This window comes from Enoplosus armatus, chromosome 15, assembly GCF_043641665.1.
Source record: "Enoplosus armatus isolate fEnoArm2 chromosome 15, fEnoArm2.hap1, whole genome shotgun sequence".
Taxonomy (NCBI): Eukaryota; Metazoa; Chordata; class Actinopteri; order Centrarchiformes; family Enoplosidae; genus Enoplosus; species Enoplosus armatus.
Window position 1 is genome coordinate 18283875 of NC_092194.1, and position 144179 is coordinate 18428053.

A 144179-nucleotide genomic window follows, 5' to 3' on the forward strand; every position below is an offset into this window, starting at 1 on the left:
TCTCTCTGAAGAGATAATTCTAATTCAGACTAAACTGCCTGTTCGTCTCAGGGGCCCAAAGGTGTGGTGAAGGCTGCAGAAAGGCCCCACCCATCCTCCTGAACCGCTAAATAATCACAGGTACCTCTGAGAAGACAGCCTCTGTAATAAATCCACTGCGTTATGTCTTACAGCAGCTCACATCTTCTAGGTTTGGTGTGGTTAACTGTTCTTCATGCTCCCATTGCCTCTGGCCTCAGCTGTTAGCATCAAAAGAATTGTCAAGTCCTATCTCATAAGAGCTGAAGAGGTGCGTAAGATGCTTAGCCTGAGCTTTTATGAATTCGGACAATGTCTGCATTGTTTTTGTAATGCTGCTCTCTCTTGCGGAAGTGGTAAGTGTGCATTTAGGGCTCAGTATATAATGAATTTGGACGGGATATCCGTACCCTTTGTTTCAGTTCGCCTCTTGACGGTCTCCTGCCTCCCCTCTGCTGTTTTTTTGCCAATGCGACATTTTGGACAGTGCTTAGTTTGGCAACATTGCACGCCATGCTGAGCGAGCTGTTTGGTTCAGAGCTGCGTATTACCCCTGAGATTTCAGACAATCACGCTCAAATCCACGTTATTGGGCGCACACATCCACATCTAAACTGAAACTTTATGATTGGAAATGAGCCCACAGGCTGTGATTTTATTAAATTATGTTATCTACATTGTTCACACAGTGGTTTACAGACCTCTCAGCATGGGGAAGTATTTTCCAGTCCGCCTCTCATAGATAACACAAAGGTCTCCTGACTGTGCTGTTTGTAAAGGAGGAGGCAGAAACTCATTGAAGTCTTACTGAAGGGTAGTGGGATAACTTGAATTCTCCTTTTCTTGTTTCAGACACAGCGTGTGTTTCTATCTGTGAAATGCAAACACACAATATTTCACACTGCTCATTAAACTTGGGATTTATTAATTAAGTACAATAAATATTTATTGAGCCATAGATGCATTTATCTGGTAAAAAGATACAAAGCCACATGATGCAATTGTTTAACCACTGTCTGAATGTTGTTTCTGTCACATGAGAGTAAACTCTTTGTGTCTTGTAATAATGGTATAATATAACATCCGTATAATCACTTTTGTTTGTGTCTGTTGTGTTTAGGTGGTGGGTGGAGAAAGAGCACAGCCCAGTGCTGGATCCCAGAGGGACTGTCAGTGTGGTAAGGACCCTTGAGACGAAGGAGGGTGCATGGAGGGTTCAAGGCCTGTAAAGCCAGGGTCATCAGCCTGCCTCTGGTTGGGGCTGGTCTCTGTGACTGTAGCCTTCCTTTGTACAGAAGCCCGGACCACTCCGAGCCCTCTGCTCAGCCCCAGCAATGCAACCTGCGCGGGAAACTCCAAGTGTCTTCCAGGGATCATCCTGCCCATCTGGTACCCGGAGGATCCCTCCATGGGGGACAAGATCGCACGGGTCATTGTGTATTTTGTGGCAATGATATACATGTTTCTTGGAGTGTCCATCATTGCCGACCGCTTCATGGCGGCCATTGAGGTCATCACCTCCCAGGAGAGGGAAATTGTCATCAAAAGGCCCAATGGGGAAACAACCACCACCACGATCCGGGTGTGGAATGAAACGGTCTCAAACCTGACCCTCATGGCCTTGGGCTCATCCGCCCCTGAGATTCTGCTCTCTGTAATTGAGGTTTGTGGACATGAGTTCAAATCCGGTGAGCTCGGGCCCGCCACAATTGTCGGCAGTGCAGCCTTCAATATGTTTGTCATCATCGGCCTCTGTGTGTCTGTCATTCCCCAAGGAGAGGTACGCAAGGTCAAACACCTCAGAGTGTTCTTCGTCACTGCAGGCTGGAGCATCTTTGCTTACATCTGGCTCTACATGATTCTGGCTGTGTTTTCTCCCAACGTAGTCCAGGTCTGGGAGGGTCTACTCACGCTGGCCTTCTTCCCCATATGTGTACTCCTTGCCTGGGTAGCAGACAGACGACTGCTCTTCTACAAGTTCATGCACAAGAAGTATCGCCACGATAAGCACAGAGGTGTCATCATCGAGACGGAGGCTGAACGCTCTAAGGGGATTGAGATGGACGGCAAGATGGTCAACTCTCACTTCATGGACGGAGGTGCGGCAAGCAATCTTATTGGTTTGATCGAGAGCAAAGAGGTGGACGAGTCCCGACGCGATATGATCCGCATCTTGAAAGACCTGAAGCAGAAGCACCCAGAGAAAGAGCTGGATCAGCTGGTCGAGATGGCCAACTACTACGCTCTGTCGCACCAGCAAAAGAGCCGTGCCTTCTACCGCATCCAAGCTACACGCATGATGACAGGCGCGGGAAACATCCTGAAGAAACACGTCGCGGAGCAGGCGAAGAAGAGCGTCAGCGTGCAGGAGGTGCATGTGGAGGAGCCAGAGGAGTATGTGTCTCGAATTGCGTTTGAGCCTGCTGTCTACCAGTGCCTCGAGAATTGTGGCGCCGCCATTCTGACCATCACCAGAAAGGGTGGCGACATCAACAAGACGATCTACGTGGATTATAAGACAGAGGACGGCTCGGCGAACGCCGGGGCCGACTACGAGTTCACAGAGGGTACAGTCGTGTTCAAACCGGGAGAGATGTTCAAGGAAATAAACATTGGCATCATAGACGACGACATCTTTGAAGAGGACGAGCACTTTTTTGTGCGGCTCAGTAATCTGCGTGTCCTGGAGACTGAGGACGAGGTGCTGTCCGCCAACAGTCTCCCGTACCCAAAGGCCATGCTGGGCTTCCCCACCGTGGCCACTGTGACCATTCTGGATGACGATCATTCAGGCATCTTCACCTTCGAGAGCAACTCGGTGCACGTCAGTGAGAGCATCCGCATTATGGAAGTGAAAGTGCTAAGGACTTCCGGAGCAAGGGGGACGGTCATTGTGCCTTATCGCACCGTGGAGGGACTCGCCAAAGGAGGAGGGGAGGACTTTGAAGACACCTACGGAGAGCTTGAGTTCAAAAACGATGAGACCTGGTAAGACAGCAACTCTTCTTTTCTCATGGGCAGTTGCTTTTTTATTAATGTGAGTGTTGGCGATCTATTGTTGGCTATTGCCTGATTTTTAATCAACCAAGGTTATTGAAAATGAAGTTCACTTAAAGCCATAAATAAGTTGTGTTCTTTGTGTGCTTGTTTTTGCATTCATTTGATTTGTGAAACCTGAAACGATTGCAACAGTATATATGATATGATAGCTAGCTTCAAAGCTATTCAACAGTCTGCCTTTGGTACAAAGATGTTGTCTTCGTTGGCCCTTGACATCATTTAATTTGGAACATACTTTGATAACCTATTCATGTGCTGCGTGCGCTCATCACTCTCTGAATTTTAAATGCTTTTTTCTTTACATGGTTAGACAGCGTACCCTCTCATCTGAGCGTGCACTCTATATCCCCTTGTTTTCCTGTCAAGAGATTTTGCTCTCATCAGAGCGCAATCCTGTGTGTGTCGCATGCAATGGGGATTCAACTTTGGGATTCGTCACACAACTGTGGAAACAGGAAGTCCTTAAGTAACCCCCCCCCCCCCCCCCCCGCACGCGCTTCTCTAATCCCTGACGCTTTTGTTTTGTCGAACTCTGGATTTTTTTTATCTTTTTCTTTTTTTTTTTTTATTGTTTCAGTGTCATGTCTGCTTCAATTTAAAAAGAAAGCAGTATGGAACAATAGGAACAGGATAACAGAGAGAGAGAGAGTAAATTACAACAACGAATGTCAAAGGCCAGGCTCAGACCCATGTAATAATCAGTACATGGCAGGCTTTTAGGTGAGTAGGCAGACTGTGACATGATGAGTGACAAGACTGGAGGTTTGATTCCTTCTGGGGGCAGCCATGATAAAAAAAACGTGCAGTTTGGTGGTAAGCGTCTGTGAGTAATAGTGATGTTTTATTTAAATTGAGTATGTTATGTCGCCTTGTTAGCTGTACCATCTGTGTACAATACTGCAGTAAAACACATAGACTGACAAGGTTGAGGCTGAGTGGGCATATTTGGCAGTGTTGCAGTAATAGCAACACACTGTACTGTAGTACAAATAGCATTGGGGCCATGTATTGTATCAGACTGCAGCCTATTGTCCCATGCATGTAAGGCAGTGCTCTGGGATACTGGCATGTGTACAGAACTACGCCTCTTGAGAAATATTGATTTGTTTATTTCACAGCTTGCATCCGCTTGCATCTCACACATTGGTCTGCAGGCACTGAATCAAAGTGACATGCGTCTCTGATATCCCCTTCCCCCACCAATCAGGACCCTCTCAGCGTGCTGTGGCTCACTGGCAGGGTCTGTGCTCCAGGGTGTGGGTTCCTGAGGGCTGAGGCTGCCCAGGAGACCGGCGGCGGGGGAATGAGTGTCGGGTGATCAGCATGCTCTTGGGGCCAGCTGAGCTCTCAGGGTTTCACTTGATTTATGTGAGGGATGCTTTATGGGCCAGGCCTGACGGCTGCCAGGGGAGTAGAGGGGAGAGACGTGGAGAGGGACTATCATCATGAGGCTGCTGTGATGTTGTTGGCGTTGTGAGGGAATGCTGGTCTATCGATCTGTTCATTGTATTGCGCATCGCTCTGCGAGTTAGATGTTCTTACAGTGCAGCGCCGCTCTGTTGTGGGACACGCTGCGAATTGATAAATGCTGGTAGCGATCTGGGAGAACAATCAGGCTGTATGGTCAAAGTATTATTGTTTCAGAACATTTTTGATAGAACAGTAAGGAGGCGCGTTAAAGAGATTATACAACTATATCAGTGTCTTAATCTTACATTTCGGAGAAGTGGAAAATGTGAGTTGATAAATAGTTGCAATGTGGGAGAAGAATCAGACTTTATTGCCAAATAAATAATGCGTCTGAGAATTTCATAGAAAACTAGGGACCTGTGTTAAAGAGATCTAGTCACCCCTCTTATTCAGTCGTGTCAATTCCCTCATCATGCATTTCATAAATTGAAAACTACTGACACTGAATTGATAACACTTCTGGAAGAAGAATCTGAATGTTCAATGAAAGTGCTTTAAAAGATCGAGGAGTAGTTCGACATTTGGGGAAATATTCTCATACCACTCGGTATCAATCCTCTCATCTACAGCTCAGCAAGAAAGGGAATAAGAATATTTCCCAAAATGTCGAACTATTCCTTTAAACCGTCTTAAACCAGCGAGAAGTCGTACGAGGTAGATGTAGGCTGAACATCATCCATATATCTGATTTTAGAAACGCCTCTATTATCCATCGAGGACGTGAAGATTTATTATTTAATCAAAACACTGCATGTCGATGAATTGTTCGGTTAAATGCCGGGCCAAAGGTCATAATGTCTGACCTTTTGATCCTTTTAGCAAGAATTAAAATCATATTGTTGCTATAAAATCTGTTGTAAATGTAAACTCATTGACGTTGCAAAGAAGAGGCTGTGAGCTTACAAAGAAAAAACATAATGTGATAACTAAATAATAAGTGTCAAAATCACCATCTGTGGAATAAATGGAAATGGTCTTGTTGACAGAGTGTGTAGTCATATTGAAAATGTGCAGTTTTATAGTCCACACTGACACACAGGAAACAAACTAACAAGATGTGACTTTTACTGCAAAGGGACAGCACAAGACATATTGTGGATATTAAACTAAACTTACACAGTCGGTGTTGATTAATGTACTCGCTGCAGAGTGATGATAAATGTTATATGGTTTCTCAAAACATACAGGACATTATTCAGTTGAGCGGTTAAAACATTGGAAATTGTCCACATGCATGAACACGCTCGAGTATTAATATGAAAGTCTCTCCTTCCCCCTTCAGAGACTTTTGGATCTTTTGTAGAAATGGCAGACTGCTGTTACAGAACTCCCAACAAATCTCCAGAAATTTCCATAATTACACTCGGATAGTGATGAATTAGATTCTGTGTGCATTCATGAAAAAGCAAAAAGACAAAGAGGAGCAGTGGAAGTGACAGCTTCATCCAGAAGCATACCAGAAGATTCATGAGAACATTTCCATACACAAAACAAAGGGGATAAATGTGTAGAATATTCACTAAAGGCATAATTACAATGATGTTTCTTCTGCTGCCTTGAAAGCTCTCCTCGGGGAAGTTTTCACACTCGCAACATGAAAGAATGCAGAATTAATTTGCCTTCACATTCATATTCAGACTCTAGCGTGTATGGAAATTGACAATGGAAATGTTACGTTTATTTTCATAGTGCATAGATGTCGAACTAACAGAAGGATTCCCTCCTTGGCACATGGTTAAAACAGACTTCCTTCCCGCTGCAGGGCAGAGTGTGCTCCCTGTCTAAAGGGCAAGGGCTTTTTCTGATGTCCTTTAGGACAATTAGACCACATAATGCTCTTCCTTTCTCTCGCCCCCTGTTTTACGAGGCATTGACTCTCAATCTCTTCTGACACACTTTAGGCCCATTGTTATCAACCAGAGTGGAAACTTATTACAGTCCTAATCTGGAGCTCTGGAATACATCACTCCAATTCTTAGCCAGACAATAGTTCTCAGCATGAAGGATGAAGTTTAATAGTTTCCTTGGTGGCTGTGCTTCTGCTCCGAGCTAACGGATATGAACCTCATCCAGCCACCGCGAGCTTCTTAAAAGTGCACTTCATGGCGGTCAAAGCTATAAAGTTAAAGAGTGCTTCCTAATAGGCTAGGCTAGGCTAACAGGGACACATTTTGGGGTGGCACAGATCAGTGGTTCCCAACCTTTTTGACGTGTGACACTTAAAATGAGAATCAACCCGTCGTCACAAGTTACAGCCTCAGTGTAGACATGGGAGCAGGGCTGCGACTAACGATTACTTTCGATCGATTTTTACTGCTTAATGTGTTGATTATTTGTTTGACTAATCAATTAATCATTTCAAACAACAAAATCAGTCAGAAAACAGTGAAAATAGCCCAAGGTGATGTGTTCAAATTGCTTGTTTTGTCAGACCAACAGTCCAGAACCCAAAGATATTCAATTTACAATAACATAAAACAGAGAAACGCAGCAAATTCTTACATTTCAGAAGCTGGAGACAGAAAAGCATTTCTGCAGAAAAAACAACTCAAATGATTAATTGATTATCAAAATGTTTTGACTCAACTAACTTCAGCACAACATAAGAATGATTTTCCCTTCTCATGCTGTTTAATTTGAAGGTTTTTTAGAGGTGTGAAGAGGTGAAAGTATTTCACATAAAAAAAGGCAAAACATTTGAGAAAAGTCAAAGCTACTGCTGCAACGTTCAAGTCGATCAATCCAGTAGTCGATCAACAGTTATTTCAGCGTCTACTCCTGACAATCCATTCATTATTTTCAGTCATTGTCTGGTTCCAGCTTCTCCAATGTGATATCTTGCTGGTTTTCTTATTCTTATTCTACAATTTAAACGGAATATCTTTGTTTTGGACTTTTAGTTGGATAAAATAAGATTTCAATATTTTCTACAAAATAAAATAAAATAATCAGTAGTTAAAATAATCTTTAGTTGCAGCCTAAAGTGCATCCTCTTGTGACCCCTCATATTTATCTTGAGACCCATGGGGGGGGGGGTTTCCCTGCTGAGAATATGAATTGGCTGAAGGTTGCAGGCTTCTGCTTCCTTTGACACAGTGAAGATAACACAGCTGTTGGGTGGAGAAGCTCCATCCCCGGAGAGACGGATGTTTAACTAGGCGCTGATGGATTCATAAACAAACGAGTGGTGTGCAGCGGACAGACCAGAATCAGCTAAAGTAATTGCCACTGTGGTCACGCCTGTATGAGCATGCCTCTCCTGTGCTTGTAAACCTGCCTTATATTTTTATATATATCATCACGTGGGGGGGTTGTATTATGCTTATGATAAGATGCATGGATTTGCCCTTTCCCGTTCTACCTACCCCACTTCCTCCAGCTCTTGCAGGGCCCTAACCCAACCTTTTTCCTTAATATCTCTTGAATGTGTAGCTGTCGCCCCTCTGGGCGTCATGACTGACAGAACACATGTCCACGCTGATCCTCATCCTGCTGACCGCTCAGCTTTTCTCCCTGCCAGCACTTTTCCAGACGCCCTGGAATAGATCCACAAGGTTTACCTTACCACCCTGCAGCCAGCCCTCACACACAAGGATCATCTCGAGCTCAGCTAATCATATTCGATGCTGTGCCTCTGTTGTTTTATTCATGCGAGCCGCATAGTTTCAGTTCTCTCAATAATTGGAATGTGTCTTTGTATTTTTACAGTGCCTCAGGGTGCAATCACACTTTGTTTTCTTTGGTAATGTGGCGAAGTTTGTTTTGTAGTATTTTTGTATTTGCTTCATTACAGTTTACGTCTAGTTAAAAGTGAACCAGGGCTTGTAAACTAAAGTCACACTGACTCCCATGTGGCTCTTGTTGTGGACACTTTTGGTTTTGTGATCAGGTCTGAGATTTCAGAAGACATCCACACAAATCACATTCCAGTTGTTGTAACTTGAAAAGCATGATGGACCAGAGAGTACTGATATGATGACTTGCAGACGTCGAGGTTAAAACCAGGCAACATTTGGTTTACAAGTGAATGTTTTGTAAGCACAATGGTACATTGAGCTAAATGCTAACATGCTGCTGTTTAGCAGGTGTAATGTTAACCAGGTTTACCATCTTAGTTTAGCCTGTTAGCATGCTAACATTTGCTAATTAGCTGTAAACACAAAGTACAGCTGAGGAATGTCAGTTCGGTCATAAACCAAAGAATTGGACAAATTACAATTTTGACCCGATGATGGCGATAGATGTAAAGTCGGGGGATCAACAAAGTTATTACAATTAATCTTATTTGGGACCATGAATGTCATGTTGTAGATGATGAGATATTTCACGAGACCTGCTGGTGGCGCCAGATGAAAAGTCACTGGATCACCAAAGTCATTAGGATTCATCCTCGAGGCCCCCGTGGATCTCTGTACCAAGTTTCATGGTAACCCATCAGATTTTGAGATATCTCAGTCAACTGACTTTGATACCCATACAACCAAACTAAAAGCAAGCCCTCTGTAGTGGAGTGAAGGCATCCTTAGTAACAATTATTGGCCATAAAAAGGCATGAAATTGTTTTGTGTACCTCCAGCAACGTCCTCCCTCTGCTATCATCTGAGATCAGTTTGTCTCACACGGTTTCTAACACGTCCGGAGACATACAGACCTGGAAGATTCATGAGGACATTTCTTATCTTAGCAAACTTATTGTAGCTTTTGCACTTTGGCTCCTGCTTACAAATACTGTACAGAAACACACACACACACACACACACACACACACACACACTAACTCACGCACAGGTTGAGTGGCAATAAATATGCTAGCCCTGAGTTTGTTCCTCCCAGTTGGGGGAATGCAATTAAGTTAAAGCTTATTTATAACACAATTCAGTGCAGGGCGTGTCGCCAGCTCCGAGCCTCCCCCCGAGTGTCTGTGTGTAAATCTGACTGGGGATCATATATTCAGGCTCCACAAACTTTTGACAGTCTCTGCAGCCTAATGGAGTTAGGATGGAGGTAAATCAGTTGGACCCATTTGACTGTCGTGGCGTTTAGCTACAGTGTTTTAACAAATAAACACTGCGCTGTTTTATAATTCAGTTTCATTCTGAAAAAGATGACATGACGCCCGCTCTTACATAGCGATGGAGAGTGCAAACTTTAAATAAGTTTGTTTGTAAAGTGAGTTATACTTCAAGTGCTCAGTTGACAAAATGGTAATACTTTAACACACTAGATCCTCTGGAGGTTTTCCCCCGAAATATACATGTGTCAGCATTTAAAGCATTCACAATAAAACTTTTAAATAATTAAGCAATACGGTTATTCATTACATTTGTTTGCCTTAAAGCCACCTGCTGTTGTTCTTCTCATCAGCTCTCTCTGGAGGTGCTGAAGCTGAAGCAGTTACCCCTGATGGTATCTAGCTATCTGTTGTGGTGTGTTTAGCCACACTAGCGTCATCTGCAATGTGCAATTTGTACTGACGTTCATGGTCCCCAGAGGACGAATCACACTGACTTTGGTGACTTCTCCTCGAGCGCCATCATCAGGCGAAAATATTAATTTGTCCATTACTTTGGTTAATGACCACGCACTTGCCAAACTAATGACCTTCCCACCAGCCTCAGCAGTACTTGTGTGTTTAATGGCGAATAGCAAATGTCAGCATGCTAAAATAAGTTCTTTAACATGGTAAACATTTCCTGAATGTTAGCACTGTCATTGTGATCATGCTGACGTCACAGCCTCACAACATGGCTGCAGACTCTTAAGTCTTTTTTTAATGTAATTTTCAGTGTATTGTATTAAACCGAATGTATCTTTGGGGCTAGTTACCACTAGTGGTATGTGAGAAAGACCACTGAACTGACCCTTTAAACTGTATTCAGCTCCAGAGGATAATTCTGTTGATTTTTTTAAACGCTTGCCTTAGTTTCTTAGCTGATTTATTCAGATCCAAATCTTGCCGGAAAGCTACTGTATCTCTCCGTTTTCTCTGCCCTTCTTCTGCAAAACACAAACAACCCCCGGATCCTCCTGAAACATGTCATATTCAACACTGTAACATCCGCACTGCAAAGGGGGCCCGCTCACAGCCGATGTTGTGATCATCCGCCGCCAGAAACCTGAGCATACTGTGGCATTAGAGATGTGTCTTTAATTAGTGCGAGCTAGTTTGTGAGTAGACAGTTCAAGTGCTCTGATGCTGCCTTCAGTCATATCAGATGTGCTGTAAATAGGAACTGCCTGCTGGGGAAAAACGTTTCATGTCGGCCTCCTGGAGGTGATAAGTAGGATATGTGGGAACTTGTTATTGGCTGTGATGTCTACAGCTGGACGTCACAGATTGTGGAAGTGTGTCAACAACGCAACATACAGAAGCCAAGGAAAGAAAGTGATGCTAAAAAACATTCGTAATGATCAGTTAAAGGGGCACGCGTGGCGTTCAGTTCGCTCGTCGTCGCGGAGATCTGCTCAGCCTGTGAAGCCTGATGACGCCATTGTGATGTCGTCAGGGTTATCAGGGTTATCTCGGTTTGGAGGTTTGGAGGCTGCACATTTTAAACAGAAAACTTGTATTATAAACGGGAGGTGAAGTGTTTGAGTGTTTACCAGGTCGGTGATGCTTTTGAGTTGCATTATGGGAAATGTAGGATCCAGCATTTTGGAAGCTAGGGGCTAAAAGTCAGGAGATATCGACCTCTGCTGCTTCGATTTTAACTTTTGACTAAAAATTGCTTATTATGAGTCCCCCAATTTATATGAAATCTCTGGAGTACCACTTTGAAGATACACCGTGTTTCTTAAGCGTTTCGGACAAGAAAACAAATTAAAAACCAACAGAAATTGATAGAAGCTGTTTTTGTTTTGCTTCTTAAAATGATGTTAGACAGCAGTATGTCCTGCGAGCTGAGAGATGTGTAGGTTGTTTTCTCAATTAATTTATTGATTAATCGTTTAGTCTACAAAATGACGTCTTCTTATTGCTTGTTTCATCTAATTAACCCTAAAACTTCGGTTTATTTTTGTTTATTTCATTCAGTAAAGATTACTTTCACCGACGACAAAAAAAGCAGCAGATCATCTCATTTGAGAAGCTGGAATTTTCTGCCTTTTTTGATTAAAAATGACCAAAACGATTGTTAGTTGTCGATTATTTTTCAACTGATCGTCTCAGCTCTGTCTGGGACTATCTTTAACCAAAGTCAGTGCCCTTAGGAGCCCAGTATATTTAGCTCCACGCACAGCTCTTTATGTTTGTACGTAGGTTTGGGCGTATGTCTGCACTTGAAAGAGAGATGAAGAGTGGTGCGTTCAATACAGGTCACTGCTCTCATTTCACTCCCTGCCTGCCAGAGTGACAGTCTGGGGTGCCAGGCGAGGTGCCCTTCCTGCCCCTGCACCCACATCCAGCATCTGCATACTTTGATAAAGGTCAGTCCCGCTCCACAGCACCTTCCTCCATGCACAGCGCAGCAGCCTTAAGACTAGAAATCGATGAAGCTCACAGCGAGAGGAGCTAAGGTTGCACCGAGCGCAACTACGGGGGGGGTTCTTGCAAACGGCTGCAGGAGATGAGAGAAGCTGTCTGCTGTTGTCTTATTTTTCATGCCTGAAACAAAAGTAGAAAAACATATGAGAGTGCTTAGTTTGTTTGCAAATTTTTAAATGTAGAAGAGTGATTAGAATGTGTGAATTCGGCTCGTAGCACTTGACGTCTGACCAATATACAAAATGCTTCACTGAGGAACCCTGAAGGGACGAGAGTCCGAAAAAGCTGAATGAATGAATTCAAATGAGGATGTTTCTCTCTGTTTCTATATTTAAGCAGACCTTTTCCAGAAAATGAAAACGTGTGTCATCCCTTTTCACCTGTCATTCAAACAGTATAGATGGTACCGTGTCACCTTCTCCTCGGAGTTCCTCTTTTCCGAGTAGGATTTCTGTTTGTGACTCACTTTTCTTTGTGTTTTTCCGTTGACAGAAAATAAATCTACAACAGTTTTGATAAATTATTATTTACGTAGGTAATTTATCAAGTAAAAATGTGAAATATTTGCTGGTTCCAGCTTCTTAATGCAAGGATTTGCTGCTTTTCTCTATTTTACATCTTTGTAAATTGGATATTTTTCTTTTGGTTGGACATTTGAAGTAGAGCTGAAAAAAGTAGTGTCGTAATCGATACAAAATTCATCGACAATTTAACAATTTTGATTATCGATTAACCGAAAAATAATTTTTCAAGCAAAAATGCCAAAATGTTTCTGGTTCCAGCTTCTCAAATGTGAAGGTTTCCCTGGACTTTCTAACTTTTTTCCTTTTGTGTTCTGACATTTTATAGACAGTAAAGTAAAAATCATACAAGACAAAAAAAAGCAGTAAATCCTTTTTTATTCAAGAAGCTGGAACCAGCAGTTGGCATATAATTGTTAGCTGCAGTTACCGTGACTTCTGAGAAGGATTTCACTGTTTTCTGACATTTTAGACTATTAATTCTCAATTTATCGTAAAAACAAAATCGACAAATTAATCAGTTATGGAATTAATAGTTAGTTTCAGCCTTATTTCTGATTGTTTCGTTTTGTATTCCCTTAAAAACTAACAGGGATAAAGAAAAGGAGGGTGGAAGAGGAGTTGGGTCGACTCATCTCCGTCTTCTTGATAGAAAATACTTTGCTGTCTTTCTTCCTGCAGTCCTGTCAGATCCGTCACTGTTCTCATCTGGTCCAGTCAGTGAGTCGGTGACATGCATTAGTGCTGTGAACCCTGGAAAGAGCCTCAGCTGATACCTTCCTCTGTTTGCCCTTTGACTCCAGACAACTGCTGTTCTGCCATGAACTGGATCCTCCGTGCGGTTGTCTGGCATTTAAGGAACCCCCCCCCCCCCCCCCCCCCCGCCCCATTCAGCCCCTGAAAGTGATACTGGGGTTTTTTTTTTCTCCTGTGTGCGATTTGTGCACTTGACAAAAGCAGGGTTTGGAAGTCAAAGAGAAGGAGTTGGTGGCTCCTCGCTTTGTTCGGCTGTAAATCACAAGGGGGGGGGGGGGGGGGGCTCCTTTCTCCCGTCTTTGATAATCAGGCTTGTAGCAGCTTCCTCTCTCCACTGCCCTCCATCTCTGCAGTGAGGATCTTTCTCTCAAAACACCCTGAACCGACACTCGCTGTGATCTCACTCCAGTTCTACTGGTACACTCTCCACAGTCCCAGGGCTACTCCTCCTCTCTCCTCCCCTCCTCTCTCCTCCCCTCCTCTCCTCTCCTCTCCTCTCCACTCCTCTCCCCTCCTCTCCCCTCCTCTCCCCTCCTCTCTCCTCCTCTCCTCTCCTCTCCCCTCCTCCTCTCCCCTCCCCTCCCCTCCCCTCCTCTCCTCTCCCCTCCCCTCCCCTCCTCCTCTCCCCTCCCCTCCCCTCCCCTCCTCTCCTCTCTCCTCCCCTCCTCTCTCCTCCCCTCCTCTCCTCTCCTCTCCTCTCCCCTCCCCTCCCCTCCTCCTCTCCCCTCCCCTCCCCTCCCCTCCTCTCCTCTCCTCTCCCCTCCTCCTCCTCCTCCTCTCCTCTCCTCTCCTCTCCCCTCCCCTCCCCTCCTCTCCTCTCCTCTCCCCTCCCCTCCTCTCCTCTCCTCTCCTCTCCTCTCCCCTCCTCCTCCTCCTCCTCTCCTCTCCTCTCCTCTCCCCTCCCCTCCCCTCCTCTCCTCTCCTCTCCCCTCCCCTCCTCTCCTCTCCTCTCCTCTCCTCTCCCCTCCTCCTCCTCCTCCTCTCCTCTCCTCTCCCCTCCTCTCCTCTCCTCTCCTCTCCCCTCCTCCTCCTCCTCCCCTCCTCTCCTCTCCTCTCCTCTCCCCTCCTCCTCCTCCTCCTCTCCTCTCCTCTCCTCTCCTCTCCCCTTCCCTCCTCTCCTCTCCTCTCCTCTCCCCTCCTCTCCTCTCCTCTCCTCTCCCCTCCTCCTCCTCCTCTCCTCTCCTCTCCTCTCCTCTCCTCTCCCCTCCCCTCCCCTCCTCTCCCCTCCTCTCCTCTCCTCTCCTCTCCCCTCCTCCTCCTCCTCCTCTCCCCTCCTCCTCCTCTCCTCTCCTCTCCCCTCCTCTCCCCTCCTCCTCCTCTCCTCTCCTCTCCCCTCCTCTCCTCTCCTCTCCTCTCCTCTCCTCTCCTCTCCCCTCCTCCTCCTCTCCTCTCCTCTCCTCTCCCCTCCTCTCCTCTCCCCTCCTCCCCTCTCCTCTCCCCTCCTCTCCTCTCCTCTCCTCTCCTCTCCTCTCCCCTCCTCTCCCCTCCTCTCCCCTCCTCCTCCTCTCCTCTCCTCTCCCCTCCTCTCCTCTCCTCTCCTCTCCTCTCCTCTCCTCTCCCCTCCTCCTCCTCTCCTCTCCTCTCCCCTCCTCTCCTCTCCCCTCCTCCCCTCTCCTCTCCCCTCCTCTCCTCTCCTCTCCTCTCCTCTCCTCTCCCCTCCTCTCCACTCCTCTCCTCTCCTCTCCTCTCCACTCCCCTCCCCTCCTCTCCTCTCCCCTCCTCTCCTCTCCTCTCCTCTCCTCTCCCCTCCTCCTCCTCTCCTCTCCTCTCCTCTCCTCTCTCTCCATGTGTCAGGCCGGACCAGCATGCTCTGTGGGCAGCTCAGGGGACCTCCTTCAGGGGGAACTCATTTCTCCATATTATTCCCAGGGTGCTGCAGCAGAAAATGCACCAGAATGCATCAGTAGTTCCTCGCTACCCTTCCCTATCCTTTTCCTGCACGTCACCCCCCCCCATCCTTCATCCCTTTTTCTTTGCCTCCTCCTCCTCCTCCTCCTCGTCCTCCTCCTCCTCCATCCTTTCTCATCATTTTCCTGTTGGAGCAGCAGCTCTGTGGTTGCAAAAGCAGGCATGGATCTCAACATTCATGTATCAGCTGTTTTAAAAAATCGCTTGATTTGTGTTTCAAAGCTAAATTAACTTCGGCAGTGCCTCTCGCTTTGCAGGAGGACTTTTACAGAGCCAGCAGGAATTCTGAGATGATTCTTTAAAAAAAAAAAAAGCTGCTTTTATTTGCAATGTGGTTTCTATATTTAGATTGGATGGCTTGTTCAGATACCCTTATCCTGGAGTCATTGTACTTGCTGAGCAGCATCTCCCATCCTACAAGCTAGCTGCTGATTAGTGCCGTTTATGACGCTTTGATGAGCTCGTGTGATGGCGTGTCTTAAAGAGAGCGAAGGCAGCACAGACACAAATGAATCTCAGTGCAGAAAGACTTCTAAAAAAATCCTCCTTCTCCTTTTTCTCCGTCTGTCTCGACTTTGCTTCCCCCGAGGAAAGTCAGATCCCCGAGGCACAAGCTAGCCAAACTCCCTCCCCCGGTGCCTTGAGGACAGAGTTGAAGACAGGCTGCATGCTCAACACATACTGGATGCTTATGTGTGTGTGTGTGTCCCTGATTCATCTGTGCCGGTGGGAGAGAGGGGTTCACTCAGGAGAGAAAATGGGTCTTTTGTGTTCCTCCTAATCCTCCCTGTTGATACTCGAGTGGCAGACTTATTAGGCGACTTATGCTCTGCAGCAGGGGAAGGGTTACTCTCAGGGCTTTCTCCTGGATGATCACATTTACATCAAACTCAAAACGAAGGGTGCAAAAGGAGGGGGTCCCTTTTATGCAGTGTGTGCCGCATCCCTTAAGAGGTTGAAAAATGTGGTAATAGCACAGCAATACCTCCCATTCACACTCACAACAGGGGGAATGCTGTTTGATAACTTCAAGCCCCGAGGATTTTGGCAGACAGCACAATACAAATCATGGCGGGAGAAGTTGAGCACGGGATGATGTTTGTGGCGTCTTGACAGCAAGGCGTAAACAGAGGCTGCAGGGTGGCGTAAACAAGCTGAGGTCAAAGGTTAGCCCAGAGCTCTGCAGAGCAGGAGGAGAAGATGCCCGAATCCAGGCAACTACAGGACTATTCTTGTCTTAGCCCCGTTTAACTTTTATCAATATATTTAGTTGAGTTTCTATTCTTGTCCTTGTTGAGTTTTGATGTCAGTTTTGTGTCTTTTTTTCCTTCTTTGGGATGAGATGCTTTTTGAAATTCCCTCTGGGTTTCTTGTCTCACCTGTGGAGTTTATATCTATGTTCCTTTCTTGTTTTATGTGTTTTTTAAAGCCGTTGTATCAAAAAATCTCAACTGAGACAATCTTAGCCATCTGCTTCACCTGCCCCAGGTGTTAGACATCTCCGTTTTTTATGTGTTTGGGTTTTTTGAATGCCGTCAGGTCGTCAGGTCCACATTCAACAGTGTTGAACTGAATCTTCAATGTATATCTGAAGAGATAAAATATTTGTTTGTTCCCTGTTTGCTCTGCTTCTGGTTGTTTGCCACGTGTTTTTTTTTTATCTATTCTCTTTTGTTCTGTTTTCTTAAAAAGCTCTCGAGGTTATTTTAGTTTATCCATAGTTTCTGGATTTATTTTCCTCTCTTGAATTTCATTTTCTAAATGATATATAAAAATCCAAGACTTTAGAATTCTTACAATCTGGGTTGAGATGTTTGGAGGTCTGCATTCAACAGAAGCTGCAGGAGATGTTTCAGTGGTAAATTGTCAAATCAGTAAATGTGGTTTGGTTGGTCCCTGTGTGTGACATTAGCTGTTACATTGTCAATGCGGTGGTTTTGAACTGGACCCATGCTAGGTGCTGGCCAACCTTGGGCCACATTTATGCAGGAAGGCCAGATATGCTAGAGGCTTGATAATGGAGGGTGGGAAGAAAGGGCCACGGAGGGTCAGTTTGGCAAACAAATGTGCCCATGCTGCCCCTCTGGGGTCCAGAGATGGGTAGAGCTGTCATGTCGAGGGAGCTGGCGAAAGATGAAGAGGTTACGCTGCTGGGATCACAGCTCTGCCAAGGCCTCCGGGACCTCTTTCTCTTTACAACACTCAACCTAATCTCCTCCACTATCGCCCCTTTCATTTCCCTCTTCTTTTCTTCTTTTCATGTTATTCTGTCTCTTATCGTGTCGGGGGCCCTTGTTCCTGGCTCGCTTTCACCCCCCCTCCTCGTATTTTTCTCTTGGTTATCTCGCCCAGCCTATTTTTAAGCAACGTTTTCTTGGATTTTTATCCTTCTTTCTATTTTCTCTCCATCCTCCTCCTCTTCATCTCAGTCTTAATTTATTTTCATTTGAATCGCTCTAATTCCATTTCACTTCTTCTCACCCCCCCCCACCGCTCATATTTATTATTTAAGCCCTCAGCAGTGCCTCCATATGTGCCTCCCCCTCTTTATAGATGTTGCCCTACTTCTGTCTCAACCTGTACTTGCGCTCTGGATTGAGAGTGTCACAGCACCGGGCCTGCGGTGTCAGACTTGTGGGTTGCAACTGGTTATGTGAACTTAACAGAGTGCATAATTTCATCATCATAATAACAACATGCATGTTCTTCTGTATATTGTGTGGATGACTCTGAACATCCTGATGATTCTGTGACATGGATGCTAAGTATTTTTAAAGCTAGCTGCAGATAGCCATGGTTAGCCTTAGCTGAAGTTAAATTGACTTACTTTCCCCCATAGCTGTCAATGAAAATAAATCAATTTTGTTTTATCCCCCATAAATAGTGCAGCATTGTCCAGTCATAAAAACAGCTAAAGTAGTTTTGCTCAAAAGGTAGCTAGCCTAGCGTAGCCAGGAACTGCCGTCTCAGCTTTTGACTCGAGTGGAATTCACAATGTGGTGTGATTGAGCTTCTTGAGCTACACATGTGTATTTAATTTCAATTGTAAATCTGGTTCCTTTCGATAGCAGTAATCCTCTTTTTTGTCTCGCCCTGTCATTTTTTTTTCTCAATTCAGCTCATAAAATGTGAAATTTGACAGGAAATAAAGCTGCTGACACGTGATGTGCCAGGATACAGCCTAAGAAGTGCAGGCTGTTCCCAACCTGTGTAAGTGCAGGTTATTTTTGAACCACAGTATTTATAGGGAATAAAACCTTTCTAACCTTCAGACCAATGCCAAATGAAATGAGAGGATGTCAACTCAAGATGTAAACTCCAAAAATTACATTTGCCTTCCTGCCACAGTCGCGGAAGCTGTCATGTTAGATTTCGTCCAACTCAGTGTAGCAGCGCTCTTCAACATGCCACTGACTGAGGCAGCAAGAGGACAGCGGGGAGGAGGAGGTGGCGAAATGAAACATGCAGGGAGCAAGAGGAGATGGAGACGGATAAAGAGGGAGGGAGACAGATGAAGGGGGAGAGGAGACGGAGAAGGTGAGGCAGAGAGACGATGTGCGAGAAAGAGACGGCATCAGAGGGAACAAGGTGCAGGAAGATAATGATGGAGACACAAAGGGAGAGTCAGAGAAAAACAGGCCGAGAGGAAAGAGAAAACATGTAGAGTGCGTTTGAGAAAGAGAGAAAAATAGCATTTGAGACGGACAGGAGAAAATGAGAGGGAAAGAGCAAGTGAGAGACGGAGTATAGGAGACAGATAAAGAGAGCGGTGGAAACGAGTGGAAGTGAGAACGAGTGAATAAGGAATGAGAGAGAAAATGAGAGCTGAGCCCCCCAGATTTTTGTGCAGCGTGTTGGCAGATTTGATGAGGCTTGACCAGGTGTGGGGAAGAGGAGGAGGAGGAGGAGGAGGAGGAGAGGGAAGGGTAGGCAGGGGCCTGGTTACAGTAGAGGGGATTGAATTTCCTCACGACAAGCATTGATTATAGCAGCCAACACCGTGAAAATCTCCAGACGCAGAGATAAGAGGAGGAAGTCAGGCCAGATCTGTGTGCGAGATCAGCAAGATAATGTGTGGGAGATTGTTTGATTGAAACAAACTGAAAAAAAGCCGGAAGACAATAACCTGAACACCAGACTGATGCTCCACTTGTTATTTATTCTGCGAGACTTCAACTTTTGTCTGTCAAACAGAAAGGAAAGTTTGGTTCTATAATAATATATCCTTTATCTGAATACATCTCCGCCTACTCTAATGAAATGACTAATTATACTACGCATTAAAACACATACCAGCACTTCATGAGACAGTGTCTTAATTAGGCCTTTGGTTGACAAGATAAAAACACATATTTTTAACCAATGTAAACATATTAAACGGAGTGAAGCCTCGAGCGAGTTCAGACAGAAAGCTTGTGTCTGCTGCTACACTCACACATGACACTGTGACTGGCTGCAACACATATCAAAGCTACTCGCTGCAGAAAGGCATCTGTTTAATCTGTTGATGCTCTCACCTTTTGTCTGCTGCACCACACATTTGGAAATTCTGCCGTGTTTCTGTCACAAATGTCTTCATGTAGTTTAACACTGCTCACTGGTCATGTAGCTATTCATTGCCGTATTTCTGCCATCCACGTTTGGAATAAGAGTCGGGATAAGTTTATGATTAGATGACAGGTTGGGATCAGGGCTAAAACGTGTTTAGGTAAGCGTGATGTGATTTTGTAGATTCAGCTCTACTACTCGACCCACTAGTGGTCGTTGCAGTCTGCGAGGTCTGTATAAGTCGATAGAGTTTCTTACTTTCTTCCAGGTAAGAAATTACTGTCTTGTTACGAGCTAAGTGCTAGCTGCACAGATGCTAGTCGGTTTGAGAACAACTGAAAGTTTGATAAACAATCCGGTTCAGCAGGATCCCGTGAACTTCATCACAGTTAGGGGGAAACAAGTCATATCCAAATTAAAACATGTTGCACATCTCAAGGAGACGACAGTTGGTTGGAGTGAGGGAAGGTTAGGCAACTAAAAATAACAGTTATGGCATCGTTTGGATCTGTAGGTAAAAATATACATCCATCACTTTGTGTGTTTTTGTATATTGCTGTGACACCAGGCTGCTGTTTCTCACCAGGCACTTGGTCACGATGTGGGATTTGGTGGCGCTTTAACCAGCAGGCCCTCGCTGATCACATGTTTACACAAACACAAGACAGATGCTAATAGGTCGACGCGTTTATGCACGGCACCTGGCTGTACCATGAGTGCATTCATTTGTACCACAAGTGGCTCCGGTGGGAAATGAATGCTGCACGCTTCCCATTGAACTATACAGGATCGCACCAAAGTGGGTGTCAGGAAAGAGCCAGGTCTTTGAAACGGGGAACAGACAGGCAGCACGTGTTTCTTCTTCTCATTGTCAGAGACCTCAGAAAGAGAAGGCAGTGAGGCTTTAGACAGGCCTAATTAAAACTTCCAATGCTATGAATTCTCTTTGATCTCTCTATACAGCCCCAGTGGATGGGCTTCAGTGTCGCACTCCCCTCTGTGCTTGTGTCCTATAACCCACGACTTCCTCTCGTTCTAGTCTCTTTTTCCTTTTATTGTCATCTTCGTCAGAATAATATTCATTTAACTGCGTTTTATGGGTGTGCGGGAGTGTGGAAATCTGCTGTCTGTGGAAGAGATTTCATAAGAATCAATTTTACATGTGTTAAAACTATTTCTATTAAGTTTTTCGGAGAACTGTATCTACATTTTTTTTTTTACCAGTTTAGGGAAGACCCTCGGGATACTCGCAACATCAAAGGGCCATTCATTCACTTTTTCTCCTAACAAACTTCGTAAGATTGAGAGCCTGCGACTTAAGGCATTAGTTCGACATTTTGGGAAATTTGCTGATTCACTTTCTGGCTGAGCGTTAGATGAGAACATCGGTACCACTCTCAAATCTGTCCGTTAATTATGCAGCTACAGCCGGAAGACGGTTAGCTTGGCTTAGCACAAAGACCGGAGACAGTGTAACAGAATCCACCTGCCAGCACCTCAGAAGGTTTTTGTTAGATATCACAAGATATCACATGTTAATTACTGAGTTTTAGAGGTGCAGGTACGCAGGTATTTTGTTACCTTTGGATCGAGCGAGGCTAGCAGTTTCCCCCGTGTGATAACTGTCTGGAGTGGTATCAATCTAACGCGCCACGAGAAATAAATTATTTTCAAAAAGGCTGATCAATTTTGAAGGTTTGTACTAAGTGCAATAAAGACATAGATCCTAGGTTTCTGCAAAATAGTATTAATGCCCTCATTCTTACTCATTTCTTTATAGATTGATTGTAATAATTACAACTTTAGGGATTTCTGAGTAGATGATAATTTACTTCCCACTCCGACTCTGCTTTATAGTAATAATAACATATATTTTGCTCTGTGCAAACATTAGAAACCGATTACATAATTAGACTTTTTTTTTTTTAAATAAAGTCTGTGAGACATTTCCATAGCTATTATTCAGGAACCACATTAGAGAAAAACACGCTTTTATTTCTCAATCACCAAAGATAAAAACTGCAATTTCTGTATGACTTATAGATGTCAAGATCAAAGTGAGCAGAATCCGCAGGCCTCTCTCACTTCTAACATGTTTGGGGGGGGGGGGCATTCATCCCTCACGTTCCCGCCCGCCTTCCCTGCTCTGGTTTGCGAGCATCAGTCCTCTGAGATATTTAAAACAGCTCGTTTTGAAGCCTCCGTTGTTTTTCATCTATCCTCTTGTGAAAATCCGTCCTTTGATGTTTTCGACATCCTCAAAATTGCTCTAATTCCTTTTGCCACTATTTATGAAACTGTTAATTGAGCAATTACCGCAGTGTCGGTCTGTCAAAATTACCGGTTGTAATGTTATACTGTTTTGTTTTTCTTTTGTACCGTGAATTTAAAGCGATCTGGTTCCCCATTTGAGCGAACAACCAAGCGGACTCTGACAAGGTAATTTGGCGTCAAGATAAAGGCAGAAGCAGACACTTTTAATCTTATGATGTTTGAAGTTTGGCCCGCTTCTGAGTCAGCCCAGATTAAAGATGGAGTGTGAGTGTGTGGATAGAAACTGTGTGTGTGTGTGAGACACACAGAGAGAGAGAGAGAGAGACAGCTGAGGTGGAGGTGCTCCTCCGTTGATGGATCCTGGTTAAACATGGTATATCTTGTCGTCGGGAAGCTGTGCACTGCATGGCAGCCCCCGCTAATGGGAATCTGCTGCCTGTCATCTATGGCCAGGCCATTTCATCAGAATGTCAATAAGGGGGAAAAAAAAAAAGTGGTATAGAATTTATGTTGCCTACTGATGAATGCAGCAATGGTTGAAGCAAAAAGGAGAACAGAACAAATGCGGTGCCCGAAGGGGAAGGAAGGCCGGCTCCGACTTGGGGGAGATATAGATTGATGAGGGATTGTTTGCTGGGAATGAGATTTCATAAGAAGCTGTAGATTTTCTCCCTCCAGCTGCAGGTGTGAAACAGAGTTGTGTCACAAGAGCAGTAATACAACCTCCCACCCACCCACACACACACACACACACACACACACACACACACACCCCTGATGTTTACCATTCAGCCACACAGACGGGGCTCGGCCAACGGAGGAAACTCAGACGTTTACTAGTTGTGTGTGTGTGTGTGAGAGCTGATAGGGCTCTTTTGCCTATGACTAATAGATGAAAGCCTGAAAGAACTGCAGCTGAATAATTGAGGTCTTATGTAATGATAATTGCGGCCCATAAATAGGGATTCACCTTTGGCAGAGCACAGACTCCATTTCCATGCCGTGTCCCCCCGTCGTGAAGCCGAACTAACTGTTTCCGTCTGAGAGATTTCTCTGTCTCTTTTTGGCTAGACTCTCCGTCTCTCCTTCATCTCCTCTTTATGTCTCTCTGCCCGTCTTTATGCCTTTCAAGGTTTTTTCTTTTTCTTTTTTTTTGGGGGGGTGGGGGGGGGGGGGGTCTGTCTCAGTCTTTGTCAGTTGCGGCAGACAGACACACACGCTCAGAGTAGTGACAGTTTCAAAGCAGTGCCTTGTGGAAGAGCCGGTATTGAACAGGAGCCTCGGTGAGATCGGTTGCTTTAATTGCTGTCAGAAGCGGGATGGGAGTGGCAGCGAGCTGGAACAGCTGAAAGGTTTCATTCCACATCGCTGTATAGCTTTATATAAAAAGTCTCGCCACCTGAAACTCACCAGCGGCGTTTAAAAGCACAGGAGAGGCGACTCCAAACTTTAGTATTAATGGGTTGATGCACCCAGATTACAAAAAAACTATATTCTCTCACTTACCTTTAGAGGTTTCTAGCTTTGCAGGTAGTTTTGGTTTAATTTGCCCTGATTTTGAGATAGCCACCTCTGAGATACCCAACGCATTTGACCACATGGTTTACAGTGATGGCGGTGGCAGATTTACCTCTCAAAACTCTTTGTAATTGTTTAAACGATGGGTCCTTGATCTCAGACAGAGGCGGCCAAACACAGGCTATTGATCCTGTCGGCTTAAATGTAAAAAGCATTTTCAGTCATAAAGCATTTTTTCTGGCTTCATGACTTTTTAATGTTTCCAGCTGGTTCGTTTTAAAACAAGAAGCCTGTAAAAGGAGCCTTGGAAATAATCCGCTCGATGGCTTCATATAGGACACCCTGCTAAAAGGCTAAAAGGTTAGATTTGTGCATTATCGTTAGTGTGTTTCACGTTTAACCTGACAGAAGAAAAGGCTCTTCGGTTGAGGACTAACCAATGTGTTTGTTGGACCAAACACTATCTCATATAATATGTTTTGTAAGGGTTGCCGGAGTGTTAACATCTGGCAGGGCAGAGCTGCTAATGTTAGCCCACACTGTGATATAGTAGCATCCAGGGCAGGAGAAAATGACGTACTGGCTGCAGTTGAAGTACGAGTCGTGAACGGACCTTTAACCTGACAAACGAATGTATTGGCTAATGATGAGTGCTCCTTGGTAGTGACGCTGGGTTACTACTGCAGGTAGGAAGCTAGTTAGCCAGTCATGCTAATGTTTGCAGCTTACGTTACAGCAGATAAACACACAGTTCGATCCTTTCTTTACTCCTGTACTTGATTTGAGCCTGTACTCTGTGTTTTGGCCTCTCTTCAGCTACAGCAGCAGCAGGGCCTGTGTGTGTGTGTGTGTGTGTGTGTGTGTGTGTGTGTGTGTGTGTGTGACCGCACGCCTGACGGGTCACTGGGTCTTTACCCATCATGCCCCACTTTCTGGGGCTACTTGGCTGCGTGGCTGGGATGTTTCTCCCCGTCCTCGGTCTCCCAGTCCTCACCTTCTCGCCAAAAAAGCAGGGACGGGGCCTTGATGAATGTCTGGTTCATAACAGTGATGTGACTGAGGGACGGGGGTGGGGGGGTAATGATTTAATCATCCTATAATGGATGGAGGACATCATTCGGGCCTGGATTAGTGCAGGTGTTTGCCACCCGAAGAATACTCGGGCTGATGAATCTCATTGTCAGCGCTGAAAGTGATGGTGTGGTTTAATCTTCACTGTGAACTGCAAACACAAGCTATTTTTGAAGTGTCAACGATTCGTCTCCAGCAGCAGATGCATGAGAATTAGCTCAAGTGTTCATTTGTGGAGGCATTTTGCTTTTCAGATAGGCTCGTGCACTTGACTCTCCGTCCTCTGTTTCTATGGCTGCAAGTAATGATTATTTTCATTATTAATTAATCTGCTTTGTATTTTCTCAGTTATGAGATATTTGATGTCTTTAAAGATCTCAACAGTCTAAATGCCAAAGATATTCAATTTACGATGATGTAAAACAGAGAAAAGCAGAAAATCCTCACTTTTGAGAAGCTGAAACCCAGAAATATTTAACATGTTTGCTTGAAAAATGACTGTTTCAGTTGTATGGTGGGAGTTAAACGTCCAGGAATTTGTCTTGTGATGTAGTTCTGGAGGTGAATTTACATCTTAAAATTGAATCAACTGCATAAACTGTGCACGGCATGGCATCCATGACAAGAAAACCTTACCAAACCATCTCCATATGTGGAAAAAATGAAGACTTAAGTGTTGCTTTATGGTTTGAGAAAATTCTCCCCACATCCTAAGTTTGAACCCCACTGGGTTAGCTAAAGAAATGCATTGTCATAAAGCTGAAAACAAGGCTGCTTTTCTTAGCTCTTGAAAAGTTGACATGGTTTTCACAGGACGTGGAGGATAATTGTGCATCACACTCAGTGATTATTATGCTAAAGTAAACACAAGTGCTGAGGGCATTTACATCATTAATAAAGCAAAAATGCCAAACATTTACTGGTTTCAACTTCTCAAATGTGAGGATTTGCTGATTTTATATCATTATCAATTGTATATCTTTGGGTTTTGGACTGTTGGTCAGACAAAACGAGCAGTCTAAGGAATGTCTGTAGCCAAGAGTCCAGCAGACGATTTCCTAAAAAGTGACAAAAGGTGTCTTTTATGTCATAGTTACAAAACATGTGTGCATGGAAGCAAAGACAGCATCCACCTTCAAGTTAAGGTGTTGGTGAAGATGTATTATAGATTGTAATTTTCTTTTCCAATGGGGCATCTGTCACCAAAAACATTAACATTTTTATAATTTTATTTTAAGACCGTATGCTGTTGAATCTGGCAAGCTGAAGCCCTACATTTAAAAATGTAAGTTGATGTAATCAGTGAGCATTATCCTGGCAGGATGATAAAACCTCCACATCTCCCAAATACTGAGGGTGTGACCTCAGTGTCCAAACAATTGACAGATTATTCAATAGTGAAATTATTCCTTAGTTACTGTCCTAGTAAACACACGAATAGCCAGTTTTGTGTGTTTTATTTTCTATATTAGCGAATGCAGCCTGCATTTATTTATTTGTGAGCATAAATAATATAAATATAAACTTCCTATCATTATTTTTGACATTCATAGTTTTCAAAGATATTACACCATCCACAGATTGGGATGATTTCTTCCTCATTTGTGGCATCTGTTATAAACACTCCCGCATAGAATCAAAAATTACATTTCTTTTTTCTTTTCCTGTCTCTGAACACCCACTCTCTCTCCATCTCACACAGAAACAGAAAAAGAGTAAAACAAACACGTAAGACTCCCAGTCAATTCTCTCGGGCCTCAAAGTCGTTTTTTGGATAAAAAAAAAAAATGGATGGAAAATGAAAGTGTATAAAGTGCTCTTTGTGTGTCTTTGAACGTGGCTATAATTGGAGAGCTCGAACAAAAGGGAAGGAACGACGAGGGAGAGCTCGTGGGACTCTCCGGCCTCTTGAATTGGTTTGGAGACAGGCTTGTGTGACAGAGTGGGAAACACAGGGGGAGAGAGGAAGGCAAATACGTGATGTGATAGATCCACACAGAGACACCAGAGATAGGAAGAATAAGACCTGCTGGTGGGGTACAAGCTTTCTCCTCAGCTTGAAGTTTTCATGCCAAATCAGGTATTTTTAGACCAAAATCTAAGCACCTATTTTCTTTATTTTTGTCAGCCTGTCATTATGTCAGCCAAGCCATGTCAACTTATGCATAACTGGCTGTCTGCATTGTTCACAGGCTGTGAAAGAGTCTGAATGAACAGCTTTAGATGGAAGGAGACGAGTTGCTGGTACCTACAAGTACCTAGATGGCCTGCGAGTATCTATGTCTGCGCGTACTGCCGTGGCAGCATTTTACAGACTGTAGAAGGCACTATGGGACGAGTTGTAAAGTGTGTAGATGGCTGGCCATGTGAGAACGCCTTTGAGACGCCGTCCAAGCTTTCAGTGGTGGCAAGAGATGAAGGGGATTCTTGCAAGGTGAGCCGCGTGGTTACAGTTACATGGTGTGTCCCTGTAAGAAGAGGATACGTGTGTGAATGCCTGTGAGTATTTAGACGCACATACAGTGTGTTTGTATCCGCAGACGTGTATGTGCTGAAGTGAGTCCACGGGGCTGGAGGACTAAACTCAGCACATTCCACAAATGTGGTCCAGGGGCCGCCTCGGAGGCTATAGGGTTACAAGCCGTCCAAAGTCGCCCCGTGACCAAATGTGGATGAGTTCTCAGTGTGGATTCATGGCGAGGCTGAATCATATCACCTAAGGATACATTATACACTACGAACATCATCTGCGGTATGCAATGAGGGGTTGAGCAGTGAGTGAGCAGCGAGCAAAGATGGTTTAAAAAAGCTTTCGTATACTGTGAGGGAGGGTATATCACAACAGGCAGTTTATCTGTGACTTCTATATTTCTACATTTGTTTATTTTCCAAAGACGTCCCTCCTGGGTGACTGCAAATGTCAGTTTGCGTTTCTGAACCTAAGACGCGGCCGTCTGAAGAGAAAATTGTGTTTGACATGGCTAATTTCTGTGCTGATTTAGCTGGGAGCTGGCCATTTTGCTACTGACACACCTGATCAGTGTTGATTTGATCATCTTAGCCTGTTAGCAACGTTAGCTAACGACTTTTATGTTTTCTTCTTAACGCCTGATTCACATACTATTATATCTAATAAGAAGGCATCGCTAAAGAAATGCTCCAACAAAAATCTTTGGAATATCAAATGCTCACCACCTGTAGCCGTGAAAGGTGGCTCTCTAACAGATGACCATCCAAGCAAACATACAAACTTCTCAAACCACAGCACAATCCTCTTCTTTGCCATTGATCTGTACATTCAGTATTTTCCAAACGTTCCTATCAACAGCAGAGTGGATTATGCTGCAGGAGTGGTCTTTATGGACGCTGTCTTGGTCCTGGTCGCCATGAGTTGTATCAACTGTGAGTCCCATCAGATGACAGTTGCCGTACTCCCTGAAAGAACGAGCTACAAACTTTTCACTGTTCCTTTAATAGTGGTTAGAAGTGGCATGTTAGTGTGAAAGGATGAGGCTGCCGTTATATATGAGTCCCATGAAAAGACCAAAACCAGCAATGAGTTTCTCTCGTCTCTCAATACTTTCTGATTATAAGACATAAATCTCAAAATATATAGTTTAAAATGGGCTTGATAATTTCCTAAAACAGCTGGCCACTGTAGTTTTTAGCTAATTTTACTCAAACAGGAGTAAATTGTGCATTTGTTGGGGACTATTTTCCGCATTGAGCATTTACAGCAACTGGGTGGGATTGAGTCAAAATAAACTACTGTGTGGCTCATTGATGTGTTGTTTTTGGACAACAATGGAGCTCAATGGCACAGAAGAACATGTCAGTATAGATACACAGTATAGAACATATATAGATGTATTATTGGATTGTTTCTTTGTTGTTTTCTTGTTTTCTTTTGATTTTGTACAGTAAATACTTTAACATGTTGCTTTCTCACTAAATCAGCTTCAGTTGCCTCGGAAAGACTTAAACTACACCAGTTATTTACATGTTTACTTGCCACATTTTATAAATTTAGACATTATTTTGAGCACAGACACTTTTCCAGTGGACCTCCATGATGGCAGCAGCAGAGCAGCTGTTGCTAGGGAATCTGTGATGTAACCACTAAACCTCTATAAAGTGAGTGTGTATAAATATAGGCAGCGTGTGAGAACATCTACTGTACGCGTATCACCATTATTTTGGGAAATGCACAAGCAGAACAGCACCTGTAATGTTTTACTGACGTAAGTGTTGGCGTTTGTATGAATGCGCGTGGCCTCGTTTTGGGGGAAGAAAATATCACCTGAACCCCAGCTAGTGTTTCGGCCGCTGCTCTGTCGCCACAGCTCCAAATGTCAGCAGCATGGATCACATGTTTCCAGTAACAGTACCCTTCCCACTCTGCCTCCACACACCCTCGTGTTCCCCAGGCGTCCTCCTGATGGAAGTCGATGTGATGTGGTCCTCGGCCGCAGGAGTGGCGCTGCTAAAACAGATGAAACCGACTCTAAGAGGCCCTTGTCTCCTACCTGCCAGGCTCTTATAGAGATGGATGGAGGGGAGCACATCACAAGCACCACATGAGGAGATTACTGATGAAGGTGTGGAGGGGATGAGCGGCAGCCTCAGCAGCATCATCCTCAATTCTCCAGTGGTGCCGCAGCCTCAGCCCCTGGAACCCGGCCCCCGAGCCAGCGAGACCTCTCCGGAGGGCTGATGACGGGATTTATGAATAAGCGGAGGAGGGATCAAGTAAACAACACACGAAAGAAAACAAGACAAATGAAACACCGGTGAGGAAATGAGACCAAGAGAGAAGAGAAGGGCAGAACAGAGAGAGGGAGTGAGGAGAAGGGCAGGGAGGATGATGCGATGCATGCTGGTTTGTGGGAGCGCCTCTGTTCTGCTCTGTCCCTCCAGGAAGTCGTACCGCTTCTCCTCTCCATCTGAAGGAGGCTATGTCGCCATGGCAACCGGAGAGAACCTGCGCCCCGTCTCCCGGCTCGCCGGGCTGGGCTGTACGTGTGCATGCATGAATGTGTTTTGCGCAAACACATCAGCTCATCGCCGCTGCATGTGTGCCTCCGTCTGATGCGTCACTGTCATTCAGTCGGTGTGTGTGTGTTGTGTGTGTGTGTGTGTGTGTGTGTGTGTGTGTGTGTGTGTGTGTGTGTGTGTGTGTGTGTGTGTGTGTGTCTGAGTGTGTTTTTTTTTGTTTTTTTATGAGCATCAAGTGCAGACATGCGTGTGTGAGAGAGACACACTTGCGCACACACTCACACACACACACACACACACACACACACAGAGCCTCACATTCACAGTTTGTACTGCAGGCTTTATTTTTAGCACGTGGCACTTATATAATCAGGGTGACACTGGGGGGGAATAAAAGGAAGGGGAAAAAACATCTCCTGCATTTTCTTTACCCTCTATCTGCCGCTTTCGCTCTCTGTTTTTCCTCCTCTACATTTTCTTTCTCTTGCTTTCTATCTTTCCTACGTTACATTTTCTTGTTTCCCCACCCCTCTATCGTCCTCTCCCGTGTCTTGTCTCTTCTCCCCGGCGCTCCCTGCCTCATTATATATTTGACTTCACATCTTCTCTTCCCTTTTTGCTGCTCCTCTCCTCGTGCATTTGTGTCTTGTTTCCCTCACCCGTCATCTGTCTTCCTCTTTTCTAGCCTCACCTCCATCCCCGCTTCGCCATGACACTCTGCAGCCACGGCAGCGAAAAGACGGGAAAGAAAGAGGGAGGGCAGGAGGACAGAGAAGGGAAATGTAGAAAGCATGAGAGAAAATGAGGAGCAGAGAAAAGACAAAGAAAGACAGAAAGAGACAGTAAGACTGATGAGTGACGGCGTAGAAACAGAGCAACAGAAAGAGAAAGAGGGGTGTGAAGAGTGCACAAAGAGAGACAGAAACCCTCAGCTCTTCTCTCCAGAAGAGGAGGCCAGGGATCCTCTCAGCCGGGCTCCCTCGCTGCTTTTAAACACTCAGATCCCCAAGTGGGCTGCGCTCCACACTCTTGTTTAACCCCTCTTTTTCTTCCTCTTCCTCCTCTTCCTCTGTCTTGGCCCGTACTTCAAGGTAATTCGAGAATAGATGACATGTCAGGATTACTTAGCGGGATCAGCGCAGAGTGGTCTCCTGGAATACCGCTGCCAAGGCGCTGGGAATAACCCACTCGGCCTTTCTCCTGTCGCATCCAGCAAATCACAGCTTCACTCGTAAACGGCCTCTCGGTGGATTAAGCGCGGATCCGCTTTGGAAATAGACAACACTTGCTGTAGTGTATAGCCGAGGTGCGTTTGATCAAGAGCTACACAAGCAGAATGCCACATCTGAGGAGTCATCAAAAAGGAAATGGTGTCAACTGTATGTACAGCATCCTACTACCTCTGTGGAAAATTGCTTACGCTATCACCTCTAATTACTTTTGCTTGACACACAGCACTGCCAGTATCTCACATGACACTGTAGTTGGGGAAACATTGTAAGCAGCTGCTGATGTGCAGCTATTTAAAACAGCTAAATTGCATACCAGTGGCATTTGGTGATAAGAGATATCTTCACAAGTGATCGCAGCATATACAGGAAGGTCTGTGCTTCTTGGACGAAGCTGTTGTGGGTCTAATTTATCTGTGATCCAAAGTGTCCGCTTGTTTATCCTTCAGCCTGCTTCTCCATCCTGCAAGCCATGTTTCTAAACAGGCAGTTTCATTAGCTTAGATACGGCTGGCAATATTATATATATGTCTTATAGTCGGCAAATCCCACGAAAAGACCAAAACAAGCAATGCGTGAATCCATCTCTCAATACTTCCCAACGTCCTCAGCCTGTCTGTGGCTCGCAGCCCTATTCCCATTGGTTCCTACTGAAGGCGTAAATCTTTAATAATATATAAAATATATAATTTCATCTTTTAAAAAGGCTCAATACTTTCCAAAAAACAGCTAGGCACTGTATTATTTAGTAAATGTTATTCAAACAGGAGTAAATAATGAATTTGTTGGAGACTATCTGCGGATTAATACGCGTTTGGACTGGTGCTAACTGATCTGATCAGCAGAAGGATGGTCTGTGGATACACAGACAATACTTGTTTGTAGGATCAAACCATTGTTATACAATAAGAAAAATACATAATATCACCAGCCTTATCCTTCAAACAGCCTTTACTGACCTAAAGTATGCAGTAGTGAAGGCAGGAATACTGCAGTCTGTACCAGATCGCTTTTGCTCAATAGTTTCCTGCTTCTCTTAAAATACAACTCACTGTTTGATTCTAAACTCCTCATAACATTTAATTTAATCTATTCTGCAATTTCTTGAAAATTCTTGAAAATGCTGTGCTGTATAGTTATGCAACTGCAGCTGATGGGTACAAATAGTTCCAATAGCTTAAAAGTCCTAATGGGAAAATATTTGGGTGATGAATTTTTGTAATAATATCGTAATAGATACAAATACATGTTTGTAATACCTTCTCGTGTTGTCTAAAAACTAGATCTGCTCCAAAAAGTGTGTATATGTGTGTGTGCGGACATTAAATATGCAGGCGTGTGTAGGTATCAGCTCGAGTGAGTTTGTATACATTCATATATGAGTGTGTTTGACGGTGCGCCTCACAAATCTGAGACAGAAATGTGGACACCTCAGGGAGTGCGTCCACTTCACTCCCTCAGCGGCTGTCAGGCCCGGCCAAACGCTACCAGAGCGCAGAGGGAATCCTCCTCTACCTGCCGCCCCCCCCATGCACTGCTGTACCTGCAAGATCTACAGTATGAGGAACATGAGAAGTCTGTTTTGTCTGATGCAACACAACAGAAATGTAACCTCCACCCAGTTCATAAATACCTTCGTTTATAAGCTGTTCTTGACACAGTTGCTTCTACTTTGAGAGGTCGCACTAAAGGTTATCAGCAATGCAAACAATGGTTGACGCAGAATAGTGATACTGTGTTGGTGAAGCTCGAGATAAAGTAATAAAGAGGTGGAACTGATTCAAAATATGCGCCAGCCATATAAATATAACCTGCTTATATCATGAACACTTTAACATAATGTAATTTCATATCAGTAAAGCTTCAGTTCACTATTAAGATCAGCGTTACATTAGTACACACACACAAATTAAGATCATCCTGTCCATATAATCACATTGTAATCTCATCATGAACTAAGTAACTGATTCATTTTAATCTTTTGTGAGAGAGATTTGGCTCTTGATAGATTAATCATCTCGATCAATCATTATTAGACACACTTGTTTGAAGGTTAAAGGAATTGTTTGATATTTTGGCATATTGTTTATTGGCTTTCTCGGCCAGAATTGCATGAAAAGATTGATACCACACTGATGTCTCTGTGCTAAGTACGGAACTAGAGCCAGGAGGCGATTAGCCTAGCTTAGCATAAACAGCTAGCTTGGCTTTGTCCATATTCAAATATACACATTTGCCAAAGATTAACATGTTGTATCTTGTTTGTTTAATTAACAGAAATGTAATACTGCCCAGTTTTATCTAAGATGTCTTCTTAGCTGCAAATCATCAAATCAGTGCTTACTGGGTGTTTTTACCAAACTGTCAGAGTCTACATGGTGAGACTCCATAGTCATTCCAGTTGTGCCTCATGTAGTGCAGGGCTCACAGCCTGTGTTTGAATGCAGATAGGGTGGATAGTGCTGTTGTGGATTGGGTATTTAGAGAGGTAAATAACACGTGTCCTGCTCCTTTGAAAATTAATTCAGGTTTTTCATTTTTCTGTTTTGAGTAAATTCAGTTAAGCTGGTTTAAAACCCCAGCCGGCGTCGTGATTGTGTCTTTGCCAAACTTCTGCATTGCTGGCTTGGAAACCTGCCTCTTTCATCATTGTTGTCTTGACCTTATCCAGTGTACAAACCTTGCATGCATGTCCCAGACTCTCCAATCTGATAATATGGAAAACTATCTCAGGTCAATCAGGAAATTACATCTGGCACCAGTCCAGGGATTACGATGGCAGGGGTGGACAAAGCAGTGTAGTGTTATTGTTGATCTTGGATTACAGAGCGAGGCTGCAGAGCGATGACCTATCGTGCTGTTGTTGATACAGCTTTTTGGTTACGGCAGTCCTGCTCTGGCTTCTGTTGTACACACAGTTATTTCATCCGGCTCGGTCATTGTGTGAAGCAGGGTTTGATGTTCCCTGTTGCAGCTGAGTCGAGGGAAACTGCCAGTCTCGTCACGGAGGGACTGCTCTGCTGCTCCCCATGCAATGTTTGGTCACAGGCGGCCGCAGATGGGGTTGTGTTTGTGTATGATGCATAGGAGATGGAGGCATTATGCATATGTGAGTTGAGTTTGCATTGTGAAAATCTATGTGAAATGCATGAATGTGTATGTTTACATGTGTGTGTGTGCAGGTGTTGTGCAGCTCAGCCGTGTCTTTTCTGGGGGACTGACAGGCAGCCATAGTGAGGGTTTTCCAGTGGCTGTAGTTTTGAGCCTGACAGCTCAGTGACACATCGTTACATATTGCTCAAGGCAGTGCAAGCAACGGTGACCTTTTATGCTGCTGCTGAGTTCCCTGCACATGTGTTCTTGTGTTCATGTGTATGCATGTGTGGGAATGCTGCTGTGTGTGTGTGTGCATGTATGTGCATCATGTGTTTGTATTATCCGCTCTTTAATTAACTTTCTCGGTTCATAACTCCCCTGACATTCACCACTGTTTTGGTGGTGTGTATTATGAGGTTTGGCCATGTGTACACATACACACACACACTGTATATTTCCTTAGTAACTGAATCCCTGAACCTTCTTGCCCTTTTTATATTTAGTTTCACTTCATACTGCAACACATAGACACATGGATGACAGTAAGATGACACATGCGGTCTTACACTGTGTTTAATCAGAAGTTGATGTTTTAAAATACAGTGTCACAGCAGAATTATGTAAATGATTGACACTCTCATACAAAAATACACAACTAGCTCAACTTCAGATGGGTGACAAATTAAAATGTCTTCTTGGTTAGCTATTGGGCTACCACAAGCCTCAAGAACATTCATCTTGGTGTTTTGATGACGGTGGTGGAGAGCGCTGTTTAACACATGTACAACATTACAAAAGCTCTTATAGGTGTTGAATTGGGTTGAGATCCAGCCATCTGTACCCCAATAATAAAACCTTTTTCAAAGTAATTCACAGTAGATCCTTTCCTCTCGCCATCTTGATCTGAAATCCAGGTCAAATAAGGTTGACTAGCAAGATAATTACAGAGAAAAAACTAAGAGAAACTAAGATAGCACTTTCCTGTAAACACATGACAGTAGTTAACGTCACTCATGCTAAAGTTATTATGGTTAATAAAGCAAAGTCACTTCAGCTTGGTACCATGATGTGAACAGGTTCCTAGCTTGCTGAAGGCCAACAACCCAAGTTACTTTTTGTCAATGGCTGATTTAAACCTCAAAAAATATGTTAAAAATAATGCACAAAGACACAAATAAAAAGATACTACCACACTCTAAATCCCACACTTAAATATTTTAGGAGATATACTTATTTGCTTTCTTCAGTGTTAGGCTGCATGAGAAGACAGCAGCCTCATATCTGTAGGGTAAATATGAAGCTGCCATCAGCAGCTAGTTAGCTTAGCTTAGCTTAGCAAAAAGACTGGAAACAGGGGCACATAACCCCCCAGTAAAACCACAATGTGTTGTTTTTACACTTTTTGTACGTATTAAACAAGAAAGATGTTAATTAGTGAGCTTTAGAGGTGCTGGTATGTGTATTTTGTTACCTTTGGACAGAGCGTATGTCAGCTAAGCTAATCCTCTTACTATTCCTTTAAAATACTACAAATGAATGCTTATGGCAGACATGGGAGAGACAGCTTACCACCACAGCAGCAGGTCTCTCTTTGCTCTCACAAGGACGTTATTGTCTTTTCTTTTTCCCTCCGTCCTTTCATTCAGACAGGACTGACCTAATATTTTGGATGTGAGTGGTCTGGGAAGGCATCCTTTGTCAAAATTCAAAGCGCACTCTTGTGTTTTTCCCTCCTTCTCGTCTGGCTGTGAGGCGAAGCAATATCGAGCGGAGAAAGTGTTGACTCAGGGGGAAGGAAAGTGTCAGATTAATAACGAAGACGGGCCACGAGGGGCAGCGGAGGAAGCAATAGAAATTAGACAGGGTGTCCTCACAGTTCAGCCAACTGAGGTGTGTGCCATGTATTAGCAATGTTGCAGGTTTAAATCAGGTTCATATAGCTGTTTGTCATCCTGTGTCCCTTCCTTCACTCTTGTCTTCTTCTTTTTTTTTCCCCACTGCGTTCTGTCTAATGAGAGCAAAAAGGCAGACAACATTTTAATTTTTAATAACAAAGATGGGTCATGACAGGCGGTGGAGGAAGCAGAGAAATTAGATGGGGAAAGAGGGAAGGAAGGGAGAGCGGCAGGGAAGAATTAAAGGAGAGAGGCAGGTATGTTACAGCTGCGACCAATGATCATTTTCATTATTGATTAATCTGTCAACAGTAGAGGAAAGTAACTAAGGACATTTACTTCCGTACTGTACAGTACTTAGGTATAATTTTGAGGCGTCTTTACTTCATTTATTTCCACTGTACAGTACTTAAACCTCTATTCTACTACATTACTACACTACTACATACAGAGAAATACTGCACTGTTTACTCCATGACCTTTATCTGACAGAGACTGTATAGTTACTAGTTACTCTGAGGTTCAAGATTTTACACAGAAACATAGGATCAACTGATGAAATATGATGCTATATTAACCAGCCTATATGAAAACAGTCCAAAATCTATCGATATTAACTGTACAATGATTTAAGGCAGAGAGACGCAGCACATCCTCACATTGAATTTGGAATTTTTGCTCGATAGATGACATAGTTGGGCGACATGGTGGCGCAGTGGTTAGCACTGTCGCACGGGAGGTAGAGCCGTGAAGGTTGAAAAGTGCTATATAAGTGAGCTCATAATTCATCAAAACGTTGGATTCATTTTCTGTTGTACCGAATAGAAGGACAGAGGGAGCAAACATGGGAAGAAGGACACGAGGGAGGAAGTGATGAAGGAAAGATGGAGGAAGAGGAGAGAAAGCAGCAGGGGAGAGGAGGACAACAGCATTATTGGAGAGTTAGACAGATGAGAAGAAAGAAAAGAGGAAAAAGAGAGATAGGACCTAAGGGAGGATAGAGTGGGAGGCTGGGTATGGTGTGTGTGTGTGTGTGTGTGTGTGTGTGTGTGTTTGTGTGGCAGTGGGGTTGGGGGGGGGGGTTGGGGAGGGTGTATGTGACACATACCATCAGACAGGATCAGGCAAAAGCAAATTAAGTACATGGCATCTCTCCCTGCATCCTGCATTATGCTAATGAGCCTTCTAATGCTGCTGCTGCTCACTGAGGTCATGTAGTGAATGTAGCACACACACACACACACACACACACACACACACACAGTACCTGCACGTGTATGCAGGCAGAGATACTGTATGTGCACGCACATGTAGGCCTGAGCAGACAGTCTTATATAATCATGCATGCACACCTTTCGCATGGTTGCACAGAGTTTGGTCAAAGGAAACAGCCCCCCCCCCCCCCCCCCCTCCCCCCACAGCTTCCTCCTAAGTCAGTGTTTTTTGGAAATGTCTGCACTTCTGATTATCAGATACGTAGTCCATTACTCATGTTTGTTAATAGAAAAGTCACTGGCGGTGACATCATCCACCTCCTGCTCTTCCTCCTCCTCCTCCTCCTCTTTGCCTTCCTCTCCCTCCTCCTCCTCTTTACCATTTTGCTGTTGGTCACAGACATTGTGTCACTCTCTGAGTCAGGATGTGCAGTCCCAAGCCTGATTTGTTGCAGGTCAGAAGCAGAAAAAATAATAATTTTTGCCTTGTTTATCAGGTTTGTTTTTGTGAGTGGCCCACAGACTGTGATGCATGACTTCAGCAGCAGGGAATAGTGCAGCTTTAAAGTACACTACATCATGTAGTTACACTGTAAAATATGGTTAATCTATGAGTAGTACCCGCTTTCCCTCAATTCACCTTGTCCACTTTTATTTCTTACATTTTCCAGAGTGAAAGTATGGAAATAGCATAGTAAGTTGTAAGTCAGATGCAAACTGTGGCTGCATTGCATTCTGGTCTGATGAGGATACTGTCAGTGCTACTCTCTCTGTCACCTTTGCTCTTTGAATGCGAAGGACTGACAGCAAAACTTTGCATTTAGCCTATTTTTTTTAATATTCTAGTAGACACAGTAGTCAGACTCCATTTTAACTGTTCTGGAAATATCTTTTTACCTAACATGATGTAATCAGCTTATTCATGGGAAGAAAAACAAAACAACAAACTAGGTTTAGAGTGATGAGGTGCATTATTCATATTTGTTGAGTCCTGGGTGGTACAGTGTTTGTGGGTGGGAAGCCAGTGAGGGATCACATCCGTGTTGCTGCACTACAACTCTTCCTGCTTGGTCACGTTGCCTCTACAGAGGATGGTGCGATAGCATGACCCTCTGCAGCCCGTTACATCCTCCTGGTTAAAGCGCCTCACTGTTGCGTGAAAAGAAGCAGCTGGTGCGACTGATACACATCCTCAACCTCCTCAGGCCAAAATGGAGAGTTAGCAGTGATGAGGACTGTGGGGAGGTGAATTGGCCAATCCAGATTGGGAGAAAAATGGGGGGGGGGGGGGGCGTGAGTAAAACAAGGTTGTTTTAAGGTTGATTTTCGTTTAAAAGTAGATGAATTCTTCTTCTACTCATGTGAAGGGATAGACTTGCTCAGCCTTGAACAGGAGCCATAAAGTAGGTGAGTCAGATAGCAGTAAAAGATGAAATGTTGGTGCACAATTTGCATCGTAAACTGTGGCATTAAGAGAGTTAACACAGTCGCAGGAAAGTTACTTTACTGCAGCCAGAATTACCTGAGAGTTTTTAACACAGATTTACACCCTTTATTTCACCCAGAGTGGATGAAGGTGCTGCTGAATGTGGAGTATTCACCAGGTGCCGCCCTGTTGAGGCCTCAGATAAGAGGGCTGGTGTCCATGTGGTTGTGGTGGTTTGTTCAGATCTCGGTCATGTGGGCAGTTTGTTCAGCTGTCAGAGGGAAGCTCCCAGTGACTGTTCATTCATATCCCGTTGGTCATATTAACAATTTATGCCAGAGCAGTTTTTTCTTTTGCTTTCTCAAGCTGAAAAAGGTTGACATGAATATTGACGGTAGGAAATGTGCTGTGTGTGTGTGTGCACGAGAGAGAGAGAGAGAACTACCAGGCTTGTTTGAATGAATGAGTGGAGTCGCCCTCCTGAAACGTGGGTGGATGTGCAGCGTTGTGTGGATGGAGCTGGCTGAACCTGCATCACAGTGGGAGCTGGAGAGAGTGGAGGCCAGGCCCAGCTGACAGCCCAAATATGTATGATACCTGAATATCTAAAATACCAAAAACATTAACAAGTAACTCACATAAATCGTGATGAAAGGACAAATTAGGCTTCACAAATGTGGGTATTCATGTATTTTATAATAATAAGGTGGCCTGATTGCACCATAAAGGAAGGTCTTTAAGTGTAAAAAATACATGATTTTGCTTTGAGCCTTCAGAAAGTTGGGTAATTCATACTTGGACGCCCTACAGACGTGAGAGTCTGTCCGTGACTGAGTGAGTTACTGAGTGTCGGAGTTTCCCTATTGGCCGTTGCTCTCTCAAAATGAACAGGCGTGAACGCTGGTTGTGTACCGTAACTCCAGATTCTACGAGTATAGGCGCAGCCCTCAAGGCTATCGCTAGTGGGTTCATCCATCACAAGTGCAGCACTGAAGACTTTTAGTCTACGCCCACTTACTACCTGGGCCCCACCTCAGTTTCACCTTGTGTATAAGTTTTGCTGAGACTGGACAATCGGCTCCAGAGCTTAGAGAGCTGCGCTTATACTCAAAGAATCTGGAGTTACAGTATGTAACTAACTTTCTATTTCATATGGGCTTCGTCCTCTAAGGCTATCGCTAGTGGGATAAGGGCAAAGTCCTCCCTGGTCCATGCCCCACTGGGTCCATCACTCTCCTTGCATCACAGCACATACATATATGATGTATGATGATGCACACAGATGGCTCAGAGACAGTGCCTGATATTCACCAGGAGGGAATGAAACTGGAAAACAACATAAAGCCTACTGCTGTGGGAAGTAGAAACAATGGTTACGCAGTGTAACAGTCCAGCATAGAGCAGAGTGGGAGAGAAAACAGCTCTCCATGCGCCGAGAGGCATGAGGGAGCGCGCACAGTTAAAACACCCCAAATAACAATCACTCTGACAAAACACTCAAAACAGAGTGAGTCATAGAAAAACGAGAGACATCCTGCAGATAGAAACAAATGAAAGATCAGAGGGAGTTAATAGATCATTTCTATGACCATCTTAACTTATGTAAAGTGTCCTTGAGTACCCCGAAAAACGCTCTATAAATAAGATGTATTATTATTATTATTATTATAGTTATAATTAGAATAAGTTTTCTTTCAAATCAAACATCTTGAGATATAAGTGGAGAGTTTTAGCTTAACCATGTCATGTGATATTCTACTTTAAGAACAAATATTACTGGGACCACTACAGAAAATTGCAGATGAGCATCTGTGGCCATACACAAGGTTTCAACCTAGTCTTGTTTAAATTTCAATGTGTTTAACAAAAATAATGAGCTCCAGACATTGAGTATAAAGATATTAGAGTAAATAACTATTACGTAAAGCAGTAATAACTCAAAACAAACCATAAGTATTACCTGACTTCACATAGTTTAGCAGTTAATTAGAATGAGGTAACACTTATTTAACCACTGTAGAAAGTCTTATAGACAGGTGTGTCAGGTCATCAGCTCTGACTTAGTGGTCCTCAGACCCTCGTCATCTGTCTATTTTTCTATGGTATTTATTTGTATCTATTTAATTCAGCCTTGAACATAGAAGTATTCAGTATTTGATGTCTGTAAATCTACATGTACTATTCTTGTTTACAACTGGAGGAGCTCAGTAGGAGGGTTCTGATTAAAAAGAGCTCTTTGATCGTAATTGCTCTCTGATTGGTGGGTTTTTTGGCAGGTGCTGTTCGCCTTTATGAATTTTACCTGCTGAAAGTCTGAGGACTGAGTCGTCGTGAATAGAGTGTAGTACAAGTTGTGTGAAAAACGCTTCAAAACATTATATGACATTAAATGAAGCAGGAAAAGTGAGATACCTTCCCAGTCACACATTTATAACATAAAGAAGCAATGAAACTTAGTGTGTTTACACCAACGTGATGGTGTGTCTCAGTATGTAGTGTGTGGCAACAATGCTGCCATTGTCGGGGTTTGAGTCCCATACAATTCTTTGGAGGATGAATAGATCAAACATGTTTGTTCAGTATCCATAGTGCTGTCGTGTCCAAGAGGGAAGCAATGTTGAAGGACGAACTCTCCGCCCCGATCAGATGACACTCATTTAAAACATGTCAGCCAGCTCTTCCCCTGCGCTCCACGTTTTTGTCCGCCATGTTCCTGTGTTGTTTCGTCTCCTCCTTGTCACATGTCAGCCCTGTTTGTGTTGATTTACATCAGTGTATGTCTGGCGGCCTTCCTGCGCAGAGTCAGACAGATAACTCTAATAGTAACTAACTAATGACGCCTGGCTGTGGATTTGGCTCAAATTGAATGAATGAGAGGTCTGTGTGCGAGGAGTGTAAAATCCAAGCGGCCGTTGCATGCCAGACGGATATAGCAGGCAGGCGGTCTGTGTACCTCCCCAGCAGATTGGAAGAGGAGGAGGAGGAGGCTTGGATGTGTGAACAGCTGGTGACTGAATAAAGAGGGGTTTGGGATGATGGGAAGGAAAGGAGAGAGGAAGAGATGAGAGGTCAGGGACACCAGGCAAGACTAAAATGATATTGGCCTGTTCTGTCTCGGACATGACATTATTACGTCTTTTCTTTTCGTTTATCTTTTATTGGGCTTGTGATTAGCACCGTCACCTCCCTGCAAACAGGACCCCCGGTACAGCCGAGAAGTCCTTTTTGATTATGTTTCTAATAGACCTGGAAGCATCCAAGTTGTCATAAGAACAGCTGGTCATATTCTTAAAAGGTACATCTGTGCTTGCTTTTCTCTTGGACCTTGCACATTTCATATCAGTGTTTTAAAGTTGAAACTAGCTACTAGTAAAGCAAAAATAAATTAATTAATAAAAAAAAATACAAAGGCTGCTCCAGTCCTGGTTTTATTCCTTTTCTGTGCAGTTTGGGCTTCTTCAAGGCTAACAGATTTCATCACAGATTCAGAAGACAGACATGCAGGTCAGGTGGGGTTGGCGACTCTAAATTGCAAATCCCTGCCAGTGTTAGTCCCGTGGTGGGCTGACAATCTGTCCAGAATTCCCACCTGCCTCTAAGACTATGAAAAGGATGAAGCATGCAAAGACAATTAATGAATTGCACTCTTTGCTACTAACTTTTTCATCTATGATAGATGGTAACCTTACTTTACTTAATCATACATTAACCATGATGCAACTGCAATATGCGAGTATTGTAGGAATTGTTAATTAACGAGCTCAAAGCACCACAAAATGCTAACGTCAGCAAGCTAACATGCAGTGGTAACATTCTGATTTTTAGCAGGTAATTTCATGGCAATCCATCTAATAGTTGTGGAGATACTTCCTTAAAAACCCAAAAGAGAAAAAGTGAGAGGATCACTAAGTTCATTAGGGTTCATCCTCTGGGGATCATGGATATCTGTTTCATCTGTCCAATAGTTGTTGAGATATTTCTGTCAGGACCAAAGTGGCCCAGCTGACTGACATTTCCGTCCTGAGAGCCGTGCTGCTAGCGGCTGGCTAACAACATTGACATTTTTTAAGACTAATTCTTTTGCACGATCTAAATATAAATATTGTGTTTGGTTTTACAGCATTCTTTGGTTGCAGTATACAGAATAGAAAATGTAATGTGTGTGAAGGGTCTCAGACATAATAGCAGTTTTAAGTTGTCCGTGCAAGAATTTTTGCTTTAAAAAGTGGGCTTGTCTGTTTTTGTCTTGTGACTTTGAACAGCGGACGCCGTCAGTCAGGAATGAACCCAAATCCACACCTTTATTTCCTCCTCTTGTCGTTGTTCCAGTGTCTCCGACTTTGACACCTTTTTGATGGAGGTTAATCCCTCAAGCATGCACACTGAATGAGCCACCTCCAGCTGAGTGGCAGGTTTCACTGTGGGGGGCTGGGGCACCTGGAGGAGGCAGACTTCTTCTCCTCTTATCCTCCCAACTACGTCCTTCCCTCCTTCCTCACATTTCCCCCCCTTCCTGCTCCGCCTCTGTATTCGGCCCAGCCGGCACACCTAGGAGGCTGTGAACAGGTGTTATTCCCCTGTCGGGGGCCGCACTTGAAGGAGATGGCGCGAATGAAGTTGGCATGTAGATGACTGGGAAATCAGGTCAGCATCCCGAACTCACACACACAAACATAGCTGCACACTGCCAAGAGTGTCTAAAAATAACGATGTCACCGATGGGGGGTGGACAGGAAAATAAAGTAAATGAAAGCAGAAGCATTTGCTGAAGTAGAGGATGTGATGAGCGCAATGGTGGCCTGGAGAGAAACAGATATGGAGGAGGGTAGAAGATATACATAAAATGAGAGAGTGGAGGAGGAGGAGGAGGGGAAGGAGGGGGAGGGGAAGGAGGGGGAGGAGGGGGAGGCAGGGGATGAGAATGGAGAAGGAGAAGCGAGCTGGACGGGGCAAACCATATCCCCCATGATTGTCCCTGACACACCTTGTTAAGGCGTCCTGCTGCGTTCCCCCCGCCCCTCCTCTTTCCTCGGGCACTGACAAACACAGTAGGGGGGGACATGGGGAAGAGCAGAGGGAGCAGAGGAACAACGGCTGCAGGAGGCAGCGCCGTATTGTTCAGGCTGAATTACACGGTCACGCAGGGTGGGCAAAGAAGAAACTCGGTGAACAAGAGCGGAAGGAAGAAGACACATACTGTAAAGAGGGATTAGCTCAAACAGTAGGGGAGGGGGGTGAATATGGAGAGGAGTCAGACCTGGGTCAAATAGTATTTGCAAAAACTTCTGTGTTTGCTTTAACTTGCACGATGAGTGGGATGGTGCTCGAGTACCATGAGAACACATTTATGCAGGAAGGAGCAACCCCCCCCCCCCCCAATGTTGTAACTGAAGCAATAAGAGTCGGATTGCACTTTTCAACCTCGGGAGTTTTTCTGGAAACACAGGAGCCTTTTTAGGAACTCAGGAACTATATATTTTGCAGGAGAATTGGACCTAAATTTAGTTGTTGCCCCACAGAAAGTCTCTGCTCATTACTTCCTGGTGGCCCAGGAAGTGTGGGGGCCGTGTTTGCAGCACTGGTCCACTATAAAAAGGGGGCATCTCTCCTTTCTGTTTCTATTTCTGCAGGTCTCCTTTACAACATCCATTCAATCATTCATCCATTCATTCATCAGAGCAGCACAACAGTAAATTACAAAAAATACGATGTAATGATTAGGTAAGAAAATCCTCACCGTTTCTTCAGATGCAGTAGAAACGCAGATGCAGGGAGACAGAGAGAGATGAAGATCGGGTATGTTCAAAGAATAACAGAGGTGAATGAAAGCGAAAGACCAGGCAGGCATCTTAATTGAATAGGCATGTACAGCTGTAGAGCCCGTCCTCGAGAGGTTTTCAACAAATGTCACAGTGAATGAGGAGAGTGATGGAGGACATGATCGATACTTTTAGTTCCCACTGATTCTTCCTCCCTCCTCCACCTCTCCTACCAGTCGTGCCTTCCCCTTTCTGTACCAGAGGACTTAAATGTCCCTCAACTGTGAGACCAGAGCCCCCCCTGACTGACTGACTGACTGACTGACTGACTGACTGACTGACTGGCCGGCTGATCTCCGTCTCCCCTCTTCCCTCAGGCAGGGAGAGCAGCATTAGACCTCTTCACCACCCCTCACTTCCTCCACTGTGAGTCCCTGCCCTTTGCATGTTCCTTCTACATGGCTGACTGTTTTAGATATCCCGCTGCACACCAGCTAGCCTTTTAGTGCCCTTTCCATTTAACAGCAGAAAAAGGGGAGGTCGTCGAAAGGCTTAAATGCTCAGGAATTAGCAGTGGATCTACGGAGCAGATGGACAACTGGGCTTTGTGCTAGATGTCCGGGAAACCTGCAGAACCTTATGTCAGTGTCCAGTGTCTTATTTTTGTAGATTTGATGATTTTTGTTGTGCATTGCACTCACCAAGTGGCATGATGGCGACATTACCACATCTAATGGGGCATGAAGCACATGTGGTCAGATGATTATACAGGTTGTAAATGAGCCAAAACACTTGATTTGGAGGTAAAAGTAAATGCACCCTCAATGTTGAGAAGAAATTCCTCATATTCCCAGATGTCAGCTATTGATTAAAATGTTATTAGTGCCAATAGAAATGATGGATAAAACTACAAGAATTAGACCCAAGTTGTGATCATTTAAAGCATCATACAGGTTGTTTTGCAGGTATAACCCATTAACTACAAAATGCACAGCTACTGACTTCAGCTGTTGCAAGAACAGTGTGAAAATAAATGAGATCCATCACTAATTAACCTGTAGTTCATCACATTATTTAACAAATCTCCTGTCACTTTTATGACAGAGATATAATAATCTAAAACTAATTTCATGATTAGTTTTTACTTCCTATCTAGAGGGAAATGTTTTTATTAAATAAACCTCTTTAGAATGAATTAAAATGCTAAATATGTCTATTTGAGGGTCACGTTGATCTTATTTCTAAGATGATATTGTACCCAGTGTTTCTGCTCAGGTGAGGCTATGCTCGTGTGATTTGTTTTGTCCAGAGGCGGATGGATCTCAGTGGTGAGCTGAAATGTTACTGATTCGACATGGCGTAAGCTGTGATGAAGGTGCATGATATCAGTAGCTTATCAGTCCATGCAGCTCATTATTTCTAACCCCGGTTTCCGGTAACCCTGTTGTCTGTCAGCTGCTTGCCCCTGTTGATAAGGATAAAGCTACGAGGCCTAAGCCATTCCTAAAGAGGTAAAATACTACAAAATATACCCCCTCCTTCCTGTTCTGTGCTTAGTGGACAGATTGCATGACTCCAGCGTCCAATCCGATCTCCTGCTCTGTTAGCTAATGGTAATGAGGATTCAGGAGGACGGATGATGGCAACACGCTCCATGGGATGGAATTAGCGCTGAGCATTTCAACTTTCCCTGTGAGGCAGTGGGTCTTTTATCCCGTCATTATTGGCAGAGACAATGGTGTGGTTAATCTTTTTAAGACAACACAGCAGAGGGGCCAGGAGGGAGGGAGGAGCCGTCCAATAATCTCATCAGAGACCAGAGGACATACACTGTGATGGAGGAGAGTTCCTCCCTTACATGTCGAATCATCCTCCTCTTCTGGCTCATCTCAGTGCTCTCCTCTCCTGTTACTCCTCTGCCTCCCCCCCTCCTTTCCCTGTCAATATGTGTGTGTGTGTGTGGGGGGGGGGGGCATGCTGGGAATACACCATGCAGCCATGTTTCCTCTGCGTGTCAGCGTGCCAGCATCCTTCACTGCATTAAAGAGAGGTGTAATGTGTCAAGGGAGCTGTCAGATGTACAGTGTACATGTAAGGTGACTATGTGAAGGGAATTGAAGATGTTAGTGTACAAACTGTAGGCTGTGATGCCGTGACAGTGATCAGCACAGGGCAAGTATTTCTTGTCACTATCTTTTAACCATAATATTTGTCTGTACTATGAAATTTGTTTAAATAGCATGCCGCCTGTGTGGATACGAAATGTGTGTTGACTTCAGGCGTGTTCAGCCTGATCCAAGTTCAAATCTTTTACAACACCAAACACACAATAAATCCAACATAAACACAGTTAATTGGACACTTGTTAGTAAGATGGTTGGTTTGGTTTTTATTGACGTGTATTCTGACTACAGATGCCTGTTGAAGATTGGATTATAACTTATGGTAATGCTTTTGAAGTAGGCATTTATGAAGTGTCAAACATGCTAGCATATTAGTTGCTAGCTTCGTTGCTAGGTCGGCCACGTGACCCGAGAGTCTCCCCTTTCTTAACTCATTAATTTTTCAAAGCCACTAAACTTTAATCTTAAATCTACAGTCTTAAATTGTACTGAAGTCTCCAAAGTTTCTAAAGATATCAAATATGGTATCTCTATAATCTGGTAAATATATATATATATATATATATATATATATATATATATATATACCTATATATGTGTGACACTGTTACACATTGGAAATCTAAAGTTAGTGAGTACATTTATGGGACAACAAAGCTTGGAAGATGTTAAACTACTACAAAAGTCTTTGCAGCCTTTCTCTCTCAGCTTCTAACATGGTTTCTTTTCTTCCTGTGAGGTCATCTCTCAGCACCCACTGGGACAAGAATATATATAATATAGAGGAAGATTGATTCAGAGAAGTTTAACCTTGTTGTTAACACCCCCCCCCCCCCCACCTGCTAATAAAACAGTCAATCTTTCACCTGCTTTCCGCACAGGAGTACAGTTTCAGGAGTGAACAGCAGGGGCGAAATGAATGTAAAGCATGAAGAAGCAGTTCACAACCTTTGTTTTTGGCAAGCGGTCCTGCGTTAAGGCCAGAAAATTCCTTTGACCCCCGTAACTATAGAGGAAAATGTTTAGGTTGAGCCTTCAGACAGAAATGAAACTGCTTTCATAAGCCGGTCAATGGAAATTCATTGGCAAGCTGTGTGACGTTTATAGCGGTTGTATGCAGCCCAAAGGCCATTGGAAGACGTTCCACAGTCATTTCTGTATAATTAGGAATTTATCAAGGGACCCATTTTAACATCAGAAGACACTACATTGGTTGCCAGCCCCCAGGTTGGGAAATAGTGATGTACTGTAGAGAATTGCAGTGTAAAACCGCGCTATAGGCGTGATATGTATGTGTACTGTGGAGTGTGTTCAGGAGCATTGTGTGTACAGGACCACAGGCTGTGAATAGTGATCATAATTTCATGGTGTGTTTTCAAGTGTTTGTGTCAGTGTGTGTTAATGCGTGTGGCTGTATTATGTGTGTATATGTGTAGCCATTACATTTCAGAGAAGTCGAGGTCTCTGGCTGGCACACACACACACACACACACACACACAGTCTCGCAGCCCCCTCCAGAGAAAATCCATGTCCCTGACTATTTTTAGAGCTGCATGCCTTCTTCCTTATGCCATCCACTTCTCAATCAGTGATGTCTTTCTGTCTCTGCAGCAAATCAAATGCACCCCCCGCTGCCAACCAATCACAAGTACGCATATACACATACATTGACACACACTTGTCATGCTGTACAGTCCTTGTGGGGACCCTCATTGACATAATGCATTTTTTAACAGTGGTTCCCAAACGTTTTTGTCTGTGAGCGTTTTAATAGAAAGCAATGTGTGTCTATGAGCAGTTCAATTGGAAGATTAGAGAGAAAAATTTCAGAAAAATAAACACAATTCTATGCAGTAGAATTTTGTTTATTGTTATTTCCAACCACTGTAATCAGCCATTTATTCACATTCATATTAGTGTTGTAACCCTTGTGATGGTCCAAACCTCTACGCCGGGGAAACGCTGTCCTAACCATCTTTATTTAGATGTAAAAATGAAAGTGGGCGCACCGAAACGTCTGTAATAAGCCCACATTGCACAGACAAATTGTGTGCATGCTACAGTAAGTAGGTCACAATTTAACCAGAAGTGTAATGGCTGTTTACAACAGACAGTAAAAATTCTACCATTCACCTTTGTCTCTCTTTGGGTAACCTCAAAGTTTGTTTAAACACTGATCTTTTGGCAAAACTAAAAGTAATACAAGAGAGAGATGCAACAAAGGTCCATGGCCGAACACACACCCTGGAAGTGACATTTCATGGTCGTCGCCATAACTGGTAGACCGCAGAGCATCCAGCAAAGTGGTTTAGAATAACATGACACAGGACTTTCTTCCTGAATGGCTGAAATATTCCAGTTCACATTATCAAACAACTCAACAACTTTGAGGGTTTAAAATGCTGTGTGTTCACAATATGCTATATATTCAGCTGATGTGAGGCATCCATGTTTGTTTGGTTTTCAGGCACTTTTGTATAGTTTGGTAGATCTTTCATTCCCAGTCAGAACTGGTAACTAACGAGACTCTTAACGAGGGTAATAAATAAATATCTTCACCCTAAAAAATGTCATTCTCAAGGTCTAAAACGCAAATGGTCCTCATAAAATACAGTAATACAATTGCACACATGGAAACACATACAGTAACACACTGCAACCCCTCCCCCACATCTGCTCCTTCCACTGTAACTGTAAAAGTGGTGACATCCACAGAATGCACAAAAAGACATAATGGACAAGAACATTTGCACCAACTCACTCATGAATGTGCTTTCTGTTGCTTGATTAGAGATTCACTGAGGCGTGACACTGTGTTTTTTTTCCCCTGCTCCGTTCCTGTCTACAAATGCAGAAATAATAGAAGCATGTGTAATAACACAAGATGAGAAGAAGGGTTGCCTAATGCGTGAAACATGTGCTGTGTGTTGGTCAGCATAACAGCCACAGAGAGGCCAACAATACAGACAGGTGTAGAGAGACTGATAGGACGGTAAGCTCTGAATCAGACAGAATAGGTACTAAATATAATTTTTTTTTTTACAATAACAGGGTGTATCAGTTTTCATATCAACTTGTTTTTTAAGAAACAAATAAAGGCCAGGTCACACCTGAAAAGGGGCACAGCGAAGTTCATCTGAGCATCCTCACGAAACACGCGGTGCCGGTCTGCTGGAGGCTTTGTGACACTTGCGGGGCGAGTCGGTGACCAACTGTAGCGGGCTAAATAAGAGCTAACATGCTAGCACAAGTCAGATTGTACTTGAATTTGTTCAATAAGGAGGAAGGATCTGTTTTTGTTTTTTTTACTATGAATTGTGATCAATGTCTTCTTGCAGCAGGAAGTATAACCTTTGGGTTTGTGCCCGCCCCCCCCCCCCCCCGGATTTCTGCACAGGCATCAGTTATGTATCACATTTAGCCCCTCTGGACAGTATCATGACCTTTACGTTTGCTTCGTAAAATTATGATTTGTGCGATGGAGGTCAAACATGTGGGTGTAATGTTGTGTAGGCAGTTACAGTGTGGTCAATTTCACTGAAAAATGTGGGGGCCAGATGAGACAACATGTTACCTTTTTATCTGGTCTGACGACTGTGCAGACACTGCAAATTTATATTCCAACCAAACTCTATAGCAGCTCATTTAACTGATTACCACACCTTCAACCAGAAAAAAAGTAATTAATTAGTGAAATCAGCCACTGTACCAACTCGGTGGAGTGATAAACTGCAGCTTCCTCAGCCGTGGTGTTACATGGTGTCGAGCGTTTCTTTATCTTTACATGAAAAGTGTAGAAGGAATTAAATCCGTGAAACTAGCTGATAGGACTTCAAGGCAAAAGAATAGTTAGAATATGTTAAAGTTATTTCTGTTCAAATAGAGCTTGCAGGATGGCGTGACATATATATGATATATATATGATTTAGGAATCAAGCAGAAGGTTCTAGACTTTAGTCCTGAAACCACATAAAGTTTAATTCACTCTTGAGTGAAGTTCTGAAGAAATAAGGTCTGAAAAGAGATATCCATAGTGCAACAGTGAATCCCTTCCAGGAAAGTCTGTTCAAAATGTCCGCCGTTATGCCCACATATAAACAATTATCGCAGCTTCCCCTGGAACAGCTGTAAACCCTTTTCCCTTCCAACGAGGCCAGACGGCCCTTTCAGTGTGTTATAAGAAACACATTAACATGTAGGTTCAAAACTTATGACGCCATGTTGAGCTTAAAGGTTCATTCTTGACCTTGAATATTTTACTAGCGATCTATTTTTAACTCCATCACTAGGTTTGTTTGTAAAGTCCTTCCTAAATTCTTGGTAACTACTAGCTAGTTTCAAAGTCATTTAAATCAGATTGCACCATAACACTTGAGCAATGTCTTAGCTGGTGAAGACTTTAATGATACGTAAATGTGTTTCTAGAAAACATCTGTATCACCGTCCAGAAGCAATCAACAAACAGGAAGTCACTCTCGCATTACAAGCAGCAACATAACTGCTAAAAATAACCAAAAGTTAACTACCAATCCCTCATAAACACATGGAGAAATATGTGTTTCTGCTTTAGTAGCATTCATTCAGTTTTAAATAAGTGGGAAATATCCAGTTATGCTAATCAAACTTAAGTTATTTGGTCATTTAGTCTCATCAAGTTTTGTAATTTGAGGTATATTAAAAAAGAAAGTTTCCAGTTTACATCGTTGTGTCAGGTCAGATATTCCAACCACACTCTATAATACCTCTTTTACCCTTCAATCTAATATATATTCATATATTAGGTATTAATTAGCAAGCTATCGTTTGTTTTGTCAGTTAGCTAGCTGAGTTAGCTACACAGTTATACCTGTCATTTATCTGGTATAACTATTAAGTCACAACTAAATAGTTGTCAGTTAATAATGAATTTAGTGAAGTTTCAATAACTTGCATTATAACTAGGCTACGTTTGAAGAGGTGAAGTGTTATAAACATTTATTTATTGTGTAAACATTGCTTGTAAATACTAAATAGGGGGGTTCAGTTAAAGTCCCTGTTACATGAACAGGACCTACAGTCCATGTTGAACACGACACCCACAGCCAGCTTTCTATTTCTGGAGCTTCAACAGTTTGCCTTGTTTCTATACGTGACAAGAAGGGTTATGCTTCATTATTTCAGTGCATTACATTTCTGATGTTTACTGCTCCCTGATGCAAAGGGGAGCTTGACGTTCTCCTAACTCATTCATATATGATGGTGTTTGTCATTTGGCTGCAGGCGGTTTGACTTGGCCAGCTCCGGCTCTCTAAGCTGTCACTGACCCACGCCCGACACCCAGAATAGCCCCTGTGCATTTCTTGCCCTCAGCCCAACCATCTCCTTCAACCCCCCCCCCCCCACACACACACACACCAGGGCGCTGCTCTAGCTTTCATTCTGGAGGCCTGACTGCATCCTCTATTACTTCCCTCTCTTCCTCCTCTCCCTCTCTTGTCGCCCCCTATCAGACGCTTCATCTCTGAGTGTTTTATTGCATTGTGTCCTTGTAGAGGAGGACCTTTGGGCTCGCTCCAGACATCCAAAAAAATATAGCTCACTTTTTTCCCCCCGCCCTCCCGCTCGCCTTGCTCTTGGCTCAGAAAATATGGAGCATGGCTGTCCGTTTTTTCAATTGCTCCCCCCGTCCTCTCCCTTACCTTTGAGTGTCCTCTCCCTTTTTTCATCTTCTCCTTTTGTCTTTTTCTCCTTCAGCGCTGGCAGTCAGTATGTTTTTATGGAGACAGTGTTGCAAGGGTGCATGACAAGTGAAACCGCCCCCCCCCCCCCACAGCCGGGCCTCTCTGTGTAGATCAGTGACAGTCTCTTGCCTCTCCAGAAAGTACATTTTATTCTCAGCCATGCCCCCCATGTTTTTAGTATTCCTGGTTTCTCAGAACTCTCTTTCTCTGTTTTCTGTCCAAAATTCTGACTCTGGCCTTCTTGTTGGTTTCTAGACTTGTGCCAAGGGAATCACACAAAAGGGAGCTCAGGCTGCAACAAACGGTTGTTTTCATTATGGATTAATCTGACTATCATTTACTCGATTAATCATTTTGTCTATAAAATGCCAGTAAATAGTAAACACAGCCCAATGTGACGTCATCAAACACATTTACATAAATGTTTACTGGTGCATATTTTATCCAGAATATTCTATCTGGTGATTTTATGGATTGTTTGAACAGATAACATAAAGATGTAAATGAAAATCACTTGTTGACTCTTTGTCAACTTCCTTGTTATATAAGGTTTTGCAAAATCTAAACTAAAAGTTCTTCTGTGGAGTTTTCTTGTAAATAAACAGAGTTCAGGTTTACAGTCAGTGTTTCTCATCAAAACACATTGTGTGTCCTTGAGATGTCGAATGCATTTCCTTCCTCATAAAACATTTGCAAAGTTGTTTTTGAGCATTTTGAAACCTGCATTGTTTACATCGTGTTTACTTGCTAGCAGTCTTCTTCTTCTCTGCCTTTTGTTGTCGCATTGCTTGTGATCAGTTGATCAGTCGAGAGATGTGAAACCATTGGCAGGAATGTGAATTGCGAACATTCATATCTTTGTGCGCATGCATGAGACAAACAAAACAGAGGGCCACTCATGTAAACATAGCTCTATAGCACTATTAGAAGCCAAAGACTCCGCTGGGAACCTTTTAAAGCTGCAATTTTCATCAATTTAATCTTTCAATTTTATTTTGATTTCTTCAATTGTTTCATTTATAAAAGGACATAAAAAATAGTGACAATGCTTATCACAATTTCCCAGAGCCCGATTGTCAAATTGTTTGTTTTGTCAGACCAACAGCCCAAAAAACCCAGAAAGATTCAATTGACAATAAGACAATAAAGAACGCAGAAGCAGCAAATCCTCATGTTTGGAAGCTCGAATGAATAAAATTTTGCTTGACAAATGACTTAATGGCTATTACTGGAATATATATATATATATATATATATTTTATTTTATTTTTTTTGTTGATTAATTCTCTGTCAATCAAGTAGTCAATTAATAACTCACAACACAAAAAAACAGCAAGCCAACTGGATGATGTGATCACTGTTGAACATGGTTTTGGTGACTGCAGGTGACGGCCAAGAGGACTTTATCCTCAGCATCCCTTTGTTGTTCACTGTGTTATCCATCTTTGGGGGGGGGGTGTCCCTGTTGTACAAGGAGAGAGTTACAGTTGCAGCACAAAGGCGGCATATGTGTAGCCTTCCTCTAGTGTTATTGGCGCGTTTGGACAATGGGTTTAAGGGCTGCAGTGCCAGTGTGTAATCTGACAGGACACAGGAGAGCGAGCTGCCACTGTGTGATCTCCTGGTCGTCCCTTCCTCCACCTGCATGAGCTCCCTCCTCTGTTGTTCATGTGTGTGTGCGTGCGGATGAAGTAATAGACTGTGTGTCAGCAGACAGAGGTAAACCTGTTAGGACACTTTATTCCCTCCAGGGACAGTTTCATTGTGCTGTTTAGCTCGTTGCGGCCGAATGAATAGAAATGAATGGAAAAGGTTGAAGTTTTACAGAAAGTGGTCGTGTGTCATGTGTCGCATTTAGAGAGGGAGCCGGGCTGGTGAAAGGGGTTTTGTATCCATGACAACAAGTGAGAGCGAGAGCAGCAAATGGGAGCGGGTCGGGTGCATTTACCAGGTCTCTGTGGTGGAGGGGAGGTGGTGTGGCTCGGAGCCTACTTAGTGGCCGACACCTGAAGCTGCACAGCTGTCCTCCTGGATCCATCCTCCTCACTTGTGTTTTGCAGTATGTATGTATGACTTTCTGTTGTGAATCTATTCTGTGCACACGACTATGATCTATTGCATGTCTGTCCGTCCTGGGAGAGGGTTCCCTCCTCTGTTGCTCTTCCTGAGGTTTCTTCAGTTTTTTCACTGATAAAAGGGATGTTTTTCCCTGTTGTAAAGCCCCTCAAGGCAAATTTGTGATAGTGGGCTGTATAAATAAATAAATATAAATAAAACTGACTTGACTTAGATACTTGAGTCCCAGACCTGGGAATGTGAGCGATCCGCGGGATGAGGGAGGTATCTTGTCACTGAGGGCACATGCGATCATGCTCCTCCTCTCTTAAATCAAACGCACACTGTAATCTGACCTTCTGCCCACTCGGTCTGCTGTATGAGAGGTTTACTGTTCCCACGGAGATGGATCCAGGTTGCGTGAGGCCACGAGGCCACGTTGAAGAAGGTGAGAGGGCCGAGGAGGGACAGCTGCAGTCCCGCCTTGGAATTCGGATAATGTGACTCCTTGTTCAGCTTCGTGGCTACCCATGATTCCTCTTAGCAACAGCATTAATAAACCTGGCCGGGTCCTCGCTGTGAGCTCTCATCATGAGTTACACGTCCGTCGGTTGCAGCACCTCTCTGCAAGGCTTCACCTTTCCATCTGGTTTAGTGTATCTGCGTGTTTATGTGTGTATCCGTTATAACCCTGACGAGACATCCACCGCCTGTGTCCTCTAACTGATATTGTTAAAGTCATATAATATTTTATTGATCAGTCTGTCGCCGTGACCCCTCACCCTCCCTCCAGAGTCAACTACAGCGCTGTGTCCCTTCAGCTCGTAGCGATTTAGGGGTCGATTGCTCAGGCAGAAGGCTGAACACGCTGCGTTCTTTTTGTTGAAGCCGCTGACAGTAAATAATAGTGGACGATGTGAATGTGACATCAACCACCGGTTTCTAACTGGTTGTTTTGAAGCCAGCAGACTGTATTTATGGGCGCTTTTTTGGAGCCAAAACTGGCAGAACAAAGCCAAGATCAGAGGCACAGTGGAGGGAGTGAATCCAGAGTGGAGCTCAATGAGCTCAGGGCTGCGACTAATGATTGCTTTCATGATCAGTTAACATGTCAGAAAATAGTCAAAAATGGCAATCACAATTTCGGAAGGGGACATCTTTAAATAACTTGTTTTGTCTGACCAACCAGCCCAGTATGCCTATTATGTCTCACGTAAAGCTCTTTGAATTGCCTTGTTGCCTTCTCCAAGTGCCGATGTAGGAAGTAATGGGCCTAATATGTTGCAAGGGTGAAAGTAAGTGTAACACATCTTAAGCAGGAGACCAGATTTCACTTCCTGTCAAAGACCTGCAGTTAATGTTTGCATTTTTATTAACCTAACCATAACCTCTTAAAGTGAGAGTGTTTTAGATGCCTAATTCTAATCTTACCATAACCATATTGGATTTGCCATAACCACGGTCTTTCTATAACCTGTACCATACTGTAGTTGTCATGTGCAGATATTGTGGAAGGCGAGAATATTTCAAACACTGGCATTGGACGTAATCCAGAATATCCCACAATTGTCTGATACGAAAAGTTGTGTTTGGTCGTGTAACTTTCTAAACACACAGACCCACAGAGAGCTACATATGTATAAAGTTGGCTAAGAAGATTAAAGCATTAAATAATCAACATGAATCATTCAAATTCTATATTAACTTAAGAAATGTGCTGTGTAGCCCTAAATCAACGGCGTGCGGCTGTTTCCTCCTTCGATCACCGTGAAGCCACAAAAGTTTGGTTCTCAGTTAGATTAGTGTGCCACTAATGAATCATCGTTAACAGCAACTCAAGTCTGTCTTCCATTTTTTAGTCCCATCTGTCGCCTGATCTGATTGGGCAGTGGATACAAAACAGAAGTGATTGTGAATTGATCCATTTCTTCTCAAACTCAAAACAAATAAACGGCTCGCAAATCAATCTCTCTCTAAAAGAAGAAGAAAAAAAACCTGCTTGTAAAATAGCTTTCAATGTGATCGCACCCTTCACGGGCTGCTCAAGGGCACTTCAGCAGGGAGGATGTTTGCCAAAAAACGAAGGCTTGAATTTGGATCCTCTGGATGAAAGATTGTCTCTTTCAGCACAAGGCCATCCCGCTGCCTCGGTGTGATTGAACATAACAAGGGATACTTACATCAGGTCTTGTGTATTGGTAAATTCACAGCGCATACATCTCTTGCTTTCTCTTTGTGGGTTGACTTTCTGGGACTCACTTTGGCAGACATGTATTATTCAAACAGCATCTGGCGCCGCTGCACTAACTCTCATGTCTTTGCCTTAAACAACTTGCAATCACAGCTATTGCATCTCTGGCTCGAGCTCGGCCAGGAAATTTGCAAGTGGCCAAGTGGAGAGTTTTGTGCGATTGCCTGACTCATTTTTTTGTGTGGTTTATGTAATATTGATGTCTGACTTCAGCCGGTCGCTCGCCACTTGGATGGGGCTTTTACTTCCTTGTTTGTAAGAGTTTTAGCTCTTTGTCAGTTGGTCAAGTATGCTTTGATTTGTTTGCCTGGCCGGATGAAAACAAATAAAGTGGACGTGGAGAGGAAGGAGATGCGGGGATGATGGGGAATATAGGCGTGGAATATCAAATTTGATGTGAGTCTGTCATCAGATTGGCAAGAAATCATTGACAAATGTGTTTACTTGCTTTTTTTCTGTGATTGCTGGGGAAAAGCAATAATCAGGACTATAATGAGCGAGGCACATAATCCCTGCGCTTGGTGACAGAAACCAGGCCTGCTTAATTAAGGCACTGATTTCCCACGAGGCGCTGGGGCCTTTTTTTTTCCCCTTGTCCTCTTCCTGTCTTTATTGGCTTGACTTTATTTGGGATTTTGAGTGGAGGCGTTGCCGTGATCTGACGAGGCTGAAATGGTGTAGGAGACTGAGTGGTTGCAAAGCTCATTTTTTGATGGTTCTCACTATTGTTTCATGTCACGGTTTCTTTTCTATAATTCATTCCTCGGCCTCTGTTCAGGTCAGAATGCGTCTGGCAAGATCCAGGCGATGTTTTCTACTAAAACTTTGTTAAAAACCGAGATCCTTGTCAAGGCCTCCATACTGCAGTGAAGTGAAAGTAATGCGTGCTGTTTAAAGACCATGCTTCAGTCCCTTCACACGTGTTTCAGCTGTGGTTAAATGCAGTCTTGCGAGAGGGTGAAAAGCAACTGAAAAGCACTCAGTAGATTAATGAAAGAGATGGAGGCAGAGGAAACTTTCAAGAGAATTTGGAAAGGTTGTGTTTAGTTCAAACCAAAAAGCCCAGGGCCCGGGTCAGTGGCAGCAAGTGTTTTCTACAAAGGACCAGAGAGAGAGAAAAGAAAGGTCGTACTTAATTGCAGCACTTTTAGCTGCTGCTTCTGCTCTAGCCTGGAGTGCATAAGTCCTCCCTAGTTTTCACGAAAATCTTCACAAAAAGGAGAGGCTTTGCAGAGTACAAGCTGAGCGATTTTAGGGTCAGGCTGCACCAACAGAGAAGACAAAAGTAGAAGTGGAGATTGGATATCACACATATATCGCTTCCTCTGATATGTGTTACTCCACCACAGCGGTTTCACACTTCTAGCGGTTACACAGTATTATTTAGTGTTTATGGAATGAAATCCAGAGAGGAGACCAAAACAGTAAATCTGCTGTCGAAGAAGAGGCATTGGAAAACGGAGAGGAGGCGGGCAGCTACAGCAAATTTCAGCCGCAGTGTGGTTTTTGGCTGCAGAACAGAGGGAGAAAGAGACACTCTGCATCTGCCTCTCCATCTCTCTCTCGCTCCCTGCACCACCTCCACTTTCATGTCTCACTCCCTTCACTGTTTTCATCTCCTCTTTCCCCTCCTCCATCTGCTCTGGACTTGGGGAAGGCAGAGGCCGCTGGCTGCAGGCAGCCCAGTGCAGCGGAGGTGTGAACCCTCTAATCGCCTGTCATTACCCAGTGGCACTTCCCACACTAATACTCAACTTAAGGGTGCTATGTCTAGCATGTAAGCATCAATAAATCATTATCACGTTAATTTTGACACATTAGTGTAATTCAGTTTAACAAATGACAACACTGGTGAGAAGATTGCCATCCTTTTGACTTTCTAGCAGGTTGGGTTTTGTGAGGATTTTTCTGTAGACTGGCAGATTGCTTTCTGCCACAAGGGATTGTAGTTCCAACCTTATGTTCGCTTATTGCATTAAGTTTTACTGGCGCGTATTAATTTTACCGTCAAAGCAAATACACTTACCAGAGAGGAAGAGCAGAGAAGGGATGCAGCATCGTCTCTGCAGCAAAACGTAAAAGAAACAGTTGGACAGTTTTGGAAAATATGCTAATTGGCTTTCTTGCTGAGAGTACGATGAGATGATTGATACCACTCTCACGTCTGAGTCTTAAATTCGGAGAAAGAGATAATTTGGCTAGCATAGCTTAGCATAAAGACTGGAAAGAGTGGGAAACGGTTGTCCAATGTTAGATCGTTTTTTTGACACTTCTGTTTGTGTAGATACGTGTTAATTAGTGAGCTTTAGACCCTCGCCAGCTGTTTCCCCCTGCTTCCAGTTTTAATGCTAAGCTAGGCTAATCTCCTCATCGATTTATAATACATAACAAAACAAAACAACCTTTTCCCCACACACCATAATGCCTGTATCTATCCTCTGGCTGCAGAAGGAAATGCCCTTAAGTGATACCCATTTAGCTAAAACAACAGATTAGAGAACCCTGTCTGTAGTCCCTCCACAGTTCCCTGCTGTGGCTCTCTTTACCCCAGAGTGGTAAAGCCAAAGTGTCTGTTACCCCTCTGATAGAACCAATATCACAGCTCAGGCACAAAGCTTAAAAAAAAATAGAACATATCAAGACACCGTGAATAAAAACAGTGCCGCGGAGATGTGTAAGCATGCATCCGTATACCTGCGAGTCAGTGCGAGTGTATGTGCGGATGCCATCTGCCGCGCACTGTCACACCCTCCGTGTCTTTTCTGTCAACACGCCACAGTGAAACCATTCATATTACGCCACCATGCACTGCACCAGCAGCAGGACAGTCCCTGTAAACACTGCACTGTGATTTGTGTTTGTGTGAACAGCAGGTGTTTGATTGTATCCCTATCACTCCACGCACACACACACACACACACACACACACACACACACACACACACACACACACACACACACACACTCCTGCTTTGCTCAGAGTGGCTTTTTGTAGCTTCCACAGCGGCTGATGCCAGATGTTGGGATAGATGGATGAATTATTGATGGTCGTCACAGACAAATGCAAATGTTGCTTAATGTTCCCCACGCACTGCTCCACGTGTGTGGCAGTGTGTGTGTGTGTGTGTGTGTGTGTGTGTGTGTGATTACGGGTGGTTTGTGAGCAGTTATGTTCATGCCGGTGTGTCTATTTGTGTATGAACAGTGTTTTTTAGCAGATGCGTGTGTGTCAGGGGCGTCATTATTGTCCGGTGTGAGTCAGAAAAGCAGTTCGAATTTGTAAGATACGAATGTACTTAACAAATACAGTACATAACCTGCCATTGTGTGTGTGTGTGTGTAAGTGTGTATGAGGGTTTGGTGGAAGCTCTGTCGACCGTCTTCTGACCACAGAAACAAAATCATGGTTCATTTTCTTCCTTCCTGTGCCGACAACTATTGCAGTATCTTCCTTTTCTTTACGAATGAGATGCTAGTTAAGGCTGCGTTCATGTCATGTGGGAATATTCACTACGGTGACATGAAGGTTCAAAGCCGTGGAAGTGTTTATGCATTCACACTAATCAGATAACGCGGCTAAAGTATTCGCTCGAGTTTTCAGTACTGTCATTTTTAAATCAATCAAATGTCAAATATAAATAAGCACTTGTGTTATGTTTCCTATCTTTTGTTCCCTGTCACAGTCTCATAGAGGCACTGTCATTTCCACAGACGCTCCATTAGCTCGCTGTGTGTCATGAGGACTAATTACAGGTAGCCTAGTTTTGGTGAAGAGGAACTCAAGAGTGTAAAATGTAGCTGACAATTTACGTTGTCAAGCTCCAGAGAAAGTGCAGTAAACTGTGCAGCTGCTCAAATGATCCCATGATGCTAACGTACCTGTTGATTATTACATGATTGTCTTTTATTGTTTTATTAAGTCCCTTGTATAATCAGGGCCACGTAACTCAACTGTGTTACAGAATCAGATGTCATGGTGACAAATCCACAGAGAGTTACCAACAGTTCTCCTCGGCTCTACGTAGCATTTTAGCTTCTTTTAGCTCATTGTTTTGGTTTTACGGCCCACAAGTTTACTGTTTCACTCCCTGCCCAGCTACAAACAGCAGACAGACAGACACAGTTAGCAACTAGCTGGTGAACGTGGAGCATTTAGAAGCTAAAGAGACATGGACAGAAACACGACTCCAAATGAATGCAAACACAAAAATGAATTATTGCAGATTTAAAGAGGCTGAGTGACAAAATGTAGTTTTAAGGCCTTCATCAGTTTTGTGCTTATTTGTTGCACATTCCTAAATTACCGTGTTTAATCAAATTACCACACAGCAAAGCTCAGGTATCATTTCAGCTTTAATAAACCGTACACACTGCACAGAACAACAAAGGCTCAGCAGCTCATTCCCCCCCCCCCCCCAGGGCCACCTAGCAGGTTAATCAGCAATGTCATGTATGGCTGTTTTTTTGCATGATGGTACAGCGATCGTGTGAGGCTACATATGTGGTTTCTCCGTGCCTGCATGTATGTCAGGTGCTGTGTTTTCCAGATCCCACTTGTCCATTAGACTCCAGTGCTTCTTCTTCTCATTCCTGATGAAAAGCAAAGGCACGTTTCCAGGCGAAGGCAGCAGCAGCAGCAGCACTGCAGACATCTCGCCCAGCAATCTGAGGAAAGCCCTGCCGGTGGGATATGAACAGAGAGAAATAGAGATGGATTGTTCTGCTGTGTGTAGTGTGCTAACAGGATCTTAGATAGTAGACTTCCCCCCTTGGCGAGCAGGATTCACATCCAGAACTACATATACACCGGCCAGAGAAAGGGATTTAGCCATGCATTACAGCAGCAATAGAAACACATTTTAATTCCTCTAGAGATGCTCGGATTAATAGTTTTATATACATGGTGTGTGCGTGTGTGAATAAAAATAAAATGTTAAGTTTGTGTGGGTGTATGAGAGCGTGTGAAAGTGTGTGTCGGTGCTTTGACTGACACGAGCTGCGCTATACAGTATGTCACGGTGCTGTAAGTACATCAGCGGGATGTCAGGGAACGAGCTGCGTTTTGACTCGATACACGAGCAGCTATCCATAATGAATGCTGCCGTGCCACTTATCTTATTAGCCGAACTCCTGCTTTTCCAAATACTCTAAATAACATGCGTAAAACTTGTATTTTTGCTCGGATGGAGAGGAAAAGCGTCTCCCCATGAGATGACAGACATATAATAAAGTATGTCATCCCTATTTCAGGGCTAGCTGCGCCGCTGTCGACTATTGTTGACTCGTCTGCTGCTTTCAGAGGCCTGACAGAGCGGATGCAGCGAGTGTCTTGACTTGAGCGTCGTCGGTTTGTTGTCGTTTGCATGAGTCCAATTGAATTCAGCAATTCCTCGAAGGAGTTCCCGCCGTAATATGGCGAGGCACAGAGACATCTGGGTACCTACTGACCACTTAACTGCCTGCACTCGTCAATAACTCTTTAAAAAGATCAATTAGGGCGATCAGTGGCGAGAGCGCCGCTGGGGCTGAGGTGCCATATTGAGCTGTTTCTGCGAGATGATGTCACACGGAGCTCCTTTCCAGAGAGAGAGCCTCACCCCTCCAGACATTTGACTTCATTAAAGGGGTGTTCTCCTCAAACCGGAGCAATAAACTCAGCAATAAGCTGCTGCTCTCTTATCTGCCTCGTCTGAGCCTCGTAGAGGTGGTGGTGGTGGTGGGGGGGGGGGGGGGGGGTCCTTGCAGTGTCCAGCCAGCCGTCTCATTGAAAGTGTTCTGACTGAAACATCGAGCCATAAAGATCGATTTAGATAGCGACAGTTTCTTTCATTTATTGTTCACTCACCTTTTTGCCCTTGTGAAATGTCCGTTTACACATTTCACAACCTGATTGATTACATGCTGCTGTTTTCAGTTCATTGTGTTCTTTTATCCTCTCTGCTGCCGTGGAGTGCTTCTCACCCTCCGTCCCACTTGTATCGGACGCCGTGATAAATGCGGTTGTCATGACACCCGCGGCAGCCAATGAGCTCACTGGAAACCCGCGAGTGTGTCGAGGTCCTGCCGGTGACAGACAGGCCGGCCCGCAGCGAGCTGACCTCTCACCTCTTAACCTTTCTTCCATGCTGATTATTAATCCTACTTACAGTGCACTTCCTGTGTCCCTCCATCACAAATTAACCTTTTTCTTCTCCCCCCCTCCCCCCTCTGTCCTCCTCTGTCCCTTTCCTTTCACGCCCCTTCCTTTTTTTCCTCCCCTGTTATTCTCCTTCTTGCAGCAAAGTTATTCACGTGAAAATTATTGACGATGAGGAGTATGAGAAAAACAAGAACTTCTTCCTGGAGCTGGCCGAGCCTCGCATGGTAGACATGAGTCTGCAGAAAGGTGCAGTACTGAACCTATTTCTTTCTCTCTCATCACGTCCTCTGTCTCTGGCTCTCACACGTTGTCAGTGTCTTTTCTCTCACTGTTAGTAGCCTCCGTCTCTCCCCAGGCCTCTTTCTCGCTTCTTTGCCTACTTCCTTTACCTGAACTCTCACTCTGCTGTATCTGCGCTCTGCCTCTTCACCCCCTGCCAACCTCCACTTTTACACCTCTGTGCACCCAAGGACGCTCTATCACATAGCCACGCTGTCATGCTACAGCTAGAACTCCTGCAAACCACTAACTCTCCATCCCCATCATGATGACAGTCTCCCCAGACGACTTCGCCATCTGCATAAAAAGAGTACAGGGAGTCTAGGAGCTGCTGTGATTTACCATCTCTACGGAGCAAGTAGCCATTATTATGTAAAGACACGTTTTACCTAAATGTAGAGTCTAGTAGCTATTTTTAAGTATATGCATCTGAAAAATGCGAGCAAATTGCTGCCGGTGAAATGAGATTATTGATTTATTTTTCACTATTAGACTCTATAACTCAGAGGACTGTTTGAATTTGATAGTTTGTATGAAAGTCTAACTTTATGAACCTAAACAAGCCGATAGTATCGTGTGTGCAGCTCATATTGAGGTCATATATTCTTTGGCAGGGGCCATCTTACTCACTGCAAGATTGTATTCCTCTGCACAGCAAGCTTGTCTTGAGGCTTTTTTTTTGCAGCAAGGTGAATGTAAAAATAAAAGTAGGACGTAGAAGAATTTAAATCAGAGCAAGTTTTCATCATAAGTTTTCTTTGTTTTCTTGTTTCCTGCTTGTTGTTGGTAATGTCTGCTGAAAGAAGCCAACAGGCATTTTCTTAAGATTCGCGCACCGTTATCTAATGCAGTGTTATCTAACCACGCTCAAGGCCAGGGGACGGGAGAGGCTCACAAGCTGGTGCGGAGGGTGCAGAATCTAACACTTGGCTGTTGCCTCCAAACACTACAGCTCATTATGTTTACGTTATTGGGTCTGGCAGCGCTGTCTGAGCAGCGCCGGCTCCCTGTGTTCTCAGAGTCATGATGAAGAGCAGTTACTGTGCAGGTCTTTATGAGTGACTGCTGCATCACTCCAAACGCTCCTCCGCTGCTTTATGATGCTTCTTTATTCCCTTTCTGTGTTGGCGCAGGTTTTATCCACACACATGCTGATAAACACACACACACACACAAGCTGTCTGTCACACATCTCTTTTTGGCTATTTGTAAAATCAGTAAACTCAGAATTTTAACTTATTCCTCTCCTGCATTTGTTGCTGATTTCTCTGGATGCCTATGATGTAAATGTCAATGCAAATATACTCACAAAGAATGCACATATTCAGCCACATCTGTTATACTGGTTTCTACTACTGTACATTCATTCCCAAACAACTACATGTAACCTTCAAGCAAAGGCTAGCTGTGTCCCTTGTTTCCAGTCTTTATGCTAAACTAAGCTAACCAACTGTAGCCATATATTTAACAGACAAACATGAGAGCGGTGTTAATCTAAGCGTATTCCCCAAAGTGTTGAACTGTTCCTTTCATGCTAACCTTTGGCTAAACTTAATCTAAATGAAGTTTGAGCCTGCTGATTAGGCCTGCAGTCTCTCCCCAGTAATCCTGTAAATGTTCCAGAAATAATTTTTAGTCCAATCTAAAAGTGAAGCAATCACATCAAGTCTGCAGGTGCTAACAAGAAAGAACCACACAGTGTGAACACACGTGCCATTCTTCATGAGGGCCCTTCATTCTGCAGCACTGTTGAGTTAAATGCACCAGAGCTAAGACAGAATAGGTGTAGAGGAAGTGGAGGAAGGGAGAGGAATCTGCTCAGACGGAGGGAGAGATGTAGATGGGTAACGACAGCTGGAGCTCAGGATGACACATGCCAATGGCCAGGTTTGGTCTGGAGAGATCAAAACAGCTGCTTTGTTTGGGTCACACACTGACAGGAGAAAGAAAGAAAACCCTTGTGTGTGTTTTTTTTTTCTCAGAGCGTCCTGTGATTCCTGCACGTAGACAATACGATACCTTAACATTAGATTAAGGTTGTTTTTCTTTGACTTTACTCACCGTGGAGTGTAACATGGTGATACAGCTCTGCACCCGTTTTCCCCCGTTGACATATTTGTGTATATTTATTGCTCATTGCCTCAGGTTCATAAAGCTTTGGTGTTTTACAAAACGTTCAAACACTCCACAGGTGATTCCTGTAATAATCTCAAAGTAAAATGGAAGCTTGCAACTGATACTGAAGTTAATGAGTGGTAAAAAAAAACACTGGAGGGAAATGTATTCAATATAAAATAGTACAAAGATATTACTGGACACCAACTAGACCTTCTGATTTCAATCGATGCTGGAAGTGTAAGAGCGAGCCATGATGTGAGAGTGTTTTTCTCTAAAATCTCTGAGATATTGGGGAATTGGTTGGTTTCCACTCTGCCTCTACACCCACGATTTTGTCTCCTTGGCAACAAGACAATGATACCTGATATAACGAATACCAAATTCAGTATTTTAAAAGCAGGTATTATTACAGCTGCAAGACTTATACTGCAAAATTGGAAGAACCCTGAAGATTAAAACTTCATCACATGAGCACATGTTGGGGGTGGGGGGCATGGGATCAATTTTGGTTGCGTGTTAAACTGAACTTACGTTGAATACGTTAATTAATGCCCTACATCTTTCGTGTCCATGCTTTTATTTTACATATATATATATATATATTTGACGGGACGGCTGTCTTCTGTTCTGTGTAAACGGCCTGCACTGAATCTGCTCTGTGATACGCTGCACTGCTCCCAAAAATAAATAAAACTTTTAATTAATAAAAAAAATAATAATAATTTTGATACTAGAAAGATGACAACACAACTGTGCCGCTAATGAAAGTGCAGTCAGTGTTGACAATGAGTAATACGAGATACGTCTACTTACTCTTTTTTTAATGCAGGAGGTAATGAATGTTTGATCAAGGGTAATAAATGTTTGATCTATATATGATGAGGAGGTAATGAAAAAGCTTTTCTGTATTATTTCCCATGCAGGATCATCTTTTATGAATGTGCTCGTGCTGATGAAATCGCTTTGATTCGAAATTAGAGAAAACGCAAGCCAGTGTTTAGCAGAGGGGTTGCATATATTCTCCTGTTGCCACAGTAGGTGCTGCTGGATCACAGTGGTGTGAATGATATGATAATTTCTCACTTTTCATATATAATGTGGCGATTATATTGTTGTTCATAACCGCTGATGTGGGGCTGATTGGGTTTGTTTTTCTCCTTATTAAAGCCGGAGTGGAGGAGCAGAGTTGATGAATATTCTATGAGAGTCTTTGTTTTGTTTGGCTTTTTTTCATATGCAACAGCCTTGCTCCATTTTCCTGTGCAGCCTTTCCACCAACAACAAAAAAACTTGTTTCTTTACCTACTACTTCTCTATTATAGATGATCCAAATAGGAACACAAAAATAATTGTCAGATCTCATTTTAACTCTCTGATCTTTTTATTTATTACTCGCAGTTACATCACTCATTGCAACTTTTCTAGACCTGCTCATGCACCGGGATGCTAATAGCAGAACCTGCCAGATGTGAGCGAGTCCTGAGCTGGCAGGTCTGACTTTGGACAGTGTGTGAGTAATGAAAGCAATCAAGCCAACAGTCACCCTGACATGTCAGTCTGGAGTTGTTTAGTGCCGGCTGCAGCTGTGCCCTTCTCTAACTTATATACTGAAGTGGTCAATACCATTAGCACCTCTGGTGACGTGGCCAGGCGAGCCACTCTACCACTACTACTTCTGCTGCAACAACAACGCTGCAGAGTCACTTCCAAGTTTGTGTCTGACATTACAGGACTTCATGTTGGTGACTCTGGGGCTGAGACATGTTGATGTCCATGCCAGATGTGTTTTATTCAAGCTGGGAGACATTTATTCTGTTCTTTTGGTGAATTTGGGCAGGTGACAACATGACAGCTTGGCGTCAGTCTCTCTTCGAGCAATTTGCAGTTTATTATGGAGTGAAATAGTAATCTGAGCCAGCTCCAAAGAGTAACACCAAAGCACAGGATTTTGTTCATGCAAGACTGATAGCCATCCAATAGACATCCAATAGCCAGCAGTAACTCATGACGAGAAAGCATAGCATTACAGTTGAACTGATTACAGTGGTTACATAAGATGTCTTGAAGGTGTTTTTAACTGGTACCAACACAAGTCAAGTTACAGGTACGTTTTTATTTGATTTGCTCTTACGCCAAAATCCCATTGAGTGGTTACCAAAACGCTCCTACTTGTGAGGCCTCGTCGCAATAATAATAACCTCTCGTTTCTTCGTGTGTTGACAGTTTGAAGCAACCTCTGGCATTATAGTTGTGTGGCTGTGCTTTTGCTTAATTCCAAACTAGACTTTATATCCTGACACAGAAAGCACAAGGACGACAGGACAAGACCTCATAAATACTGGTTTGTTATAACCCATTTACATGTATTTGATACGGGGTGGCACGACTGAAGATGATCTTTGAACCAGAGAATCAGAGTTCATGCCCGTGTGTCAGCAAGTATCAGTCCAGCTGAAGTGCCCTCGACCAAGGCTGCGTGTCCTGCAGGGGTGCTGTCCTGTACTTGACTGTGACCTCTGACCTCTCTGTTGGGCAAAAGCAAAGCTACCACGCACAGAAATCAATGAATATCACGTCATTAAATAGCTGTATCAGCCGGGTGGTGTGTGCAGAGCAGGTCCGGTTCAATGATTTATTTCAAATGTGGAGTTTTATAAAGGCTAACAGGCAGGCAGGTTCAGATCCAGGTTTGGCAGACAAGTAGGCAGGTGTAGATGGGTGGGGTCAGGTGGGGTCAGTCAGGTGATGGGGAAAGGAGTGAGAGTCCGAGGGCGTCTGGTGGATGGATGGAAAATAGAAATGAAGAGGAACATTAGGAAGACAGAGAGACAGACTGACATATGAATTGATAAAATGTCAGAAAATAGTGAGAAATTACCATCACATGTTCCCAGAAAACTTTTTTTTTTTTTTGCACTCGTAGCAGCCTAGATAAAAAATGTGCTGAATGACCGGTGACTTATTTTTCTGCTTTGTTGTGAGTAAGGGATATTAAGTAGAATACGATGCAGTAAATAAATGATGAGAATTGGATAGTCTTCTTCCTGAGGCTGAAAATTGTCATGGCGAGGCCCGAAGTACAAACACACACACACAAAATGATAAGAATGGACAGATTGAGAGGACAGAGCTGCTCTAAAGTGTCTAGAAAAATCAGTAGATGAGAGGAAGCGACGGGTGGAGGGGAGGGGTGGGGTGTAGAGTATTGGGTAGGCTTGGAAGTGTAGGACCTTCAAATGACACTGCAAAAACTGTGCTACAAAGCAGTCGTTGGCAGTGTCATCATTCATGTACGGCGGTGTGTTAACATTGTGTTGTGCGGGCTCGTGCACTTCGATGTGTGCAGCAGTGTGAGTGTGTACATGATGGTAGTATTATATTATCATGTGCGTGTGTCTGCGTGTGTTTGTGCATACATGTGTGTGCGTGGCTGTAGGATTAATGCCCCTCCCCCCCCCCCCCCCCCCCCACGGTAATCCATCTCCCACCCTGCCACTTTCCATTCAAATCATGCCTAGCGTGGGGAAATGTGCCACCCATCAGCCCCCTCGCTCAGAGTGAGCTCTCATGGCATCTAAGGGCACTTCACATGCTGTTGTTTGAGCTTGGCCGGGTCCTTCTTCCAGTCCTCTCCATCTCACACACACACACACACACACACACATTCATTACCTCCAAATGAGCTGTGAGTCATACAGTGGAGGGGAGGCTAAAGCCAAAGCAACTCTGAACTCTGGGACACATGAAGTTTGAATTAGACATGACTGAAAACACACTCTAAGATAATAATAAGGAAATGATTCAGATGAACATCCTCATGTGGAGTAAAAATACATATTCTATAGGTATTTGACTAGTTTTGAGGCATTATAACTGAGACCAAAATTAGATATGCCTACAATCACTCAGAGCCACAACTGCAATTCAGCACTCCAGCACTTGGTCCAGCTTCCAGATGCCCACCTCAATCTATTCTCAGTAGCTTCCAGACTAATAAGCAGTAGCCAGTCATGGAAGAAGCAGAAGTGTAGAAATCCTGCATTCAAAATATTAATTGTACCATTTGTATGTAAGTATTAGCATCAAAATATACTTAAAGTACAAAAAGTAAAAATGCTCATCATGCCTCTGAAATGTAGGGAAGTAGAAGTAATAAAGTAGCATAGAATGGTACAAGTACCTTGCAAAATTGTACAGTACAGTACAGTACTTGATTAAATGTGCTTGGTTACTTTCCATAAGTAGTAGTAGTCGTAGTAGTAGGAGCTGTAGCATCATATTTGTTGGTCGTAGTAGCTCTTATACGTAGTAGTTGCACGACTAGTGACAGTAGAGGTAGAAGTAGTAGTATAGCAATACTAATAGTAGTTGTGGTCGTATTTGTTGTATTTCAGCAATGGAAGCAAACTTGATTTCAGTAAATCTTTGTCAGTTAAATCAATTTATAGACATAAAATCTTGTGAAGTGAAACCAATTCAGGAGTTTCCCCCTGGGGAACCAGCAACAGGCCTTAATGCTGTTGCCTGTACTCACTGCGTGCATGAGCATGAGTCATTTCTATGTGTAGAGGGGGGGGGGGGGGTGGCTTTACATGTAACACCACAATATTGTGGTATTAAATATTGATAACATTTTAAAGAAGCATCCCTCTGAGGTTCGGTTTACAATCACAACCACATGAAACCTGAAGCAACCACTTGAGGTTTCATGTGAGCCTCCTCCAACGCATCAACTTATGAATAATGTCTGCCTTCTCCAACGTGAGAGCACCAGCAGCGCGCCACGCCTGAACTTAGAGCTCATTACATTCCCCTTTGCCGGGGTCACGGGCTGCATAAATCTCTATGACTCAGTGAGTTTCATGAACCTGCCCTTTGTGTTGCTTCAAAAGTCAAGCTTATCATCCCTTTGTTAGCAGTCAACCCGAATTCGACCTTGAATGAATCTCTTCCTTTCAGCGTTGTCATAGAAAAGTGCTATTTACTTCCCCAGAACAGTGAGATGGAGAGCTATAGTTATTAGGAAAAGATATAAACACAAATCTGGAAATAGAACAATATTTTTGCCTCATTGTCTTGTTTGATAAAGACAAAAACTCCAAATATTCTCTTTGATTTGTTGCCAATATCTGATTTATATCATTATAAACTAAATATCTTTGGGGTTTTGGACCGTCATCTTGTACCCTTAGAAGTTGTGATTTTACACTATCACGAATCACTTTATAGACTTTTATTAATTAACAATTAATCAATTTATTTGGAAGATAACCTTTAGATTCAGCTCTGGAAATGATTTCTGTGTAATCATCATATTGCCCCCCCTCCCACCATAGGTTTATTCATTAAATGAACTATGTGATCAGGCAGCAAAACTCAGTGAATTTAACATTTCTAGTCAGATTGATCCCTGATGTAATTTATTAACTCTTTAAGATCCTTTCCATGCTGATTATAATCTGCAGGCTTTGTGGAGTCGGACACAGTCTCTCCCTGGTGGCTCCCCTCCGGGGATCTCCCGTCTGTTCAAAGGGCTGAAGTGCTCAATCCTGGGCCTGGAGCAACTCTAAATGACTGGTACTGAATCAATTAGCTGCCTAATTGGGCTGAGATAAAGACTCCATTTCCTTATCGCCAGCCCCACCAGCCATTACAGATGGCACTGGGGATCTCCCAGTGGATGTGCCAGTAGGTCATAGTGAAGCTGCTGATGGTTTTAGCAATCTCACTGTATACACCAGGAGTATACACTGTAAAACATCATATAGAAATTAAGTGGAATCAACTAATTTTTAATCATTAATTAAATATGTTCGTTTTACTAATTTCAAGTAGATTCAACGTTTTTGTTTTTTTTTACTTTAGAAGTAATAAACATAAATTGTTCAGACTTGAAGTCTTTTGAATGGATGCACTGCTGAGAGTTCAATCAACTGATCAAATTAAGTTTATAAAGTAACATGAGAGTTAAAACAAGAACAATGAGAACAATGCTAACCATGATGAAGGTTAGTATTTAAACATTTTACAGCGTGGAAATGACGACAACACACCAGGCACTGGATGAGTTTGTTCAGCGTCATTTTGACCTCAGTCACATTGTCTGGAGGACAGGTGGTCTGGAGGACAGGTGGTCTGGAGGACAGGTGGTCTGGAGGACAATGACTGCTGTAGTGATCCATTCGCTTTCGAGAGACCTCTACTGCAGCATCCTTTGTACTTTATAGGTGTGTGTGGGGTGGATAACACTACCATCTACTTGATTGTACAGTGGAACTCCCCCCCCATAGCCATACCAGCATGTAAGGACACATGTGTTACCCTGCATCCCCTGGGAAAAGTATGTAGATTAGAGATTATTTCTACCATTTGAACAGACATGCAGAGAACGGGCTGCTGCAATCTTCACAAGGACATACAGGAAGTGATAATCTGAAGATCTGTGGATTAAATGTCATTTGCTGATCAAATAACACATTTTACGGGGGTCTCATTTAAATTGCATTCAGTATAGGCCTAATATGTCATTTAATGAGGGCTTATGCCATCATATGCATCATTAGACAGTAGAACCTCCCACAGAGCAATTCATTATTACCTTAGCTAATGACACTCTGGAGCCACTAATCTGCTAATACCTGCCGTTTTAGTTGTCTCCTGGTTCTTCTACCATCAGTTTTCCAGAGGCCCGCCGAGCTTTGCCCTTGTTTCTGCAACTGACGGCAGAAGCAGTGAAACCTTGGTGAGTGAGCGATGGGGAGCAGCTGTCGCTCCCCGCAGGAGCAGCAACCTCACCACCTGTTGGCAGATGATTCAGGGACGTGATCCTAAGACCTCGGTCTGTTTTGTAACCGCAGCTCAGTTTTGGAAGACCAGAAAAAAACGCATACTTTCGGTTTAATATGGACCTCATGCATGTGCAGCACTGAATCAGACCCTAAAGCATGTGACTTAAAGGCAGCTTGTGTTTGAATGCTTAAAGCAATAGTTCGACATTTTGGGAAATGCACTTCGTTCACTTTCTTGCTGAGAGCTAGATGAGAAGATTGATACCACTCTCATATCTGTACAGTAAAAATAACAGCCAGTTAGCTTAGTTAGCTTAGCTGGTTTTTGAACATATTTAACTAGGAAAAAGGAAAGGGACACAAAATTCAAGATTTCTTTGTTGCGTTGCTGCATCTCAAACGCTCATAAACAGGAACTTTTCATTGTTGGCCAGCAGCCGGTTAGCTTAGATTAGCATAAAGACTGGAAACAGGGAGAAACAGCTAGCCTGAAAAATCCACCTACCAGCACCTCAAAGGTTTCTTAACACATTATATCTCATTTGTTTAATCTGCACTGAAACCAAAGTGTAAAAAGGACAAGTTGTGGTTTTACGGTGGGTTATGTGCGGGACTATTTCTTTCAGGAGCAGTCACTTCCTGGAATCTCTGCCGGTTGCTTGTTTTCAGTCTTTGTGCTGAAAGTTAACCGGCTGCTGTTAGTAACTTCATATTTACTTTTGCTCTACAATACTAAGCTGTAATATCGCCATATTCGGCAGCTTGGCTGAGCTGGCATTAGCACGGAGAACAAGAGATAAAACAATGTACCAAAACAAAAGCGAGTTAACACACTTGATCGGTATTCTGGAAAGACATTTCAATTCAGTTCAAAACAGAAGCACATACCATAAAATTAAGTTTAAAACAAATTAGAGGCGGCTGCAGGCGGAAAAATGATTGTCTCTCTTCATCGTCGCTGTGTGTGTGTGTGTGTGTGTGTGTGTGTGTGTGTGTGTGTGTGTGTGTGTGTGTGTGTATTATCGTGGTTCAAATTGGTGTCAGATTTGACTTCAGATATGAATTAACATGAGCAGTCTTTCAATTAAATGTTTATGAGCCACAATTTGGAGTTACATATAAAGGTCTGTGGTGTGAATGAAGCATTTAGTCGCTGCTTACTCTGGAGTTGGCTGCTTTTTTGAATGCAAAACATCTGCACCACAAGCCACTGATACAATCTACATGCTAACACCATACACTTGGATGCAGGGCGGAAATAGCTCTTAAAATTGAGTCAATTAGCTACGATGGAAATACAATTCAGTGCTTTGAGCATTGTGTTGCATTGCCTAAGTCTTTCTCTAAATCACCACCTCGAGCAATGAGGTCAATCTCTGAGAACATCTCTGATGCGCTATTTTCTCTCGTTTTAATTGCCGGGGATCTGTGTTGCGCGTTGCACACCTGCCTCATGAACTTGCGTCAGTCCTGGTGGGGGGGCTAGCAGTTTGCTCCCAGTCTAAAATCTGTTCAATCCCTTCTCTGTTGTCAGCAAAGTCTGCAGGTTCGTTCTCGGCTTATTTTCAAAGTGCACGAGGCCCTCTTTGAATACAGATGACACAATTAATACTGAAATCTGAGAGGGATTACCTTAATATGTCAAGAGACTTCCGAAATTAGAGCGGTGTGACACTTATACTATTCCCCGTGCAAGAAATGGATTTAAGTAAAGATTATTATGTAATCGTAAAATACGCCCCAAGGACTTCGTGTCACAGGTGACCTGCAGGATTCAGTCGGTGAGCCTGAGATATGGATACAGGTTTCCTTGTGTGTGTGTCTGTGTTTGCTCATGTGTTCAATTGCAAAATGTGGAGGTGTGTGTTCCTGTTTCTACTAATAGGGAACACGTGTCAGTATCTGCAGAAAGACCTTGCTACAAACACTGTATGCTTTTCTTTTACCTCTTATCTTTCTCAGTCCCGCCAAAGCCTACGTATTGCTCTGGATTTGGACTTGGTGGTCAGGGATATAGGCAGATGGGTGTTCACCTCCCTGCCTGCTCCACCAGCCATGGCACAAATGTCACGACTCAGAGGGCCTCCGGTTGCCTCAGTACCACAGAGAAATCACACTGGCACGGATGAATAGATTTAATTCAAATGGGAGCCCAGCGCTATTCATGCATTTGCAGACCCCGACTTCATTAAAGCTCCACTTCTTTCAGGGGTCACGGGGAGGAATGTCAGAGGCAGGGAGCGACATGATAATGAAGGTTATAAAGAGTTAATGCACTTTCTGCATTACTGGACTGCCTTTGATTGACAAATAGTTATTTAAAAGTTGTAACTTAAGTTGTTAAAGTTGAAATCCTTAATATTTCAGTCCTGGCTGATTTGGCCACACCCACTGTTACCATGGTAACAGCACGTACAGAACAGGTCCCATTCTAAATGCTCTTGAGCAACTTCTGGTATATCTGTTTACAGTGCAGCCAAACAAACACAATGAAAGTCAGTCAATAATCTGCCCTTTTCGCCGCGCAAGTAGTTTTCCACACACGTTACTTCATGCAATATTCAAAACAGATCTGCTCACGAAAAATGCCAAAAAATGATGCATTTTTTATGAATGCATTTCCTTTTCTGTGGCCTCTTAACAATAAAAGACACCCCAGTAGAACGCTTTTAATGTGAAGCAGCAGCAGTAGGATGTTCCGTTATTAGCATTAGCAATATCCTAATACAGCTTTGCTATGGTGTGAAGAGAGTGGACAGCATACAGGCTGATATCAGTGAGATCAAGTCATGCTGGATGCTTCGTTTCCTGTGAATCCTTCGTGCATGTGACGGCCATTTGACTCGGCTGCTAACAATTAAAACTACTGTATAAAGAGGTAATTACACAAAGTATATACATTAAATGGCTATTACAGAAAAAAAAATAATAGTGTGAAAATAGTATCAAAAAAGGGTTTTAACCTCAACAATATTCCGGTATGTGTGTTGCTTTAATGGCAGCAATCATTTTGCAAGAATAGTTGTCACTTATTTTAAAAGGCGGATGTCTTGTTTTGCAGTGTCATTCCGTTACAGAGAAGAAATACGGGATGCAACTCCGCCTTTGCTAGCGCCGAGCTAACTGTCAAAGCAGCATTGATTGTATCAACATGCAATTAAATGGTAATTCAGTGATGCAGCGTTATTGTGGGAAGCTCTGCATGAACACTCCCTTTAATTATCCCTGATTGTGATTATAACCTTGCATTTTTTCGTTGTGCATCTTTATCTTTATGTACATTGTTTGCCCAACTTTCCATGAATCAAGACAATGGTGGAACTGCAGTGTATACTTACAGCACCGCCTCCTAAGTGTGGAGGTCAGAGCTGACTTTCTCTGCCGTGATTACTGTGCTGTTGTACAGTAGTTAGTGTAGGATGTGAGACGGCATGTTGGTGATTTACTGTGTCTTTACACTTTCTTCAAGGACAGAGCCATGAAGCAGGGCTACTCCCGCCATCTCTGCTGTTGCTGCTGCATTCTTATCCACATTTCCTCAGCGTCAAGCTCGTGTTTTCAGCTGATAGGAGGGTTACAGGGGCAGCCATGCACAGGGAATGGCAATAGAAGGCTGGCGTATTGTTATCAAATTAGATTCATCCCTCTGCTCCGAGTCGCCATGATGCTGCTTTGAAACAAACACGTTTCATTCCGTCAGCCTGATGTGATTTATGTTGCGATCTCTTCCCCTCCCAGATTGAGGTCGCAGTTGAAGGACGGGACCCGTCACTTAGCAAATGACACAAGCGTTTTACGTCAAAACGCCCCAAATGCCTTCAGTGCATCTCCCTGCCGCCGGTGGCCTCGCCGTGGAAGCAGAGTCACAGCGAGATTGTTGTCTAGTAACGGTTACCATGGATGCCACACTCTGTCAGGGGCTTAGGTGTAATGGATTTAAATTGAACTGTTGAATTCCGAGCTGGGAGAGGCAGAGAGGGAAAGTGGAGGACGGCTAGAGACAGAGGGAGGAGGGAGCGACAGAAATAGTCTGAGCATAAAAAAAGACAGAGAGGTGGAGAGAGACAGACACAGTCAACCAAAGAGACAATGAGCCGCAGATGAGGCGGGGGGCCCTCACCATCTGTGATGAGGAGCTGGAAGAGCAGTAATTGTTCCTGAGAGGTGTGTGGGGGCTGTTCTCGGCACGGAGATATGGATGAGCTGCGCTGCTACCTGCCATGCCGGTGGCACACCACAGTGTCAGGCCTGTCTTAACGCACAGGTGAGGGCCAGCAGGGACACTAACCTTCTATGTGGGCTCTCATTAATGTTGATGTCAGTGATGACCTTCTCAAACCCGCCCGAGAGCAACGTCGCTCCACACTGATACACCTAGCGCTCTAAGGAGGGGGAGTCAGGTGCTTTGCATCTTTCTTACAAAGTCCTTCTCTTTCATGCTGGACAGCTTCGAGTGATGATTTTATTTTTTTTATTTTTTATTTTAGCTCAGCAGTCGCCTCGGAGGGGTGAATGGGAGTGTGTGTGGTTGTTTGTCTGTGTTACAGCCACGGATGGATTACTGAATGGGCCTACCGAGCACAGGCCAGAGCCTCAGTTTGAAGTGACTGTTCACTTTTCTTGTTGGAAAGTCACAGCTCAGTGTCGACTCATAGTCCTGTTTCCTTCACATCACAGGTGCTTAGCATACTGAGGCTAGAGAAACATTAGTAAAGACATATGAGTGAGAAGAGCAGAGTAGCATCTCAGGCTTTCTGTGATGGTTTCCTGTAATATTTTGCAATATTTTGTATAGTTTCTGTGTACATATGTGTCAGTGTGTGGATCTGATGTGGAGCATGTTGCTCCTATGTAGAAAGGGTGGGGGGGGCTTGTGTATGTCTGTGGCCACAGGCCCGTTGTCTTATAATCCATTCATGTGATGGGAATAAGTAATGTGTAAAAGGATGAATGAATCGTTTTTAGAGAACAGTCACATGAAGGTCATCGTTCCATATTTCTAGAATAAACAGATGATGGTTAAGTCTTCAAAGTGGTTATTTTTGTGTCAACAAAAGACTTACATCGCTTAATCATTTGTTTTAATTTCATGGTAACAGCCATTCTGGAGGATGTCCCATTTAGGAACAAAATTCTTTAAATACACATGATAAAATATTCATGCGCAGGCTGTCTCGTACCCAGAGGGTAAGACATGAAAGTATTAACAAAAAAAGTTACTTCCACTGCAGTCCTCTGTGGAAAATGGATAATAATGTTGAAGTTATTAATGTTGCGTATGATAAGTGGATATTGAGGGCTTCAGGAGGATCCTTGGGGGCCTCGCCTCTGTGAAAAGCCGATGAGACGACTCGGAGGCGGCCGTGGCTCTGTCTGTGCACCCTCGGCCAAGCAGGGCTGTTAATCAGGACTCAGGGTTACATCAATGATGTCAGCACAGTAGCCACAATACATCACACGGAGCAGCCGAGAGACGCTTCCCTCCCTGGTGAACTCAGCACAAGTCCAGCACAGCGTCTCCAGAGACTCCTGTTGGAGTGTTTACCTGTCTTTGTGTCTGTGTGTGTCTGTATTTCCAAATAGAAGAACGTATGTGAGGAAACAAATGAATGTCAGACAAATATAAGACTAAGCTGCTGCAATAAGGACATGTTTACCAGCCTGAAAGAGAATAATTCAAAATCAGATCTTTGGAGTGAAGATTGAAATGATTTCTTTTTGATAGTCAGAAGTATCCTGATGTTATAGTCAGTAGAGGATATAGTATTCAGATCCTTTGCTTTTTGAAGTGGGGTATTACTTGAGCACAGTTATTGGTTTCTTGAGTAAGTATATATTAAACTGTACATGTTGATGAGTTAGCAGTGAACTTGTGAACTGTATAAATATGTGTCTTCAGTTGTGTTTGCGTGTATATGTCTGTGTTCACTGTGTGTAAGGCCTGGTCTGATGACATTATCAGGGTTGGTAATCTGCTCTGTAATTGCCTGCTGCTGACACGGCAGAGGCCGATATGGCTGCAGAATAAACAGACTGTTAACAAGTAGAGGGAGCTCGTCTCCGCTTGATCCGCACGGCACAGCGTGACATCTGGACCGGACGAATCGGCGAGAGGAGGAGAGAGAAAGACAGACAGACACGGGGAGGCAGGGAGTGAGAGAGATGCATAAAAACAGCAGAGGAAAAATGGAGGCAGAAGACATGTGGAGGGTAACGCTTGTGGAAGACAGAAAGAGATGTGGAAAAGGAGACAAGAGGTGCTGGTGAATCGCTCTGCTTTCTACTAGCATCTGGGTGTCAAATTGCACCCCATCAGTTAATTGTGTGTGTTTACGTCAAGACATATTATGTCTCTTTCCAGAAATAGACACACATGATAGCGAATAGGAGGACAGAAAGACGGCAAAGTCAAAGGTTACGTCAAATTCGGAGAGAGTCAACCGCCAAGTCAACTAAAGATGATGACCGTACTAATAAAAAATGTGCACACATTAATTTAAATATTTTTGGAGTGGTTTTGTTATTTACTAGTCTGACCCAAAGCAGACGTACGTCCTTTGTAAAGTACACAGAAGACACATTCCAGCAAAGATATGTGATTGCTGATCGCTTGGTCGATTGACAGAAAATTCAATCAGCAACTATTTTGATGATCGATTAATCATTTGAGTCATTTTTCAAGCAAAACTGAAAGATTGATTGAGAAATAATTGTTAGCTGCAGCCTTTGTAATAGCTAACATTGGCTAGATGAGCCCCAACCAGAACATTCTTTAAAAGAGTCTTGGAAGTAATCGTTTTTGATAAATATGAATATCACTACATTTTCAGCCGTATCAAGGGAAAGATTCAAAGAGAAACAAAAGGCCGTGTTGGAGGAAGAACCACCAGAGAATCAGGCAGGAATAGCGAGAGGAACAAGACTCTTGTTAATATGAGAAACTGTCCCATGTGAAATGCATCACATGGGCCTATTAGGAGCATCTCTAGTGCGTCCAGAGGAAGGCTGTCTGGGTTTGCAGGCTTTCCCAACCAGCTGAGAGAGCTGAGATACAGATTAAACCAAATATGGATTCTAATAATGAATCGATTTCATTTTATTTACACTTCCTTCTTAAAGGAATAGGAAAAGGAAAAGGAAATGCTTAATTACTTTCTTGCAGAGAGTAAGATTAGAAGATGCCACTTTCATGTCTGCACCGTAAATATGAAACATGACAGGCAGCATCCTATTAGCTTAGCTTAGCATAAAGACTGGAAATAGGGGTAAACAGATTTTTCCAATGGTAGCAGCCCACCTTCACCTCTAAAGTTCACTAATTAACATGTCAAATCTTGTTTGTATAGTCCGTATGAAAACCAGAAACTTTGAGGGTTAGGGTAAGTTGTGTTTTTTTACGAGGGGTTATCTGTTTTCAGTGTTTGTGCTACGCTAAGCTAATCGACTGCTGGCTGTAGTTTCATATTTAATGGGCAGACATGCGAGTGACCAATCTTTTCATCTAACTCTCTAACAGCTGCAGAAAAGTCCTGAAAGAAAAGAGATGCAACGTGAGGTCATATTAAAAACATATAAACAAATACTGAGAATAAAAATGTTAGAAGGGATCGAGGGGACTGGATGAAGAAACCGTGGCCTCTTCCTGCTTTGTGCTGGAAAGAAAACCACCAGATTTCAGACTAAACTCAACTCGCTAGCGTACAATATAAAAATACAGTGTTGTGACTGGTAATGGCTGCCAATTTTCTTGGCAATGATTGTATTTGTTTACAGTAATCACCCTAATATCTCAAAATGAACGTGTTAAAGATTTATTGATGTCAAAATGCTACACGTAGCGGCTTTAATCAGCTCAGCAAGATTAAAAACATGACTTTTCAGGCGTGAAAGACCTTCATCAGGATGCTCGAGTGAAATCATCCAGCATTCAGTTATATTATCAGTTCATTCAGTCTAGCAGCGCTGCCTCAGAAGATGAAGTATGGCGTGTACTCAGCATTTTGACTCTTTCCGATTCCGCGCCGTCAGAAACATGGATACAGCATAACAAAATGATGGACGCGTTACACAGCCCGCATATTGAAAGATAATAAAGGCTGCTGAAGCATCCGTCTTTGTCATCTCGCTTCTCTCGCAGGCCGACAGTGTGTGTTTGGTGCGAGCTGAGTAGCGGTGCAGACCGGCAACGTGGCCGCTCAGCTGCAATCCTGAGCCGTTATTATTTAACACATCACTCTGAGCTGCAGGAAACACTCTGATTGTCTGCTGAGATCCCCGTGCAGCCTGTTTTCACTCACGGTCTGTAGGTGGATGTACAGTATGAGTATAAAAATCCTCATATATGCATTTGTGTGTGAAGACCGATGACTCATCCTCAGTACAGTGGATTAACGCCTTTGTAATGACGCTTCATGATTGGACAGTTGCAGAAAAAGAGACACATCAGTACACTCCATGTCTGTCTTCATTTCTCTCCACACATCCATCCTCTTCTCTCCATCCTTCCTCTTACCAATGTAACGTGTTGGTTGATCGGTCCACCATCTTGGTCCAAGTGAAATATGAACATTTGTACCAACATTCATGTTCCCCAGAGGATGAATCCTAGAGACTTTGGGGATCCCCTGACTTTTCATATAGCGCCATCAACAGGTTGGTTCATGGAGCCTGCAGGGCTTCATATGTTCCGTACCCCCTCCAGTCATGTATGTTCACGACCTATCTCTCACAATCAAGGGTGAACATGGTAAACATTGTTCCTGCTAAACATCAGCCTCACAGAGCCGCTAGCATGGCTGCATCCCTCCATTTATCCATCCATGTGCTCCATCTGTGCTTTTATGCCTCCATATATCAATTCACCCGTCTTTTGTGTCCTGCGGTGTCTCCCACCTTCTACTCCTCTTTCCACATCATTCAAACGTTTCCTTCATCTTGTCCTATAACCTGCGGTTCCTAAATCATTTCATCCCTTCATAATATGCAATCTTTCCTTTCTCCATATTCCATTCTTGCATCCATCTGTCTCCCTTTTACATCCATCCATCCATGTGTCCATAGATCAATCCACCCCTTAGTCTGTTCAACCGCCGTCTCCCTCGTTCTATACCTCTTCCATCCATCCACCAATCCCCGCATATCTCGGTTTCCTACATCTGCCAGTCCCTCTAGCCATCCATCCAGTCCCCACAATCTTCCCTCTATCCATCCTTTCATCCATTTATCCTCCTAGCTGTCAATCCATTCGTTCCTCTCCTCCTCTGTATCCCTTCCATGTTCCATCCTTCCTTTGTCTGTTGTGGCTCAGGTGGGAGAGCATGTTGCCTGTTAATCGCAGGGTTCAATCCCCGGCTCCTGATAGTTAGTAAGGCCAACACTTTGCATGGTAGCTCTGTCCACATAGGTGTGTGTGTGTGTGTGTGTGTGTGCACTTTGTCCTGCTTAGGTAGAAAAGCACTCAATAAGTGCAGTCCATTTACATTCCCTCTATAACTCAAACTCCTTCCTTGTCCCATCCCATTATTCCTCCATCCCCTCAATTCCTCTTCACCTACCTCCACCAATCCCTGCATCCTCCCATCTCTCAATCAATCATCCGTCCATGTTGCTATTCTTCTACCCCTCCATAAATCTATTTACCGTCCCTCCATTCCTCCACATCCCATCCTTTCTTTAGTATTCATCCTATATTCAATTCTTGCTTCCTCCATTACTTCTTCTTCCTCTCCTGTCTTTCTGCCAACCCCTCCGTCAGTCCATTCCTCTATCCCTCCATAAATCCATTCACCAATTTATTCAAGTCAATTCAAATCCTAACAGAAGTTATCTCGGGGCGCTTTTCATACAGAGCAGGTCTAGACCGTACTCTTTATAACATTATTTACAGAGACCCAACAATTTATCCATTTGCCTTCCCTGCATCCAGATTCTCCATTCTTCTGCACCTCTTACACCCAACTCTCCATTCATCCACCCACTCCTCCTGTCAAACACTGGCCAGTACCTCCATCCATTCATCAATCCCTGCATCTCTGTCCTTCCTCTCCTCCTCACATCTACCGCTCTTTTTATCCCTCCATCCCTTTTTCCAATCCCCACCAGCGTCCATCGATCCACCCCCTCCAGATCCCATCTTTTCACACCTCTTCCATATTCCACCATTGCTCCCTCCCCTTATTCATCCCTCCATTCATCCTCTTCTTCCTCTACCAATCCCTCCACCGGCCCTTGTTTCTATCCCTCCGTCACTCCATAAATCCATTCAGCCATCTCCCCGTTCCTTCCTTCGTGTATCCGCCAGATTTCCCCCGTCTTCCGTACCTCTTTCCTCCCTCCACCCGTCAACACATGCAGCTCCGGGCACAGGCCCAGATCCACCTCCGGCCTCGGCAACCAGAATAGCCCTGATAAGTCAAATGATGATTCTGTCTTAATGAGCTGTGGAGAGAGAAGGCGTACATTAGCGGCGTATCGACGCTGTGACTCAGAGCCCGGCTGTGTGCGCGAGCCAGAGAAGGACTCGCTCTTTTGTAACGAGACAGATCTGATTCGGCCGAGCGCGCAGGAGAACACGCTGATGATGACAACGGTTAAACACAGACACCCCACCCTACCCCTCCACACACACACACACACACACTCCTCCACCCCTCCAATTACATCCCTTTGGTTAATCTTCCTTATCGCAATTGTACTGCTGGCAGAATGACAACCTTCTGGATTGTGAGTGCAGTCGGTGCTTTGAGTCTGCTTTTTGAAACACCTCTGTTTGTGTGTGCGTGTTCCTTTGTCAACATGTTACGTGTTCTTTGCGTGTATGTGTACGTTTATACGTGTTTTTTGCAAGTTTGCATCTGTGTATATGAGCGTGTCTGTTGCTTTTCTGTAGAGCTGAAACTATTAGTTGATTAATCGATTATTAATTTGACTCAGATTGAAAATGAAATGTCCCCTGTGGAGTTTACTTGCACACAAACACACTTATGGTTACATCCTGTGTTTCTGTGTATCCCGGAGGTTTAACAAACGTGTTCAATGCATTTCCTTCCTGGTAAGATTGCAAAGCTTTCAGTGGCATATTTTATGTAATTTTATGTCCTCCAACTGTGAGTCACAACGTCTCTGGAAAAAAAACTATGAATGACTTTTACCTCCTGAACTACGGATGCCCATTCTGCAACTGTATGGGACTGTACTGATGCAGCGGGGGTGCAGACACAGAGGGATCTGGCAAAACAAATCTCAGGGTCGTCCAGCAAAAAGTTAAACATGGCTCAACTTTTGCAACAGCAAAATACGACAACGTTCGGCAATGCACTGCCTTGGCCAATAAACAAGCAATTTAAAGATATCATCTTGGAAACTGAAGAAACTATTGTGTTTTTTAGTGTTTTATTTATGACATTTTATATAAATAATCAAGCCTCAGTTTTCTGTACGTGTTGTACAGATGTGTATCTGTTTGTATGTATTAGTGCTTATGTACCTGCATGTTTTGTGTGTGCTTGTGTGGTTTGCTTTCATCTGTTCCTGTTTGTGTTGTTTTATCTATGAATGTGTGTGTGTGTGTGTGTGTGTGTGTGTGTGTGTGTGTGTGTGTGTGTGTGTGTGTGTGCCGCTCCCTCACCGGCCTTCACTAAATGACATACTGTTATTACTGACCGGGTTATGGACACTCAGACTCACCACAGCTGGGTTTTACACCACACTTGGCTTCAGATCAGCGTGGCTCGGCTAGTACTAATGATAATGAAGCAAGTCGCCCACAGCAATTAATGCACTTAGCCACTAATGATGATTAACTGTGGACTGTATTTGATTTAGGAAGTTGATAAGCTGCCTCCGAACACAAACAGGTTAATTAGTATCATGTCTCGGTGAAAGAGGCGTCAGAAGGAGCCGGACCATTCATGGAGGATGTGAACGGCTTTGTTTTGTCCTTCAGAGCCTCTGATCCCTTTAAGAGTGTGAAAATGTTGCCCTTGTTTTATGAGTGTAAGGAGAAATTATGATGAAGACGTCAAAAGGAAAGTTGTCAACGTGAATCTCTAGAGGCTGAAAGGCATGGGAAGGCTTTTTCCCTCTGTCTTCATCCACTTATGGCGTATCCTGTCATGTATTTATCTGCCTCGCTGGATGACTTTTTGAGCCTCTTTTTTATTCTTAATCATATAATTTAGTTATGGTTTACACTTTGCCGAGGGTATCTGAGCATGTTGCTCTGTGTCACGGATCTGCTCTGGAACCACAGCATGCAGATAAACAATCAGGCAGAGTCTTAATCACAATGCCAAGAAAGGGGCGTGATAGTTCTGAGCATCTGCACGAGGCCCCTTCACCATCAGCATATTTTATTATTTTATTTTACATGGTGTGTAGTTGGTTGTATCCGTATGATTAGCAGCCTCGCCCCTGAGGGGTCGTCAGGATACCAGATCTGACAGAGAAAGAGTGAGAGAGTGAACAGAAATCTGTTCCCTCGCTGGATAACTACAACTGAGGTGCATCTAAAGAAAAAGTCAAATGTATTTATGTATTTGTGTAGCCAAATATCAAATGCAATGTCTTAACAGGTGACAAGAAAACCTTCTTAAAAACAAAATGACATCAGAAAAACTGGAGGACACCTCCCAGGGGACATTCAAAACTAGATCCCCCCTCCAGTAATAATGTTGCAAGTTCAACACTAGAAGTAAGATGAAATATTAAAAAAGTAATAAAGTATTGGAGAGGCGTTGCATAAACAACTGCCTGAGTCTCCCCAGATGTGTTTATTAGAAGACAGGTCTCTCCTTAAAACTTATATCAAAACAAGAGTTTGGACTCGTGTTGGAAGGATTTATTGGTACTTCAAAGATTGTTCTCCGCTTGGAGTCAGACAAAAGCCTGAATTTGAGGGATGGTGAAGATGAATGACAGACGTTGCCACTTTTTAATCTCTAATAACAAAGACTAATAACTAACAAAGGAAGTTCTGTGAAGTTTTATCACAGTTTTTCATTTTCAATGAAGCAGGCCCGGTTTTACTTCTATTTATGTTGTTTTTTGTTTTTCAGTTCATTCGTTTGTCGAGTTTTATTTATTTTAGCCACTTCAATGTGTTTGTTCTGTTACTTGTTCTTCAGTGATTTTATTTGGCGTTGCATTATGTTCTTTTGTTCTTTTTGTATTGGAAAAAGTGAAATAGTGTGATATAATGAAAGTGAGATTAGTCGAGCGTGTCTGTGTGAGTGTGTTTAACTTTCCTTTCCCTCTGCAAATAAGACTATTTTCATGGATTTACTGATACTGAAAGCTGATACTACCTTTGTCTTTTAGTAGAAGCTCCCTGTAGCTAATATTTGTGCTCTATTTGTGAATCTGATATTTTCAACGCCCCAATAATTATCAGGCTTCACTGCTTCTTCTATAATTTGATATATCTACAGAATAAAAAGGCCTCTGCAGCAGCATTTAGGCCCCCATGAGACACTAAAACTCTCCAACATGCTAACGAGGTTTTTAGGCTGGCTGGCAGCTACTCACGGCAGGTTGAAGCAGGTTCTGTTGTTGTTTATACACTGGCCCCCCAACTGAAGCTGTCAAATAAAATCCTGTCATTCTTGCCTCCCCGTATTGACAATCCCTCCAACTGTTATATTTCAAGGTTTGTTGACGTCCCCAGCAAATGAAGAAGACATTTAACATTTGCTACACAACAGCAAACTGGAGGACAAACAAATCTATTTCTATTTAGTTTTTGACGGTTATGCCTGAAATTTATTTAAAAACAAGCACTTTACCTTTATATTATGATAATGATGCAACGGATGGGAAATAAAAGGAGCTCAGATTCATTTTTTCATTGTTATTAAAAGGTTGGTCCAACACTATTTCACTCTGAACTTGTTACATAAGAGCTTATGTGTAATTATTACCTCCAAACTCTGGGAGTAATAAAGTTTTGAATTAATGTTATACTCATTGCTGGAGATCATGACGCAAAAATATCCGATCATTTTGTTGATTTTTATCGGACATTTTTTCCCTTAATTAACCTCAATCACACCCATAAATGTCTATAAAATACTGTGTACCTCCCACTACTGCAGCCAACTGAATAATCAGTGCCACATATATTACACCTCAGGGTCAGTACCCTGCTATTCTGTGAGGCCATCACATTTCCACCTGCTTTCTTCCTTATGCATCTCTCTTCCATTTCCGCCGCTCATCTGTTTTCTCCGTGCCTTCCTCCTCCTCTTCCTCATCTTCCCTCTCTTCTCTCCTCCACAGCCCTGTTGTTAGCTGACGGTAAGTTGTCCATTCCTCCTCTCAGCATCTCCACTAACGTCACCTTCTCTGTGTGTGCTGTGGTTTAACAACCCTAAATTCGAGGGTTTAGGACGACAATTAAGGTGGTTTGTTTTGCTGCTGATCAAGATTTTAATTCAGTACTCAGGTTTGATAAAAACTGCAACAACAACGCTGTTGTCCTCTTCTACTTCTACCAACAACACATGCTCTTTTGCTGCTCCCTCCTGCACTTAATGATGGATGTTCATGCTAATCAGCTGATTAATTAATCATAAATCCATAAATTATGTTCTCCGGTCAAGAGCAAGCTACAGACACTTGATAACTGTCAAGATAAAAACCTGCAGTTACGAAATTAGAAATTTAATTACCTTTGTGGGATTGTGTTATTATTTTTTCCCCCTCTTCCTTGTCAAGGAAATTGTGTCGTGTCGTGGTGCAGTACAGAGCAGGGGAACGGCTGGATAATCAAATTTTAAACATGAGCAAAAGAAATCCTGTCAGGACTTGAGGGTACACACTGTCTTGGGTGTGTAATTGATTTAGCTTAAAAGTGTATGTGTGTGTGTGTGTGTGCAGGCACTCTTGCGCTGGTATATTATGCATGTGTGTGTGTGTGTGCGCTTGCCGACACGGCCTCCTATCAAGGGGACTTGGCTGTGATCTTTAATGGCAACGTTAATATTTAATGGTAAGCGTGTTGTCAGCAAAGAGCAGCAGGCTGGGACTCGGGGCTCGTATAAAAGATGACAAGGTCTCTGCACCAGGTGGCTCAGTGGGGGTGTCACACACAGAGCAGGATGAGAGGCCTTTGGATGCACAACCGCTCCTTCTTGATAGAGTTTGACAGCACAGAATTGATGTTATGGCGCTCTTTGTAGTGTGCGCTGCACTCAGGAGCTCTGTGAAGCTTCTTCCCACAGCAGAGCCGCCCAGGACAAGTCTGATAGGCAGATAGAAGGAGTGATCAGGGCGCCCACAAGACATGGAAATCATTTTGTACATTAAAATAAATAAATAAATAAGGCCTTAAAGAGTATGCCTTCCATCCTAACCTTGTGTTAGGGTTAGAAAATAGTTTCTCCACTAGCTTTTTATGGAGCTTTTAACCATCTTACATGGTCTCCATTAGCGGATGGAGTTTGCTACGTCGTCATGGAGATGGATGACACCCCGTCAGAACCGGATCCATGTTCGTGACAACTGAGCAAACTCCGTTCACCGATGAAGACGATGTGATACAGTAGAAGGCTCTGGATAAAACCAGTAAGGGGACATTGAGTTGGGATTCAGTGTCATTAAAACACGTTTTGTAGCCATGCAGATAGTTTTGCTTTTAGTTGCACAGGTTTTGAGATTTCTGCCTCTGAGATTTCTCCAACCCCCCAAAGACAACAGAGGTGAAGGGGGTTTTGTTTGTGCTGCTCAAACATTTTTAATTGGAACTATATAGTTTTCATTAGAAAGTAGTTCCACCGCAAACTATTCACCTCCATCCATTTTATTCAGTCTGGGTCAAGGCCACACATCTCTGATTTAAGTGCCTCATCTGTCTGGTCTGGTGGTCTGGTGCCCATTATTGGCTGTTTCTACCAGTCGGACAAACACTTGACCAATCAGAGCTTAGTCGAGGACGTTGTCTTCCTGCATAGCTAGCAAAGTCTTGGTGAAAACAAGCACTCTTTGCGACGTGTAGGAACCTTGGATAAAAGTAGAGTAATGGGTAGAAATGAAAAAAATAAATAGATCTAAACATTTGCTGTTGCCGTGTTTGTGTTTTGAGGTGGATTAATCAAGCATGCAAGTTTGTCTAACCTTTACAAGTTGGACCGCCACCAAGACACAGAGAAAGCGGCTATTTAGTCGGCGTTCCTACCATAAATCTTATAGTTTTTCACTTTGCACTGATTGAGTGAGACAGATGTGACTTAAATAGTGCAAATACAGTAAAAACAAATCTTGTCTCTTCATAAAGCCTGAACTTTACAAAGGCTGAATACATTCAAACTACCAGCGAGGAAACCTTCTGATGTTTGTTTGTATGCTGTGACGTACAACACAACACTCCTATTTTGATTGCCGTCTTTCTCACTGTGCTTCCTTTTCATGTCGCTCCCTCTCGCCCTCTCCGCTCAGATGTACCAGACAGGAAGATGACATCAGACGAGGAGGAAGCCAGGCGGATCGCAGAGATGGGAAAACCGGTGCTGGGGGAACACTCCAAGCTGGAAGTCATTATTGAGGAATCATACGAGTTTAAGGTGGGGAAAGGTCACTCTTCAAACAGAGCGAACGCAGCCTGATGTGTCTGATTATTACAGCTGAAACCAGTGTTGTCCATGCAGTTAAACAGATACACTAACTAACTCAGCTGCCTGAAAGAGCAGCTACATATTTCTAATTTTAGCAGAGGGGACTGTTGCTCAGAGGCCTCCCAACCCACATAGATGCATTTCCAGAGGAGATATGGTTTATATGCATCCTTTAACCGCCTCGACCAAAAAAAACATACCCTCCATATTTGTTTCTGGTGTGTGGTTTTATCACGCATCAAACATGCTGCCTGGAACTTGGTGCCACTGCCATCATGTGGTGAAGCTCACGTACTCCTCCTCACTTTGTCGAAGCGGCCTCCGCTGATGCAGATTCTAGACTCTGAGTATAAATAATGGACGGCTGTCTTTCTTGTTTCGGTGTCACATAGAGCACGGTGGACAAGCTGATCAAGAAGACAAACCTGGCGCTGGTGGTGGGAACGAACTCCTGGAGAGACCAGTTCATGGAGGCCATTACAGTCAGCGCAGGTACTGTAAAAAGAAAACACCATGTTCTCTGCCGTGACTCCAGGGGGCTGCACGCAGTTACACTGGACATCGTGGTCTTTTTCCGTACAGGGTCAGGCTGTCCTGCCGTGTTTATGTTTTCAAATGTTGTTCATATCGTTTGAAATATTGAGTTTCGTCCTCTGCCAACATGATTACCACTGTTACTGTGTGCATAATGTGAAAATGGTATTCTGTTTCATTAATGCATTTAATTTATTTATGTGATTTTTTTTTTTCTTTTTTAGTGTTGAACATTTGCCTACTAATGAATATATGTGATAAATCTTTTTGCCATTAAGAGCTGCAAATTTTGACAATTTCATTTGTGGAAGGTTTTATTATCCCACAGTCTAAATGCTAATTTGCAGACTCTTTAAAGGAATAATTTGATATTTTGGGAAATATACCATATTGCTTTCTTGCTGAGAGTTAGATAAGAAGATTGATGCCACTCTCATATCAGTAAATGAAGCTAGTGCCAGCAGCCTGTTACTTTATCTTTTTGTACAAACAACAAACAAGATATAACGTGTCAGTGAGCTCTAAAGGTGCTTAGATTATGATACCCCCTGTTTCTAGTCTTTAAGCTAAGTCTTTAGTTAAGCTAAGCTAACTTTCTACTGGCGGTAGCTTCACAGATATGTGAGTGGTATCGATCTTCTCATCTAACTCTCTGCATATTGATTGTCGTCATCTCGAGATATATATTGGTGTCAGCAGGAGCCTTCAAAACTCATATTATACTCATATAACCGGAATCCTGCCGAAAAAGCAAAGCACTCAATAATAATCTCTGGCACGTAAGAGAGAACTGATCCATCATGTCAGGCGACAGCAGCGTCAGATCGGCCTGCAGCTGCTGCTGTGTCCGCTGCAGACAAGACCACCATGTAGTGAAGCACCGTGAAGGCCTCGGCTCGTCACTTTGGTCCTGAAATATTTAATCCAGCGGTGCTCTTTATTTTTTCGTGCTTCACCCGTGGCTGAAAAATGCATGCAGCTCACATGGCCCGACACTTTGAATCAGCACAGTGTCCCTTCTGTCCGCTGAGTTTCCTGTGAGCTGCTGGGACACAGAGGACGTCCTGCTCCTCCACCTGAGGGGAGTGACCATTTACATTTGCGTTTTTAGCAGTTGTAAGATGACACGTTTATGTTCAAGCTCACTTTGACAGAGCAAACAGCTGCATGACTGAACGTGTGACCTTTAGGCTGTAGGAGAATCTCCCGGTGACCACAACAACCACCAAATCCTCCACATTACTGCACGATGTGTGAACCAGAATAAAATGTCCCAACTCCATGCTACGCACTAATTCTATACAGTACACTACATACTAATTGTCATAATACTGTTTTAACAATATGTGCAGCGTTGCATGTCAATCAAATTGCAACTTTGTCGCTGACTTTCATGGTCGATTATTAAGATTAATTAAGATTTAATACTTTTCCAAGATCTTTCTGGAGCTTAATCACCTCTATGCATAATTTATTTCCAGTTGTGAGCAGCTCCTCCACTTCCTTTGTGCAACAGCGCTCTCTGTGAACACACCACACACTAAACCTGCAGAATAAGAGACACGACGTGAGCGTTGTTTACCCATAAACTGAGCCAGAAGCCAAGAACCTAAAAGTGAAAGTTAATAGAGAATAGTTTGAGAAATCAGGCTGTGGACTCTGCATTATTAAACGAGGTAGAAATAATAAAGTGTAAACTAAAGTTTGTAAAGTTTGTAACCTACTAACTAAAGCAAACTTTTTCCTCATCTATTAAAAGAGAAAAACGTTTTAAAAAGTGGGTCATGCCCTGTGGCAGTTATTAATCTAGATGTGCATTGGTAGCACATTTAAAGTGGAATAAACACAGCAGTAACCTCAGGCTGAAGTGATATGATAACTCAACATACCGTTTTTTAAGTGATTGTTGTTCTCTTCCTCCCCCTCTCTGTCGTCCTTCATCTCCTTTATCGATCCTTCCATCCATCTCCCCCTTTCTCTTTATCTTTGCCCAAATATTCTGCTATCTCCACTCTCTCCTGTCACCCCATTACACCTCAATCTATCCCACCTTTCACACCCTCGACTCCCCCGGACCCGCTCGGCCCCACTTCTCCCCGGCAGATGAGGACGAAGAGGACACGGGGGAAGAACGGCTGCCGTCCTGTTTCGACTATGTCATGCACTTCCTCACCGTCTTCTGGAAGGTCCTGTTTGCTTGCGTCCCTCCCACGGACTACCTGCACGGCTGGGCCTGTTTCATTGTCTCCATCATCATCATCGGCCTGCTCACAGCCGTCATCGGCGACTTGGCGTCTCACTTCGGCTGCACCATCGGCCTCAAGGACTCGGTCACTGCTGTGGTGTTTGTGGCACTTGGAACATCTGTCCCAGGTGAGAAACGGACCAATACGTTCACGTTTGTATGTTAAGGTTTGTTTAATAATGTGTTTTATGTTTCTTTTATAGTTTGAGCCTTTTCAAACACCAAACATGCCTTGTCATCAAGATGGCTGATTTTGACATTTTCCCCCAAAAGGAACAATATGTCACCAAAAACCTTGACTCTGTTAGCATATTTGTTATTAAAGCATAATAAATCATCTTTGCATACATTTTGGAAAAGAGACAAATAAATAATAATAAATATTATGAACAAACAAAACCAATACAGAGAAGATTGCCAGCCTCCACTAACATACAGTGAAATTTGTATTTTGAGTGACACATGGCAGGAAATGGAAAATATGGAGTCACTTCCAGCATGTTTATCTTCTTCAGGAAACTGAAAGATCTAGAGGGAATGGGATGAAAGGTAACAGGGATTGTGGGAAATGTAGTCTTCATTCCCAGAAACACTGACTAACAAAACTAAAGAGCACTAACAATGCTAATCATCTTGAAGGTCTCCTTTGATTATGGAAACCATACTATGAATTAGACAAGAATAGTGACGTTGCCTTGGAAAACAATGTTGTCAACCAGCTGTGACGGGGTCCTAAACAGCCTTTCTGCCAAAGTTTGAGCAGTTTGAAGTAAAAGCTCACTGATTAACATGTTATATCTGGTTTGTTTGTTCCATACAAACACTGAGGTGTAAATATCACAAGACAGCGAATAGTCCTTTAAGGACGTCTCATCCATGTTGGTTTTAAATTTGAGATTTAGGTCATGTGTGCAACCGGTGGAGATCGCAGCTTAGAAAGTTGCTCTGTGGAACCCGACTTGAGTTAATGATAATTACCCCGTCTTTTTTTTTTTTTTGCTCAAGGCATAGTGGACAACAACGAGGATAATAAAACAGTCCTTCGAAAGGTTTCAATCAAAAGCTGTTAAACAACTCTTAAATTTACCTTTTCTCTTAAAATGACTTCTCTCTCCACAGACACCTTTGCCAGTAAGGTATCAGCAGTCCAGGACACATACGCAGACGCCTCTATCGGGAATGTGACCGGCAGCAACGCCGTCAACGTCTTCCTGGGAATCGGCATGGCCTGGTCAGTGGCGGCCATCTACTGGCACATGAAAGGGAAGCCGTTTGTGGTGGAAGCCGGCTCGCTGGCCTTCTCTGTCACCCTCTTCACCATCTTCGCCTTCCTGGCCATCTCGGTGCTGCTTTACCGGCGCCGGGCCCACATCGGAGGAGAACTGGGCGGGCCCCGGGGACACAGACTGGCCACGTCAGCCTTCCTTTTCGGCCTCTGGTTCCTTTACATCCTCTTCTCCAGTCTGGAGGCCTACTGTCATATAGAGGGCTTCTAAACCGAAAAGACCTCAGCGTGAGAGAATACACACATACAGGGGTTTAAAGTACAACTTCAGAGGTAAAAGAGTGAACTCTCACTGTGGAATTTGGGTCAGTCTCGTATGGTATGAATGGACAGGAGAGGTAAACCCGGGGTTTTCCCAGACACCTTCCTCCCTCTCCCTCTCTCTCTCCCTCAACCCCTTCTGTAAGGATGCTTGGAGGTGTGTATCCTGCCCTCTAGTGCCAACAGGCCTGTTCGCCCCAGCTATTGGAGATCCGTCCTGAGCCTGTGAGAGTGTGCTTACAGTTGGGATTGGGTTACCACCGAGTCCAGAAGATGCCGATGCCGGGGTGGTCCTGCATTCCACTAGAAGAGACTGCAGTCTTATATCTGGAGAGAGTTGAGTTAATCAGAGGTATATATTTTTCTCAACATCTGACGAGAACGACTTTTTTTAAAAAGTATTTTGGGGATAAAAACGCAAAAAATAAATACAACAAAAAAAAACACACATACACACACAAAAAGAGGAATTAAAGAACTATTTTCTGATCTACGTTAAGGAATAATAAAAGATAATATCGTAAACGGGAATATGTTGTTGAGTGACGGTGGGATGGATTCATAGTATTTATTTTTATTTGCATAGTTTCCTAAGGAGCACTGCAGAGTTCTCAGAAATCACACAAAGATGAAGAAGAAGAAGAAGAAGAAGAGGAGCGACAGTGACAGTTCATACTGGCAGATGAATCACCATTCAAATAGGCGAGGAGGAAGAGGTGGACACTGCCCTGAACATTACTTCCGTACTCTATACGTATCTATATATAATATATTTCCATATTTTCTGTATATTTTGAATATTTGTTTAAATGTGGTCACCTTCTGCTCTAACAACAGAGGATTGCTGTGGCTAAGCGGGAGGGGAGGGGGGGTCAAACTATATACTGGAACGATGTCTTCACATTTCTAAGAGTTATGTATCTTGCCTAGGTAAAAGTATGACATTGTATTTTATTTATTTACTGATATCTTGGTCTCACTCGAGTTTTCACCTTTTCAATTAGAAATCCGAAAAAACAAAAAAAAACAAAAAACAACGTGTTGCTGCAGAGGTAAATTCAGAGGTATTTTTGTACTGTTCCTTCCATGCACTTTGCTGTATAGTTCTATTTATGGAGACTTCTACTTGTACATGTGCAAAAGGCCAATATTAAAGGTGTCACTATGGACTGAACAGAGTGCCTGTGGAGGGAGAGGCGTTTGCTGCAGCTGCCCACACTGACGAGCTCTTTGCTCAGCTGAACAACTGAAGAGTTTCTTCCTAAATTGGTGCAAAGCCATTTTTAAAGCTGCATTAATAGATTTTTGGCCACTTGGGGGCAGCAGAACAAGATGAAAACATAACATCTGCCAAATTATAACCTTAAAGAAAGCTGAAATGCCACAAGCTGCTAGCTGCTGTTCTGCTAGCTTCTTTACCTTATTGGGTTTCACTATCTGCATTTTAAAATAGAGTATATTTAACTAAATTAAATGATTAATATGTTAGCAAACAAATAGCTACAGCTTCTACAAAAATGTACTAGTGCATTAGCTTACATCATCATACTTTAGTTTCTTTGATATCTTTGAAAACCACCAACAATCTCTTATAAGTCATGTTTCCGGTTGTTTTTCGTGAAACGTCGTGGCTGCACCCCTTTTTGGGAGATAAAAAACAAAGCTCCTATAGATGTCAATGCTATTTGACGTGTGTTTGGATTACACGTGTGTTAAACAAACCTTTCGTTTTGTAGACATGTCTAATAGTTATTTTGCTGCCTTGCCTGAACCTGAGTTCAACCTCAGAACTATAATTAGTATATTAAGGTTTATCTGTCAGCCGTCATGCCCCTTCAGTCTTCCCCCGTCCAAGTGGATCAATGACCCAACACAGTGGCCAGACGTTGCTTATCCAGACATCTATACATATTTGATTGAATCACCAGGTATCATTAGGCTAAGTGTTGGAGATGACAGTTTAATACTGCTATACTGTACTCCAGCAGCCTCCCACTTAAGCTAGCTGTCTACCTGTCACCAGCATCGTTTAACCACACTGACAGTGAATATTCACGTATCTTATATGCCTCAAATCTCAGCGTGAAAGCCTTTACAGTTAGTTTTAGTTTTACAACCTGCTACACAACAGCTTTTTGGCCTTTTCCTGTTTCTCTCGTCAGGTGAAACCGCGATTCTTTCCGCTCATTCTGCTGAGCGAATGACATTTAACCTGCAACGGTCAACAATATAATAACAAATATAACAGTGTTGTTTTTAAAAATGACCCTCCCTGTGTTGAGAAATGGGTAATTGCACAGGGTAATTTGAGTTTTCTCACTAATAGAGCAGAACCCAGAAGCTCCACTGTCGCTTCAGCTCTATATAAAGCAAACAGTTGCTTGTTTACACATCCAGTAGAGTATTTAGCCACTAAATACTCCACTAAAATACTTTTCAGAACTGAGGTGAAGTGCAGAGTTGGGTCATACTACTCATACTACACATTCATCCATTGTTAAATACTGATTTGTACTTTAACAAAGACATAGAAAATCAAGGTGGTTCGATTATCAGATCTGTTGTTTTGTTGGCGGCGCCTCAACAACTTTTACTTTTAGTCATTACATAAAGAGTAGGTGTCAGTGATGCTCATTCTGGCTTGAAACTCTTCAGTGAAGAAGAAGCTGCGTCGAGAGCTGCTGGTGTGGGTGTCAGAGCAGCAGATAGCTCCATGTTGAATTTGAAAGTAGCCTGATATTAATATTGAATGCTGTTTAACACACGACTGGTGCTTTGTTTTTAAAACAAGAGAAAAAACAAAACAAATTACACATTTGAAACTCCCAAGAGCAGCAGAAAATATGTTTATTTACTTAATTTGCATAAAGGTTGTATGTTAGTATATAATCAAGTCGATTTTTGGCTAATTTAAAAATCACCCAAGAGATTACCAAAGAGGTGGGATGCAACATCTGTTTAAAAAAAAAATTAATAAAAATAAAAAGTACACAAAAAAAAAGAGTGACAGTAAGTGGCAGTGACACTGTATTTCCACAAGGGGGATGTCAATCTCCAGTCCCTGTGGTCATCCCTTCTTCGACTTCTCTACTTAGCACTCCTCCTCCTCCTCCTCCTCCTCCTCCTCCTCCTCAGTGTTCTTCCTTTGTGGTGAGCAGTGTTGTAAATACGTCTCGTGGCTGAATCGGATGCTCTTTTCCCGGCCCTGGACCACACCTGCTCACCCCACTCTGTCTCTATCTCTCTCTATCTCTCTTACATGTAAACACACACACACACACACACACATATTGTTAGAGAGTAGAGCGATGGGTCCACTGCTGCACCACAGCGAGGACAGTTGGGCTGACTGTCCCATTCAGAGGCAACACAAACACCCACATTATGTACATAATTTTCAGTGTATGTTTACATAGACACAGTATAGGTGTCCCGGGAGGGTGGGGGGGTGGGGGGCGTGGGGTGGAAGCATGTCAACACGACTCTCACATCTCATCTACAGGTTATCTGCAGTCGCTTCATCTGAGCCAGTGTCAGTGGAGGTGTGAAGTTCTCAAGTTTTGATTATTTTAATTTTTTTTCGAGGCTCACTTTGTCAACCTTTCCCTTGTTAAAATCCTGCAACAGGGGGAAACTTTCAGTCATGAGTTCAGCAGGTATTCACGATGTCAAGGAGTTGCCAGTGTTCTTAAGTTTTATCTTACGCCTTTAGCGGCTGTTTGTGTCGTTCATTTGGTTGTGTTCTTGATTTGATCTGCCGGGATGTGTTGAGCTGAACGTCGGGCCGCTGTGTGTTTGTGTGCTGTGCATGTTGCCGTGCTGAAGCCAGGCTGTGCATCCTCGCCGCACTCGTGTGCAAACAGGCAGTGTTGTTGTTGGTCTTCACAAGGGAACGACTCTAAATTGGTTCTGTCATTTTGTCTTAAAAATACATGTCTTAATTCTGTAAAAAAAAAAAAAGAAAAATATTTATCACACACATCAACTCTCAAGGCACCAGTCTCTCTCTCTTTTCTTTTTTTTCTCAGCCTGCGGGATGGAAGTGAAATATCACCGTACAGTAATTAGACTTGGTTGTTGATGATGTTGTGAGACACTGAGGAAAGCTTCATTGATTAGGTGAATACTGATCTTTTAACTTTGGGGGTTTTTTTGTGTGTGTGTGTAACAGAAAAGGGTCACATTTTAATGGATGGGTATGTTTTTTTTTCCTGGCCTGCAATGAGATGTCAAAATAAAAAAGCAAATTTCCAAAGCTGACGGTGGGTTGAGATCAACCCGTTCTGTTCTTTTTCTGTGGAATAAAAGCAGCTTTCTGGTTCATAAGCAAACACTGGTTGCACTGACTTAAATCAAGCCTGACTGTGTGTCTTTGAATCTGACTGCGTGTTGATAATATCTTATTGTCACTGTCACCGAGTTTCAGGAATGAAGAAAAGCAAACTTGTTTACAGCTTTGAGATTGTAGGTTTTCAAAAGGTTTCCACAATCAAAACAAAATCCTTTAACTCAAGATGAAAGATAATAATCTCCTAAACTGGCGCCATTAGGGTTTTCACAAAACAGCAGTAATGTGTTGTTAAACAGCAGTACATCCTGTTCTTTAAATATGTTGCAGTGAAAAAGCACAAGTGTGTCTTCCGAAACTGGACGCTGATTCTTGCTTTTCATTTTCCTGTTCCAATCCAGACACCAAGTGAAAGCATTATTTTGTCCCATTAAATGCATATTTCTCTCAGCTTGCAGATACTTTTACTCCATTTCTGTGAAACCAGTCCTCAGTGTACAATCTCATGTCTTTAAATCGATGATCTCAATGTCTGTTGATTGCATTTCACTGCATATCTGCAACAATATCCAGCAAAGCCTCCTGGTTGTTTGGGTGGTTTTGTGTGTTTTTCATAATGTTGTTAAAGTAGCAGAGAGCAGGCTGCAGAGGAACTGCTTTGTTTACATTTTTCACCCCGAAGAATAATCCAAATTCAGATTTGACATTTTTTAAAAACCAGCACTGAGGCAATGTAAGCTGCAGAAAAGTAACTTTGGATGTTTTTGTTAATATCTGTAATTTATTCCGGCATTTTCAGGTACATGAAAGCTTAATTGATTATCAAAGGGTCCTGTCTTTGTCATTTTAACATCACTCACAAGATCTCTTTAAAGTCTTTATTTGGTGGCTGATGAAAAATAAGGAAGCAGACTAAATTAAAGCCCTCAGCTGTAACACGTATGGAAGAACATGTCGGCCAGAAAAAGAAAAGAAATAGATGAAAAGTTCCTCATGACAAAAACCAAAAACAATTAGATGTTAATTAAATGAAATTATGACATAGTAAGTCACTAACTCATAATTTTCACTTATTGAGCTACAATTTTGACTTTACCACATAGCTTTCTAAAATTTTAACACTTTTTAATCTCACACTTTTGGCTTCATTTTCACTTATCAGGCCAAAGTTTTGACGTAAGCTAGTACGCTAATTTTTTGACTTATTATCTTATAATTTCTATTTACTATTTCATCATTTTGATGTTGTGAGTAAAACGTTTACTTACTACAAGCATTTTTTTTTAACTTTTTTTTTTCTGGCAGAAGTGGGCTTCCATACCCGCCATCTTGTCTGTGTGGAGATATATGATATAAATACAAAGACCACATGTGCAAACAGACCCTGTGTCAGGAAGTGGACTGAAGTGACGGTTCTGCTCACTGGTCCTTTTCATTCACGCAGACTAAACACGTGAAACACTGTTACTGCAGCTCCGCTGGATGTTCAGTGTTTCCACCTGAACCGGGTGAAGCTGTCCTCTTCCTGATGTCTTACCACACGATATTTAGGGTTTATTGTTTTTGTGTTTGTCATGAACAGGTTGGAGTTTAGCAAAAAAAAAAAAAGTAGAACAAGAAAATTGAGAATCTCTGAATCCTTTAAGAATCTGTTTTTTTTTAACAAGTATTGTTTGAAATTCAACTACACACACACACACACACACACATTATCCTCCCATCACGTCACTGAAATAGTGGGGATTGTTCATTTGATTGTTTATGTTGACTGTTTTTTACTCCTTGCTATGGATTCTGTTTTTATTTCAGGGGATTGTGCATGGAATTAAACCTTAGGTTGAGCATTTTGTTATGTTTTGGTTCTTTTTGAGGGGGTTCAAAAACTAAATAAAGGAGACAAGTTGAAGAAATGAAACGCCGCCTCCTTGTGTGTGTTTAATTGGCGTGAAGCAGGTTCACGCTGGGAGAAGGGTGACCAGCATTTGACGCTGACAGGAGGGTGGGAGTTAAACGGTTACTGACGTGTCTGCGCACCAATAGGAAGCCGGGGATGATTCGCACGTTGGCACAATTGGCTTAAAATAAAGACTACTGCGTCCGAGGAGTTACGGCGGTGATTGGTGAAGGATTGTGCGTTGAGAATCATCAAGCTGGAGCTGTTTGGTAGCAGCCAGCGGGGACCGAAAGGCAGACGATGCAGCAGAATGGTGCCTCCAGTTTCCCGCAGTGTTTGTGTGCGGGATTAGCCGCTACTTAGCTTTGTGTGTGTGCAGACGCAGGGTGCTCCGAGCCGCCAGCCAGCCGCGTCAGGTGGATGCGCCTGCAGTGATCCAGGTCGCCCCTATGGATCGCGTCCATGGATGTCTTCAAACCCGCTTTGGACAATAGTTTGAGTCCCAAGGCGTGCGTTTCCTCGTCCGAAGAAGCAGAGGCAGATGTTTTTCGCTGGCCGACACCGGAGAATGGCATCAGCGCCGCACCGGATGCGGGACCCGCAGCACCGGGCTTCTGGACGGCCGTGTTCGACTATGAAGCGACTGCAGAGGACGAGCTCAGCCTGCGGAGGGGGGACCTGGTGGAGGTCCTGTCCAAAGATTCCCTGGTGTCGGGGGATGAGGGCTGGTGGACCGGTATGATAGCAGACCGGGTTGGCATTTTCCCGTCTAATTATGTGAGCAAAGGGAACGGCATTCCGGAGGAAATACGGGACACCCCGGAGCAGCAGTACTCCGTGCCTCCTCTGCACCGTGAGTATCCCATTGTGCTCCACGCCTGGGCTAATGGAGCCAGTGTGCTATCACTAAAACAGAGCACAGGTCTTCCCTTGTCTTCTGTCAGAAGGCCAGAGAAACCCACCTTGAGAGTGCTGTGTCACGGTAGGCGCAGTGCACTCCTGCTGGCCTAGAAACAGACTGGCCCGAGCCTCCTCACAGCTTCAGGACCATTATTCATCACACTGCCTGTCAAACAGACAGCCAGCTGCGGTCAGTGATGCACCCCGCCTCAATGCTCAAATTACAATGCACAATGTGCGCCCCGCATCCTCAGCAGGAAGGATATTCAACAGAGCTGCAGTCCTACACATGCAATATTATCATTACATATTATATAATCCTTTGTTCTTAGGAAATGCATTGGTGTGAGGTGCATTCCATTTCATTATGACTGGTAGTGTTTGCACCAATATTGTGCTGCAAGAGAGAAAGACATGTCAAACTCTGCTTGTAGAGAAAAAGCCTCTGCAGCTAAATGTGCAGCCGAGGCCTCAGACGGATCCAGTTAGCAGAATCAAAGGCACCTATAGTGCAGTGCACTGTGGGGTCCAAGGTGAAAACACTCTTACTTCTTATTGGTCTTTGTGAACCAGTTTCCCCCCACAGATGATTACAAATCTAATATCTGTATTTTAGCATAAACAGACGTGTGTTTTAAGGCCATATGACCCACATCTGGCCCAGTTGTTTGGGTGGACCACACCGCCTCAGCTGTCTTTGTTGGCTTTCATCTCTTCATACTCGGCGGCAGCTGGCCTACTTTCACATACCATCCCACCTGAAATATTCATCAAGGTCAGTCTGCTTCGGAGACTGTTAGGAAATCCACAACATGAGAGTTTACAGCCACAGACACAAAGGCTGCTGTTCACGTCATCACACACACCTTTTTAATTTAAACACTACATGGAAAGGATCACCTTCTTTTCTACCCATCCTTCCTCCCTTTCTTTCTTCCTTCTCCTAACATCCCAGCCAGATTTAAGGACAGATGCTCACCCTTGTGTAATAGCAGGAGGGATACTTCCACCAGATCCTGTACAGTATTTGGGGCAGCAGGGTGGCTTAGTGAAAGCATCCTTCTACTGAATGACCTGGTTTTGAGATCCTTGTTAGCAAACAGCGAATCCTCACCAGCTCCAGACGGGCTGACCCTGACCTTTTAATGTCCTTGGAAGGATGTGTGCAAAAATGTAACTGCCCTAGATCAATATTGTGTCAGGAGATTGTAATTGTTTTGGGGGAATACAGGTCTGTTTTTTCCTTTGTCCGTCTCTCTGAAGCTCATCTTTGTCCTCTTTTCCTGCATCTCTCCTCAGTCCTGGAGATTGATTTCTCGGAGCTGACCCTGGAGGAAATCATCGGGGTGGGCGGTTTTGGGAAAGTCTACCGTGCAGTGTGGCGGGGCTCAGAGGTGGCAGTGAAGGCAGCACGGCGGGACCTCGACGAGGACGTGGAGCAGACTCTGGAGAGCGTGCGTCAGGAGGCCAAACTTTTCGCCATGCTCAACCATCCCAACATCATGGGCCTGCTGGGGGTGTGTCTGCTGGAGCCCAACCTGTGTCTGGTCATGGAGTACGCCCGGGGTGGCCCCCTCAACCGGGCCCTCGCAGGGAAACGCATCCCTCCGTGCACGCTGGTGGACTGGGCCGTGCAGATCGCCCGGGGTATGCTCTACCTCCACAGCCAGGCCATCGTCCCCATTATTCACCGGGACCTCAAGTCCAGCAACAGTAAGATTCCCTCTCTGCTGTCAGTCGATGGGTGTTTCTGCAGTAAGAAGGTTCTGTGTCTCACTGGGAGTTTGTTTTGTGAAGTCCAATTTTGATGATAATTCAAATAAGAATTGTATGTAGGGCTGCAACTAACAATTGTTTTCATTATCGCTTAATTTGGTGATTATTTTCAGGATTTTGAAACGTCTTCACGCGCTTGTTTTGTCTGACCAACAGTGCAAAACTCAAAGATGTTGAGTTTACAATAATATCAAGCACAGAAAAAATGGTAAATCCTCTCAGTTGAGAAGCTGGAACAAGAGAACAATATTGATAATAATTGTTATTTACAGCCCTAGTCCTTTGTGTCTTTAGGGTTTTTGCACAGTTTTAGGGTTAAACGTTTATCAAATCTATGGGGAATCAAGAATTCGCAGTATCATCAGGTTTGTGGTGAAACTTGTGTTATCCAGTAATGGACTGTAATATAATTATGGATCCTCATAGCTGTCATTTCTATGTTTTTGGTAGATAAATGTTAATTCTTTAAATCCAGGGTCTGGAAAAGTGATGGCTCTCACTGGCTTTCAGTCAGCAGCCTCTTCAAACCCCCACAGATATATTACACTCTGGCTTCTTAAATCTAATATAAAATGAATCAACACCATGTTTCCGTGCTAAACACATTGTGATTTGCTGTGATAATAATCACTGTTCTGAAATGAGAGCAGAAAGCAAAAGCAGTTTGCATGTATGTTTGTGGAGCAGTTGTAATCTTGCATTTTACCCAACTGGATCCCCTAAATCCCAAGCCTATTACTGAGGATTTGCCCAATGCTCTGCCCCAGCCTCCCCATTGGAGGCTCCGACAATGCATACAAACAGCTTCTCGCCCGCCATTGGCCCGTTCTCTGGTGATCAGCTTCAGGCGCTTCACTTGCAATAGGCTGCTTTAAAGTGTTAAGTCAGTCTAACTAGTTGCCATCCTGGGCTCTGCAGGGGAAAACCCAAGCCCTCATCACAGTACAGGACGGTGCAGCATGCCAGTCTACTCTTTGACAAACTCTGACTGTGAGTCAGTGTGTCTCATCCAGAGTTTTTCTTTTACAACCTAAATTTGGGCTCAAAGGCAAGAAGTCAAAGAGCTCTCAGGCTTTTATGTGATTAAAAACCTGTTTGTCATTCTTTTGTATTTCTGTTTCTGGAGAAAAGTGGGAGTTCTTTGTTCATTATACAGAATTAAATTAGTACATATTTCACATCTATTTAAGTCAGTTTAAGAAATCTTCCATGACCTTATTTTCATGTCAAGCGCCCAAACCACTTAGTTGACAACCTCTGGTCTAATCAGTGGGTGCCCTGAGACCCCACCCTGTGACGCATCACTGTGGTAATGAAGCGGTTGGTGGCAATATCATGAAGCTCAGTCCCTAAAAAAAGACAGAAAAGTCAACACTTCTTTCTTGCATCTCTGCACCTTTTTTTCTCAAAGGCTCATAAACAGGAACTTACCCTCTTAACAGTTTCATTTTTAGCCATGCCAGCTGTGTGGTCGTAGGGATGACAATATCAGTCAGTCCGCCACTTTTGTCCAGACTGAAATATCTCTGAACTACTGGATGGACTGCCTTTTTAAATCTTGGGTAGATATCCACGAGGCCCAGAGGATGTTTCCTAATGACTCTCCCTCTTGCACCATCATGAGGTTCACATTTTGTGGGTTTGAGTGAAATGTCTTAACAGCTATTGGATGGATAGTGCACACACAGTCATGTCAGCCACAGGGTTACTTGTAATAACTTTGGGGATCCCCTGATTTGTCATTTTGCACCATCAAAATCTTAACTCCTTTATGAACAAATATCTGCTAAACTTCCCATCAGCACCGGCTGTGCTTTGTATTGAGCACCAAGTAGCTAATGTTAGCATGCTAAACCAAAAAAACGTGAATATTTAAAACATTGTAAACATTGTTAGCATAGTCATTGGAAGAGTGTTAGCATGTTAATGTTATAATTTACGCATACTCTGACATCATATATCTGCTGTTGCTGAAAGGAACGTGGGAAAATTCTGCAGAAAACTTAATTGTCATTCAGGCTTCAAAAACCCGTCACTATATACTATATTTTTTATTTCTAAGCTACTGATTTATCACTTAGCAGTCCTAATCAATTTCTCAGCAACGTTTTTGTTTCTACCTTAAGCTCTTATCTGAAGCACACTGCATTACAGTGAGTGCATACGTTGACTGGCCTCATGGGGAATCACCTGTGTGCCTTTCATGTTCTACCTCTCGAGCTACACGGGAGCAGGATTTACTTTAGCCTCATGTTTTGGGTTTAGTGTCCTCGCAAACTGCCTGTGTAGCATTAGAGCCACACAAGCAGCAGATGAAGGGGCGCTTGATGTGCACCGCAGCCTGCAGACACACCCTCTCTCCACTGGGCACAGCCACAGCAGATGGCCTGGCATTGTGGAGCTGAATGGGGGAGAGCGAGCATGTGGTTAGGAGGAGCACTGCTTTGCTTGTGCGTGTTGGGAATGGGTTGGGTTTTTTTTTAAAGCCTATCGGAGCAAATGGGTGTGTCGTAACAGGCTATTTCTGTAGTTTAACTGTAGTATTTGTTTGAGGTGTTCTGTTGTAAAAATAAGCTCTGAGATCATTAGCATTGATCAAGGTCAGTGTTTTTCATCTCTGCTTTCCTCTGTTCCTCTGTAGTCGCTCACTGTTTCTTGGTTTCTCTGTTTGTTCTCTCTTTTTCTCGGCTCTGCTTTTATCCTTCCACTCCTTTCATCACTGCCTCCCACCCACCGCACCCTGTTTTGTTCATCCACCATGTGTCCAATTTTTGCGTTTCCATATGCATTGTGTTTTGTCGTGGGTCTGATCCTCCTCCTGCTTCTGCCCCTCCCAACATTACAATCCTGGTGATGATTACCCGAAACCTTTTACTTTACCGTCAACCCACCTGCCGTATATCTACACGCATCCCCCCCCCTTCCCCGCATCCTCCAACCTCCTCTACATCCTCCAACTGAAATCCCTTCATCACCTCCCGCTCCAGTCCTAATCCTTGAGAGGGTTGAGATGGAAGACCTCAGTAACAAGACCCTGAAGATCACAGACTTTGGACTGGCTCGAGAGTGGCACCGCACCACCAAGATGAGCGCCGCCGGCACCTACGCCTGGATGGCTCCCGAAGTCATCCGCTCATCTACGTTCTCCAAGGGTAGCGACATTTGGAGGTGGGCAGAGGAAGTGGGGTTTATGCAGCAAACAAACTGCACCAGGTTGTAGAGCTGATCGGAAAACAGCCAGAAAGAGAATCAGTTTATCCACCGAGCACAAGAAAAAGTTCAGCTCTGGCAGCAGTTGCCATGGTAACAAAGCACAGACTGGCACATTGGAAAAAGAACAGAATGATGTGTATTATGAGATGGGTACAAAACTCGAGGAGGCTAAAGAGTACATATAACTATAAATACACATTCAACGTTAGGTTTGTGTACTTGAGCAGCACACTGCAAGCTCCTGCGTGTCTCTCTTATTTAAAAGATATAACAGTCTGATACAAGGCAGTGCAGTACTGTATGTTTCAATGCAGGTAGTTATACAATATGTGTGGTGAAATGCAAGGTGGCATACTCTTCAGTAAAAATAAGAATTAGAAAAAGATATATAAAGAATGAAAATTCAAAGATGACAGAATGTAATATACTGCATATGTGCATTAAAATGCGGATGTGTATATCGGTGCAGGTGGTCTGCAATTTTTCAGTATATAAAAATGTAAACTATACTCACAGTTGTACACACATAAAGTACGATACAATTCCTCACAATACACAGTCCAGCGCAAATGTACAGTGTGGTGCAAAAGATTCACAGATGACAATTTCATTTTTAGGGTATGTAAAAAAAAAAAAAAAAATCTAGTGCTCCTGCAGAGGTAACTCTCATAACTGCAGACATGTATGCGTATACTTAATTATTAATTCCCTTATTCAGTGTGTCCGTAGAGATGCAATATGTTACCACCATATGGTATTTCAGGCTCATTGGTCATTACTGCAAGTAAAGCTGAAAAGATTACTTCGACAAAAGATGATCAATTATCAAAATTGTTGCAATATTTTAAGAAACATCATGATGTTTGGCGACGTTAGACATAAGAATTTGGATCGTCCTATTTTTAGACCACAAAAGCAAAGATGATCTAGCATATGTGTGAGTATCTAATGGATGATGCTATATTGTTATGTTTGTTTGCTTTAATGTCGTGTGTCATTACTCTCACTTTTCTTCTTCTCTGACAGTCCGTTGTGTTGTCCTTACACATGCAGTAGCATGAGTGACTGAATGGGGGGGGTTTCCCTCTAAAACAGGAAGTGTGCGTTACAACAGTAATGATAGGAAGACAAATGTCCTCAGGAGTGCTGACCGGGTGTCTCCCTAATCTAACATGGTCAAATAATAATCCTAAATCATTTCAGTGGTTTGTTTTGCCCCGTTTACCCACGAGGTATCTACAATATGTAACACTCATTCCTGGTTTATTTGATTTGTTGCTGCTCATTTGCTCACATTTCATCAATGTGTGGTTTTGGCATTTGTCAGATCTGTCAGTGCAAATTATGATTATTTACAGATTCATTCAGCACACGTTTTTTTTATGTTTCTCTGTCCTTTCTTTTTAAACAATAAAGTTATGGCGTGCTGTTGTGGGAGTTGCTGACTGGAGAAGTTCCATTTCGGGGGATCGATGGTCTCGCTGTGGCTTATGGGGTGGCAATGAACAAACTGGCTTTGCCCATTCCCTCCACCTGTCCGGAGCCCTTTGCGCGTCTTATGGAGGGTAAGAGAAACAGAATCATTTATTGCTTAAAGCGCAGCATTATCCTCCAAATTGGAAGTAAATGATCAGAGAGTTATTGCAGAAGTGTCGGTTTATGTGCCAGAAAGATACTATTGACATTTATTATTAAAAATGGGACAAATAGCTGTATGATTCTGGTGTGTTTATCCACTGCAGCAAGAAAAGCCTCTGAAATATAAGAAGCGTCAAATAAACAGAATATATTCATTTTCTGGAACCACTTGAAGGACCAAAAATATTTTTTTGCTGAGGCAAAACTGGGCCAAGTTTTTGAGACTGTTTTTCATCTTTTGCCACAGACTGCTGGAGCCCAGACCCTCACTCCCGGCCGCAGTTCACAACTATTCTGGACCATCTGACGGCCATCGAGGAGTCGGGCTTTTTTGAGATGCCAGCAGAGTCCTTCCACTCTCTGCAGGATGACTGGAAATTGGAGATCCAGGAAATGTTTGATCAACTGAGGACCAAGGAGAAGGTAAAGATGGGAGGTCTTATGTTTGGATTAAACCTCGGGCTCTTCTCTAATGACACACACACTGGAAAGTTTAAGGTTGGGAGTTCACTGCAGCTGTTTCACCTCTTCTTTTTGTTCCCTCAGGAGCTGCGATCGTGGGAGGAGGAGCTGACCCAAGCGGCACTGCAACAGAAGTGCCAGGAGGAGGCGTTGAGGAGGCGCGAGCAGGAACTAGCCGAGCGGGAGATCCACATCCTGGAGCGAGAGCTCAACATCATCATTCACCAGCTCTACCAGGAAAAGCCTCACGTGGAGAGCAGGCAGGGCAAGTTCCGCCGCAACCGCCTTAAACTCAAGGATGGGAACAGAATCAGCTTGCCTTCAGGTACTGCGAACAAACTGTAGCGCTACAGTGTGTGGCAACAGTATGCACACGTTTTCAAACTGTGCCAAAGTTAAAGTCGGGATATTGTGATATAAGACAAGACATCATGAGGAATTTAGATTGTCATAATAATGTATAATAATAATAATAATGTTGTCTTATCAGGATCTGAAAGGGTCCATTAGATCATGCTGATATTGTACAATTTAGACTTATATAGACTTAAACTAGAGGCTGTTACCTACTTGGACATCATCTTCACATTATTGATATATGTTTCTTATAAATTTATTACACCCACCCCTAGTTTGAATTTAGCTTCAACACCCAAAACTCAACTTTTGTTATGTCATCAATATCAAGGAAATTATTCAAAAACAATAGATATGATGACATTTGAGCTTGTTAGTGTTGCCAAGCCTTTAAGGAGGGTGCGGCTGCTCTCACCCTTGTTTGGTTATCGACCCAATAATTCTCTTAATTTGATGAGTTTGTCTGTCCACCTTTAAACAGCTTCAAGCCTGATTTTTACTGGCAACTGTAAAAATGCATAAGCCAAAAAACGTAGATGATGTGAAGGCAGGCCATTTGTCACTGTAGATGGGCAAAGTTGATTAATGTGCGTTGTTAAAGAAAAGAAAAACTGTCAATACTGTTTTTGGGCAGGTGTTGTCTGATTCAATGTTTAGCTCCGGCTGTACGTTCTTATTCCTTTCTGATATTGTTGCTATGACTTCCTGCTTTGGGAATAGCAGCTTTAAATATTCAGTGTTTATTAGATTTTCTAATTGTGTAAATCAGATTCCTAATTTTTCTTGGAAGTTAAAATGTGTTTTTTTTTTTTTACATCCTAATTTAGATTTTCAGCACAAGATCACAGTGCAGGCGTCTCCCTCACATGATCGGCGGAGGAGTTTGCTCAGCAGCAGTTCCAGTCCTCAGACCAGTCCACCGATGCTTCCCCGCCTGAGAGCCATCCAACGTAAGCACCATAAGAATCTTATATTTGAAATTTGACTTGATTTAATTGATCATTAATACCACGGAGTATTAAAGTACACAGACTTTGTGTATTCTCCAAGGACGTCTAAATTCATTTGGTTTTCTCAGTTTGGTTATTATTCATTACAAGTTATTTGCTGTTTGCTCTTGATATCCATTCTCATAATGTATTCTTTTAAAAAAAAAAATTGCAGTCACTCCAGGGGAGGGGTGCACAGCCTGGGGTCGCAGCACATGTTTTCAGCAGGATGAAGAGGAGGCTGAGAGGAAGGGGTCCAGGAAAAAGGGCAGATCCCGCGGGTGTGGCGCATACAGGGAGCACAGCGCTGACGCCAGGTAAGAGCACCAGACAAAAGGAGAAGTTCATGTTTTTAATATAATATCATTTCACACAAAGTTGCTTTTAAAATGAAAGCTATATTTTTTTTTTTCCAAAACAAAATCTGAGCCAGTTTTCATGATTTCCAACTTTATCCTTTCTTCCTGACAGCGTGAAGCCTCCTCAAGAAGGCAGCAGGCAGCGGTCCTGCAGTGCCCCTAATCTTCGCAGATCCCCGAGACACAGTCCAGCAGTGCCTGGAGTGCCAAGCCTTGTGGAGATGGGTAAGCAGGACCAGCTTATTAGGTCTATTTTGTCTGGCATGTGCACACTCCACATAATAACACAGACAACAGCTGCAGTCTAAAGGTCTGCAAAGTGGCAGACTGGCTGGGAAGTCATGGAGGGGGAAAAGTGAGTGAGTGAGATACTTCAGTCCCACATGGCTCTTAGTGGTTGACCGGAGAAGCTCACAGTTGTGCATGTTTGTAGCTGTTTGAATGTAAACAGGCTGCTGCTGCTGAAAAAGCATCATGCACACTCAGCAAACCGAACTTGGATAGAGTTCACGTCGCAGCCTCAAGTCGCTTCATGTGTGAGAGGAATCGTCATATGATATTCAAGGCTTGTCCACTGTGTAACTATTCTGCCAGTGATTATATCAAATATAATGCTGGTTTTCTGTGTATATGCTTCAGTGGACATGCTTTATCAGACAAACATTGATAATAACATGTGAATGATCCTGTTTTTTTAGAAAATGAAGACTGCTGCTTCACTAGTGAGCCAGGAGCAGCTCCTGGTCAGTCCTACCTCTGCATCCCCTTCCATAAAGAGGGCCACACGGCTGCTGCTGCTGCTGCTGACGGTGATGGAGATGAGTACTGCCCCAGCGGTCAGGTTCCAGGAACACCGCCGTGCAGGAAGAGCCCCGGTGGGGGCCGGCGGTCTGAGCTGGTCCTGTTGGGCTGTGGAGCTCTGCTGGCAGCCGTGGGACTGGGCTGCAACCTGCTAACTTTGTCCCAACCGGAGGAGAGCATAAAATCCCGATGGGAGGGTTTCTTCCACAGAACAGGGGGCCAGAGGCGGAGCACCAGCCCCCAGACTCGCAGACTGTTCCGGCGGGAAAGCCCGCTGAAACCCTCTGCGCCTTCGCTGCCCGAGCGAGGCCTGCCCTCCTCTTACACGCTGCTGTCCTTATCATCAGTGTCCGACTGCAACTCCACCCGCTCGCTGCTGCGCTCTGACAGCGAGGACTTGTTGGTCTACCGCCCTGCCTCACCGCCCGCACACCCTCCTGTCTCACATCATCAGGCCATCCAAACTCCAGTCAACCCGCTGGTAAACACCCACCTTGAGAGCTTCAAGCGTAACCCCCGCCAGTCTCTCACACCCACACATGTACCCTCGGCCCCAAGTTCCTCACGTAGCCTGCGTCGAACACCATCAGACGGGGCCATCAAGAAGAGCTGCCCTCCTAATAATCTGGAACCATTGCCAGAGAGAGCAGCATTAGAGAACACGGGTAAAGTCACAGGTAAACTAGATGTCATAGGAGTTTTTACCACTGTGGTTTTCTGAGGGTCGATACCGACAGAGATGTTTTTTGGTTTTTGATGGTATTCAGTTCCCTCATATTTGACCATTTGATGCTAAAAACAGATTTTTAGCCACACTAGCAACATGGTTCTAAGAATGGCTCTCTGGGTCTGACGGCCCACCACTTCCGTCCAGACGATTGATCGATTAATTGAGAAAATAATGGGCAGATTATTAGATTAGCACAGACAATTTAAAAACAATAACTCTTCCAAAAATACTGAGAATTAAAATGTCATTGGAGGTCTTACAGTGTCACTTATGCAGCTCTACGCAGAGCACAGCCTCAAACATGCAGTATTAATGGTGTGCCTTATTGGTTGACACCTGATATTTAATAAATCACCAATATTGGCCTGTTAACAACCAACCAAAATATTGGTCTAACTCAATACATTTCAGTCTGTTTAATTCTTTCTTTCCCTTTTTACCACAACAGGTTGCTTCAGAGGTTTAAAAGAAGACTGTCCCGAGGTCCCCCGGCTCCCCGATCCAAATGTTGTGTTCCCTCCAACTCCCCGTCGTCGCTGTGCACCTGAACGCCCCAAAACCCTTGACTTTGTGGCTCGGCCTCGGCCTTCCCCGCGGGCACGCTGTGATGTGTTTTGGGCGGAGGTGAGGCCCAGGGGAAACGGACAAAACCTGGGTAACAGCGAGTCCCCCGCCCACACCTCCAGCACAGAGACGCCCCCGACTGTAGAGTTTGGTAGAGACCTGGCGGTGCTGCCCACCCCCATGGAGGCCCCGACGCCCTATTCCCCCCGCAGGAAGCAAAACCTGTTGGATCAGCTGGATGAGGGACAGTGCCGGGATGGAACCGTCCCACTCTGCAAACCGGAGATCAGCTTTCCCAAAGACTCACCTTACCGCTACAGACCCGGATTCTGGTCCTAACTCAGCCCCGTGTGCATACAGCCCCGGCCCTTTACCGGCCCATTTTGATTGTTACAGGTTTAGGTCAATTAGTACTTACAAAATGAATCTGTTTCTAGCTTTAATCAGTACTTAATGGGGGTGTTTCACCTCTCCCCATCTACAGTATTGTCACTAAATTACCGGAAGACATTTACTGTGAATATTTTACCTTTCTGACATTTGTTGAATTGTCATTTGTGTTAAGAATCCTCCAATTTGGCATCTAAAACAGCTAAAACAAACCCTGAAAAGTATTTGAAAATATGATTTGACCCAGGACTGGTTGTTAATGCATTAGAGGGACCGAATAACCCTTTTTCTTAATTTCTCTCATATACAGAAACTGTCATTTGTCATTCAAGGATTTTTTTTGTTTGGGAATACACTGATTAATGGCTTTATAGCAGAATGTGATTGACAGTTTCACACAGCTTTACATACTTTCTTAATTTCAAGCTTCAGTTCAAGATTGTGCTTTTAATGAAGTGCACTTTCGGAAAGCATCATGAATGTAAAGCTTCAGGTTTCATTGTCTTGATTATTTGTAATTTGTCACTTGTACAATTCACTCTCCTTTTGTTAGTGGCTGATGGATTCCTTGTTTTATACTGAGCACCAGTCGTCGTCAATCACCTGTACAGAGTAATATCCCAGGGACAGGGGGATGTTGTTGTATAATAAGAGCACTTCTTTGCATTAGCAACCCGCAGTCTTGAAACAGTGTCAGTACAGTAATGTCTGACACCGTCTCGAGCCCTGTACGCTGAACTCTACTATAAAGAAGAATGTCACTACTGCTTGGGTTTGAATTGGGACCGAAAACACTGTCCGGAAGTCGCAACCAAATATATCAAAGAACTCACTGATTCCCTGTCGAGTTCATTTTTTGTTTGCGACCCTGTCGGAGCAGCTTGTTTGGATCCCGACCCACCAGTTGAGAAACATTTCTCCGAACTAAAAAGGGAACTTTGTATTTGTAACTCTGTAAATCGTCTGCCTCATAAATTGTTGATCAAGAGAAGATGAGGGATGTAAAGTGTGTGTCGAGACAAACTGCATTAGTGTTGAGTGGCACGCGGGTGACGCAGGCCCTGGTGGCATGTGGAAGTTCGTTCCTGATTATTTATATTTGTAATGATTTATTTAATTTTATTTATTAATTCATTTATCTGATGGTTTATTTTTGTAATTCATTGTATTTGCCTTGATTTTTGACACTCGTTAATGTTGCCCATGAATGTTTTTAAGTGTTAAATGTGGCTTCCAACCAAATGCAGCCATATTTGACTTGCTTCGTATTAATTTGTCTGTTTCGTGCATTTTAAATTATCTTCAGGTTGTTTTTTTGCTGCAGGTTTTTCAAACATCTTTAAAAACAGTGCAAGTAGTTTCAATCAAACTAGAGAACTAAAGCTGACACGATTAGTTGATTAATCAACATTTTGATAATAGATTAACTGTTTAAGTCATTTTTTTTTTAAAGTAAAAATACCAAATATTCCCTGATTCCAGCGTCTCAATAGTGAGAATTATCTGCTTTTCTGCTGTTACAGTGAACTGGATTTTGGGAGGTTTTGGACTGTTGTCCTGGGAAAATGTGAAGACAACAAGTTGGGCTTTAGGAAATTGGGATGGGTGTTTTTTCATTTTATAGACAGGACAATTAATCGATTCATTGAAAAAATAATCAACAGCCTAATCAATAATGAAAAATAAAAGTTAGCGCACACGGTTGGTTTTTGTTTCCACATTTTACTTGTGTTTGTCTGGACCAGTCTGGGGTTAAATATTAATTTCAAATATCTGTTACCATTTTTGAACCTGCTTGACAAGGAAATTCCCAATATTGGGTGAATTTCAGGTAGTTCCAGGTTACTGGTGGTGTCAGAGGTGATAAATCTGTCAAACTAGCAGGTAAAAAAAGAGCTAATTAGTTTTCAATTATATGAAAAACACTATCTGACTCTTAATGCCTGTTTCTCTCCTTTCATTTTCAAATGTCAAGCGGCCTCTCAGCCTGCAGGACTGCATCTACTGAGATTTGATCTGTCTTTATCCGAAGTGTGACCCAATGTACTTGTAAATGTGAATGCTTTTTCTCTGAGGACTGTGCAGAATGTGATAATGTTCAGTGTACAAACTCAGTGTTTCAACGAAGGACGCTAGTTGAAACAAAGCTCTCCCTCTGAGGTGTCATTATCGGTCCGAAATGTTACCACAAATAAGCTGATCTTACTGTCGCTGATGGACATTGTTCAGGTTGGGAATAATACTGTTATTGACTGACTTGTATTTGCACTGGAACACACTGATTTGAGTAAAATCATAGTAAACAATCCATCTGGGTCACCATTACTTTTTTAAGACTGTGGTTCCTTGTTGGATTAAAGGGTAAAAAACCGGCTATATTCTACATTTTTATAATAATAATGGATCAAATGATTGTGTGGCATGTGAAAGGGCTCGTTAGTGATGAACCCATCATCTGATTCCCTCAGCCGTTCCTCTCTGTGTTTAAGCATCTTTCAGCCGTCTTAGTTTGGATTAGGAAACGGTTGCGACTTTGGGAAACAGGTAAAAATCGTTTTTATTGCGCAGCGAAGAGAATATTTTTTTATCCCGACAGAGGAGGCAGAACAGCGGTAAGTCTTCTTAAACAATCTTCTAGGTTTTTTAAAGGTAATTATCTATCTGAGAAATGTATAGTTACCGTTGTGACTTGAATGTAGCTAATGCTAATACATGAGAGGCACAAACTGGGGCTACCCAGAGTTAGCACTTAGCTGGTGAACATAGTGGAGCATTTAGCAGCAAAAGAGCTAGTGGAGACCGAAAACAGAGCTAAAAGGAGAGTGTATGTTGGACTTGCACTCATCAGTTGGCCAGAAACACGACTCCTGGTGAATGCTAATGTGTATAGAGGCAACTGTTTGCTAACACGTTCGCCCCATCAACTCAAATGATGATAAAATCGCAGTTTTCTTCACCACTTGTTTCTGCTGCCCCCAAGTGGCCAAAAAAAATCAGTTATTGCAGCTTTAAAGTATTAAATTTAATGGTATCCTTCCACTCTTAAATAATTGCCTGTGTTATATCAGGATGGTTTTCTGCCTCACCGTAGCAGCTACCAAGGTGAAAAGGTATAAAATCATTTCAATCAGCTTTGGTTCACTTATTTATTTAAACATGTGCTTTCATCTGCATTTCTCCATAGATCTCTTATAGCTTATGAGGAAAATAGGAGAACATTTTTAAATTGAAGGGAAATCCACTGCTGCAGCACAACAAAAAAGTACTTCAATCAATAGACACATTTATTACACGCATACCTTTACAGTAAACATACAGTATTTGTTGATACAGAAAATGCTGTGAATGAAGTGCTTTCTTTTGGCATTAATAAACACAAATAGCTCGCCTCTCTATTATATCTTTTGTGATTTCTATAAAGTAGCCTATTTACATTTTGTGATATGTCTCGTAAGTTCATACTGCAGTTAGCAACCATGTGCTCTTGATGTCCTTGCCTAGCATTTTTAGTTAGAAACCTACTTACTGAAAGCACCTTTACTTCAGACATAATCGAGAGTATAAAAAAAATCTTGATCTTTCGTTGTACTTTCAAAATCAAAGTATGATGACAGAAGTGTAGGTGGTGGTTACTCATTTACTCCATGCCATTCGAAAGACATCTTGTGCGAGGGCACTTGCTAAACTGCAGTTACGCTCCCCTGCAGACATGCTGGATTCACTCTAAGAACCTTGTTGCTCCTTTCTCTATCACAAGTGTTGGCCTGTATGTGCAATGTTTGGACTGGCAGTGCATCAGTTTGTAATGGTTAAAAATACTTGGGATGGATTCATAATAGATACATTTTCATGGTTTGGAGACAGAAACTCAGTATCTGGTACAATTAAATAAAAAAAAAAAAGATGCTTCAAGCACACAATGATGAAGTTCAAGCACATAACTGGCAACCGGATGCTGTGCAAGGCTAAAGCAAACAAATATTGTTTCACACCAAGACCTCGGACTCATGGTGTGTAAGGTCTGGGTGGCACACAGTAGGGCTGAAATTTATGACGGGTGAGAAGTCACCAGACAGCGAGTGCTTATGTCGCCTCTTTCTTGTCCCTTTGGGCGTTCCGGCGAATCTTCATCTCTGTCAGCTGGATGTAGCGGATGACATTGGTGTCTGGAAAACAAAGACAGGAAAAGGCTGATTTATTTCCTGCTAGGAAATGGTGCATCACTGTGCTCATAAATCTTCCACCTAAACTGAACTCAGTGGGACATATGACATCGTAAAGAGGCTACAGGAACTACAGTATGAGTAAACATGTTTATGTTTCAAGATACAGCACTCTGCATTATTTTAGTTTTTCTTGTGTTTTGAAAGGGTCTTACAGGACCAATACTTGTGTTATCAGTCAAGTGAAAAGTACACATTAACAAAACTGCAGTTATTGTACTTTTATATGACATCAGCAAAACACGCAATGCAAAGAGATGAACCATTTAAAAAAAAAAAGCTAGTAATAGAGTCCCGGGTCCCTGAGAGGTTTCTAGGAGGTCCCCAGAAGATTAGAACTATTTTAATTTCTCTCTCCAGATATAAAATATAGACGTTAAAGGTACTCTATGGAGTTTGGGCCACTCGTAGTGCTATATGGTACAAGCACGTGGACAACACGATAAGCCTCCCTGCCAATGGTCTAACAATATTCCACTAATCTAAAGGTGGCAGTAACATGCAAAGATGTGTGGCAATGCGCAAACAAAGGAAGGGAAGAAGAAGAGCTAGTAAACATGGATGAAAGCAATGCATTTGTTAGACCTTAAGGACATACACAGTGTGTTTTGGTGAGTAACACAACTTTGTTTGTTTACAAGAAAACTCCACAGGGCATCTTTAATCAGAGGTTCCACTGTCACAGCTATAACTAGCTCTTTTTCCTGTTGTCAGTCTGCCAGCCACTAGCCTGTTATTCCTCTCCTGTCCTGCAGTCGTCCCCAGTGTTTCCCTCCATCAGTCATTACCTGGCTTCCACACCCATCTGCGCACCTGTTTCCAATCCCCTAATTAGCTCCCCAGCATATAAATCTACCCCCTTATCTTTCCCTCGTGTCCCTGTCAGCTCGTCTATAGGCCTGTTTCATTGAAGACGTTCTGACACGTCACAGTAGGAAAAGCACAGGTATTAAGTAATAACACTAATGGTGGCAGAATTCCATTTAGCTGCTTCAGTTTCAGGATGGTATTGTGCATGCTGGATCACTGTCATGTTTTACTGGGACACTTGAAGAGAACAGAGCCATTGTTAACGTTATTAGTAACACCTGAGCTTTTCCTACTACGACAAGTCAAAATGGCCGCTGTGAAAAGACTGTCTGTGTTGCTTTCAGCCACCTCATCTCAGTGTCCCCAGATCAGATCTATAAGAGTCCACTGAAATCCTACACATTATCGAATCATCCTTTACTTCATTGCCCATTTATATGCCCACAATTTAGACAGCCATCACAAGTTACCAGAACCCAGAGTAATGCCTTCCAGATGCTTACTGAGTCTAATATACAGTCCAAAAACAGTGGAAGAAGTATTCAGATTCTAAACACAAGTAGCCAGACAACAATGTAAAAGTCCTGCATAAAATATAAATGACAACTCATTATTCAGCAGAATGGCTCCTAGTTTTTTTTGTCAAAGTTTTAATATTGTATATTATATTACTGACGCATTAATCTGTGCGCAGTATTTTAATAGCTGGTCTAGGTGGAGCTAAATTTAACTACTTTATATACTGTAAAAAAAATGCCCAAACACAAGTCACTGGAGTCAATTTTCTGTCAATGAACTAATCGACACAAAGATAGAGACACAAGATCACGAACAGATGTGATTCCTTTCAACAAACCAAGTCAAATAGGGATCTGTGGTCTAATCAGGATCTAAATTTGGGGTTTTTGACATAAAAACGTTTACAAGGCCCTGACTTATGGTTGAGCGTGTTTGTCATGAAAGGAAACAGACACACCACAGTGTGATCGAATGGCACTGGAGCCCAGTCCTGACCTGATGGTTCCTGTTTGTGTGACTCCTTCAGGTAGTACAGGGCCTTCTGGAAGTCTCCGAGGTGGTAATAGGCCACGCCGGATCGGTACAGAGCTTTGAAGTTCTTTCCTTCCTTGTGAAGCACTTTCAGACAGTATTCCTTCACTCGTTCATAGTTCACCAACTCCATTTGCAAAAGGCAGGCTAGAGTGGAAGAAAAGACGGGAGGGGTGAAAAAGTTACACTGCGTGAGCCAATGTTTGACTTTCTTTATACAGCAGAAGCTCTAATGTGTGTCCTGTCAGGCACCAGTATGGATTTGGTTAATTCTTTAATATATAAGAAATATAACGAGTGGATTTGCAGAGGGGTGAATAAATATACCATCAATATGAAGTGAATATCAAAAGAAAGTGAGGCAGATAGTGGGGTAAGCCTGAGAATGACTCATACTCTTCATGAATCATTCATGAGCTCTGGAGTATTCCCAGAATCTTTCTCTGTTGAAAAGAGAGCAGATAAGTGTAGTGTGTGTGTGTGTGTGTGTGTGTGTGTGTGTGTGTGTGTGTGAGGGAAACGTCTCTTACCGGCCAAGCTGTTGTAACACTCCAGCTCTGCATTCTCCATGGCCCCCTTCTGCTCATCTGTCAGGGAGGACTTGCTGATGGTCGGCAAGAGGGGGGACGGAGGCTTGGTGCTGGTGTCCGGATCCCCCAGCACCCTGCACAGCCCCTTAATCTCCAGCAGAGCGCGGTGATACTTGCCAATCGCCTCTCGGTACTTCTTATCCTTGTAGCACTGGGTGCCTTGGCTCTTGAAATCCAGCGCCCGTCTCACGACGTCGGCCGGCTCGTTATGCGATGGTTGTTTCAGCAACGACCCACCATGATGCCTCTGCTGCTGGAGCTGCTGCTGGTATCTGGCATCTTTGGTCCGGCTGCTGCTGCTGTTGGGAGGCTGAGCGCACTGCTGGAGCCTCGGGGAGCCGCCGCCGTTGTCGGTGTGGCTGCCTCTGCCACCGTCCACCCTGCCGTCGTGCCCAGTCTTGATCACGCTCATTTTCGACGTTATTTGATTATAGCTGCCCTGACGCCCGGCTGCAAATTAGCTGGGAAATTGAGGCTCTTTCACTGCATCTTCTCGGCCGTATCGCGTCTTCGCCTCGCCAGTGTCGCAGCTACGTCTGTGTGCGCAACCCTGCGCGATGCGCGCTCCTCCGTTGTAGCCTGTTCTCGTATTTTTCCCCTCCGCCGAGCCGATTGGTCAATAAATACAAGGCCAGTGGTCCCATGGGGGTCCACCAGCAGGAAGAGGAGAGGTCTGATTTCATCACCAGTTTATTTGGAGATAATTTCATTATCAGTTTGTTTGCAAACTGGAAACGCTGCTTTATTTAAACCCAGACTGCATTGACAGTGTTTTCTTTGTAGATAATTTGGGTGATGTTTTACTCTCAAAGGGAAATTACAATCATGTATTTATCGAGCTTTATTTGTTTTTGATTGACAAAATAGTCTCAATAGACCTCAATATATTTTGTGTTCCTTATCTTGTATGTTGTATCATTTTGTGTTACAATTATAGACAAATAAAAGACATAAAACCATCTTTGAATTGGACAGTGTATTACTAATAATGGCTAAAAAAAATTATCAGATTTGAAATTACAGTATTTTAGCCTCCTTAAACTAAATATCTCACACTAAGAGGAGCACTTGACGACAGTGAATATCCGCCCCCTCCTTCCACCTAAATATTCCTTTAAAATTGGAGGAATGCAGTCATCTCTACCCAGATGAATCAGATAAAGATCATCCAGCATGTCGTCTCTCGCCCGAGCAGCCTGCAGCCTGCTGTTCTCCCTGACAGCTCGGATTCTGCGCAGCCACTTTGGACAGACTCATGACAGGCTATAGTCCCTAATGACAGGCTATGATGTCATTCAAACCGGGGTTTATGCAGGGTAATAGTGTTATGAGCCTCTATTATGAAGGGGGGAGCAGGCAGCTAGGTGATGAATACGGTCGTCCCTTTTACCCTGACAAAAGAGCCTGTCATTTTGACTGCCACTTTACCAACAGCACTGGGTGCGTGTAAGCCGGTGTATCCACCATGCCTGAATCCATCTGTCCTGTCACACTCACAGGGCAGTGAAATCAGCTGTCTGGGTGTGTCTCTGGAATTTCAGCTCTCCGGAGCAAATGTTGCTGATCAGAAATAAAGACCATGAACCATGAAAGCTATTAAATATCTCTGATTACGTAATGCTCAAACGGGTGCTTGTTTGTAATATCACAGCCTTTAATTCTCTGTATATAGGCCTCAAGAAAGATGCCCAAACACTACATCTGTGTCATACAATTCAGTTTAATGCTTTGTATGAAATGAAGTGCGGATACAGTTTCCAAGTTAGGCACACAAAAAAAACCCATATCATTAAGAGTAATTTTGAATCAGTGTGCTGTTGGATTTCTGTTGCCATGTGTAGCCAAAAAAAGACCAATATAATAAATTAAGGTAAAATGAGGGTAGAAAATAATAATAAAAACACTGTCTCTTTTTTGCACATGTTTTTTCTTTTATTAAAATGCCTTTACTACACTTTATTCATGCCTTTATTCCAATTTAACTAATCGAAACGATTAAGGAGACGTCATCAAACTACGACGTGAAGCAACGTGAAGACGTCGTCTTTGTGAGACAAATTGTTTACATCATGGCGGCGGTGGATTTCAGAGGTAGCTAAATTGCCGTTTTATTAATTGTTAGGGAGTTATTTCCAGGTTACTTTGCTGTGGTGATGTTTCATAAGTCAACAATTTACGTGTTGTATTTGGACAGTTGAGATAAAGCAGCTGTGTAGATTTGCTGTCGGCAGATTCCACGTATATTTGTTAGTGCTAGAAGCTAAGGTTAGCAACATTAGCATCTCCTCCGCTTTGACTAGCATGTCGGCTAATTTAGCTAATAGTGGCTGGCTGCCATGGTGGTCAGTTTCGTTGAGCAAGTTATCTTATAAAGCAACAGATTATAAATCACATATAAATTCCAGCAATGTTTCTGGTAGAGGAGGTTTTGAATAACACTATACAAACATCCGATTCAGTTAACGTTACGGTCGCCGACTGCTCTTTACTTTTAGGCTAGCTACTTAAAACTGAAAATAACCTCCTGTCACTAGTTTTTTTTTTTATAAAATGACTGGCTTTGGTGCTCTGGTGCTATGATTTCTGTGTAGGTGCTGGTGATAACTGGAATACTTTAAGCCAATAACAAAGGCAATACATTAGGAAACTCTGATTTGACTTGATTTTGTTTTGTCACAGGCAACGTCACACAACACACCTGTCCAAATATCCACAGAACAAAACACAAAAAGCTTAAAAAAGACGTAAGACCCACTTATATCAAAACTGCTCTAAATATGTTGGGGGTCTAGCTAATCTGAGGTGCTTAAAGCCCTGAAGCTTTTGTTTTAAAACACAGAGTGTGCATTATAACCTGAAGCTCTGATGATGATAGTGATGTGTATAACATTATAACATTAGTGCCTGCTCCGTCCATGGCTGAAAAGTGTTCAGTAAAACCCTAATATAATTTCAAACCTCACATGTTTCTCAGTTTGTTAAATATTTGTTAAATATTTGTTAAATATTTCATTCAATTTGCAGACAACCTCCTTGGGATATCCTGGGTGGACAGTGGCTGGGTACCGATTCTTAACCCTGGAAATGTTCTGGACTATTTCTCTGAGAGAAGCAACCCCTTCTATGACCGAACCTGTAATAATGAGGTAGTGAAGATGCAGCGGCTTACTCTGGAACATCTGAAGTAAGTTTATCTTGCACAGTGTGATTTGGTGGTAAATAAAATAAAAAAAATGATAAAGACATTAAGTGTCACATTAAACTTAAAGTGGCCTCAGCTCAAAATAGATACTGAACGCATTGTTGGACTCATGCAAATTAATCAACATGTGCAACAAAACACAAATAAAACAGATATAGTTGTTATTATGACTTGTTCTGTTTTAAATGTCAGAAATATATTTTCAGTGCACAGCTGCATATGTGTTGTATTGAGTGACATTTGCAAAACTAAAAGCAAACATTCTTTCTATCTTATTTTCAGTCAGATGGTGGGAGTGGAGTACATTCTTCTTCATGCTCAGGAGCCAATTCTTTATATAATCCGTAAACAACAGAGGCAGACACCAACACAAGGTGAACACTGAAATGTCTGAATTTAATTGTGACATACTGGTCAGTCAGTGTAGAAAGTGCATCTATGTTACTGTTTAATAAAGTCATACAGCTGGCCACAGGTGTCCTCTCAATCATTATCCAGCTGCAAAACAGTAACAAAACACTCATTGTACAGACATCTGAGACAGTTATGTTTATTTAGTTTAAATGCCTGTAATTAGATTTGTGATTGCATGATCTTATACTCATGAAAAATGTTAACACACGCACAATCTTGCATTTGAGGCTCTATCTGAGGATCTTATTGCCACTTCTACACTATGTTTTTCATCCTCCAGTGATTCCCATGGCTGACTACTACATCATAGCAGGAGTGGTGTATCAGGCCCCAGACCTGGGAACAGTTATCAGCTCCAGAGCGGTGAGAATTTATAGTAGATCCTATAAAATACACTTGGAACTGTGGATTATAAAGGCCGTTGATGTGTGGACTTTATAAGGGTTTTATTGTGAGTGACATCAATCACATCTGTTTTAGCTTTCTGCTGTCCATGGAATCCAGTCTGCCTTTGATGAGGCCATGTCATATTGCCGCTATCACCCATCCAAAGGGTACTGGTGGCACTTCAAGGACCAGGAGGAGAGAGGTTAGGTTTTGGCAGTTCATTTAAATGTACAGTTTAGACATTTAGGTGGTACTCTTATTAGCAGTTGAATAGCTCATATGACGAGTTCACAAAAATAAAAAAAATAAAAATAGTGAAACTATAGGAGCCAGAGCTATGGTGCCCTGCGATCACAGAAGTTTATAATAGCAAGTTCAATATGATGACTTTGGCAAAAGCTGATTAACAAAACTCTTTTACAGAAAAGGCCAAGCCCAAGTCTAAGAAGAAAGAGGAACCAAGTTCACTGTTTCAGAGGCATCGTGTTGACACACTCCTTTTGGACCTCAGATCCAAGTTTCCACCAACCTTCTACCAGGTACATGTTACACTGACTCAAAACTTTAATGTTAAATCTACTCAGTCTTTTCATTTGAATGTCCTGTAACAACATTATTTCATGTTAATGTGATTGGATCTAAGTAATTTTGTTTTTTCTTTTGGAATTTCAGCCTAAGCCTGGTGAGAAGCCTATTCCAGGTATGATCTTGTTCATAGTTACGTTAGATTCAGATCCTAAAGTTACATAATATTTAGTGTCAGTCTGAGGACGTCAGTGCTTACTGAAATGGCTTTAAATGAGGTGTTCATTGTTTCAAATTCTGTCTTTCTATGGTTTAGCATTTTTATTTTGTGTGTATTTGTGGTATTATTACACTTAACCATAGGTTTATGTATAAGTGGCACTGCTATTGTAATATTGTCTTTACATTTAGAAAGTTTAGAATTAGCATCTACATTTCTCAAATTTCTCAAGTTCAATATCCACAAAATCCATGAATTTTCTTCTAATTGCATGCCCTTGTATTATAGTTGAGGTGAAGAAAGAGCCTGAACCCACCACAGAAGCTGTAAAACAAGAGGAGAGGGAACCAGCCACGAAGTCCTCTGCCCCAGCTCCGCCAAGCAAACCGCCTCCTGAGAAGAGAGCAAGGCTACAGTGACATTCTTCTCACACTCTGGGAAGATGGAGCAAGGAAATGTGAAGTCCTGCAGCACTAACTGAAAGAACAGCTTGGGAGTATTTTTATTCCCTTTCCAACATTGCAAGATCGTCTGCCACTTTGCTCATTTGATCAGTTTACAGGATGCTAAGAATGAGCTGGCACAAAACATGTCAGTTGCTTGACTCAGTGCCAGGACTACTTTTACACTGTAACCATAGTCTTGTACACGTGATATCTTTGGCATCATGGACATTTCAGGCAGCTGTACTGCAAACAGGGGTTAACTGCTTGATGTCAGCAGGCCTTTAGCAGTATTTGCTAAGGATGAGGTTTTTTGATGATAAGCTGACCTCAGCATCGGTGTCGGTTTACTGTTGACATCAGCATAATATTTGCGTTGTTGTGACTTCAGAGGACAGTTTAATTCCTGGTCTGCTTTTCAGAGGGATGTGTCATAATGCATTATCTCATCTGAAAAGCAAAGAGCTTCTTGACTTGACCACCTCTCTCTAATTACAAACACTTTCAACTGTTTTTTTTTTTTTTAAACGAATACTCTTTTTTTTGTGTTTTTGTATTAAAATGTATCAGCTACTGTATCCTCACGTGTTTGATTGTTGACAAGTAATAGTCTCGAGTCTTGCTTGATCACAGTTTTTCCTGATGATCTTACTTACAACTCAAAGCATTTATATCAAAGCTGAAGTTTATTCACCCACTGCTGCTCTGTTCTTATGTTGACTTGCCCTCAAGTACTGCACGTAAATACAATCTGGAGGTACTTGTACTTTACCTGGTAAATCCATTTTATGTTCCTTTACACTTTTCTCAGTTTACAGTTAAATATTTTTCATTAAGAAACATGATAAGCTTATGGAACACAATGTTTTGTTAGAAATGAATCCAGTGGTTACCAACCTTTTTGGCTTATGACGCCTTACAAAAGAAGTAATGTCCAGTTGGTGACGAGTTGTTGGCAGCTCCATCAAAGAGACCAAAGAGGTAAAATGATCCTGTGTTTCACAAAATAAAAACACATTTGTGTAGCAGAACTTGGATTTTTTTTTACCCCTAGGTTGGGAACCACTGGAATAAACTACCAAAACTGAATATAGAGGTTAAAACTAACTACACACACACACACGCATATATATATATATATAAATATATATAGGTACACAAGTATAAAAAAAGTACTCTACAGCAAAATACCCCTTTGACTGGTATTTCTTATATATATATATATTTTTTTATACTTGTGTACCTTCACTTAAGAAGGTTTTTGAATTCAAGATTTTTCTCGTAAATGAGTTTTAGAAATGAGAGCGCGTGACCAGCAGGTGTCGCCATTTGGTCACACTTGGCTCGTGCTCCTAATTGCATGGTAGTACATCGTATTTCGTGTATTTGTGCTCTCTGTCGTCACTGCGTTGAGTCAAGTTCAGGTCAAACGTGCATAGTCACTCGGGACATTTTCACCAGGGAGAATAAGCGGACAACAAAAAGGGTGAAAGCACCAAGCTACGGTGCATATTTTTTTAGGTATTCATTGTGGACACAGTAGCTACTTCCATGGCTACTATGTACCGATGCCACGAAGAAGAACTTTCTCGCAGGGCGTGGTGGGATAGGAGTCTCCTGTGTGGAGGACTGGAAACAGTGCCCCAGCTGGCTGGCTAGCAGCAGAGAAGATGGCTGCAGAGGGGATTCTCAGGCCAGTGTCTGACAACATAGCACCGTTTGCCATGTTCAACGACGACTAGCCGGTGTGTCACCCCGGTTGTTCCGTTGCTCGGTTCCGCTCGGATTCGTCGGAGGGAATAAAACAACATGGGGTCGCAGACTCTACAGATCCTGAGGCAGGGGGTCTGGGCTTCAGTCACAGGCGGATGGTACTACGACCCCGATCAAAATACATTCGTCAACGCATTACATCTCTACATCTGGCTGTTTCTGCTATGTTTCCCCTTCACGCTGTACATGGTGAGCGCTGTTGCCTTTTTAACCCCTTTATGGTTCCTTTATTTATGTTTTTGTCTTGACTGTTGACAACGTAAGTTACCAAACCAAGTGTCCGTTAGGTTAGCTGCCACAGGATACTAACGGTCGGTCTCTGTCTATTATCTGGAGCGGAGACAATGTAACGTGTCATTAAACTAACGAGACGTCGCGGAATATTTTTACTACACTAAGAATATTTTATAAAACCACAAGGTTGTAAACAGATGTAAGGTTATAAACAGATTAGCCTCATTTAGATGACAAAATTAACAAAATAATCTTTAAATGGCTGCCCCCCTTAAGTGTAGCATCCACCAACTAGATTGGACCAGAATGCTCTTTTGTTTAAATTCACAGTGATGCAGTTAAGATCCGTTAGGATATTAACTGTCGATTACACTGTGCCAGGCAGTAATCAGTGAATTTAATTCCCCCACCCCCCTCCTATCTAGTTGTTTTCCTCCTGTCGGTAGTGATTTGCGGTATCGCCAGTTTTCAGAAGCTACCAGCTGTGACTGCAAGAGCACAGCTGACAAGGATGTAACTGTAATCTGGAAACTTTAATGTCCAAGAAACGGACTAAATTGACTGGCTGCTGTTTGCTCAGAGGTGTGTTTTCTAAAGCCATTGCTTTGTGTTTACTTTTGCACAGTGATAGCTTAACTGCCCAAAATGACTTGACACACCAGTTTAAGTTCAAGTCCACTTCTGCATGTTATGTATGGGGTTTTTTTTTGTCAAATAAGTTCACGTTATTAAACTGTCAAATCCAGATAGGTTTCAGAACAAGTTGAAATGTCAATGAGTCATGGTGTTTTTCAGATACATCTCTACAAATGTGCTAAGGTCAGGAAATGGCTGTTTGCTAAGCATACTAACTTCTATATTGAGAAGCTGATGTTTCAAATCGGTTTGTGGTTTCTGTTCTATTCCTGGAGTGGAAATACGCTGGTCAGCTCTGTGGTTTATATTGAGCCACAGGTTCGAGTGGTGCTGCTGTTTGTAATAACTGCAAACAGATGCAGGGGGATATCTCAAGGACAACAGAGACGCAGAAGATGGAGCCCAGACACCTTGTGGTAAACATACAGGTGCTTGGTGATGGCCTCCTTCCTTGGCAGCTCCCCTATTAAAAGAGACATTAAAATGATAATTGAATGCAGTCGTTTTTTAAAAGCTGCCAGTGTGCGTCATAAATAATTGGCACAATGGGTGCAATAATGCATTTAATTTTTTTCAGCTGTGTTTAGAGGAGCTAACTTCAGCGAGACATGATTAAACTGCCTACCTGCGGTCTCGTTGTCGTTTTGGATAAACATAAAACCTAAAAACGCATGTCTCCTTCTTTTTTTAAACATATCTTTATTGTTATTTTCAAGAAGAACAAAATAATCAGAGCACAAACTTGAACAATAATAATAATATCACATTACAGTGTCACTTCTTGACCCTTAAGATAAATGAATACAATAAATATGAAATACAGCAGGAAGGAAAAAAGGTGCAGAAGTTATGTTGCCATTAGAAGTACAGTCAGCATCATCTTGTTTCCTCTGCAATATCAATATCACATAGTTAACTTCTGCTTCTTTCTCTAATCCCAGGCCCTGCAGCCAACCATGGTGATAGTGGGAATCTACTGTGGTGTGATTGCTGCCATGTTTCTGCTGCTGAAGACGGTGAATTACCGCCTCCACCATGCCCTGGATGAGGGGGAGGTGGTGGAGCACCAGGCCAAGGAGAGTCAGGGCATCAGACATGGCACCGAGGGGGCTAATGATGGCAGTGTCACTCGTCGGGAGGACAGCAATGGCCCGGGGTAAGTTCATGTTTTACACAGCCCAATGGTGGATTTGATATCTGGAGATGTAGGACAAAGACGTTCCATGAGTGTGACTAAGCTGCTCAGATGATGAGGCAGATGTAGGAGTATTGTGTTTTAGGTAGAAGACGTCATGCTTCCTGATCAATGATGGTGAGGAGTCACATGCAGTGTGGTCGTGGAGTGAGTCGTGTAATTTAAAGATGATGTAATCTGGAGTTGTCTATTGGAGTTGAGGTTAAAGGTCTTCTAGTGGTGAGAAGGACAAAGGCTGCTATAAGGAGAATCAATATATCGCTTTAAAGGCTTTCAGATAGGCAGATAGGGCAAGTGGAGTCCAGCTGTAACAGCAGCTGTGATGGGGAAAGTAACTACTAAGATTTTTATTTTACGACTTTATTTGGTAGAGAGAGTGAGTTATAATACACAGCAGACATTTTAGGTTTAGTTCAAATTATTATAATTACTTGTAATTTAATTAATTTGTCCACACTATGGCTTGTGCTAAGAAATGTGTTTTTTAGTTTTGTTTTAAAAATGCTTTACAAGAGTATTGCTTGGTTTTGACACTGAAAGCTGGCATCATTTATATGAAGCATACTTAAAGGTGCCCTGTGGAGCTTTCTTGTAAACAATGTTTCTGTTTACATTTAGTGTTGCTCACCAAAATGCATTGTTTCTATCCTTGAGGCTTAACAAATCATTGGACTGCATGTCCTTCCTTTAGCCAATTTCTTTTGTTTTAATTTTGAAAACTGCATTGTTTACATTCATGTTTACTTGTTAGCAGTTGTTTTCTTCTCTGCTTTTGTGGGTGCATTTCTGTTTTTCTTGGTGCGTTATGGACACCTGTAGACCGGTGATACACTGTAGTATGAAACCATTCGCAGGAACGTGTATCGCTTGTGCACAAAGAGCAAACTAAACTTACAAAAACATCCCTCCAGAGCGCTACTAGTTGTCAAAAACTCTGCAGGGTACCTTTAAGTTCATTTCTCTCTGTTCTGCTCTGCTGCCATGGTGCATACAATTACATATGACATAGAACTTGCAGCACCATGCTGCATAAATTGATATCTATATATAAATATTTTTTTCATAAAACCACTGATTATCCTCAAAACACAAAGATGCACAGTTCAATATGCAACCCATATGTTTTTTAAAGGCAAGTATGTTGATGTTAATTAATGCCTTAGTTCGTGTAATTAAGATCTCATTCGTGCAGGACTTTGTGAGTTAAACAATATGACCAATAATAATGAACAATAACATTAACAACTAATAATGCATCACACATTACATCATGTCATCGGTTACCATTAAATAACAAGTACTGTAACATATTACAAAGAACAAAAAAATGTGTTACCCCAACTCTGAATGCCAGGCTTTAGTCTTTTTTTGTTAATGAGGAGGTTTAGCTCTCATCCAGAAGGAACAAAAGCCAGTGAGGTTCGAGCTTTTTACTGCCCATGACTCGAAGAAGTGACTCATATTCACATTCCAGAGGGAGCGCTTAGCAGGACGCTGAGAGAGGGGAAAGGCAACACGAAGAATGAGAGCTCTCGACCACAGGGGCAGACGCAGTCGCAGCTTTGCCCACACATCTGGAGTTACATTCCAGGTTGTTTGAGTTTACAGTAGAGCAGAGAAGCCGAGCTGAAGTTGATTAAGGTGTTTTTGCACCACCACCACCCACTCCTTTTCCCTTGACTGGTCCTTTTTCCAGTCTCCGTTCATCCGCTCTCCGCGTTGTAGTTCAGTACTCTGAGTGTTTAAGATGTGATTTGACCCGTTATGAAACATTTTTGGCATATGGAAATGATTTATAGACAGTCCCTGGCAAGTTGTTTGTTTCGACATACCAACTGGTTAAACAAGCACGTCCGAGCTAAATATAGCCCTGTAGAAAATCTACATGGATGCTTTCATCTGCTTTTGCTCTTTCAGATGATTTTCAAAACCCATATATGGGATGTGAAATACAGGCCTGTTTAATAACGTTACATGAAGTGTTTTTCCCTAACTTGAGTCAGGTGTACTGATGGAAGGGAAGGACATAAATGACATATAACAGAGCCAACCGTACACATCACCTGAACAAGATGAATGACACTTTGCACTCCCTCCTTTAAATCTGAAAGGATGGTACAGAGTGAACTGTGCCTGTGCTGGTAATACAAGTGTATGCATGTGTTTGTGTGTCTGTACAGGGACCCTGGAGGGGGTATTGAGATGGCAGACTTCATCAGGCAAGAGACTCCGCCAGTGGACTGCAGTTCCAGGAACTCCTATATTGGGATGGAGCCTAACCAGCAGGTAAGCAGAGCACTGGTCCGCTGCATACTGCATACTGGCCTGGGGTGAATATATGATGCCCCTTACTATAAGACCCACCCCCCTCCTCTTTCTTTTTAGGGAAGAGAAGGGAACAACACATACATACATATAAGTAATCTTATTTTTAAAACTGTTAGCCTATTGGTATTTCTAATTCCATCTACCATACAAAACGGAATCAACAATAACAAGGTCATTAGTGTATTAACCAACTGTCATCAGCACTCCTGTACACAAGAAAGAGAGACAGAGAGAGAGAGACACACACACACACAGAGAGGATAAGAGTGTTGAATGCCTGATGACATTTATTTCTTATCCTTGAATGTAAGATAACCCCTCTAATATTCAAGCCAATATTGTTTTAGTTGACTGTCAAACTGTGCATCTTGTCTGCACTAAAAGTGAAGTCCTGCAATGTTATGGCCTGCACCAAGTGAGTCCTCTACTGCAAACATAATCAACAGACTATGTCAAATGTCTGCATCCTGGAGTCTAGTGTTTTATTGTAAACTCAGCCCTAAAGAAGTGATTTAGTTTCAGACGTATGGACATCCTATTGTGCAAATGTGTTTCTTTTTGAAGAAAACTGCGTCTACATTTCAGGCTGAACTATGTCCGAATCCTACAAAAACCGTCACTTGTTATTCACAAAATTGTTCTGTAAATCACTACGTGTGTCACAAGTGATAAGTGATCTACCGCGACACACTACAGGGAACAATCTTTAATCTTCCCACAAACAAGTGTCACCTGCTGAGTCCTGACAGCTTTTAAACCTTCTCCCATTTTAGTGCAACACGTACTGTACTGCTTACTGTAACCTACAAAAGCTGCACACAAATAGCAAAGACAAACCTAAGGAGTGAAAGTCCAAGTTTAAAATTGACGTTTGTTGTTGCTGGACTAGAGGAAGGAGCTGTTTGTGTGTGTGTAGAGGGGTGTTTTCATTAGGTATGATCCTCACATAGCTTGCTGTCAGCAGATATCTCCTTTTAATATTCAAAGTTATTTAGCGGTTTTATTCAGTGAGATACTGTATATGTAACCTCTGAATCCCCATGGGCTCTGTCTTCTACGTCTCTGTACTGCGTGTCCTTGAGTTGCTAATCAGCCTGCATGTTTGGCTCAGCTGCTGTGTACCGAGGAAGGGAAACCAAAACTTTTCTCTGTGATGACAGTAAAGAGGCGCCGGCTGTTTGTAATATACAAATAGTGTCTTCCTTTGGATGTCGTGTTCTTTAATGATCACACACCTTGTCAGTTTGCCTTTATGGATGTGAATCAAAAGGCAAATGGCTTGACTTATCTTTTTATTCAAATTTCAGATTGCATCCACCCATGGGAGAGCAGCAGTACCCAAAGGTAACTATGACTACCTTGTCATGTATGCTTAGCTCATTTTCCAAATCATTGTTCTCTGTGCCTGTGTAGCGCCATTCATTTTAAAGTGAAAAGAGCTGACTTGCTGCAAGCACATTGCACTTCTGTCTTTCTGGTTTTACAATCTTCTTTGCAACCCTGTGATGCATTTTCTTTTTGCGGGATCACCACATCCCTGACCATGATCACCCCAGTTGTCCAGGAAATGTAGTCTGACTCGGCATTACCATGACCTCAACAGTCACATGATGAGGCAGCTGTAGACGGGCACTGATGAGTTTGAAAAAGTAATACACTGTAAGACCCAGCATGGGAGTCATTCTCCAAGAACTGAACTGAGAAGAAGAAAAAAATGAAGTTGTAGCTTTGCTTTGGGTCCATTGAGTGTTAGAGAGAGGCGGCTGCGTCGTCTGAATAATTCAGTGAGTCTGTTCGATGCCATTCTAATTAGCTGGCAGTTTGCTATGACAGGAAATGGTCTGAAGTGGGACATGGGCTCTGCTGGGGTTTAGCGTTTTAATCCGCTTCCCTTCAAGGATTCCATCCACTCAGGCTGTCCATCACAAACTCCCAGGAAGTATGACCAAGTAAAACTTGCAGGATTTGAAAAACAGTAATCGCAATCTCATCACGCAATTGCTTTCTTCCTATCTTTGCAGGAGATGTGGGAAAGACTTCAGATGACATCAGTTTGACTCTTGTTGAGAGCTGCAGCCATGATCATGGTATTCACATACAAACAAAAATCGTTGTCATGTTACTCGCTGTGACATTTCAACACTGTCTTTAATGTTTATTTCCTTTGTGTCCATTTAGATCTGCTATCAGATGCAAAGATGTACTGCCTTGTTCCCAATGACTCCTTCGCCTCCTTGCAGCCATCAACCTCCTTGTGTCCTTCAGAGCTGTCCAGGGAGCCTGCTGATCTCTGTAACTCTGCTGCTTATCACTTCAGCCTATCACACTCCTCCTGTGACACAGAGGTGACCACTCATGCATCCATGCAATCTCAGACCTTTAGGAAGGAGCTCCGTTCTCGGGGCCTGCCTCGGACCTCTAGCTCGGCAGGTTCTGCTTTCCCTGACCCGTGTCTACCAGACTTTGGTCTGTACCCCCCACCCAGGAGAGGTGGCCTTGACCCTGTGTGTGAGCTGGAGACTGCCAGACCACACAAGCCAGGGCCGTGTGAAAGAGAGGGGGCCGAGCGGTTGTACCAGCAGGACCAAGCAGTGCCCTCCACCTCGGGAATAGAGTGTTATAGGCACAAAGAACCACGCAAAGTAGCCCGCTCAGCCTCCAGGGAGGCAGGAGAAGGTAGCTCAGGACTGTATCAGGTGGAGGTGGGTGGTGGGGGGAAAGGCTCTGGTGGAGGAGGAAAGTCCCATGGAGGGGAGCGCAGTGCTGATAGCCTGAGGAGCCTGAGTACTCGCAGTAGTGGCTCCACTGAGAGCTACTGCAGTGGCACAGACAGGGACACCAACAGCACTGTCAGCAGCTTTCACAGTGAACAGACCAGCTCCACACATGTGGAGAGCCTGCTCTCGCTTTCAGGGGATGAACGTGTACGGGACAGAGGAGAAGCTGTATCTGCTCCTACAGACGGCAGGACTTCTAGCCTTGGCAGTATTAGCTCTCGAGGTCTAAGCAACCTTCCCTCCAGGGAAGCCAATAAAAACCCTCATGCCAATGAGCTGACTGCTAAACAACCTGCCGACACACCGTCCTCTGCAACCCAAGAGCTGGTAGAACCTGGCAGGTGCCAGGAGGAGCCTGGCATCAGGACCAGTGCTGATGGCTCAACAGGTGTAGCTGCCATGGAGCAGGAGCAGGTGAAAGATGATGTTCAACCAAAGTCAGCCAACATTGTTCAGAGGACTTCTTCCCTGTCAACGGGGCGCAGTGGACGCCGGCGGACCGGCAAGAAAAGGGCAAGCAGCTTTGATGCCAGCCGTCACCGGGACTACATGTCTTTGCGTGGCATGGCCAAGCCTTGTAGTGCTGTGTTTACTGGGGGTGGAGAGGAGGACTCCAGCGATCAGAGTGAACTCAGCTGTGCCTCCAGTCTCCACTCCACCCACCACCTAAGCACAGACAGCTCATCTAGCGCCACCTCCCGCTCCTGCCACTCACCAGAGGGCTGCTACAGGGCCCTGAAAGCCAAGCACACTGCAGCCAATGCAGCCTCCTCCTCCACAGTAAAAGCTGCGGCAGGATCTGAGGCAGGAGTGCGAACCGGAGGGAAGCGGCGCACCTCCCGCCGTACCCCCAGCACAGGCAGTGCCAAAACACATGCCAGAGTGTTGAGTTTGGACAGTGGTACGGCTGCCTGCCTTAACGATCCCAGCCGCCTAGGAGCTCCAGCTGGGCCTCGGCCCCTTACCACCTCCAAGTCTGACCTGGAAGCCAAAGAAGGGGAAGTCCTGGATGCTGCATCCCTGCTGGGTCGGGCCTCCCAGCTGGAGTCAGTGACCCGCTCCAGAAACAGTCTGCCCAACCAGGCAGCTTTCACTGAGCCTCAGGATGCCTCTGCTGCTTCCCTGCGGGGTATGTACAACACACAGCGCTCTAACATACTGTACACATTGCATCCTGTCTGGTTTACTACTGGTGTTTGATGACGAGTCCATATTTTATGTTGTCAATGTAGTGACTCTGAAATGCTTCACAAGAAATGTTGTGTTTAACCCTATCCACATTTAACAGCACTCATTTCTCCACTTGTTCAGACGTGCACTCTATTTTGTGAATTATCAGCAGAACTGTATTATACTGATTCCAGACAGAATATAGGCACCATTATTAGTCTGCTTTCGTTATTTTTGCTTGTTTTGCAGCTTCGGATGTGTATTGAACATACTTTGAGTGGAAACCATATATCATGCTCACTTTACTGGATAGCTGCTCTTTGGCCTGTTACTATGAGCATAATGATAGAATTGATGAAATTGAGGCTGTTTTGGGTGTAGTCCTCCAGACATTAGGCTTGCTTCATAATTGCCTTTGTGTGTGTGTGTGTGTGTGTGTGTGTGTGTGTGTGTGTGTGTGTGTGTGTGTGTGTGTGTGTGTGTGTGTGTGTGTGTGTGTGTGTGTGTGTGTGTGTGTGTGTGTGTGTGTGTGTGTGTGTGTGTGTGTGTGGCTGCATAAGAGATGTTGTCTGCCCTGCTCATTCAGTGTAACCATGGTGAGTTTCCATGGAGTGACAATTCTGACCCAAGCATAGTGTTCCTTGTGTAGATCACTATTAGCATGATGGCACAGTGTGTGCTTTGTGCTGAGGTTAGACAAACAGCAGCTCTCTTATTAGTGTCATACACATTGAGTCTAATGGACATTCCCTACCCCACATTCTTCAACTTGCAGGCTAATGTCTTGTATTTTTTGCTGAGTTCTTGTCTGTCCCTGCTCTTGTTCTTTGGCTTTTGTGTGTTATGGACATTTTTCATGATGTTGGCACTGAGTGTTTCTTAGCTTTCTAGAGTGTACAGCTCCTGGGACATACAATATTAGAGGCCAGATATTCCTGGACATGTCAACTGTTGGACTGAGACATTTCATAATTAGTTTTGGTTCTCATTTGATTCCTGCTGTCTGGATTTTTATTTACTTGACTCTAAGCTAGCCAGGTCACAGTCAGATCCATGTAGGGCATTGGCATTATAATGTAGCATAGCATTGGTTGGTTGATTAAAAACTTTCTTTTACTGGACTTGAAGTCGTCAGTAGTGGCATAACAGAAGCACAAGTAGAGGAGAGTCTTAAAGTCAGCAGACTGACTCAGTGATAGCAGTTATACAGCAATATCTATTTAACATTTGCTAACATTAGCTAACATTAGCCACCATGAGCTACCGGTCAAGTAAAGCTTTAGCAGCAAAACTCCTGCGTGTAATGAATTCAGCAAGGCTGTGTTATTATTTCTGAATTCCAACTAGTTTTTGTAAGAGGAAGGGTGTGTTATTTCTTCTTTCAAAAGTTACATTGTCTTGCTTTATAACTGACTCAAGAGGATCTTGGGAAATCCAGTGTGCCATTATCTTATAATCACCACTTGTGGCCACAGGGGCCGCTGTCCAGAGAAAGAAAGGCTCAATTTAAATGCTACATTTGGGAAAATGTGTCACTTCAGACATATGTTTCAGCATTATTCTAAGGTAATTTTGCCTTTATATGATAGTGACATTAGCGACACAGACAGGGGCATGATATGCAGCAAAGGTGCAGCTAGAATAGCATCGGGATGTCATGGCTCACGTCCCTACCACTAGGCCACCAGTACAGTACACCCCGTCGTGGTGTTGTTCTGTCTGTCATGTTGTAGTGGATGTCTTGTTTTTAAAAGGTTGCTCTCATTTAGGACTGAAACGCTTCATTAGTAGTCTAAAGTTCAAGCAGCAGATTTTGTAACTGTTGTTGCTTTGTTTTTGAAATGTAGCTGAAATCCAGCACAACACATGGGAAATATCACCTCATGCAAGTGTCCACATAAAGCTCTCAAAAAAGGAAACGCATCCAATCTGACTGGCCAATGATGTCTCTCATCATAACAGCCCCAGGGAGCGAGGAGACGGTCATATTTCGGCGTGAACGTAGCACGTTTCGTCGGCAGGCAGTACGGCGGCGACACAACGCAGGGAGTAACCCCACCCCACCCACCTCTCTCATTGGATCTCCTCTCAGGTACGCCGTGCATGGAGCAGGGAATCGTTTCTGTCGTTGTGTTTCCTGGTATGAGCATGTTACCAGGTGGCGCTCTTTCCTGTCCCACATCAACACCAATTTACGTCTTCTGCAGTGCATGGCATCAAGCAAGACATCATCTATCATTGGATGGGTGTCCCCACTCTGCATGTGATGTCTTTCGTCCTCCTTTTCTCAAGACTTCCCTCTTTTCCTCCTGTTATCATATGATCTGATCTTTTAAATTCCACATTTTGAGCATGGATCAAAGAATGGAGTCCTTACAAACCCAAAGGCACAAGGCCACGAGGTCTGACTAATTTACTTGGCTGACATGCGGTCTCGTCTCAGAACTGCGCATGATTCGCTCAATAAGACAGATGTCCTGCTGTATCACATTGCTTTGCCCTTTTGAGCGACCTTTCTAAGGAGAGAGATGAAGATGATATTGATCATTTTAAAAATCAAAGGTTTAAGTCGGCTGTCTGTCCCCACAGGAATATACTGTGTTTTGGTTGTTTTTAATTGTGAGAGTTGCTCTCCCAAGCGGCTCATTAGTCAATTTTAAGAGCTCAGCTTTTTACACCTTCTAAACCAATTTTGTGTAAGTTTAACACAATAATTCACAGGAGAAAGATATTTACAGATTTCTATTTTTTTCTTTTAACATAAACTTTCACTAATTTATAATGGTGTATGACATTTTTCCTGTTGCACTCTCAATCACATTCCTGTTGCAATACTCAGTTTTTTTTTTTATTATGAGCGCATCTTAGCCCACTGCACCATTTTAATGCAGTGTCAAATTTGGTGTGTCTCCAGTACCCTTATCAGTCCCTTCTGTAACTTTACGTGGGATCTAACCTTGACAACCTCAGTCTGACTGACTACTTCCCTGCAGAATCCTGAGATTGTAGTCTGATTACAGAGACCATGTTGTAACTGGAAGGTCACAGGTTCTCTCATGGCAACAACTTGTGTGTCTCCTCCTGTCAAATTAGCAAAGCATAAAACCCCTCAGAAGTATATCTAAAAAAACACAACTGTATTACTGTATGTAAAGTGGCAGTTTAAGCACTGTTAGCATTACCAACATTGAACACGTAAAGCTGAATGTTCATGGTCCACTGGTTTTATGCTGTGGATATACATCAAGTCTGTATAACCCCTCCAGTTTTGTTGTCTGCCAACAGCTATTCACCTCTTGTCAAGACTCTATGTTTTCCTGCATCTGTTTTGCAAGGTCACATTTCTAAATGCTGAGCCTTGAAACAAGTGTGCAGCCTGCCAGGGGTCAATAAACTTGCAAAATGCAAAATCATTCCCTCTTCCACTCTTCCCTCATGTCCCTCTCCTGTCCCTTCACTTTTTTTTACTTTCTTAGTGGACCACCAGACGTCTTAGGCTTTGGCTTGCAAAATATAAGTAATCATACAATTTACCCAGTGATAGTTTATTTTTTCCATGCATATTGAAGACTCTGTATTTGAGCTCTCTGATTATATTCCCATGTGTAAAGTGCTACATAATACTTTCCTTAACCTTAAACATTACTGTTCCTCTGCTAGGAAAAACATGCATTAGCTTTCTATACTATATATGCTATTAACACAATGGGTCCATTTTTCTAAGAAATCAAAAGGATGGAGAGCTTAGTCACTTCTGCACTGCTTGGACTTTGCTTTATAGCTTTTAGACGTCTATAGAAAGCTTCCTAAATATTTAATGTACAGACTTTACACTTAATGTCACAAATGTAATCCATGGCTGGTACCATCGTGGCGGTCTAACTGCAGTGTGCATGCAAATGTGGAACATGAAAAAGTAAAATAAGTGACAAAAAAATGTGATGTGTTGTTGGTCATAGTCTCTCGTCTATAGCCCCTAGCCTCTTCTGCAGGTCACTAAAATTTGAAGCAACATGGTGATGATTGGATACAAATCAGGTGTAAAAGTGACAAGATTAAAATTCAATTAAACAAAGACAAAGTCAACACCTGTTCACAGCCCCGGAGTTGAGGACCTCCACTATGACAACCAGCATGTGCATCACATCACCTGAAATCCCTCTATTGTGAAATTACCTGTGTCATCCCCCACCCCCCCGTGATGATGTTGTATATCAACAGAACCCCTCTGGCCTCCATCACTTCTCATTTCCTCCCCTTCTCCCTTCTCCTCCAACAGTCTTCAGGAGGCTCTCAGCCAGGCCTCCCAGCCTTCTACTTCCCAGGTGAAAAGTCAGCCATCCAGAACCCCGTCCCAGGTGACCGTGCTGAGCACAAGCGCCTCCCTGCTGGCCAGGAATGGAAGCACACACCTGGAGGGTTCTCAGGACAAGGCCTCAACCGTTGGCGCCACCAGCTTGCAGGATGACTTCGGTAGGGAGCGCATGAAGAGAGCTGCGATGTTAAGATAAATGAATTTCTCATGGAAGAGAGTTGGATCGGTAGTTCGTGGGAAGGTGGATCCATATGACATCTGAATTTTTCATTGTTTTTGGCTGTGTTTGCTCTGGTTAGAAAGTTGCTATAGTGGCTTTGATGGTTTGGAATTGCTTGAAGAGCTGGTCACAGATATGACTTTTGCAGTCAGTCATAGCAGAGCACTATTATCCACGGTCGATGGACTGACGCAATCGGTCAAAGCCAAGCACAATTATCCATGCTCCATTTATCTCTGTCTGTGATATCGTGTCTGTAGCCAATACTTGACCTCACTTGGATGTTACCCTTTGGTCACAGCAGTCCTACCCCCACAGATTGCTGTTGATGCCTATACATAAACAGGTTTCACTGATATCCACAGGACGTCAATGATTGTAACGAAGATAAAGGTTTTTTAAGAGCTGTTTTACGTCCTTCCTCTGAACCAGAGCTAAATGGATTACTGCTCCGACTCATAATTTCACCCGGAGCAGATTGCTGTTATGAGAAACTTGGTGGTCTGAGTGTGTGTTTCTGTGCTTGTAATCTCAGGGCGTTAATAATTTGTGTCTATCTGCATATGATTTCACTACTTTGACAGAGTTTATATGCGGTCCTGATTTCAGACATGGGTTTACTGAACACTGAATACTGTGCTCAGCTGCATAAAGCATCTATTTTTCTTTGTAGGTTTCTGATGATTTCATCAGAAAAAAATGGATTGCACAATTTTAACTTAGGTCATGTCCTCATCAAATATCCTTAAATAAATATTTTTCATCCTGAAGTTAATTTCAAAGCTCTAAGGAATTCCTGAAAGTTCATTTTCAGTTGCAAAATCAGCCTTGGCAATGAAAATAAGGGAATGAAAGGAGTGTTTTGAGACGTAAAAAAACTCTATACATAGATTTTTATGTTACATTTATTCTTGTCATATTTGTTGATCACACTGGACACTGGGTCAGTCTGCAACATGTTTTCTCTTGGCTTATTTGTGTGTCTAACAACTCAAGACTCCCCACCTCATTCCAGCTTGGCCTTCTTTTTCCCAGCATTTTTAATAACCAAACTATTAAAAACACAAACAACATAAAGAGTTTGTTGTTTGAGCATTTGAGGTTTCATTAACTTGAGGAGGAGCCGCGTTACCATGGCAACTCTTTATATTCCTCCTGGACTGTTAGGAATAATGCAGTATTTTAGAAAGCTATCTTGCAATACCCAGAAGCACATTAGTTTGGAAATGAATAATGTGTATATGATTTGTGGACATACTTGAAATAAGCTATCAATTAGTTTTGACTCACTATAGTTGTTGAGCTTCATGACTGCTACATTTATATCATGCGTTCATACCTCATGACAGGTAATTGCAATAAAGCTGCACTAAAGCAACAGAATGGGAACTACCTGACTGCTTTTCGAGACGAGCAGGAAATGACTGACTTGCTTATAGTCTCTTTGGGAGGAGGCACATTCACTCAGTGATCCCATTAGCTCTGATGGACACAGTAACATTAACAAAGCTATCTAATTCCTTCATGTAAACATGTAGTCTAATGAAATTATTCCCACAGTCACTCTTTGCTTGTGATTTCCGTGGACTGACTTTGCTTCTCTCTCTTGTTTTGTTGTTTTCCAGGAAAGCTTACGCCCTCCTTGTATGAAGTTGGTGGGTGTGACATGTCCCTGGTCAACTTTGAACCTGCAACCAGACGAGCCTCCAATAACGTATGGTAAGTGTCATTTAGTGGGATTTCCGATGATAAAATACCCTCTCTGGCTGCTGTCATGAGCTTGTTGTGTTGTCTCTTAACTTAGCTGTCTCTTGTTTAAACATGCAACTCAAGCAAGAAACTTGCAGAAGTCACCTTTTACTTTTATAGATCCTGTGATTTATCAATTAATCGAGAAAATAATCATTAGAATAATCAATATTTATATCGAATTCTTAGTGGCAGCCTTAAACATCTCTGTTGTTGTTGTTGCCTTGAGGACGTAAAAACCTGGATGGCAGAAAGTGTTCTTTTGCTAAATGAGAATAAAACTGAGGTGCTCACCTGTGGCCCTACAGCCTCTTCCAGCAACATTCTTAAGCCCCTTTTTGAATGTAACTTCCCATCCGAGAAATGTATGTATGTGTATATTTGATTGTGGTTCAAAATGGGACCATAGGAATGATTTTAATTTTACAATTTATCTGTGATTTACGGATTTGGAGATCATAGTGCTGCTTAATTAATGCTTGGTCAACATTAGTTGTTTTTTAAATGTGCTCTATAAATAAACTGACTAAACTTTACTTGAGTTGATCTAAATGTACTCCAAAATCTTTTTCTTCTTTCATCATATTTTGTCCAGTAAGTTACCTGATCTTTTTCTGGAGTTTGGTGTTTTGCCATTCTTTGTGCAGTCAGTTCGACACTAGCCCCAGGTTTTTACAACTCTTGCTTTTAAAAAAACATAACCGCACAGTACAAAAGCAAAGCAAATAGCCCATTGGCTATTAAGTTTGAGGTCACCAGGAAATGAATCATGATTTAATACAGTAAGTGCAGCAGATGCTTTTGTCTCATCATTGTGCTCATTTCGTCTAATGCCCTGCAGGGACACCGACTCCCACCTCTCCGGTTCTACCTCAGTTCGCTTCTGCCATCATGACCTGGTGAGTACCTAACCTGTGTGTGTATGTGTGAGAGTGTGTGTGTATGTATGTGTGAGAGTGTGTGTGTGTGTATGTGTGAGAGTGTGTGTGTGTGTGTTTGTGTGTGTGTGTGAGAGTGTGTGACAGAGAGAGAAGGAAGACTGACAAACGGAAACAGTGGACATACAGAGACACAAACAAACAATGTATTTTCTGTCTGTTTTGCATATTTCTGCATATTATTTTTGGCATTTGTGATTCAGTTTGAATAGTTCTCTTGTTGTGTTGGTTGTTGTTCCCCCCCCCCCTTGTCTTTGGTCTTGTTACATCAGACCAAAAGCAAATCACATTACACCAATTTTAAAATCACTACACTGGCTATCAGTTGGCTCCTGAACCGATTTTCTTTATTGAATTTCAAAACCTTTTACAGTCTGGCACCTACGTACTTATCTGATGTTCTGTATGAGCAAGAAAGGTGTCTTTGATCATCTGATGCTGGCTTTTTAACCATTTTTGCAATAAGAATCCAGATGGCTTGGAGTGGGTGGGGTGGTGGTGGTGGTGGTGGTGGTGGTGGTACAGTCTTTATCCTGTGTAACAGCCAAAATCAAACACTCTCAGTGGAATTTAGAGAAAACATTTAATTCTAATACTTTTTGTATTTATCGACTCTCAACTGTATGAACTGTTAACCGCTATCTTTTAATACATCTGTTTACTGTTCTTATTAAAATCACATTTGTAGAATACTTTGAGTTGCATCACTGGTCAAAATGCAGCTTAGATCACAGATCTCCCTCCCTCAGATCCGTCTGAACCGTCTGCTGACGATGGACCCAGAACTGCTGGAGCAGCAGGATGGAGATCTGAGCCCAGAGCTCCAGGATGCACCGCTGGGACAAGAGGACCCTGCAGCTGCCGCTGCCGCTGCCGCTGGCAAAGCCAGGCAGTACTACCGCCTGTGGCTTCTGCCTTGCTTGTGGGTCGGCCTGCACTTTGACCGGCTTAGCCTGCTGGCACTATTTGACAGGTAAGACAGCCATCGTCATCATTTTTAGCTAAGTTTTCACAGAGCATAAGGCAGCTTTATGCTTAGGTGCCCCTGAATGAGATGGGGAGAGTTTGTCAAACTTCATCACCTATGAATTATGTGTTGCGATTATGTTATAGCAAGCTAATTTACGTGTTTAACTTGTCGTTTTGTCAACTGTGTGTATCTACTGCCATGTTTGATGCCTATTGCAATTTGTGACAAAAACTGATACCAGAACCAACAGAAATTCCCAGACATGGTACTTGTAATTAGAAAGTGAGCTTATAACATACATCACTACTTTGGCCTAAATTTCGTTTTCTTTTGGACAAGTTATCTCACCTTGTTTAATCATACCTGACTGTTTTCTGCCGGAACCCCAATTTGTTATTTAGACTCATAACTCGTGTATATACAGAATTCTGCCCAGCAAAGCATTAACCATTTATTTAATCGGGTCACTCCCCCTGAAATTAAGGACAGTCCGATGGCTGTGGCACAGTTTCCGACTGATAGAAAGCAAGAGAAACAGAAGTCTGAGACAGCAGCATACCCCTAGAGCAACCACTTACCCACAAATTAATCATCCATATTTTAAACTCACAAATACATAAGGTTCTTAAATGTCACATTTCTCTGCAGGCTGTTCAATATAGAGGTGAGGTGTACTGCATAATGTGAGCTTTTATATCCACCTCTGTTTATGCTTTGAAAACTTAAAGTGAATCAACAGAAATCACTCTTGGGGTTGTACAGACCTTCTCTATGGGAGTTTTGGACATTAACTGTATGAATTTGAAACTGTATCACAGTTTAGCTTGTAAAAAAAATAGAAGGTGTGACTAGAATAGTTTTCAATGTATTAGGAATAACATGAAGGTTTTCCTCTCCAACCTTCTTCTGGAGAACCACAAGGTTCCATCCTGGGCCCTATTTCTTGATATTCTGCTTCCATTGGGCTCTATTTTTAGAAAATATAACATTGCTTTTTTACTGTTCGGCTATGTGCAACATGTGGTATGCAGCTGTACCTTCTACTAAAACTGAATCCATATTGTTTTAAGTCTACTCATTTGCCTTGAGGATTTTAAATGCTGGATGTCTCAAAGCATTCTACAGCTAAACGAGGATAAGACTCCACATTTCGCCAAATGTAAATGGTAAATACCCATGTCGTTAGGTCTAATGACATGGGTATTTAAAATCATTCCACTTGTTAGGAGATTTGGACACCATGTTTTTATCTCTTCTTGTCTTGATTACTGTAATTGTCTTGATGTGGGAGTCAAGCAGTCAGTCAGCCTTCGCTGAGGAAAGACCACACCTACGAGTGAAACATAGATTTGACTTTAAGATTCTTTTATTTGTTTTTAAAGCACTGCATGCATTGGAGCTAGTTTATATCTCAGACCTCTTCAGCCCCTATTATCACAACCATATAATTGCATTGATATATGCTGTTGCTGTCTTTATCAGTGAATGTATTTCTGTGCAATATTCAATTTTGCATTTCACTAATTAACCCTCTTCTTTTCTATCTTCTCCTGATGTATTTCAAACCTGTTTTGGATGTTACGCATTAAGGAAATTGAGTCTTATATTCAAGAGTTGTTAAATGTACTCGGAGGCTGATTTTTCTCCACTGTGTTACAGGAACCGTGAGGTTTTAGAGAACGTGCTGGCCGTAGTGTTGGCCGTCCTGGTGGCCTTCCTGGGTTCAGTGCTGCTGGTCCACGGCTTCTTCACTGACATCTGGGTCTTTCAGTTCTGCCTCGTCATTGCAAGTTGCCAGTATTCCTTATTAAAGGTGAATACTTGACTTAACAGCACAGCTTTGTTTGAAACAGAGAACCATTGTTACAAAGAAGCATTTAATTTTTTTACTGCCGTGCTGAAACACGTGATCGCAGTTTGGTGTGCCTTGGAGGGAATTGTTGATGCTCAAAATGATTTAATGCTTTACTTTCTCTTAAGTATTTGTAAATAAAGTAGTAACACATGTTTGCTAGAGGCATGTCAAGAAGTCAATAAAAAGTCAATTTTATTAGTGAATTCACCTGTGCCTTTCTTTATTAACAGAGTGTTCAACCAGACTCCTCTTCCCCTCGACATGTAAGTAATTATTGCACAAAAATCATTTTTCACTCTTGAGGCCATTAAAGTATCCACAGTTTGGGGAGTTTTGGGCTTAAAGTTGATGCTCATAATCTGAGCGATGATCATTAAATTCCTGGTTAGCCCACACGGTGAACGGTCAGGTCAATGGTCAGGAGTGCCAAATGTAAAAAAATAAATTGCACTTAGACAACAGAAGACGAAATGGCCTTTACTGAAGGTAGACAAATACAGAACCAATTTCCTTTCATCTATAATATGACCTGTAGTTATTATTCAGTATTTTTTTTCTGTTTCAGTTTTGGTTCTTGAAAATGATGTTGTTTTTCCCCTGTGAGCCTGTGTGTTCCTCCCTCCCTTGCGTCAGTAGCCTGCTCTGAAACGGCGTCTTTTATTAATGCAGCTCCTGCTCAGCTGCAGGCACAAGCTTTAAATAGCTGGCCAGAGTTTAGACCACAGCTCTCTCTCTCTCACTCTTTGTCTCTATCTCCCTCTCTTCCCCCTTGTGTCGTCCCCCTTTTCCTTCACCTCATCTCACCTCAAAGACTTCTTACCTTCCCTTTTCACAGCGTTGTTGACACATTTTGAGCCAACCTGGTCTATTTAATCTGATTGTTGGGGTGTAAACTGTCAGTTCTCCCTTCGGTGAAAAAGCAGGGCAGCTCATAGCCTCTTGGGTTGAAACCTGCTCACTCCAGACGCGCATTCTCCCTCTCTTGTGAAACCTTATACTTGATGCTATTCCTGTTTATACCTGTGTCACTGTCCCCGGGGTTCATGTGACACTGATACCACTGAATTAATTCTTTCTTTAGGGATATTTCTTGTTAGAGTGATTATATTATTGAGTTGTGCAGTTAATGTTATTAGTTAGTGAGTAT

General features: G+C 43.0%; 5 protein-coding genes across 12 annotated transcripts in view; 4 read left to right on the plus strand and 1 right to left on the minus strand.

Annotated features, from left to right (window-relative positions):
* Positions 1-1225: 1225 nt before the first annotated feature.
* slc8a3 (solute carrier family 8 member 3) lies at positions 1226-92597 on the plus strand. 8 transcript variants are annotated; one of them, XM_070919895.1, is made up of 10 exons: positions 1364-3006; positions 62670-62819; positions 67338-67358; positions 69376-69387; positions 75821-75862; positions 88160-88271; positions 88715-88819; position 88905; positions 90960-91229; positions 92221-92597. In XM_070919895.1, exons 1-10 carry the CDS (start codon positions 1427-1429, stop codon positions 92595-92597), a joined length of 2670 nt encoding a protein of 889 aa, XP_070775996.1. In that variant the 5' UTR covers positions 1364-1426. The 8 variants fall into 8 exon arrangements, with proteins under 8 accessions (XP_070775995.1, XP_070775997.1, XP_070775998.1 ...); XM_070919900.1 differs by lacking the exons at positions 67338-67358; positions 69376-69387; positions 75821-75862; position 88905 and adding exons at positions 69094-69103; positions 75142-75164; positions 87402-87419 and having other exon boundaries at positions 1373-3006; positions 62670-62749; positions 88156-88271; positions 88715-88814; XM_070919902.1 differs by lacking the exons at positions 67338-67358; positions 69376-69387 and having other exon boundaries at positions 1394-3006; positions 62670-62768.
* Positions 92598-99291: 6694 nt separating this feature from the next.
* Positions 99292-110957, plus strand: map3k9 (mitogen-activated protein kinase kinase kinase 9). The gene is made up of 11 exons (XM_070920272.1): positions 99292-99682; positions 101029-101442; positions 104493-104673; positions 106135-106283; positions 106604-106779; positions 106903-107143; positions 108003-108125; positions 108340-108481; positions 108636-108748; positions 109222-109989; positions 110503-110957. The coding sequence occupies exons 1-11, from the start codon at positions 99292-99294 to the stop codon at positions 110955-110957; spliced, it is 3153 nt and encodes a 1050-aa protein (XP_070776373.1).
* A 3215-nt stretch (positions 110958-114172) lies between these two features.
* On the minus strand, positions 114173-118174 carry LOC139297822 (tetratricopeptide repeat protein 9A). Its single transcript, XM_070920624.1, has 3 exons — positions 117622-118174; positions 117056-117238; positions 114173-115174 (listed from the first exon to the last, which is right to left on the minus strand). Exons 1-3 carry the CDS (start codon positions 118091-118093, stop codon positions 115092-115094), a joined length of 738 nt encoding a protein of 245 aa, XP_070776725.1. The 5' UTR covers positions 118094-118174; the 3' UTR covers positions 114173-115091.
* A 1549-nt stretch (positions 118175-119723) lies between these two features.
* med6 (mediator complex subunit 6) lies at positions 119724-123607 on the plus strand. The gene is made up of 8 exons (XM_070920564.1): positions 119724-119772; positions 120706-120865; positions 121166-121257; positions 121578-121660; positions 121778-121886; positions 122108-122223; positions 122357-122384; positions 122718-123607. The coding sequence occupies exons 1-8, from the start codon at positions 119751-119753 to the stop codon at positions 122846-122848; spliced, it is 741 nt and encodes a 246-aa protein (XP_070776665.1). The 5' UTR covers positions 119724-119750; the 3' UTR covers positions 122849-123607.
* Positions 123608-124681: 1074 nt separating this feature from the next.
* pcnx1 (pecanex 1) overlaps positions 124682-144179 on the plus strand; it is a 31428-nt gene continuing 11930 nt past the window's right edge. Inside the window, exons 1-13 of the mRNA XM_070919929.1 lie at positions 124682-124834; positions 126457-126671; positions 128891-128996; positions 130346-130382; positions 131060-131125; positions 131217-132944; positions 134948-135077; positions 137265-137458; positions 139146-139239; positions 140111-140168; positions 140942-141180; positions 142837-142990; positions 143263-143295. Coding sequence (XP_070776030.1) covers positions 124682-124834; positions 126457-126671; positions 128891-128996; positions 130346-130382; positions 131060-131125; positions 131217-132944; positions 134948-135077; positions 137265-137458; positions 139146-139239; positions 140111-140168; positions 140942-141180; positions 142837-142990; positions 143263-143295 — 3207 coding nt within the window. The remainder of the gene's footprint in view (positions 124835-126456; positions 126672-128890; positions 128997-130345; positions 130383-131059; positions 131126-131216; positions 132945-134947; positions 135078-137264; positions 137459-139145; positions 139240-140110; positions 140169-140941; positions 141181-142836; positions 142991-143262; positions 143296-144179) is intronic.

Excerpts from the sequence above, each read along its gene's own strand:
- map3k9 (XM_070920272.1), top strand. The coding sequence starts at position 99,292 with ATGGATGTCTTCAAACCCGCTTTGGACAATAGTTTGAGTCCCAAGGCG. Across the intron at positions 107,144-108,002 it reads CAGAATCAGCTTGCCTTCAG|ATTTTCAGCACAAGATCACA; the intron begins GTACTGCGAACA and ends ATCCTAATTTAG. Across the intron at positions 109,990-110,502 it reads AGCAGCATTAGAGAACACGG|GTTGCTTCAGAGGTTTAAAA; the intron begins GTAAAGTCACAG and ends TTACCACAACAG.
- med6 (XM_070920564.1), top strand. The coding sequence starts at position 119,751 with ATGGCGGCGGTGGATTTCAGAG. Across the intron at positions 121,661-121,777 it reads CAGTTATCAGCTCCAGAGCG|CTTTCTGCTGTCCATGGAAT; the intron begins GTGAGAATTTAT and ends CATCTGTTTTAG. Across the intron at positions 122,385-122,717 it reads TGGTGAGAAGCCTATTCCAG|TTGAGGTGAAGAAAGAGCCT; the intron begins GTATGATCTTGT and ends CTTGTATTATAG.
- slc8a3 (XM_070919894.1), top strand. The coding sequence starts at position 1,226 with ATGGAGGGTTCAAGGCCTGTAAAGCCAGGGTCATCAGCCTGCCTCTGG. Across the intron at positions 3,007-62,669 it reads TTCAAAAACGATGAGACCTG|CAAAGTTATTCACGTGAAAA; the intron begins GTAAGACAGCAA and ends TCCTTCTTGCAG. Across the intron at positions 91,230-92,220 it reads ACTTGGAACATCTGTCCCAG|ACACCTTTGCCAGTAAGGTA; the intron begins GTGAGAAACGGA and ends CTCTCTCCACAG.
- LOC139297822 (XM_070920624.1), bottom strand. The coding sequence starts at position 118,093 with ATGAGCGTGATCAAGACTGGGCACGACGGCAGGGTGGACGGTGGCAGA. Across the intron at positions 117,239-117,621 it reads GTGTTACAACAGCTTGGCCG|CCTGCCTTTTGCAAATGGAG; the intron begins GTAAGAGACGTT and ends CTTCCACTCTAG. Across the intron at positions 115,175-117,055 it reads ACACAAACAGGAACCATCAG|ACACCAATGTCATCCGCTAC; the intron begins GTCAGGACTGGG and ends TTTGTTTTCCAG.